This window comes from Hyla sarda, chromosome 11, assembly GCF_029499605.1.
Source record: "Hyla sarda isolate aHylSar1 chromosome 11, aHylSar1.hap1, whole genome shotgun sequence".
Lineage (NCBI taxonomy): Eukaryota > Metazoa > Chordata > Amphibia > Anura > Hylidae > Hyla > Hyla sarda.
The window spans coordinates 55,109,149-55,253,327 of NC_079199.1; the positions used below are offsets into that span (position 1 = coordinate 55,109,149).

General features: G+C 45.5%; 1 protein-coding gene and 1 long non-coding RNA gene across 4 annotated transcripts; one reads left to right on the forward strand and one right to left on the reverse strand.

Moving 5' to 3' along the window:
• The first annotated feature begins 15,488 nt into the window (after positions 1–15,488).
• On the forward strand, positions 15,489–95,266 carry LOC130295843 (uncharacterized). 2 transcript variants are annotated; one of them, XR_008849023.1, is made up of 4 exons: positions 15,489–15,610; positions 78,657–78,753; positions 90,663–90,821; positions 94,479–95,266. It is a non-coding gene; the product is annotated as an uncharacterized LOC130295843 (long non-coding RNA). The 2 variants fall into 2 exon arrangements; XR_008849024.1 differs by lacking the exon at positions 15,489–15,610 and adding an exon at positions 88,669–88,813 and having other exon boundaries at positions 78,665–78,753.
• ACTC1 (actin alpha cardiac muscle 1) lies at positions 84,004–91,762 on the reverse strand. Of its 2 annotated transcripts, XM_056547070.1 has the most exons (7): positions 91,553–91,762; positions 88,677–88,821; positions 87,382–87,706; positions 86,331–86,492; positions 85,584–85,775; positions 84,819–85,000; positions 84,004–84,566 (listed from the first exon to the last, which is right to left on the reverse strand). In XM_056547070.1, the coding sequence occupies exons 2-7, from the start codon at positions 88,803–88,805 to the stop codon at positions 84,423–84,425; spliced, it is 1,134 nt and encodes a 377-aa protein (XP_056403045.1). In that variant the 5' UTR covers positions 88,806–88,821; positions 91,553–91,762; the 3' UTR covers positions 84,004–84,422. The 2 variants fall into 2 exon arrangements, with proteins under 2 accessions (XP_056403045.1, XP_056403046.1); XM_056547071.1 differs by lacking the exons at positions 88,677–88,821; positions 91,553–91,762 and adding an exon at positions 87,881–88,070.
• Positions 95,267–144,179: the final 48,913 nt, after the last annotated feature.

A 144,179-nucleotide genomic window follows, 5' to 3' on the forward strand; every position in this document is an offset into this window, starting at 1 on the left:
GCCTGCCCGGGATTAGAAATAGTTAAAAAAACACAGACAGAGTCAGTGATCCTGCAACTGATTTCTCCACCAGCCTAGAGAGAAAATCCTCTCTGCTACTGTGGGTTATGCTTATTTATGCCTAACAAAAGGGAGGGTTTATAAAGCCACTCCCACATACATACAGTCAGCAATAGGTTACAAGTGATTCAGCCTACAGAAGATATGACCTCCATGTGCCATCAACAAATCACCACATCTGCAGCTATGGCGACCAGTCGACAACACATGAAGCTACGCCATATCGCACAATATGAAGGCAATGTGACAACTTAATCTTTCCACGACAGAGGTGAATGAAAGCAGGGGTCGGGAGGTGAATGGAAGCGAAGGTGAATGAAAACAGGTGGGGTGGGTGAATGGTAACATGGTAACATAGTTTGTAAGGTCAAAAAAAGAAAAGAGTCCATCGAGTTCAACCTAAACCCTACTGTGTTGATCCAGAGGAAGGCGAAAACCCCCCATGAGACTGATGCCAAATGCCCCATGACGGAGGAAAGATTCCTTCCCAATCCCAATATGGCGATCAGAATAAATCCCTGGATCCACATTCTATCCACATAAATCTAGTATCCATAACCTGTAATGTTATTACTTTCTAGAAAAACATCCAGGCCCCCCTTGAACTTGTTTATTGAGTCAGACATTACAACATTATGGGGCAGAGAGTTCCATAGTCTCATTGCTCTTACAGTAAAGAATCTTTGTCTGTGATGATGGTGAAACCTTCTTTCCTCTAGACCAGTGATTCCCAACCGCAGTGCTGCGGCACACGTGTGTGCCATTCGGCACTGACCATAATGCCGCGGGATTTTGACGTGATTTATTTTTTTTTTTAAATGTCCCACCCCAGCCTGCGCACTTATGACTGACAGCAGAGAGGGGGAAGGGAAGCCTGTGTGCGCACTACGCACACAGCGTCCCCCGCGTCCCTTGCGTCCCCCTGCATCCCCTGCGCCTCCCTCTCCCTTGCGGCGCAGTGAGACGAAAATGGTGCCCTGGGGCAGAACGAGCTGCATCTGTGCTGGACTCCCGAGCCTGCCGTGGAACTGCAAGCTGCGCGGGCCGGCTTGCTTAACCCCTTAAGGACACATGACGTACTGGAACATTATGTGTCCACTCCCGATCTATAACGCGGGGCCACGGCGTGGCCCCGCGTCATAGCGGGTTGGGCCCAGCCTCTAACAACGGCCGGGACCCATGGCTAATAGCGTGCGGCATTGATCGCTGTGCCGCGCGCTATTAACCCTTTAGACGCGGCGTTCAAAGTTGAACGCCGCGTCTAAAGTGAAACTGAAACCATGCCGGTTAGCTCAGTGAGCTGTTCGGGATAGCCGCGGCGAAATCGTGGCATCTCGAACAGCTTACAGGACACCGGGAGGGTCCCTACCTGCCTCCTCGCTGTCCAATCGCCGAATGACTGCTCAGTGCCTGAGATCCAGACATGAGCAGTCAAGCGGCAGAATCATCGATCACTGGTTCTTATGAGAAACCAGAGATCAATGTGAAAGATCAGTGTGTGCAGTGTTATAAGTCCCTATGGGAGCTATAACACTGCAAAAAAAAAGTGAATAAATATCATTTAACCCCTTCCCTATTAAAAGTTTGACTCACCCCCCTTTTCCCATAAAAAAAAACACAGTGTAAATAAAAATAAACATATATGGTATCGCCGCGTGCGGAAATGTCCAAATTATAAAAATATATTGTTAATTAAACCGCATGGTCAATGGCGTGCGTGCAAAAAAATTCCAAATTCCAAAATAGTGCATTGATCAATAAGTCCTATCAATGCAAAAATGGTACCGTTAAAAACTTCAGATAATGGCGCAAAAAATGAGCCCTCATACCGCCCCATACATGGAAAAATAAAAAAGTTATAGGGGTCAGAAATGACAATTTTAAACGTATTAATTTTCCTGCATGAAGTTATGATTTTTTCCAGAAGTACGACAAAATCAAACCTATATAAGTAGGGTATCATTTTAACCGTATGGACCTACAGAATAAATATCAGGTGTCATTTTTACCGAAAAATTTACTAAGTAGAAAGCCCCCAAAAATTACAAAACAGCGTTTTTTTTTCAATTTTGTCTCACAATGATTTTTTTTTCCGTTTCACCGTAGATTTTTGGGCACAATGACTGACGTCATTACGAAGTAGAATTGTTGGCGCAAAAAATAAGCCATCATATGGATTTTTAGGTAAAAGACTAGTGTTGAGCGGCATAGGCCATATTCGAATTCGCGAATATTCGCGAATATATGGACGAATATTCGTCATATTCGCGAATATTCGCATATTCGTAATAGTTTTGTTTTATTTTCGCATATGCGAATATTCGCGCATGCGAAAAATAACATATGCGAATATTTGCATATACAAAAATTAACGTATGCGAAAATTCGCATATACAAATATTCACATATGCGAAAATTCTCACACCAGTCTTACACAGTAGTATTAGAGCCTTCTTACACCACATAAGCTGGAAGCAGAGAGGGGTGATCACTGTGATGTGTACTGTGAAAAAAAAACAAAAACAAAAAAAAAAAGAATATTCGTAATTACGAATATATAGCACTATATTCACGAATATTCGCGAATTCGCGAATATGCGATTTTCGCGAATAAAATTCGAATTGCGAATATTCGCGAGCAACACTATAAAAGACAAGTAGAAAAACCAGCGCTCGGAGACAGTTCGAAAAATGATGACAGTCAAACCATATTGTAGTGAATTATCATTGAGATGAACTTACTTCACTAGGGGAGATGTGTAGGTGGAGTTACCTTTCACATCATCCCCTTCCAGGAGAGTATTACAGAATGGCCGGGAAGCCCGTGGATAAGAAGAATAGGGTTTATTGTGACACGTTTCGGAGGGCTTACAGAATCGCCTCCTTCCTCAGGCATACAACAAGACAGAATGATAATACAATCCCTTTATATACATACCATGTCCGGGGTAGAAGCGTGTTAATTGGCTCTTTGTTTCTTACAGAATTGTTGTTTGAGGACCTGCAGATCCGGTTCTGCAGGTCACATGTTCTATACCTGGGTCACGTGATCATAGATCACGTGATACCCAGTAGTATGTTGATTTCCTCCAAAGGAGGGAGACCGGAAGTTTCAGCAATGGGAGCCGCGACCACGTCACGAATATCACCACGTGATCGAGGATCACCCACCAACCTTCCGGAATCATGCGTTCCACAATGGAGCGCATACCTTAAATGCGCATGCGGAGAAAGGTAGAATGCTCAACGCCTGCGTACCTGGTGTATCGAGTACCCGATGCGTTCCAGAATGGAACGCACTGCAATTTCTATGGATAAGGTGTTTAACCTCTTAAGGACCCAGCCATTTTACACCTTAAGACCCGGCCATTTTTTGAACATCTGACCACTGTCACTTTAAACATTAATAACTCTGGAATGCTTTTAGTTATCAATCTGATTCCGAGATTGTTTTTTCGTGACATATTCTACTTTAACATAGTGGTAAAAAAAAATTGTAACTTGCATCCTTTCTTGGTGAAAAATTTGAAAATTTTATGAAAAATTAGAAAAATTAGCATTTTTCTAACTTTGAAGCTCTCTGTTTGTAAGGAAAATGGATATTCAAAATATTTTTTTTTCTTCACATATACAATATGTCTACTTTATGTTTGCATCATAAAATTGATGAGTTTTTACTTTTGGAAGACACCAGAGGGCTTCAAAGTTCAGCAGCAATTTTCCAATTTTTCACAAAATTTCCAAACTCACTATTTTTCAGGGACCAGTTAAGGTTTGAAGTGGATTTGAAGGGTCTTCATATTAGAAATACCCCACAAATTACCCCATTATAAAAACTGCACCCCCCAAAGTATACAAAATGATATTCGGTCAGCCTTTTAACCCTTTAGGTGTTTCACAGGAATAGCAGGAAAGTGAAGGAAAAAATTAACAATCTTCATTTTTTACACTCGCATGTTCTTGTAGACCCAATTTTTGAATTTTTACGAGGGGTAAAAGGAGAAAATGTATACTTATATTTGTAGCCCAATTTCTCTCGAGTAAGCACATACCTCATATGTCTATGTAAAGTGTTCGGCGGGCACAGTAGAGGGCTCAGAAGGGAAGGAGCGACAAGGGGATTTTGGAGAGTACGTTTTTCTGAAATGGTTTTTGGGGGGCATGTTGCATTTAGGAAGCCCCTATGGTGCCAGAACAGCAAAAGAAAAACACATGCCATACCATTTTGGAAACAAGACCCCTTGAGGAACGTAACAAGGAATAAAGTGAGCCTTAATACCCCACATGTGTTTCACGACTTTTGCATATGTAAAAAAATAAAATAAAATTTCACTAAAATGTGTGATTCCCCCCAAATTTCACATTTTTGCAAGGGTTAATAGCAGAAAATACCCCCCAAAATTTGTAACCCCATCTCTTCTGAGTATGGAGGTACCCCATAAATTGACCTGAAGTGCACTACGAGCGAACTACAATGCTCAGAAGAGAAGGAGTCATATTTGGCTTTTTGAGAGCAAATTTTGCTCGGGGGCATGTCCCATATAGGAAGCCCCTATGGTGCCAGGACAGCAAAAAATACCCACATGGCATATCATTTTGGAAACTAGACCCCTTGAGGAACGTAACAAGGAATAAAGTGAGCCTTAATACCCCACACGGGTTTCACGACTTTTGCATACGTAAAAAAAAAAATTCATTAAAATGGGTGTTTCCCCCCAAATTTCACATTTTTGCAAGGGTTAATAGCAAAAAATACCCCCCAAAATTTGAAACCCCATCTCTTCTGAGTATGGAGGTACCCCATAAGTTGACCTGAAGTGCACTACGAGTGAACTACAATGCTCAGAAGAGAAGGAGTCATATTTGGCTTTTTGAGAGCAAATTTTGCTCGGGGGGCACTTCGCATTTAGGAAGCCCCTATGGTGCCAGGACAGCAAAATAACCCCCACATGGCATACCATTTTGGAAACTAGACCCCTTGAGGAATGTAACAAGGGGTACAGTGAGCATTTACCCCCACTGGTGTCTGTCAGATCTTTGGAACAGTGGTCTGTACAACATTTTTAATTTGCACAGCCCACTGTTCCAAAGATCTGTCAGACACCAGTGGGGGGTAAATTCTCACTGGATCCCTCATTACATTCCGAGAGGGGTGTAGTTTCCGAAATGGGGTCACATGTGGGGTTTAGTTTTTTTTGCGTTTGTCAAAACCGCTGTAACAATCAGCCACCCCTGTGCAAATCACCTCAAATGTACATGGCGCACTCTCCCTTCTGGGCCTTGTTGTGCGCCCCCAGAGCACTTTGTGCCCACATATGGGGTATCTCCGTAGTCGGGAGAAATTGCATTACAAATTTTGGGGGCTTTTTTCCCTTTTACCTCTTGTCAAAATGAAAACACCAGCATGTTAGTGTAAAAAAAATATTTTTTTACACTAACATGCTGGTGTAGACCCCAACTTCACATTTTCATAAGGGGTGAAAGGAGAAAAAGCCCCCCAAAATTTGTTAGGCAATTTCTCCCGAGTACGGCGATACCCCATATGTGACCCTATACTGTTGCCTTGAAATACGACGGGGCTCCAAAGTGAGAGCGCCATGCGCATTTGAGGCCTAAATTAGGGATTTGCATAGGGGTGGACATAGGGGTATTCTACGCCAGTGATTCCCAAACAGGGTGCCTCCAGCTGTTGCAAAACTCCCAGCATGCTTGGACAGTCAACGGCTGTCCAGCAATACTGGGAGTTGTTGTTTTGCAACAGCTGGAGGCTCCATTTTGGAAACAGTGGCGTACCAGACGTTTTTCATTTTTATTGGGGAGGGGGGCTGTGTAGGGGTATGTGTATATGTAGTGTTTTTTACTTTTTATTTTATTTTGTGGTAGTGTAGTGTAGTGTTTTTAGGGTACAGTCACACGGGCGGGGGGGTTACAGCGAGTTTGAGCTGCCGCGCAAAATTTGCTGCATCGCAAACTTGCAGCCTGATACTCACTGTAAGCCCCTGCCCATGTGAAAGTACCCTGTACATTCACAGGGGGGGACCTCCAGCTGTTGCAAAACTACAACTCCCAGCATGCACAGTCTATCAGTGCATGCTGGTAGTTATAGTTTTGCAACAGCTGGAGGAACACGGGTTGGGAAACACTGAGTTAGGAAACAGACAATGTTTCCCAACCAGTGTGCCACCAGTTGTTGCAAAACCACAACTCTCAGCATTCTCAAACATGCTGGGAGTAGTAGTTCGGCAACATCTTTAGAGCCAGATGTTGCCGAACTACAACTCCCAGCATGCTTGGAGTTGTAGTTTTGCAACATCTGGAGGACTACAGTTTGCAGACCACTAATACAGTGGTTCCCAATCTGTGCCCTTCCAGATGTTGCAAAACTACAACTCCCAGTATGCCAAAACTGTCCAGGCATGCTGGGAGTTGTAGTTCTGCAACATCTGAAGGGCCAGATGTTACAGAACTACAACTCCCAGCATGCCTGGACAGTAAGGGCATGCTGAGGATGTGTAGTTTTGCAACATCTGGAAGGGCACAGTGGTCTCCAAACTGTGGACCTCCAGATGTTGCAAAACTGCAACTCCCAGCATGCCCAGACGCCAAGGGCTGTCTGGGCATGCTGGGAGTTGTAGTTTACAGGGTCCCAATACAGCAATGTATGTCGCTTTACGGCGACGTGCATTGCTGTAAAGGGCCCGACCGCGGCTGAAGATCTACTCACCTGTCGCCGCCGCTGTCTTCATCGCAGGGATCCGGGTCTTCAGGGACGAGGTAAGTACCCGGGCCGGTCCCCAGCACTCCCCCATCCCCCGCAGCGTCCTCCGGTCTTCCTCCCGTCCTCTCAGGACTTTCAGGGGCCTGGCAGGACGGGAGGAAGTAACCCCCCCCCCCCTGCGATTGGTCGGTTAACTAACCGACAGATCGCAGGGTATAGGAGGAGGTGGCAGGCTTGCCACCTCGCTCCTATACTTCAGCATGGTCCTGGCTGTCTGTGACAGCCGGGATCATGCGAAATTACCCGGCGGTCGGGTCCCAGAGACCCGATCAGCCCGGTATCGCCGCAGATCACAAGGGCGATTTCCCTTGCGATTTGGCCCCCTACATGGCCCCCCTCGGCGTTTGCCCTGGATTTCAGCAGGCATCCGGTTCCGATCTCTGCCCGGCGCGCGGCAGAGACCGGAAAACGCCAGGGCGTACTAGTACGCCCTGGGTCCTTAAGGCCCAGGGTGTGAGGGCGTATCCATACGCCCTGGGTCCTTAAGAGGTTAAGGACTAAAAACCGCTTATCCTACGGACATGTTTACACAAAGGAGGTATATAATACATAAAGAAATAATGAAGACTCCTTGCTGTCCTTCATAGCTGAGATCAACCAAAATAATTGGGGTTTAAATTTTACATCCACCATCAGTGTATCTGAGGTAGTCTTTTTAGATCTGAGAATCTATATTGAATCTGGCCAAATTTGCACCACCACCTACTTTAAGGAGGTGGATGCAAATAGCTATTTAGACTTTACTAGCTGCCATCTAAAATCCTGGAAAACTAATATCCCATACGGGCAAATGAGGCGTATACGACGCAACTGTTCCTCTGACTCACAATGCTTCTCCCAACTTAAGATTCTAGAGAATAGGTTCAGGGAAAAATGATACCCTGAACCACTCATTAAAAATCCAAGTGACAGGATTTTGCACCTTGAACAAAATGATTGTTTACAGGTGAAATCCGTCACTAACGGAGATAGCCAAGAGAGATTGGATCTAGCCTTCTTGACTCGATTCAATACCTCACACGGCTACATTAAAAAAATCCTTTCTAATAATTGGGACCTTATTAGACAGGACCCCATTATGGGGAAAATAGTTCCTAAAAACCCTAGATGCATCTTTAGAAGATCAAAGACACTAAAAAACCTCATTGCACCATCAGTACCCACTAAGCAAAAAAAGAAGCTTACCTCACGAAGGGAAGTAGGCACGTTTTTTGGAGGTGAGGCTATTACAGGGGCCTACAAGTGTGGACTTAATAAATGTAAATGCTGTGATATTATTATGCACAGGAGAACTGAAATCCCTTTAGCTGATTCCAAACCTTATCACATTAAGGACTATCTTAATTGCGCTAGTGGTTATATCATATACTTACTGGAGTGTCCGTGTGACCTCAGTTATATTGGTAGAACCACTACGAGCCTAAGACAGCGTATTAATGGCCACAGATCTAATATACGTCATGGCTTTAATCTCCATAGTGTATCTAGGCACTTTAATTTTCAACATAATAGAGATCCAACACTATTAAGAATAACACCTCTAGAAAAGATTCCAAATAATAACTATAAACTATTATGTAATAAGGAGATGTTTTGGATTTTTAAATTGAACACCTTAATGCCCCAAGGGTTGAACGAATCTTTAGAACAAGTGTATTGATTCTTATTCTTTTTCTTCTGTATATTAAGCACTTGACGCGTATTTTATAAATACTACAAAATTACTTTTTTATATGTAAGAGTGGGGGTATGTGTGTATGTGCACGCACATGCGTTGGCATGTGTGTGTGTATATATGTACATGGCTATATGTATGTATATATACATTTTATCTTATTTTTTCTTTTATAATGATTAATGTTAAATCATGTATACACCTTTGATTGAGATGTAATATACTATAATATACCCTATATGTTTTATGATATGTATGTGCGTGCGTGCGTGTGTGTGTATGTACTAGTATGCATATTATTCATGTGTGTGTGTATGTGTGCATATATATGTGTATGTGTATATATGTATGTGAGTAAAGTGCGTATGTTGGTATATATGTGTGTGTATTGAGTGCGTAGATGTGTATATGTACATACATACGTGCGCGTGTGTGTGTATACTTTTATGCCCCAATATATATATATATATATTATATATATTTTTTTACATTTGTACTCTATTTATACTATTATTATTATCATTATTGCATGTCTTTAATTGAATATGTTTTTCTTTATGTATTATATACCTCCTTTGTGTAAACATGTCCGTAGGATAAGTGTCACGATGCCGGCTGGCAGGAGGTGGATCCTCTGTGCCAGAGAGGGATAGCGAGGACCGTGCTAGTGGACCAGTTCTAAGACACTACTGGTTTTCACCAGAGCCCGCCGCAAAGCGGGATGGTCTTGCTGCGGCGGTAGTGACCAGGTCGTATCCACTAGCAACGGCTCACCTCTCTGGCTGCTGAAGATAGGCGAGGTACAAGGGAGTAGGCAGAAGCAAAGTCGGACGTAGCAGAAGGTCGGGGGCAGGCGGCAAGGTTCGTAGTCAGGGGAGATAGCAGAAGTTCTGGTACACAGGTTTTTAAACACACAAAACGCTTTCACTAGGCACAAGGGCAACAAGATCCGGCAAGGAAGTGCATGGGAGGAGGTTAGATATAGTCAGGGACCAGGTGGGAGCCAATTAAGCTAATTGGGCCAGGCACCAATCATTGGTGCACTGGCCCTTTAAGTCTCAGGGAGCTGGCGCGCGCGCGCCCTAGAGAGCGGAGCCGCGCGCGCCAGCACATGACAGCAGGGGACGGGAACGGGTAAGTGACCTGGGATGCGATTCGCGAGCGGGCGCGTCCCGCTGTGCGAATCGCATCCCCAACGGCCATGACAGAGCAGCGCTCCCGGTCAGCGGGACTGACCGGGGAGCTGCAGGGAGAAAGACGCCGTGAGCGCTCCGGGGAGGAGCGGGGGCCCGGAGCGCTAGGCGTAACAGTACCCCCCCCCTTAGGTCTCCCCTTCTCTTTGTCCGGTAACTGCCTCCCCTGGGATGAGGACACCGGGAAAGGATGGAGGGATTCCTCAACGGCAGGCAGAACCGCAGGAGTAGGAATGGGGAGAGAGGGCAGAGGGCGAGACCTGGCACGGGGCAGTGTGACACCAGGACGAGGGCCATGAGGGGACACAGAGGCCTGCCTGATGGGACTGGGAGGGGGGGAGGGGCATTTCCTGTGGCAGGCAGAGTCCTTAATGACCTTAGGGGGAGCGGATACAGGAGGAACCACAGGGTCACGGCAGGGAGTACTGGGAACCGGTTGAAGGCAGTCCTTGGAACAAGAGGGACCCCAACTCTTGATCTCCCCAGTGGACCAATCCAGGGTTGGGGAATGGTGTTGAAGCCAGGGTAGTCCAAGGAGAACTTCAGAAGTGCAATTAGGAAGAACAAAAAATACAATTTCCTCGTGATGAGGTCCGATGCACATTAGGAGGGGCTCCGTGCGGTAACGCACGGTGCAATCCAACCTGGCTCCGTTGACCGCGGAAATGTGGAGTGGCTTGACAAGACGGGTCACCGGAATGCGGAATTTATTCACAAAGGACTCCCGAATAAAATTCCCAGAAGCTCCAGAGTCCAGGCAGGCCACGGCTGAGAGGGGAGAGCTGGCTGAAGTAGAAATCCGAACAGGCACTGTGAGACGTGGAGAAGCCGACTTGGCATCAAGAGACGCCACACCCACGAGAGCTGGGTGCGAGCGTGCGTTTCCCAGACGTGGAGGACGGATTGGGCAATCCACCAAAAAATGTTCAGTACTGGCACAGTACAGACAAAGATTCTCTTCCTTACGGCGATTCCTCTCTTCCAGGGTCAGGCGAGACCGATCCACTTGCATGGCCTCCTCGGCGGGAGGCCTAGGCGCAGATTGCAGTGGAGACTGTGGGAGAGGTGTCCAGAGATCTAAGTCTTTTTCCTGGCGGAGCTCTTGATGCCTCTCAGAAAAACGCATGTCAATGCGAGTGGCTAGATGAATGAGTTCATGCAGGTTAGCAGGAGTCTCTCGTGCGGCCAGAACATCTTTAATGTTGCTGGATAGGCCTTTTTTAAAGGTCGCGCAGAGAGCCTCATTATTCCAGGATAGTTCAGAAGCAAGAGTACGGAATTGTATGGCGTACTCGCCAACGGAGGAATTACCCTGGACCAGGTTCAGCAGGGCAGTCTCAGCAGAAGAGGCTCGGGCAGGTTCCTCAAAGACACTTCGAATTTCCGAGAAGAAGGAGTGTACAGAGGCAGTGACGGGGTCATTGCGGTCCCAGAGCGGTGTGGCCCATGACAGGGCTTTTCCAGACAGAAGGCTGACTACGAAAGCCACCTTAGACCTTTCAGTAGGAAACTGGTCCGACATCATCTCCAAGTGCAGGGAACATTGCGAAAGAAAGCCACGGCAAAACTTAGAGTCCCCATTAAATTTGTCCGGCAAGGACAGGCGGAGGCTAGGAGCGGCCACTCGCCGCGGAAGGGGTGCAGGAGCTGGCGGAGGAGATGGTTGTTGCTGCTGTAGCTGTGACTGTACTTGCTGTAGTTGTGACTGGAGTTGCTGTGTCATGGTGGTCAAGTACGACAGCTGGTGATCTTGTTGCGCTATCTGTTGCGACTGCTGGGCGATCTGACGAGCTTGCTGGGCGACCAGCGTAGGGAGGTCAGCGACAACTGGCAGAGGAACTTCAGCGGGATCCATGGCCGGATCTACTGTCACGATGCCGGCTGGCAGGAGGTGGATCCTCTGTGCCAGAGAGGGATAGCGAGGACCGTGCTAGTGGACCGGTTCTAAGACACTACTGGTTTTCACCAGAGCCCGCCGCAAAGCGGGATGGTCTTGCTGCGGCGGTAGTGACCAGGTCGTATCCACTAGCAACGGCTCACCTCTCTGGCTGCTGAAGATAGGCGAGGTACAAGGGAGTAGGCAGAAGCAAAGTCGGACGTAGCAGAAGGTCGGGGGCAGGCGGCAAGGTTCGTAGTCAGGGGAGATAGCAGAAGTTCTGGTACACAGGTTTTTAAACACACAAAACGCTTTCACTAGGCACAAGGGCAACAAGATCCGGCAAGGAAGTGCATGGGAGGAGGTTAGATATAGTCAGGGACCAGGTGGGAGCCAATTAAGCTAATTGGGCCAGGCACCAATCATTGGTGCACTGGCCCTTTAAGTCTCAGGGAGCTGGCGCGCGCGCGCCCTAGAGAGCGGAGCCGCGCGCGCCAGCACATGACAGCAGGGGACGGGAACGGGTAAGTGACCTGGGATGCGATTCGCGAGCGGGCGCGTCCCGCTGTGCGATTCGCATCCCCAACGGCCATGACAGAGCAGCGCTCCCGGTCAGCGGGACTGACCGGGGAGCTGCAGGGAGAAAGACGCCGTGAGCGCTCCGGGGAGGAGCGGGGGCCCGGAGCGCTAGGCGTAACAATAAGCAGTTTTTAGTCCTTAAACACATTATCCATAGAAATTGCAGTGCGTTCCATTCTGGAACGCATCGGGTACTCGATACACCAGGTGCGCAGGCGTTGAGCATTCTACCTTTCTCCGCATGCGCATTTAAGGTATGCGCTCCATTGTGGAACGCATGATTCCGGAAGGTCGGTGGGTGATCCTCGATCACGTGGTGATATTCGTGACGTGGTCGCGGCTCCCATTGCTGAAACTTCCGGTCTCCCTCCCTTAGGAGGAAATCAGCATACTACTGGGTATCACGTGATCTATGATCACGTGACCCAGGTATAGAACATGTGACCTGCAGAACCGGATCTGCAGGTCCTCAAACAACAATTCTGTAAGAAACAAAGAGCCAATTAACACGCTTCTACCCCGGACATGGTATGTATATAAAGGGATTGTATTATCATTCTGTCTTGTTGTATGCCTGAGGAAGGAGGCGATTCTGTAAGCCCTCCAAAACGCGTCGCAATAAACCCTATTCTTCTTATCCACGGGCTTCCCGGCCATTCTGTAATACTCTCCTGGAAGGGGATGATGTGAAAGGTAACTCCACCTACACATCTCCCCTAGTGAAGTAAGTTCATCTCAATGATAATTCACTACAATATGGTTTGACTGTCATCATTTTTCGAACTGTCTCCGAGCGCTGGTTTTTCTACTTGTCTTTTTCCTATATACACGGACCACGGTACTGTGATTCCGGCTCACCCTGCGCCCTCCCTAAGGGATGTCCATATGACGGAGATTGCTTCAGTGTATAAGCGAGAAGAGGACTCTAGGTGTTAGTGGGGGATCACTGTCTTGTGACCTCCCACATACACCGGGTGAGTACATACCTCTTCTACTTCAAATTGTTTTTTGGGATTCGAACGCCGCCTTTTTTCATTTTACCTACTATATGGACTTTTAGGTGCAAAATTGAAAGAGTTATGATTTTTTAAAGGCAAGGAGCAAAAAACGAAAATGCAAAAATGTAAAAAACCCCGGTCCTTAAGGGGTTAAGGTACCATACCCTTTCCACCCCTCTGTTACCCCTTCTCAACCCTGTCCAAACCCCCCCACCACCGTCATCCAGGTCCACCCTCTACCCCCCCGTCACTCATGTCCACCCCCCCCTGTCATCCATGTCCGCCTTGTCCACCTCCTTGTCCCTCCCTGTCACTCATGTCCACCCCCCCTCTCACACATGTCCACCCTCCTTGTCCCCCATATCCACCACCCCATCACTCATGTCCACCCCCCTTTCACACATGTCCACCCTCTTATCATCCCCGTCACCCATGTCCACCCCACTCTCACCCATGTCCATCCTCCTGTCAACCATGTCCACCTTGTCCACTCCCCTGTCCATGCCTGTCACTCATGTTTACCCCCCGTCTACCCTCGTAGTGTACCCTGTCACCCATGTCCACCCTCCTGTTCACCCATATGTCCCTTTATCACTCCAGTCCACCCCTCTCTGTCACTCCTGTCCCTCTTTTCACCCTTGTCCACCCCTCTGACCCCCTGTCTCCCATGTCCACCCTCCTGTCATCCATGTCCACCTATCCATCCAACCCACTGTCACCCCAGTCCATCACTGTCACCCATGTCCACCCTCTATTCACCCATCTGTCACCCCTGTCCACCCCTCTGTCACACCCTATGCCCCTGTCACCCATGTTCACTCTTCTACACCCATCTGTGACCCTTGTACACCTCCCTATACCCCTCTGTATACTCCTCTACACTCCTCTGTCACCCATGTACACCCCTCTGTCACACCATGTACACTCCTCTATACCCCTCTGTAACCCATGTACACCCATCTGTCACCCATGTATACTCCTCTACACCCATCTGTCACCCATGTAAACCCATCTGTCACTCATGTACACTTTTCTTCACCCCTCTGTCACCCATGTACACTTCTCTACACCCCTCTGTCACCCATGTACACTCCTCTACACCCCTCTGTCACCCATGTACACTCCTCTACACCCCTCTGTCATCCATGTACACTCCTCTACACCCCTCTGTTGCCCATATACACTCCTTTACACCCCTCTGTACACCCCTCTACACCCCTCTGTCACTCATGTTCACTCCTCTGCACCCCTCTGTACACTCCTCTACACCCCTCTGTCACTCATGTACACTTTTTTTCACCCCTCTGTCACCCATGTAAACTTCTCTACACCCCTCTGTCACCCATGTACACTCCTCTACACCCCTCTATCACCCATGTACACTCCTCTACACCCCTCTGTCACCCATGTACACTCCTCTACACAACTCTGTCGCCCATATACACTTCTTTACACCCCTCTGTACACCCCTCTGTCACCCATGTCCACTCCTCTACACCCACCTGTACACTCCTCTACACCCCTCTGTCACCCATGTACACTCCTCTACACCCCTCTGTACACTCCTCTACACCCCTTTGTCACCCATGTACACTCATGTACACTCCTCTTTCACCCATGTACACACTTCTACACCACTCTGTCACCCATGTAAAAAAAAAAGTGCGGAGCCTAATAGGTTTGTTTTGCAGGTTTAACGGTGAAGAATTGTGTGTGGAAGAAATCGTGATAATGGCCTGGACCAGTTGGAGAAGAGATGGCAACGATGCAAATTAGAGAAGACGTCATTTGTGAGTTGCTGTATAAAGCAGCATTTTAAACTACATACCCACGGATAAATAGATATAGTGCATTGCGTTTTTTACAGTTTTTTCCTTTTTATTTGCTCGTCAACCTCGGTAGGTGTGCCCCTCGGAAAAGAAAATTTCTGAGGTGTGCCCGACCCGAAAAAGGTTGGGAAACACTGCTCTATAGTATGAAATTTGGCAATATTAGAATGCTGTGGGGTACTGTAGATATAACATTACAATTACTTGCTTAAAATAGTGCAGATTGTATGTGCCGAAACTATTTGAGCCTGTTCTTCTTGGTGGGTTGTCTGCTGTTCACTAGTAAAGCAGTTCTGTTCAGGATTTCCTGTATATTACCCATATACAGTGGCGTAGCTATAGAGGTCGCAAGGGTCACAATCGCGACCGAGGCCCATAACCACTTCACTATACTATATGCTGCAGCAACAGGTCCCGGGCCCGCCGCTGCCAGCACTTTTTTAAAACCGCCCGGGCCCTGTTGCTGCAGCAGGGTCAGACGACAGGCAGAGGGCTGATGAGAGCAGTGCAGGCAAGCACGTAACCTGTCACAGCTTCTGACCCCGCGCGATTTATCCCCTGCAGGTGTCAGTGACAGGAGCAGCAGACTCTCCAGCTTCACACCGCAGCGCCGCTCAGGAAGGTGAGTAGACCTAGGTTTGGGGGGGGGGGGGTTGTAATGGGGGGTAATGATGATGGGGAGGGGGGGTGTAATGATGAGGAGGAGGACGGGGAGGGGGTGGGGGGTGTAATGATGATGAGGAGGACGGGGGAGGGGGGTGTAATGATGATGATGAGGAGGAGGAGGACGGGAGGGGGGGTGGACTTTCACTATACACAGTGCCTTCCTCTTACAAACTAGTGCACCAGATCTCCAGATGTTGCTAAACTACAACTCCCAGCAAGCCCAGACAGCCAATGGCTGCTTTGGCATGCTGAGAGTTATAGTTTTGCAATAGCTGAATGGCTGCCCGGGCATGCTGGAGGAACACTGGAGCAGTCGCCCATAGCAACCAATCAGATTCCAGCTTTCATTGAAAAAAAAGGTCTTTAACCCCTTAAGGACTCAGGGTTTTTCCGTTTTTGCACTTTCGTTTTTTCCTCCTTACCTTTTAAAAATCATAACCCTTTCAATTTTCCACCTAAAAATCCATATTATGGCTTATTTTTTGCGTCGCCAATTCTACTTTGCAGTGACATTAGTCATTTTACCCAAAAATGCACGGCGAAACGGAAAAAAAAATCATTGTGCGACAAAATCGAAAAAAAAACGCCATTTTGTAACTTTTGGGGGCTTCCGTTTCTACGCAGTGCATATTTCAGTAAAAATTACACCTTATCATTATTCTGTAGGTCCATACGGTTAAAATGATACCCTACTTATATAGGTTTGATTTTGTCGCACTTCTGGAAAAAATCATAACTACATGCAGGAAAATTTATACGTTTAAAAATGTCATCTTCTGACCCCTATAACTTTTTTATTTTTCCACGTACTGGGCGGTTTGAGGACTAATTTTTTGCGCCGTGATCTGAAGTTTTTATCGGTATGATTTTTGTTTTGATCGGACTTTTTGATCACTTTTTATTCATTTTTTAATGTTATAAAAAATTACCAAAATACGCTTTTTTGGACTTTGGAATTTTTTTGCGCGTACGTCATTGACCGTACGGCTTAATTAATGATATATTTTTATAGTTCAGACATTTACGCACGCGGCGATACTACATATGTTTATTTATTTATTTTTTTACACTGTTTTATTTTTTTTTATGGGAAAAGGGGGTGATTCAAACTTTTATTAGGGAAGGGGTTAAATGACCTTTATTAACACTTTTTTTTAACTTTTTTTTGCAGTGTTATAGGTCCCATATTAACACGCCTGTGATCAGCATTATCGGCGCTTGACTGCTCCTGCCTGGATCTCAGGCACGGAGCAGTCATTCGTCGATCGGACACCGAGGAGGCAGGTAAGAGCCCTCCCGGTGTCCGATCAGCTGTTCGGGACGCCGCGATTTCACCGCGGCGGTCCCGAACAGCCCGACTGAGCAGCCGGGATACTTTCAGTTTCACTTTAGAAGCGGCGGTCAGCTTTGACCGCCGCTTCTAAAGGGTTAATACCGCATATCGCCGCGATCGGCGATGTGTGGTATTAGCCGCAGGTCCCGGCTGTTGATTAGCGCCGGGACCGACGCGATATGATGCGGGATCGCGGCGCGATCCCGCTTCATATCGCGGGAGCCGGCGCAGGACGTAAATATACGTCCTGCGTCGTTAAGGGGTTAAAAAATGAAAGCTGAAATGTGATTGGTTGCTATGGGCGACTGCTCTATTGTTCCTCTGCACAAGGTTGGATAAATCTCCCTTATTATTCTTGCCATGAAAAAGCAACAGGAACCTCCTGTAGGAATGGAGACAAGCATGATTTCATTTACATGGGACTGTATATTGTTGGTATAGGAGTGATGTCATTTACATGGGACTGTATATTGTTGGTATAGGAGTGATGTCATTTACATGGGACTGTATATTGGTGGTATAGGAGTGATGTCATTTACATGGGACTGTATATTGGTGGTATAGGAGTGATGTCATTTACATGGGACTGTATATTGGTGGTATAGGAGTGATGTCATTTACATGGGACTGTATATTGTTGGTATAGAAGTGATGTCATTTACATGGGACTGTATATTGTTGGTATAGAAGTGATGTCATTTACATGGGATTGTATATTGGTGGTATAGGAGTGATGTCATTTACATGGGGCTGTATATTGGTGGTATAGGAGTGATGTTATTTACATGGGACTGTATGGTGGTGATAGGGGAGGGATGTTATTTACATGGGACTGTATGTTGGTGGTAGAGGAGTGATGTTATTTACATGGGAAAGGACTTTGGGGTGTGGGGGGGGAGTTCAGGGGAGCATGAAGAGGACTTACAAATCTAGGGGGAAAGAGGGTGGAACAAAGGAATCGGGAGGAAGATTTATATTATATTCAGTGTACAGCATATAGCAGGGTTATATTTAGAGGCTACAGTGAGTGGTAGTATTTTACTCAGGTGGTAAAATGTGTACCTGTATTATATTCAGAGGGTACAGTGTGTGGCAATAATATATTTAGAGGGTGCAGTGTGTGGCAATAATATATTTAGAGGGTGCAGTGTGTGGCAGTATTATATTCAGGGGCACAGTGGTTGGCAGTATTATATTCAGGGGGTACAGTATTTGGCAGAAATCTAATGATTACTGTCTTCCTACAGAGGATAAGGATCTGCTGACAAATTAAGGAACCAATGATGTTCGGGTGTCAGACGAAGAGAAGAGAAGATGTAGCTGGAAGAAGTCCTGACGTCTGGACCGGATGAGGAAGAAAAGGAAAGACGTCACTCAGGTCACTGATATTGTGTGTTCTCCTGACTGTCCTATCAGAGTTGTAGTCAGTTGTATGTTCTGCAGTGATGATGGCTGTACTCCAATCTGTGGCTCTCCAGCTGTTGCAAAACTACAACTCCCATAAATCCTGAGGCTCTTCAGACACCATGGGAGTTGCAGCTTTCCAACATCTGGAGAGCCACTTGAACAAAGGGGATTGGTGGAGGTCCCATCAGTCGGACCCCCACCATAAAAATGGACTGCTTATTTTAAAATGCCTGGGCCTATTTTTGGTCCCAGCCCGTCCCTGTCTGTAAGTCACCTTTTTCTCCTGACTCTGTCCCATCTGTGCTGTAGTCACTGATATCTTTGTGCGGCTGAGGCCGAGTAAGGGGGTCATCAGGGATTGAGAAAGCAGGTCGTCGGGGGGAGGGGGTATGGGTAGGGGGGCCCAGGACAATTTTTTGCATCGGGGCCCTGTGGTTTCTAGCTACGCCCCTGCCCATATGCATTACCAGATTTCCATCTTTGCTTTATCCCTACAGTCAGGGGCGTAGCTAGAAACCATGGGGCCCCGGTGCGAAAAAATGCCATGGGCCCCCTATCACCTGACGACCCTCTTCCCCAATCCCGGATGACCCCTTACTCGGCTGCACAAAGATACTGCATGGGACACAGTCAGGAGAATACACAACTATAGAAGTGACTAACAGGCAGGGCCAGACAAACAAAACAGGCATTGAAGAATAAGAAGCCCATTTTTCTGATGGGGATCCAACTGCTGGGACCCCCACCAATCACCAATTAGCTGTTATAAAGCTATAACTCCCATCATGTCTGGAGAGCCTCAGGCATTATAGGAGTTGTAGTTTTTCAACAGCTGGAGAGCCATAGATTAGGGTACAGCGTCACCCATCATCACTGCGGAACTGACAAGTGACTCCAGCTGATGGGACAGTCAGGAGACTACACAATGATATCACTGACCTGAGTGTCGTCTTCTCTGTTATCTTTTCTTTCCTTCTTCATCTGGTCCAGATATCAGGACGTCTTCCCGCTCCATCTTCCCTGCAGAGTCTGACATCCAGACATCATTGGCTCCTCACTTTGTCAGTAGATCCTCATCCTCTGTATGAAGACAATAATCATTATTATGCTGCTAAATACTGTACCCCCTGAATATAATGCTGCCACTCTCTGTATCCCCTGAATATAATACTGCCACCCTCTGTATCCCCTGAATATAAAATTACCATCCACTGTACCCCTTGAATATAATACTGCCTCCTTCTGTTCCCTCTGAATATAATACTGCCTCCTTCTGTACCCCCTGAATATAATACTGCCTTCTTCTGTTCCCCCTGAATATAATACTGCCTCCTTCTGTACCCCCTGAATATAATACTGCCTCCTTCTGTTCCCCCTGAATATAATACTGCCTCCTTCTGTTCCCCCTGAATATAATACTGCCTCCTTCTGTTCCCCTGAATATAATACTGCCTCCTTCTGTATCCCCTGAATATAAAATTACCATCCACTGTACCCCTTGAAAATAATACTGCCACCCAATGCACCCCCTGAATATAATACTGCCACCTACTGTACCCCCCGAATATAATACTGCCACCTACTGTTCCCCCTGAATATAATACTGCCACCTACTGTACCTCCTGAATATAATTATGCCACACACTCTTCCCATGAATATAATACTGCCACCTACTGTTCCCCCTGAATATAATTCTGCCACACACTGTGCCCTTGAATATAAACCCTCAAAAATAACCATGCTATATGCTGTACCCTCCCACACATCATACATACATACATATATCTTGCTTACACACATCTATCATTCATACACACACATCATTCATACAGTACATACACGCATCATTCATACACACACGCCACCTCCGGACCCCCCCCTAACACATACATAATACATACACACACATCATACATACACCCACCGCCTCCAGATCCCTCTGCATTACAGTAACCCCCCGACCTACGATGGCCCCGACATATGATAAAATCGACATACGATGGCCTCTCAGAGGCCATCGCATGTCGATGTCAGCATCGACATACGATGCTTTTATATGTCGGGGCCATCGCATTAACTGCTATCCGCAGAATGCTTAAGCTGCTGTCGGATAGCAGTTTAAGCATCCCTGGCAGGTTCGCTTGCCTATTCCCGCTGCTCCGGGTCCACTTCGCGATCCTCCGGTGTCTTGCGCATCTTCTCCAGGGTCCGGGCCTCGCTTTCCGGCGTCGTTATTACGTCACTACGCACGCCACGCGGGCGCAGCAGCGTCATAACGTCACCAGAAAGCAAGGCCCGGACCCTGCAGAAGATGCGGAAGAAGCCGGAGGATCGCGAAGAAGACACCGGAGCAGCGGGACAGCATCGGGAGCCCCTGGGACAGCATTGGGAGCGGTGAGCACCTGGTCCGGAGCGACGGGGACAGGTGAGTACAGCTTCCTATACTTTACATTGCACGGATCCCTCAACATACGATGGATTCGACAAACGATGGGTCGTTTGGAACGAATTACCATCGTATGTTGAGGGACCACTGTATTCATCTCCACACATCATACATACATCCTTCTAGTTTACACACATCTCCACACATCATACATATACATCTTGCTTACACACATCTATCATTTATACACACATATCATACATACAGTACAGATACATCATTCATACAAACACCGCCTCTGAACCCCCCACACATGCATAATACATAAACATCATACATACACATACATAAACTCATATCATACATATCAAAATACATGTCCACACATCATACATATATCCTTCGAGCTTACACACATCATACATACATCTTGATTACACAGCATTTATCATTCATACATAAACATACACACATACACATCACTCATACACACGCTTCCTCCAGACCCCAAATCCCCCCCCCCCTCTAGACCCCAAATCTCATATCATCCCTCCCCCACCCCCTCCTCTGGACCCCAAATCTCATATCATCCCCCTCCTCTTCTGGACCTCAACTCTCATATCATCCCCCCCCCCCCCTCCTCCTCTGGACCCCAAATCTCATATCATCCCCCCCTCCTCCTCTGGACCCCAAATCTCATATCATCCCCCGCCCCTCCTCCTCTGGACCCCAAATCTTATATCATGCCCCCCTCCTCTGGCCCCAAATCTCATATCATTACCCCCCCCCCCCTCCTCATATCATTCCCCCCCCCCCCCCGCCTCCTCTGGACCCCAAATCTCATATCATCCCCCCCCCCCTCCTCTGGACACCCAATCTCATATCATCCCCCCCCTCCTCTGGACCCCAAATCTCATATCATTACCCCCCCCCCTACTCTGGACCCCAAATCTCATATCATTACCCCCCCCCTGCTCTGGACCCCAAATATCAAATCATTCCCCCCCTCCTCTGGACGCCAAATCGCATATCATCCCCCCCTCTCCTCTGGACCCCAAATCTCATATCATTCCCCCTACCCTCCTCTGGACCCCAAATCTCATATCATCCCCCCCCTCGTCTGGACCCCAAATCTCATATCATTCCCCCCTCCTCTGGACCCCAAATCTCATATCATCCTCCCCCCCTCCTCTGGACCCCAAATCTCATATAATTCCCCCCCCCCCTCCTCTGGACCCCAAATCTCATATCATCCCCCTCCCTCCTCTGGACCCCAAATCTCATATCATTCCCCCCCCCTCCTCCTCTGGACCCCAAATCTCATATCATCCCCTGCCCCTCCTCATCTGGACCCCAAATCTCATATCATCCCCCCCCCTTCCTCTGGACCCCAAATCTCATATCATTCCCCACCCCCACCTCATATCATTCCCCCCCCCCCGCCTCCTCTGGACCACAAATCTCATATCACCCCCGCCCTCTGGACCCCAAATCTCATATCATCCCCCCCTCCTCTGGACCCCAAATCTCATATCATTCCCCCCCCCCTCCTCTGGACCCCAAATCTCATATCATCCCCCTCCCTCCTCTGGACCCCAAATCTCATATCATTCCCCCCCCCCCTCCTCCTCTGGACCCCAAATCTCATATCATCCCCTGCCCCTCCTCCTCTGCACCCCAAATTTCATATCATCCCCCCCCCTCCCTCTGGACCCCAAATCTCATATCATTCCCCACCCCCACCTCATATCATTCCCCCCCCCCCCCCGTTTCCTCTGGACCACAAATCTCATATCACCCCCCCCCCCCTCTGGACCCCAAATCTCATATCATTCCCCCCCTCCTCATATCACTCCCCCCCCTCCTCTGGACCCCAAATCTCATATCATCCCCCCCTCTCCTCTGGACCCCAAATCTCATATCATCCCCCCCTCCTCTGGACCCCAAATCTCATATCATTCCCCCCCCCCTCCTCTGGACCCCAAATCTCATATCATTCCCCCCCTCCTCTGGACCCCAAATCTCATATCATCCTCCCCCCCCCCCTCTGGACCCCAAATCTCATATCATCCCCCCCCCCTCCTCTGGACCCCAAATCTCATATCATCCCCCTCCCTCCTCTGGACCCCAAATCTCATATCATCCCCCTCCCCCTCTCCTCTGGACCCCAAATCTCATATCATTCCCCCGCCCCCCTCCTCTGGACCTCAAATCACATATCATCCCCCCCCCTCAGATTAGACCCCCAATCTCATATCATTCCCCCCCCCCCCTCCTCATATCATTCCCCCCCTCCTCTGGACCCCAAATCTCATATCATCCCCCCCTCTCCTCTTGACCCCAAATCTCATATCATCCCCCCCCTCCTCTGGACCCCAAATCTCATATCATCCCCCCCCCCTTCTCTGGACCCCAAATCTCATATCATTCCCCCCCCCTCCTCTGGACCCCAAATCTCATATCATCCTCCCCCCCTCCTCTGGACCCCAAATCTCATATCATCCCCCCCCTCCTCTGGACCCCAAATCTCATATCATTCCCCCCCCCCCTCCTCTGGACCCCAAATCTCATATCATCCTCCCCCCCCCTCCTCTGGACCCCAAATCTCATATCATTCCCCCCCCCCCTCAGATTAGACCACCAATCTCATATCCCCCCCCCTCAGATGAGACCCCCCCCCAGTAGACAGTCCCCTTCATTTACCATGTAGCTGCATACAGCAGTGCACCACTTTTCATCGAGGACGATGCTGCTGCTGCTTTAGGAGTCGGAGGCAAAAGCTAAAGTTGTACCGCCTCTGGCTTTCATTCAATACTCCGGTCCCTGGTCCATTCGCATTGGAGTTGAGATACCTTGGAAGCTGGGCAGAGGCTCCTCCCCCAGATGACGAGCGGTGCGTGGTCATACAGAAACGGCGGCCGCGTAATGATGTAGAGCGTAGTGACTCACCCTTACTGTGATTTTGGAAACGTCATTACGCGCCCACCGTATCTGTACGACCGTGCACCGCTTGTAAGCTGGGGGAGGAGCCTCTGCACAGCAGTGAAAGGTATTTCATGCTCTCACGCAAACGGACTGGGGATGCCAGGTCAGCACAATGAACGAGAGCCGGAGGTCAGAGCGACTTGCAGCGGCAGGCCCGGGCAACTTGCTGGCAGCGACGGGCCCGGGACCTGTTGCTGTAGCATAGTATGGTGAAGTGGCAGGGGGGCCCTGCGACCCTTGCGACCTCTATAGCTACGCCACTGCCTATAGTACTGCACTGCTTTAAGCACTTCTGTGTTAAACCCGGCCTGCTGATTATGTCTACTTGCCTATTCTCCTGGAGCAACGCACTAGTACCATCTGGTCAGCTGGGTCAGCTCCTACACACTCCTGGACCACACTTATGGGGCAACCTGGTGCTCTCTAGTAGCTGAAATCCAGCTTCTGCATCCTGGAGCAGGATAAAATGTAAAGACCTAGAGCAGGGGTACTCAACTATTTTCAGGTCTTTCATCCGGTAAAGGTCCAAACTGAATTCTAAGGCCTGGTTCACACCTAGCGGCCTCGAAGGAAATAGCAAACGAGCAACTGAAGTGTGGATGATGTATGACCTGAATACTGCCACACACTGTACCCCTGAACATAATACTGCCGCACACTGTACCCCTGAATATAATTCTGCCACACACTGTACCCCTTAGTATAATACTGCCACACTGTACCCCTGAATATAATTCTGCTGCACACTGTACCTCTGAGTATAATACTGCCACACACTGTACCTCTGAATAAAACACTGCCGCACACTGTACACTCTGAATATAACAATGCCACACACTGAGCCCCTGGTATATTACTGCCACACACTGGGCTCCTGGTATATTACTGCCACACACTGGGCCCCTGGTATATTACTGCCACACACTGTACTCCCTGACTATAATACAGCCACACTCTGTGCCCCCTGAATATGATTCTGCCACACACTGTACCCCTGAATATAATACTGCCACACACTGGGCCCCTGATATATTACTGCCACATACTATGCCCCTTGTATATTACTGCCACACGCTATTCCCCTGCAATATTACTGCCACATGTTATGCCCCCAAATAATTTTCGACAAACACTGTGCCCTGTACCAACTAATTGTACCTCTGTGTACCTTAAACAATTAATGACGCCACTGTGCCCCTGCAATGAATGATGCCACTGTGTCCCCACAATAAATAATGCCCCTGTGACCCCACAATGAATAATGCCACTGTGCCCCCAGAATTAACGATGCCACTGCGCCACCAGAATTAATGATGCCAGTGTGCCCCCAGAATTAATTATGTCACAGTGCCCCAAGAATTACTAATTCCACAGTGCCCCCAGAATAAATGATTCCACTGTGCCCCACAGAATTAATGATGCCACTGTGCCCCACAATGAATGATACCACTGTGCCCCCAGAATTAATGATGTCACTGTGTCCCCAGCCCAGAAGTAATGATGCCAATGTGTCCCCAGCCCAGAAGTAATGATGCCACTGTGCCCCCACAATGAATGATACCCCTGTGCCCCCAGAATTAGTGATGCCACTGTGTCCCCAGCCCAGAAGTAATGATGCCACTGTGTCCCCAGCCCAGAAGTAATTATGCCACTGTGCCCCCAGAATTAATGATGCCACTGTGCCTCCAGAATTACTGGTGCCACTGTGCCCACAGAATTAATGATGCCACTGTGCCACACAGAATTAATGATGCCACTGTGCCCCTAGAATTAATGATGCCACTGTGCCCTACAAAATTAATGATGCCACTGTGCCCCCACAATGAATGATACCACTGTGCCCCCAGAATGAATGATGCCACTGTGCCCCCAGAATGAATTATGCTACTGTGCCCCCAAAATGAATGATACCGCTGTGCCCCCAGAATTAATTATGCCACTGTGCCCCCGGAATAAATTATGCCTCTGTGCCCCCATGAATTTGTGGTGTCCCGGTACCGCATTCTATACGGTACCTATTTATGTATGGGCCCCCATAGCCAGAGTCCCTAGGACGTAGGGATCCCTGTCATCCAGTCTACCCCTAGTAACCTCTATTTCAGTTTATAAATCAGTATTTTATGCAAAGGTTAATAAAAATAGAATAACATATATGTAAATAAATAGTTAATTACTTGTTTCCATAGCGTTGCAGGACCTGCGGGTCATGTGACTAGGTGAGCTCTATGGTATTAAGCTTAAGGACCTTTGGAGGCCCTGTGATGAAGGCAATCCCACTGCACCATATAATGGTGAATGGCAGATGTTCGGACAAATCGGATTTGCCCCGCCCCCTGCCCATATAAGGGAGCGGCGGCCGTCTTCTCGCTCTTGTTTCAGGCCAAAGTTGCATCTTCTCGCTCTTGTTTCTGCGACAACGGCTGAATAATCCTAATTATAGAGTGTATCAATTCCCAAACACTCTGCAGCATCACCGGACCTAATAGTTCCCCTAAATCCAGACGGATCTGCAAATCTCTCCCTAAATTCAGAGACTGTATAACTAGCTCAAGGTCCGCAACAACTGTCAGTCGCTATGCCACCTAAGGACTGTTTATATGAGACTGTTACTGTGCCGTGAATATTGCAAGCACTTCAGTAAAGTAGTTTAAGTTCAATCTCTTTGTGGACCTTCAGTCATTTCATGCACCTATCGTTACTGGGAAGGGCGGCGATAGGCCGGTGCATTGCCGTAGAATGAGATTTGCCATAGAATGAGATGGTCCGCCTCCATCACATCCTATTGGCTCACTCTTGTCACGTGACATATTTAAACGTCACGCATCAGTTGTGACGTTTAACAGTTTGGCTATCACAGGGAGAGGATCTCCTCTCCCTGTGATAGCTGAAGCTGTACGGAGCTCTCATGGCCTCTGTGGCTCGACAAAAGTTCACACATGTACGCAGCTCATACGGCTGGCTCATATACATTTACTGTTGATCCACAGCGCTATCGGGATCCCAATGCCCGATGGCGCTGTCATCAGTGTGCGTCCCCCCGTCCCCCGCAGCTCTACTCCCCGTCCCCCGCAGCTCTTCTCCCCGTCCCCCGCAGCTCTACTCCCCGTCCCCCGCAGCTCTACTCCCCGTCCTACGCAGCTCTACTCCCCGTCCTACGCAGCTCTACTCCCCGTCCCCTGTGAACGCTCAGGGAGCGATCCACAGCGCTATGGGGATTCCTACGCCCGATGGCGCTGTCATCAGTGTGCGTCCCCGCGAGCGCCCCACGCCCGCAGCTCTACTCCCCGTCCCGTTAACGCTCAGGGAGCGGGGAACAGAAAGTAGAGCATCGGGCGCAGGTAAAGTAGTACTGCGCATGCGCAGCACTACGCAAATAACTTAACCTGCGCCCGATGCTCTACTTTCTGTTCCCCGCTCCCTGAGCGTCAACGGGACGGAGAGTATAGCTGCGGGGGGCGGAGGACGGGGAGTAGAGCTGCGGGCGTGGGGCGCTCGCGGGGACGCACACTGATGACAGCGCCATCGGGCATTGGGATCCCGATAGCGCTGTGGATCAACAGTAAATGTATATGAGCCAGCCGTATGAGCTGCGTACATGTGTGAACTTCTGTCGGGCCACAGAGGCCATGAGAGCTCCGTACAGCTTCAGCTATCACAGGGTGAGGAGATCCTCTCCCTGTGATAGCCAAACTGACACTACTGTGCGCATCGATGCGTGACGTTTAAATATGTCACGTGACAAGAGAGCGCCAATAGGATGTGATGGAGGCGGACCATCTCATTCTATGGCAAATCTCATTCTACGGCAATGCACCGGAACATTGATTCAGCATACCAGCCCTCAGCTTGGCATCACGAACTGTAGGGTTAACATTAACCCCTCATATACCGATACCATACCACCACTACCATACACGCCCCAAGGGCTACCACAAATTTATTATGCCACTGTGCCCCTGATTTAATGATGCCACTGTGCCCCCAGAATTAATGAAGCCACTGTGCCCTCAGAATTAATGAAGCCACTGTGCCCCCAGAATGAATGATGCCACTGTGCCGCACAGAATTAATGATGCCACTGTGCCCCCAGAATTGATGATGCCACTGTGCTGCACAGAATTAATGATGCCACGAACATTTACCTGACAACTTAAGCTCCCGTCCCAGGTTCACGCTGCCTGCATCACAGCAGAAGCACGGCCGGGCAGGGACACAGCATTCCCTTGCTCCGGCCTGCTGCTATTCTTTTGTATTGGCATCCTAAAGACGCCGCTACAAATGAATAAGGGGAGATCCGGTGTGAGGTCCAGATAACTGGCGGCCGCGATCCAGATCTGGACCGTGGTTTGCCAGTTGAGTACCCCTGACCTAGAGGGTACTTCGACTCCACTTCCTGGCATGGCCCAAACCAAACTGGATGAGTACCACAGCAGGTCCACATCCCATGCCCGTTGAAAGCCCTTGGTCATCTAATTGCCTTTCTGCCCCTTACTAGGCACATCATACATCCAAACATTAACAACAGGTATACATTTTACACTTTCCCTAGTCTTTACCTGAACTGTCATGTAAAATCTGCTGGCAACTTCTCTGATGATACCCTTTACCACCCCAGTCATAGTGATAATTATTATAGAGAAGAATGTTGCATCTTTCTTATTATATACAGAATATTAAGAGCTCATACTGATTTGTCTTGGTAAATGTTTTCCTATTTGTACTTTTCTATTGACGATAATAAGAATTATTTAGAAGTTGTCTGTCCTGGGATAGCTGCTTAGTCTTATTTTATCCTAATTGTATAACTAGATTTGTCTGTATGGTGACTAATCCAGATGTGCCGTTCTCTCCATGAAGGAACCTCGAAGTCGAGTTGAAGCTATCTGGGTCATGGAGGAATTAACCTAGTCCGGGAGATTAGTTGATTTGTAGCTCATAAATGACTCGCCACACACAGAAATAACACTACATGATACTGTTCCTAAGGCATTGCCTACTATTTGGCATACATTTAAACTGATATGGGTAATATTTTACATGGATTAAAAGCTTGTCTTGAAATTTAAGACTCTGATATGTGAAAATATAGTTCATAAAAGGGGATTTTAACAGCATAATGCAGAGATTGTAATCATAGGAATTACAGATCAGCAATGGGGAACTTACATTTCTTACTTTTAGTAAAACTTAAAACTCTTACCTGTAACTGTAAGTTTAATATTATAGAAAAAGATTAACTTCATAGCATCTGACTAGAGATGAGCGAACTTTTCAAAAATTCGATTTGGCCGATTCGCCAAATTTTCCAAAAAAAGTTTGTTTCGATCCGAATTTGTTCGCGGCGAATCGATATTAAAAAAGCCTACATACAGCCTCTATAGGGGTATAGAACACTTTGCTGTGTCCTAAAACGCATATGGAGTGTGCTGGGGTAGTGAAATAATACTGTTATTCAGAATAGAATGCAGATTACCGGCATCGCTCTTAGAATCACTGCCGCACAGCAGCACAATGACAGAGCCTGGTGGTGGCATCAGTGTCAGGAGACCATATAGTGACTGAATGACATAGCGTGGAGGTGTTGGCAGCATGAGGACACCATATAGTGGCAGAATGACACAGCGTGGAGGTGTTTGCAGCATGAGGACACCATATAGTGGGTGAATGGCACAGCGTGGAGGTGTTGGCAGCATGAGGACACCATATAGTGGCTGAATGGCACAGCGTAGAGTTGGCTGTTGCACGAGTACACTACACACCAGGACTTCACAATCCCCCCCAGAAAACAACACAATATGAGAAATGTTTGACAAAGATTTCTCATAGGTAGCACCAGCTATCCAAAAATTTTAAATTCCCAGACCCAGGCCCCACCTCTGCGGCATCAGGAACCCATTTATTGCCTGAAGGACACAGCCTGGAGTTGGCTGATGCACCAGTACATACAGGGCTTCACAATCCGCCCCAAAATAAAAAAAAATTGTAAAAAAAATGTATACCTTTTGTGTAAGAACAAGCGCATATCCAACATTTCAGAAGACTCCATAAGGTAGGACGGTGGACCACCCAAAGACTTTCTTCTAAAAAATAATGAACCACACAATTTGTGAAAAAAAAAAATAATTTGAAATTCAAAGACCAAGGCTGCTGCTTCAGTAACCCATATATTGCCTAACGGACACAGACTGGAGTTGACTGATGCACGAGTACACACCCGTCACCCGGGCTTCACAATCCACCCCAAAAAACAGCAAAAATTTTTTTAAATTGTCTGCCGAAATACCTTTGTGTAAAAACAAGCGCATATACAACAGTTCAGAAGACTTTATAATGCAGGACGGTGGACCACCCAAAGACTTTCTTCTCAAAAATAATAACCCACACAATGTTTGAAATTTGGCTAAATGGCGACTCTCATTAAAAAAATTTTTGCTATTGCACTCCTTATGGTAAATAAAAAATATTTCTAATATACTTTGGTTAAAAAAATTAAGTTTTCTATGCACTTCCTGTGTTTGGACCTCAGTCCTAAGTCTGTGTATAAGATGGGGGGGAAATGTGCTCTTGAGCTTTTTTAAGCACAAATAAAACATAGAGAACTTCATTTTTTTTTAAAACAAAGTATATTAGAAATATTTTTTATTTACCATAAGGAGTGCAATAGCAAAAATTTGTTTTAATGAGAGTTACCCTTTAAAAAAATTATTACATATGTGTGTAAGCGCATCTGTCTCAAAAAGATCAAATTACCAAAGGATTTTTTTCGCCAAAAATGATTAAGCAGAGTTAATCCCTCTCCGTATTTATTTATTTTTATTTTCATTAAAAAATCACACGCACCAAGCGTTCCGTGTGACGGTTAGCATTCTGCAAAATTCAATTTTAATACTAATAAAATTATCAGTAAATTTAACAATAACACTACCCAAGAGTGTTTAATTACCCCATACATTGCACCAGGAACAGTCAGGAGTAGGCCTCAGCAGTACCCAATAGGCTTTAATAACCCCTTACCTTGCCCGATCAATTGCGAGATCGAGCAATAACAGGTGTGTTATGGCCTCAGATGTCCTGGGCCGCACTAGCACTCCACTGAACGGATTAGCGTGTCTCTTTTTTTCAAGGACAGGTGCGTGTTACACTCTGAAACCAGTTCGTGATAGGGATCTGGGATTGCAATTATTTACCCTTAAAACGAGGAATTACCATTAAGTGAGGGTCATAAGCTTGCGTTGATTAAGTCCCTGCCCTTTGTACACATCGCCCATCGCTACAACCGATTGGATTGGTTAGTGAGGTCCTCGGATCGGCCCAGGCGGGGTAGGAGAAGGCCCTGGCAGAGCGCCGAGAATTTAACGATCATTGTTGAAATTTGTATCAAGCATGTATTTAGCTACTGCAAAACATCCAAAAATTTAAGGCCCAAGGCCAGAGGCACCAGGGAGGCAAGTAGTCTGTGAAAGACACAGAATGAATCTACAGCAGTCATTCGCAGTACACAAGAGGGTTTCATAACCCCTTACATTTAAAGATCAATGTTTACATTTGCATTAAGCATGTATTTAGCTACTGCTAAACTTCAAAAAATTATAGGCCCAAGGCCTGAGGCACCAGTGAGGCAAGTAGTTTGTGAAAGACACAGAATGAGTCTGGAGCAGTCATTCGCAGTACCCAAGAGGGTTTCATAACCCCTTACATTTAAAGATCAATGTTTACATTTGCATTAAGCATGTATTTAGCTACTGCTAAACTTCAAAAAAATATAGGCCCAAGGCCAGAAGCATCAGTTTCCCCCATATAAGGAGCATAGTTGTCCCCCAGATTAGGAGCATACTTGTCCCCCAGATTAGGCAGCATAGATGTCCCCCAGATTAGGAGCATAGTTGTCCCCCAGGTTAGGAGCATAGTTGTCCCCCAGATTAGGAGCATACTTGTCCCCCAGATTAGGCAGCATAGATGTCCCCCAGATTAGGAGCATACTTGTCCCCCGGATTAGGAGCATAGTTGTCCCCCAGATTAGGCAGTATAGTTGTCCCCCAGTCAGCGCGGGCCAGTCAGAGCCAATCAAAGGGTCGTATGTGGCAAGCGGGCCATACAATGCCCAGGTCTGCCCCAGAGGGTTTCATAACCAACCATAATAGAGAAAATGTTGTTGTAGGAGCATGGTCAATCTACTCAGACCCATCTGTCATTGGTGGCTGGAAATCCTGGCTGATCCATCCCTGATTCATCTTGACAAACATCAGTCTCTCCACATTTTTAGTGGACAGACGAGTTCGCCTAGGGGTGACTATGGCCCTGGCCGCACTAAACACCCACTCTGATGGCACACTACTGGCCGGGCAGGACAGATTTTCCAGGGCAAACTCTGCTAGTTGCGGCCATAAATCGAGTTTGGCTGCCCAGAAGTCCAGCGGATCTTCAACGGTTGTTGGCACGGTCATGTCGAGGTATGCCACCACCTGCTGGTTCAGGTCCTGCTCCATGTCCACCTGCTGCTGATGAGTAGCTTCACTATGCGGCTGAAGGAAGCTACTCATCAGCGACTGTAGACTCAGGCTGCTGCTGATTGAGCCGGTACTGCTCCTGCCACCCCTCCCCAGCAGCCGTGGCAGTGGAAGGTGAGCGCAGAGGGCCCCCCGAGTCAGACCTGCGAGTGGATGGACCATGTGGCCGATAGGCATCGGCCAATCGACTACGTAGAAGCTCTCTGTAGTAGGTCAGTTTGTCCTCCCTCTCTGTGGGTGTAAAAAAAGGCCCCCATTCTGGGCTGGTAGCAAGGGTCTAACAAGGTGGAGATCCAGAAGTCATCGCGCTGACAAATTTTAACAATTCGGGGGTCACTACGCAAGCAACTCAGCATACATCGTGCCATTTGTGACAGTGACTCGCTGGGACTACCTGCCTCCATCTCCACTGCATACTGCCACGGTGTGTCTGGGTCCTCTGTCACGCCTCCCTCGTAATAACCCTCCAGCTCCTCTGGCTGCTCCTGCTCCTCCTCTCCTGTCCAATGACTAGAAACACTGGCCATCTCATCCACCGTAAACTGTACTCCGCTCTGCCCCTCATCATCCTCCTCCTCCTCCAGTTCATCCCCCACAGGACTCATGTAGCCTTCTGATGTAGGCGCAACGTCTCCATTGCCGTGACCAGCCATGTTTTCAATAATTTTTTGGAGTAAATGTAGGAGTGGAATTACATCGTTCATGGTGTAATTCGAGCGACTAACAAAAAATGCGGCTTCCTTAAAGGGCCTCAGCAAACGGCAGGTGTCACGTATGAGCTGCCACCCGTTCACATTGAAGTTACACAGGGGAGCACTCCTATCTGCTTGGATCATCAAAAAATCGGTGATGGCTTTTCTTTGTTCGTATAGTCTGTCCAACGTGTGGCAACGTCACAAATGAGACTATGTTGTGGGATACCGTTCTGACGCTTCAGCTCAAGCAAAGTGTGCTTGGCGGTGTACGAGTGGCTGAAGTGCATGCACAGTTTCCTTGCCATTGTCAGGATGTCTTGCAAATGGGGTGAAGACTTAATGAACTTCTTGACAACCAGATTCAACACGATGCCATGCAGGGCGAATGGTTCACACTTCCTTGTCGCAGCGCGGCCACGATGTTCTTCCCATTGTCGGTCACCATGGTTCCCATTTCCAGATTTCGTGGAGTAAGCCATACTTGGATTTCTTCACGAATGAAGACTCCGTTCGCCAAGGCAAACCATGTGAAGGATGGCTTGACACCGCTGTGCCCTACACACATGGTATGATGAAGGGCCACCTAGATTTGGACGTGCAGTGGAGGCCGAGGACACGGGGGAGGAGGAGGAGGAAGCGCACAATGTAAAAGGACCAACTGCCTGGGAGCGAGAGCATGGAGGAGGAAGCAGTGTGACCTGTCCAAGTTGCTGTTGTGGCTGTGCAGGAACAAGATTTACCCAGTGGGCCATAAAAGACATGTATTTTCCTTGACCGTAGTTACAGCTCCACAAGTCGGCGCTGCCGTGCACTTTTGAACACACCGACAGGCTCAAGGACTGGCCCACCTTCTCTTGTACAAACTTATGCAGGGCTGGTACTGCCTTCTTCGCAAAGAAATGACGGCTTGGGACTCTCCACCTGGGCTCGGCACAAGCCATCAATTCCCTGAAAGCTGCAGAGTCCACCAGTTGGAAAGGGAGGGACTGCAACACCAGCAACTTGGACAGGAGCACATTCAACTTCTGCAGGAACCCCTGTTCCACTACCTCCCAGAATGGTAGCTTGCCGCGAAGCAGGGGGTCTCCCCCTGGCACGTTTGGCTCCTGAATTTCCACTACTGCCAACACCACGCTGATTGCCAACCGTGCTACCGCCTTACTGCCTCATAGACAATGAGCAAATCTCTTCTCCTGATGATGATGAAGCCCCGGTTTCTGCACCCGGCTCCCAATTGTGATTGGCTTCATCATCATCAAAAGATGTGTGCACGTCACTGATGTCCTCCTCAGGTTCCACAACAGTGTCTGCTTCAGGACCCTGAACAATTGCAACACCGCCTCCCACGTCACTCTCCGCATCACTACTTGCCCGCCTTGCGGAGCAAGCGACGCATGTCTCCTCACATTCTTGGCTGCCCATTAGCTGCTGACTGTCCTCTATTACATCGTCCTCACTAAATAGTGGAGAGGGAGAGGGAACAGCATAGGACAAAGGCAATGGGATTACGGGGACTGCTCCCGGGCCATGCCAACTTAGGGTTGTGTTTGAGGAACCCACCGACGCTTGACTGGGGTTGTCACATGTCGCTTGTGATGATGGGGATGAGTGTGCAAACCAATTGACGAGGAGAGATGGGTCGACGACACCACCACTGGGTGTTAACAGGAGCTCAGGCCTATTGCTGCGACTCCTGCTGCCACTCGCCCCAAGTCTGCTGCCAACTCTGCCTGCCTGACCTGCCTCTGCCCCTTCTCTGTGCACGTCCTGGCACTTCCCTGCCTGACATACTTAGTGCATTTATGAGGGTATTACAATACGCCACACTACTCTTTAAACGGTATTTGTCTAGAACAGCAGCAGGCGATTACTTACGACTGTCCTTTCACAGTATGTAGGCCCTAGACAGAATAACAGTTACTAAATAGTACACTCCTTTGTTGTATGTGTTACGCCGAGCGCTCCGGGTCCCCGCTCCTCCCCGGAGCGCTCGCTACACTCTCCTCACTGCAGCGCTCCGGTCAGATCCACTGACCCGGGGCGCTGCGATACCGCCTCCAGCCGGGATGCGATTCGCGATGCGGGTAGCGCCCGCTCGCGATGCGCACCCCGGCTCCCGTACCTGACTCGCTCCCCGTCGGTCCTGTCCCGGCGCGCGCGGCCCCGCTCCTTAGGGCGCGCGCGCGCCGGGTCTTTGCGATTTAAAGGGCCACTGCGCCGCTGATTGGCGCAGTGGTTCCAATTAGTCTGATCACCTGTGCACTTCCCTATATCACCTCACTTCCCCTGCACTTCCTTGCCGGATCTTGTTGCCATCGTGCCAGTGAAAGCGTTTCCTTGTGTGTTCCTAGCCTGTGTTCCAGACCTCCTGCCGTTGCCCCTGACTACGATCCTTGCTGCCTGCCCCGACCTTCTGCTACGTCCGACCTTGCTTCTGTCTACTCCCTTGTACCGCGCCTATCTTCAGCAGCCAGAGAGGTGAGCCGTTGCTAGTGGATACGACCTGGTCACTACCGCCGCAGCAAGACCATCCCGCTTTGCGGCGGGCTCTGGTGAAAACCAGTAGTGACTTAGAACCGGTCCACTAGCACGGTCCTCGCCATCCCTCTCTGGCACAGAGGATCCACCTCCTGCCAGCCGGCATCGTGACAACTCCCCTGCACTCCCTCGCCGGATCTTGTTGCCATCGTGCCAGTGAAAGCGTTTCCTTGTGTGTTCCTAGCCTGTGTTCCAGACCTCCTGCCGTTGCCCCTGACTACGATCCTTGCTGCCTGCCCCGACCTTCTGCTACGTCCGACCTTGCTTCTGTCTACTCCCTTGTACCGCGCCTATCTTCAGCAGCCAGAGAGGTGAGCCGTTGCTAGTGGATACGACCTGGTCACTACCGCCGCAGCAAGACCATCCCGCTTTGCGGCGGGCTCTGGTGAAAACCAGTAGTGACTTAGAACCGGTCCACTAGCACGGTCCTCGCCATCCCTCTCTGGCACAGAGGATCCACCTCCTGCCAGCCGGCATCGTGACAGTAGATCCGGCCATGGATCCCGCTGAAGTTCCTCTGCCAGTTGTCGCTGACCTCACCACGGTGGTCGCCCAGCAGTCACAACAGATAGCGCAACAAGGCCAACAGCTGTCTCAACTGACCGTTATGCTACAGCAGTTACTACCACAGCTTCAGCAATCATCTCCTCCGCCAGCTCCTGCACCTCCTCCGCAGCGAGTGGCCGCTTCTGGTTTACGCCTATCCTTGCCGGATAAATTTGATGGGGACTCTAAGTTTTGCCGTGGCTTTCTTTCCCAATGCTCCCTGCACTTGGAGATGATGTCGGACCAGTTTCCCACTGAAAGGTCTAAGGTGGCTTTCGTAGTCAGCCTTCTGTCTGGAAAAGCCCTGTCTTGGGCCACACCGCTCTGGGACCGCAATGACCCCGTCACTGCCTCTGTACACTCCTTCTTCTCGGAAATCCGAAGTGTCTTTGAGGAACCTGCCCGAGCCTCTTCTGCTGAGACTGCCCTGTTGAACCTGGTCCAGGGTAATTCTTCCGTTGGCGAGTATGCCGTACAATTCCGTACTCTTGCTTCAGAATTATCCTGGAATAATGAGGCCCTCTGCGCGACCTTTAAAAAAGGCCTATCCAGCAACATTAAAGATGTTCTGGCCGCACGAGAAATCCCTGCTAATCTACATGAACTCATTCACCTAGCCACTCGCATTGACATGCGTTTTTCCGAAAGGCGTCAGGAGCTCCGCCAGGATATGGACTCTGTTCGCACGAGGCGTTTCTTCTCCTCGGCTCCTCTCTCCTCTGGTCCCCTGCAATCCGTTCCTGTGCCTCCCGCCGTGGAGGCTATGCAGGTCGACCGGTCTCGCCTGACACCTCAAGAGAGGACACGACGCCGCATGGAGAACCTCTGCCTGTACTGTGCTAGTACCGAACACTTCCTGAAGGATTGTCCTATCCGTCCTCCCCGCCTGGAAAGACGTACGCTGACTCCGCACAAAGGTGAGACAGTCCTTGATGTCTACTCTGCTTCTCCACGTCTTACTGTGCCTGTGCGGATGTCTGCCTCTGCCTTCTCCTTCTCTACTATGGCCTTCTTGGACTCCGGATCTGCAGGAAATTTTATTTTGGCCTCTCTCGTCAACAGGTTCAACATCCCAGTGACCAGTCTCGCCAGACCCCTCTACATCAATTGTGTAAACAATGAAAGATTGGACTGTACCATACGTTTCCGCACGGAGCCCCTTCTAATGTGCATCGGATCTCACCACGAGAGGATTGAACTTTTGGTCCTCCCCAATTGCACTTCTGAAATTCTCCTTGGACTTCCCTGGCTTCAACTTCATTCCCCAACCCTGGATTGGTCCACTGGGGAGATCAAGAGTTGGGGGCCCTCTTGTTCCAAGGACTGCCTAAAACCGGTTCCCAGTAACCCTTGCCGTGACTCTGTGGTTCCTCCTGTGACAGGTCTCCCTAAGGCCTATATGGACTTTGCGGATGTTTTTTGCAAAAAACAAGCTGAGACTCTACCTCCTCACAGGCCTTATGATTGTCCTATCGACCTCCTCCCGGGCACTACTCCACCCCGGGGCAGAATTTATCCTCTATCCGCCCCAGAGACTCTTGCCATGTCTGAATACGTCCAGGAAAATTTAAAAAAGGGCTTTATCCGTAAATCCTCCTCTCCTGCCGGAGCCGGATTTTTCTTTGTGTCCAAAAAAGATGGCTCCCTACGTCCTTGCATTGACTACCGCGGTCTTAATAAAATCACGGTTAAGAACCGCTACCCCCTACCCCTCATCTCTGAACTCTTTGATCGCCTCCAAGGTGCCCACATCTTTACCAAACTGGACTTAAGAGGTGCTTATAATCTCATCCGCATCAGAGAGGGGGATGAGTGGAAAACGGCATTTAACACCAGAGATGGACACTTTGAGTATCTGGTCATGCCCTTTGGCCTGTGCAACGCCCCTGCCGTCTTCCAAGACTTTGTTAATGAAATTTTTCGTGATCTTTTATACTCCTGTGTTGTTGTATATCTGGACGATATCCTGATTTTTTCTGCCAATCTAGAAGAACACCGCCAGCATGTCCGTATGGTTCTTCAGAGACTTCGTGACAATCAACTCTATGCCAAAATAGAGAAATGTCTGTTTGAATGCCAATCTCTTCCTTTCCTAGGATACTTGGTCTCTGGCCAGGGACTACAAATGGATCCAGACAAACTCTCTGCCGTCTTAGATTGGCCACGCCCCTCCGGACTCCGTGCTATTCAACGCTTTTTGGGGTTCGCCAATTATTACAGGCAATTTATTCCACATTTTTCTACCGTTGTGGCTCCTATCGTGGCTTTAACCAAAAAAAAATGCCGATCCCAAGTCTTGGCCTCCTCAAGCGGAAGACGCCTTTAAACGGCTCAAGTCTGCCTTTTCTTCGGCTCCCGTGCTCTCCAGACCTGACCCTTCCAAACCCTTCCTATTGGAGGTTGATGCCTCCTCAGTGGGAGCTGGAGCTGTCCTTCTACAAAAAAATTCTTCCGGGCATGCTGTTACTTGTGGGTTTTTTTCTAGGACCTTCTCTCCGGCGGAGAGGAACTACTCCATCGGGGATCGAGAGCTTCTAGCCATTAAATTAGCACTTGAGGAATGGAGGCATCTGCTGGAGGGATCAAGATTTCCAGTTATTATTTACACCGATCACAAGAACCTCTCCTACCTCCAGTCTGCCCAACGGCTGAATCCTCGCCAGGCCAGGTGGTCTCTGTTCTTTGCCCGATTTAATTTTGAAATTCACTTTCGGCCTGCCGATAAGAACATTAGGGCCGATGCTCTCTCTCGTTCCTCGGATGCTTCTGAAGTTGAACTCTCTCCGCAACACATCATTCCTCCTGACTGCCTGATTTCCACTTCTCCAGCCTCCATCAGGCAAACTCCTCCAGGAAAGACCTTTGTTTCTCCACGCCAACGCCTCGGAATCCTCAAATGGGGTCACTCCTCCCATCTCGCAGGTCATGCAGGCATCAAGAAATCTGTGCAACTCATCTCTCGCTTCTATTGGTGGCCGACTCTGGAGACGGATGTTGTGGACTTTGTGCGAGCCTGCACTATCTGTGCCCGGGATAAGACTCCTCGCCAGAAGCCCGCTGGTTTTCTTCATCCTCTGCCTGTCCCCGAACAGCCTTGGTCTCTGATTGGTATGGATTTTATTACTGATTTACCCCCTTCCCGTGGCAACACTGTTATTTGGGTGGTCGTTGATCGATTCTCCAAAATGGCACATTTCATCCCTCTTACTGGTCTTCCTTCAGCGCCTCAGTTGGCTAAACAATTTTTTGTACACATTTTTCGTCTTCACGGGTTGCCTACGCAGATCGTCTCGGATAGAGGCGTCCAATTCGTGTCTAAATTCTGGAGGGCTCTCTGTAAACAACTCAAGATTAAATTAAATTTTTCTTCTGCATATCATCCTCAATCCAATGGACAAGTAGAAAGAGTTAACCAGGTCTTGGGTGATTATTTACGACATTTTGTTTCCTCCCGCCAGGATGACTGGGCAGATCTTCTTCCATGGGCCGAATTCTCGTATAACTTCAGAGTCTCTGAATCTTCCTCCAAATCCCCATTTTTCGTGGTGTACGGCCGTCACCCTCTTCCCCCCCTCCCTACCCCGTTGCCCTCTGGTCTGCCCGCTGTGGATGAAATTTCTCGTGACCTTTCCATCATATGGAGAGAGACCCAAAATTCTCTCTTACAGGCTTCATCACGCATGAAGAAGTTCGCGGATAAGAAAAGAAGAGCTCCTCCCATTTTTTCCCCTGGAGACAAGGTATGGCTCTCCGCTAAATATGTCCGCTTCCGTGTCCCTAGCTACAAGTTGGGACCACGCTATCTTGGTCCTTTCAAAATTTTGTGCCAGATTAATCCTGTCTCTTACAAACTTCTTCTTCCTCCTTCTCTTCGTATTCCTAATGCCTTTCACGTTTCTCTTCTTAAACCACTTATCATCAACCGTTTCTCTCCCAAATCTGTTCCTCCCACTCCTGTTTCCGGCTCCTCGGACATCTTCTCCGTCAAAGAAATTCTGGCATCCAAAAAGGTCAGAGGGAAAACCTTTTTTTTAGTGGATTGGGAGGGTTGTGGTCCAGAAGAGAGATCCTGGGAACCTGAGGACAATATCCTAGACAAAAGTCTGCTCCTCAGGTTCTCAGGCTCTAAGAAGAGGGGGAGACCCAAGGGGGGGGGTACTGTTACGCCGAGCGCTCCGGGTCCCCGCTCCTCCCCGGAGCGCTCGCTACACTCTCCTCACTGCAGCGCTCCGGTCAGATCCACTGACCCGGGGCGCTGCGATACCGCCTCCAGCCGGGATGCGATTCGCGATGCGGGTAGCGCCCGCTCGCGATGCGCACCCCGGCTCCCGTACCTGACTCGCTCCCCGTCGGTCCTGTCCCGGCGCGCGCGGCCCCGCTCCTTAGGGCGCGCGCGCCGGGTCTTTGCGATTTAAAGGGCCACTGCGCCGCTGATTGGCGCAGTGGTTCCAATTAGTCTGATCACCTGTGCACTTCCCTATATCACCTCACTTCCCCTGCACTTCCTTGCCGGATCTTGTTGCCATCGTGCCAGTGAAAGCGTTTCCTTGTGTGTTCCTAGCCTGTGTTCCAGACCTCCTGCCGTTGCCCCTGACTACGATCCTTGCTGCCTGCCCCGACCTTCTGCTACGTCCGACCTTGCTTCTGTCTACTCCCTTGTACCGCGCCTATCTTCAGCAGCCAGAGAGGTGAGCCGTTGCTAGTGGATACGACCTGGTCACTACCGCCGCAGCAAGACCATCCCGCTTTGCGGCGGGCTCTGGTGAAAACCAGTAGTGACTTAGAACCGGTCCACTAGCACGGTCCTCGCCATCCCTCTCTGGCACAGAGGATCCACCTCCTGCCAGCCGGCATCGTGACAACTCCCCTGCACTCCCTCGCCGGATCTTGTTGCCATCGTGCCAGTGAAAGCGTTTCCTTGTGTGTTCCTAGCCTGTGTTCCAGACCTCCTGCCGTTGCCCCTGACTACGATCCTTGCTGCCTGCCCCGACCTTCTGCTACGTCCGACCTTGCTTCTGTCTACTCCCTTGTACCGCGCCTATCTTCAGCAGCCAGAGAGGTGAGCCGTTGCTAGTGGATACGACCTGGTCACTACCGCCGCAGCAAGACCATCCCGCTTTGCGGCGGGCTCTGGTGAAAACCAGTAGTGACTTAGAACCGGTCCACTAGCACGGTCCTCGCCATCCCTCTCTGGCACAGAGGATCCACCTCCTGCCAGCCGGCATCGTGACAGTATGTATGCCCTTTGCAATGATGAGCGCACTGGTATGCGTATTTCTATGCAGAAAAGACGCTTTTTTTTTTTTAATACATCAGCAGGTGTATACGATTGTGTGGAATAGCACTGAATTTAGCACAGAGACAGAAATACAGTACAGTAAATAGTACACTACTTGGTTGTATGTATGCCCTTTGCAATGATGAGCGCACTGTTAAGCGTATTTATACACAGAAAAACTTTTTTTTTTTCATACACCAGCAGGTATATACTGTGTGGTATAGCACTGAATTTAGCACAGAGACAGAAAAAAGGTAGTATATAGTACACTATTTAGTTGTATGTACACCCTTTGCAATGATGAGGGCACTGTTAAGCGTATTTATATGCAAAAAAAAATATTTTTCTTTCATACACCAGCAGGTGTATAACGTGTGGTATAACACTGAATTTAGCACAGAGACAGAAAAAAAGGTAGTATATGGTACACTATTTGGTTGTATGTAGGCCCTTTGCAATGATAAGGCCACTGTTAAGGGTATTTCTACGCAGGAAAAACTTTTTTTTTCTTTCATACACCGGCAGGTGTATAACGTGTGTATAACACTGAATTTAGCACAGAGACAGATTAACAGGTGAAAAATGGTAAAAAGGCCCTAAAGTCCACACTAATATGACTTATTTCTGAACAGCAGCAGGACCCAACTGGGCAGCACCACAGAAAATGTTTTTTTTACAGGGATTAAACCCTAAATAAAACTGTCACACAATTGTGAGAATCAGATTTGTGGAGCAACAGAAAAAACTCAATTGGGCTGAAAAAAGAGGAGATTAGATGCTCCATACAGGTAAAACAGCTGTGAGATCTATGACGCAGGTGACTGCTATGCAGCACCTCTCTGACTGCTATATGGAGTAAGGAGAATACGAGGTTTTGCTAGAATCGTTCTCGGTCAGAACTGCAGCAACACTGTGCTCTGTGTCTTTCCCTAATGCTGATGTCACCGCTGCATATATGCTGTATACCGCTGCTGTATGCGATCAGCACACAGACGTGCAGTCACTTCCTTTCCCTATCTCATGCATAGAAGAAATGACCAGAGGCCACCGATTATATAGGGCTGTGACATCACAGGGGTCAGTGAACACTGATAGGCTGCATCTGACATGTGATTCAGGGTCAGCCCGCCTACCTTGATTTCCGCGCCAGCTTCCCGCCCTCCCATGGTGCCTTGCCCCATGTACTGACATGTGGAGCCGCCATCTTAGGTCTAAAACAGCCTATAACGCAGGAAAATGGAGTTTAATAAAGCGATTCGTGCAATCAAATCGCAGCGAAGTTCGTATTCGATCAGAATCGAATTTTTCCTGAAATTGTTAACGAATTCGGGTTCATCAGATTCGATTCGCTCATCTCTACATCTGACTCTAAATCCACACTGTGGTGGACACCCGCCATGTCAGTATTTTTTTTTTTTTTTTTTTTTTTTTTTTTTTAGTTGTTACTGGCAGTATGTTTGAATTTTTACCAGAGGAATGGATTTGTGCCAGATTTTAGTTGTACCTGGCTGTTGATTCTGGTACCAGTGATATTGATTTTGGAATTCTGTGTGCCTGTGCTCTCTGTCCTGATTGGTTGGTGTAGTGATCATCTAGTTTACCAGTGGTCTGCTGCTAGCCTACTCTTGATGCTACAGCTATCCACTGCAATAAGGTGGGTTGCCTCTCGGCCCTATGCCAGTATTACTTTAAGTGAGAGAATGCAGTAGAGGAATAAACCGGTTGTAACAGAAAATTCTTTTCTTAGCCAAAAGCATAATGCGTTGCAAGGTCTAGGAACCTCTTCATCAGATGCACAGGCAGTGATAGCATACCTTAAAACCAATGGTGTTTTATATACAAAAACCGGAGCCAAACACATTAGCTCTACCCCCAGTGGGTGTAGGATGACGTCATGATATAAACAAAGTGAAGCTGAACATCACAAAAAGAAAAACATTAATAAAATCACGTAAATGACAAAACATTTGATAAAATAGGATGTATGAGGCTTCTAATCTTTTAATAGTCTGAGAAAAAAAAAAGCAATGTTGTGTGTGGAGGTAGGCTGGCCGGGTGAAAGCACTGTGGATCTCAGCGCTGTGGCTGTGCTGCACTCCAGCGGAAGCCGTTCCCTCTAATGCACATGCGCGAGAAAATACTAGTGATGACAGCCCGACTTGATAATGCGGCTAGTGTCAGCGAGCGGAGGCCGGCAGCTCTGTCCAGTGTTTGGCGGGACAAGTGTCACCTAATGGACGAGCTTGGATGAGAATATATTAAACCAAAGATTAAGAACTGGGTTTCCAGTTATTTGTAGATAGTATGAGTGGAAGGAAATAGCGTAATACTGTAAATATGAAAGTAGACAGGCATGTTGGAATGTGAGAGTGATTGTAGTTGTGGTTGTAAGGTGGTGATGTTAGGGGATATCATAAATAGCTGGCCCAAAAGGATGCCTGGCATGTATGGTATATCATAAACAGCTGGCAAATAAGGACGTCTGGCATGTATGGTATAATAGGGATATATGAGATCATATACTGTATATAGCTGGCACATAAGAAAGGTTGGCATGTATGGTATCTAAGGGATATATGGGATCACATATAAAACTGACAAAGATGGTATGTAAGGGGCTGGGGGGGGGGTGAGACAGATTGATGTGACATTAACAGTAATTCTGTTTCACATAAGTATAAGGGGCCAGATTAGCTGACAGGGGCTAGGGAGTAGCTATGATAGGAGTATGCTAGATATAGGCAAAGTGATGACATAGGTATAACTCATAGTACAAAAAAGGCTGGGATATGAGCTTTTTCTTGGATGTAAACAATTGTCCCTAGTATAATATAGACAAATAAACAAATATATATATATATATATATATATATATATATATATATATTAAAACTAAATTATAGGGAGGTACAAAAGCTTCCCATGTATGTAAAAACTATTTGTAAAAAGTTGAAAGTAATAACATATAATAGGATGATGTTGTAAAATGAAATAAGTTAGAAATAAATTAGAATAAATACATTACATGTTGTGTCCTGCCTGTAATATAGTAGCCTAACTCGTACTGAAATGAATATATATATATGATGGCATATAGCTTCAGGCTAATCTCCTATTAGTCTCCTGTTAAAGGAGAAGTATTGTAGAAATATGTTTCTTATAGTCTGTGGGCACCAGAGGTTGGTTCAGAGAATGGCGCGTAGATCCGGGGAATCAAAATCGTGGATACTGAGAAGGAAAGCTTAGCGAATGATGTCCATAACTTCATTGAGACCATGTGGCATTAAGAAATTAAATTTGTATATCCAGAAGGACTCTCTACGCCAGATTTTTTCAAAGTGGTTATGTGTATTCTCTGATACATGTACTAGTGCCGTGAGGGTGAATGCTGAGAAATCATTGTTATGGAAAGATGCTGCATTTCTGGATACACTTTGTTTGGCAAAGCCCTTCTGGACATTAGATCTATGTTTGTTCATTCTCCGACGCATACTGGAGTCTGCAGTTGCATTCAAGTAAATAAATAATATGAAGTAGAACAGTCCATTCCAGTCTTGATCAGGAAGGATTCCCTAGTGGTGTTGCTCATTTTTAATATTGGAGCAATATTTACAAGATGTCTGTGAAGTTATTGTTTAATGTGCATTTGGTTGTAGTTTCCTTTAAACAGCTAGGTTCCAACAAATTTTTTAAGGTTTGGGCCCGTCTATACGTGATCCTGGGTTTGTCTGAGATGTTGTTTTTCAGTAAAGGATCTTGTATGAGGATATTCCAATGCTTTTCCAGAATATTTCGGACAATATTATGGGATGTACAGTATGTAGTAATGAAATTGTGCTTGAAGTTCACATTGTTTTTCGTGGTAGGATTATTGGGGGTGTTGAATTCCTTTATTATTTTTCTTTGGCCTTCCAATGCCCATTTGTATGCGGACCGTATTAATTTAAATGGATATCCTTTTTCTGTGAATCTACTTTTGATCGTCTTGCTCTGTTCTTTGTAGTCTTTTACTTTACTGTTTCTTTTCCATTTTTTATAATGACTGCTATCGAAGGCGAGGAGGCTGTTGCAGTCTACCTTCTTGAAGTAGTTTTTTTGAGAACTGGTTTATTTTTACTGGATAGTTCCAAGTCGAGATATTCAATGGAATCCCTGCAGCACTTTCCTGTGAGGGTGATGTTGTAATTATTATTATTAATATATGAAGTGAATTGTGTAAAGTCTTCTACCAAGCCTTCCCAAATAAATATCAAATCATCAATATAACGTTTGTATACCTTGATGTTGTTGTTTCATGTATGGTCTCTATATATTAAATCCTTCTCATAGGTGCCCATGTATAAGTTAGCAAAGGCTGGCGCAAACCGCGTGCCCATGGTGGTGCCTTGGGTTTGGAGGTATATTTGTTTTTCAAAGGAGAAGTAGGTATGGTATAAAATGTACCAAATGCTGTTACAAACAAATTCTTTTTGTGCTGTTGGCATGGAAACGTCTTCTTCTAATATGTTTTTGATCACCTCTAGGCCCTTTTCATGTGTAATGTTTGAGTACAATGATGAAACATCCAATGTGGCCCATAGGAAGTTGGGTTCCCATACGAAGTTATTCACAATCTCAATTAAACTGGGTGTATCTTTTAGATAGGAGTTCAGGGTAACCACATATTTCTGTAAAAGAACATCGATGTATTGGGACAGGTTGCAGGAGATGGAGTTGATCCCTGCTATGATAGGGCATCCAGGTTGATTAGTGACGCACTTATGTATTTTTGGCAGGTGATAAAAAATAGTTGTTTTTGGGTTGGACACTATGATGAACTCCTGTTCTCTTTTTCTAAGAATCCCTTGGTTGAAAGCTTCCTTAATTAGGTCTGACAGAAGGTTGTAGTATTCAGCTGTGGGGTCCTGAGATAGGGTCGTGTAGTATTCCTTGTCATCCAAGATTCTTTTTGCCTCTTGTGTGTAGTCTTCTCTATCTTGTCTAATGATCCCCTCCCCCCCCCCCTCCTTTGTCAGCTTTGTAAGTGTCACGATGCCGGCTGGCAGGTAGTGGACCCTCTGTGCCAGAGAGGGATGGGCGTGGACCGTGCTAGTGGACCGGTTCTAAGCCACTACTGGTTTTCACCAGAGCCCGCCGCAAAGCGGGATGGTCTTGCTGCGGCGGTAGTGACCAGGTCGTATCCACTAGCAACGGCTCACCTCTCTGGCTGCTGAAGATAGGCGCGGTACAAGGGAGTAGGCAGAAGCAAGGTCGGACGTAGCAGAAGGTCGGGGCAGGCAGCAAGGATCGTAGTCAGGGGCAACGGCAGAAGGTCTGGAAACACAGGCAAGGAACACACAAGGAACGCTTTCACTGGCACTAAGGCAACAAGATCCGGCAAGGGAGTGCAAGGGAAGTGAGGTAATATAGGGAAGTGCACAGGTGAAAACCCTAATTGGAACCACTGCGCCAATCAGCGGCGCAGTGGCCCTTTAAATCGCAGAGACCCGGCGCGCGCGCGCCCTAGGGAGCGGGGCCGCGCGCGCCGGGACAGAACAGACGGGGAGCGAGTCAGGTAGGGGAGCCGGGGTGCGCATCGCGAGCGGGCGCTACCCGCATCGCGAATCGCATCCCGGCTGGCAGCAGGATCGCAGCGCCCCGGGTCAGAGGACGTGACCGGAGCGCTGCAGCGGAGGGAGTGAAGCGAGCGCTCCGGGGAGGAGCGGGGACCCGGAGCGCTCGGCGTAACAGTACCCCCCCCCTTGGGTCTCCCCCTCTTCTTGGAGCCTGAGAACCTGAGGAGCAGACTTTTGTCAAGGATGTTGTCCTCAGGTTCCCAGGATCTCTCTTCAGGACCACAACCCTCCCAGTCTACTAAAAAAAAATTTTTCCCTCTGACCTTTTTGGCAGCCAAAATTTCCTTGACCGAGAAGACGTCCGAGGAGCCGGAAACAGGAGTGGGAGGAACAGATTTGGGAGAAAAACGGTTGAGGATGAGTGGTTTGAGAAGAGAGACGTGAAAGGCATTAGGGATACGAAGAGAAGGAGGAAGAAGAAGTTTATAAGAGACAGGATTAATTTGACACAAAATTTTGAAAGGACCAAGATAGCGTGGTCCCAACTTGTAGCTAGGGACACGGAAGCGGACATATTTAGCGGAGAGCCATACCTTGTCTCCAGGGGAAAAAACGGGGGGAGCTCTTCTTTTCTTATCCGCGAACCTCTTCATGCGTGAAGAAGCCTGTAAGAGAGAATTTTGGGTCTCTCTCCATATAATGGAAAGGTCACGAGAAATTTCATCCACAGCGGGCAGACCAGAGGGCAAGGGGGTAGGGAGGGGGGGAAGAGGGTGACGGCCGTACACCACGAAAAATGGGGATTTGGAGGAAGATTCAGAGACCCTGAAGTTATACGAGAATTCGGCCCATGGAAGGAGATCTGCCCAGTCATCCTGGCGGGAGGAAACAAAATGTCGCAAATAATCACCCAGGATCTGGTTAATTCTTTCTACTTGTCCATTGGACTGGGGATGATATGCAGAGGAAAAATTTAATTTAATCTTGAGTTGTTTACAGAGAGCTCTCCAGAATTTAGACACGAATTGGACCCCTCTATCCGAGACAATCTGCGTAGGCAACCCGTGAAGACGAAAAATGTGTACAAAAAATTGTTTAGCCAACTGAGGCGCAGAAGGAAGACCAGGAAGAGGGATGAAATGTGCCATTTTGGAGAATCGATCAACGACCACCCAAATAACGGTGTTGCCACGGGAAGGGGGTAAATCAGTAATAAAATCCATACCAATCAGAGACCAAGGCTGTTCGGGGACAGGCAGAGGATGAAGAAAACCAGCGGGCTTCTGGCGAGGAGTCTTATCCCGGGCACAGATAGTGCAGGCTCGCACAAAGTCCCCAACATCCGTCTCCAGAGTCGGCCACCAATAGAAGCGGGAGATGAGTTGCACAGATTTCTTGATGCCCGCATGACCTGCGAGATGGGAGGAGTGACCCCATTTGAGGATTCCGAGGCGTTGGCGTGGAGAAACAAAGGTCTTTCCTGGAGGAGTCTGCCTGATGGAGGCAGGAGAAGTGGAGATCAGGCAGTCAGGTGGAATGATGTGTTGCGGAGGGAGATCAACTTCTGAGGCATCCGAGGAACGAGAGAGAGCATCGGCCCTAATGTTCTTATCGGCAGGACGAAAGTGAATCTCAAAATTAAATCGGGCAAAGAACAGAGACCACCGGGCCTGGCGAGGATTCAGCCGTTGGGCCGACTGGAGGTAGGAGAGGTTCTTGTGGTCGGTGTAGATAATAACAGGAAATCTTGATCCCTCCAGCAGATGCCTCCATTCCTCAAGTGCTAATTTAATGGCTAGAAGCTCTCGATCCCCGATGGAGTAGTTCCTCTCCGCTGGAGAGAAGGTCCTAGAGAAAAAACCACAAGTGACAGCATGCCCGGAAGAATTTTTTTGTAGAAGAACAGCTCCAGCTCCTACTGAGGAGGCATCAACCTCCAATAGGAAGGGTTTGGAAGGGTCAGGTCTGGAGAGCACGGGAGCCGAATAAAAGGCAGACTTGAGTCGTTTAAAGGAGTCTTCTGCTTGAGGAGGCCAGGACTTGGGATCAGCATTTTTTTTGGTTAAAGCCACGATAGGAGCCACAATGGTAGAAAAATGTGGAATAAATTGCCTGTAATAATTGGCGAACCCCAAAAAGCGTTGGATAGCACGGAGTCCGGAGGGGCGTGGCCAATTTAAGACGGCAGAGAGTTTGTCTGGATCCATCTGTAGTCCCTGGCCAGAGACCAAATATCCTAGAAAAGGAAGAGATTGGCATTCAAACAGACATTTCTCAATTTTGGCATAGAGTTGGTTGTCACGAAGTCTCTGAAGAACCATACGGACATGCTGGCGGTGTTCTTCTAGATTGGCAGAAAAAATTAGGATATCGTCCAGATATACCACAACACAGGAGTATAACAGATCACGAAAAATTTCATTGACAAAGTCTTGGAAGACGGCAGGGGCATTGCACAGTCCAAAGGGCATGACCAGATACTCAAAGTGTCCATCTCTGGTGTTAAATGCCGTTTTCCACTCGTCCCCCTCTCTGATGCGGATGAGGTTATAGGCGCCTCTTAAGTCCAATTTAGTGAAGATGTGGGCACCTTGGAGGCGATCAAAGAGTTCAGAGATGAGGGGTAAGGGGTAGCGGTTCTTAACCGTGATTTTATTAAGACCGCGGTAGTCAATGCAAGGACGTAGGGAGCCATCTTTTTTGGACACAAAGAAAAATCCGGCTCCGGCAGGAGAGGAGGATTTACGGATAAAGCCCTTTTTTAGATTCTCCTGGACGTATTCGGACATGGCAAGAGTCTCTGGGGCAGAGAGAGGGATGGGCGTGGACCGTGCTAGTGGACCGGTTCTAAGCCACTACTGGTTTTCACCAGAGCCCGCCGCAAAGCGGGATGGTCTTGCTGCGGCGGTAGTGACCAGGTCGTATCCACTAGCAACGGCTCACCTCTCTGGCTGCTGAAGATAGGCGCGGTACAAGGGAGTAGGCAGAAGCAAGGTCGGACGTAGCAGAAGGTCGGGGCAGGCAGCAAGGATCGTAGTCAGGGGCAACGGCAGAAGGTCTGGAAACACAGGCAAGGAACACACAAGGAACGCTTTCACTGGCACTAAGGCAACAAGATCCGGCAAGGGAGTGCAAGGGAAGTGAGGTAATATAGGGAAGTGCACAGGTGAAAACCCTAATTGGAACCACTGCGCCAATCAGCGGCGCAGTGGCCCTTTAAATCGCAGAGACCCGGCGCGCGCGTGCCCTAGGGAGCGGGGCCGCGCGCGCCGGGACAGAACAGACGGGGAGCGAGTCAGGTAGGGGAGCCGGGGTGCGCATCGCGAGCGGGCGCTACCCGCATCGCGAATCGCATCCCGGCTGGCAGCAGGATCGCAGCGCCCCGGGTCAGAGGACGTGACCGGAGCGCTGCAGCGGAGGGAGTGAAGCGAGCGCTCCGGGGAGGAGCGGGGACCCGGAGCGCTCGGCGTAACAGTAAGGTTTATTCCTCTACTGCATTCTCTCACGTTTACCATCGGCCAGAGATTTCTTCCACCGACAACAGGTAGCTGCACCACCGTTTGATATCCATCTATGTGTATATTGCTGTTGTGTTAGCAAGTTTCTGAATACTGCGCATTGCTTCACTTTGTTTTCTCTTCACTGTGGATTCACAACGGTACTGCCCTATAAGGAACTCTGCTCTCTTTTCTCTTTAAGATATATGCAGTATTAGTTTAGGGACCCACCCTTATCGGGTGGCCTTGATGTGGAAAGTGGGCTTGCATATTTTGTTCAAAAGGTACACTATCAACCTGTTAGTTTTTGAAATTATACTGAGAAGCAATTAGATCATAGTACAAGTTTTGCAGCCATGTCTGTTTCTCTACATGTGTATTACCACACACATGCAGGAATAAATAAAAGTGTTTATCCGATTTTTTAACAAGTTAGACAAAAAAGGATAACGCTTTGCACTCTGAATGACAGGTGGGCACGGCTCAGCAAAAAGTGGGCATGGCTTGAAATAAAAGAGGGTATGGCTGAAATTTGTTACAATTGTGCCAAGAACTAAACCAAAGATTTTGCAAACAAAAACTACAGTCAAAAGATGTACCACATTTTTTAATAGTCTGTGCCACTTAAAATCTGGTGCAACTGTAGAATTTCTAATCCAAACTAAGAATCATACAATTTTATATTTCCACTCCCCTTGTCTTTGTTTTTGTTTTGTTTTTTTGCTCCTTATCTCCACATACTCTTAATGTCTAAATAAATATCTTTGTTTACCCAAATTTCCTGTATTTCTAATTGTGATACACAGGATTAAGTTGGCTGTAGGTACTAAGGTGGGTCTGTTCGTTCTCAGTGGAAGCAGAGTTTCCTATTCCCAAACCAAGGGTCACAGTTAAAAGGGACTCACTTAGCTGTATTGTCTCCTCGTTAGGGATGTATGTGCGTGGCCCAGATGTTAAATAAAGTCAAAAAGACAGGAAAGTCACAAGGGAAACAACTTGTTAGTTGAGCATGGTGGCTCAGTGGTTAGCATTGATGTCTTGAGGGGCTCAGGCCCTCGGTTCAATTCCTACCAAGAACCACCTCTGCGACAAATTTTTTTGTTCTCCCATGTTTGCTTGAATTTCCCCCCATACTCCAGAACAAACTATTAGGTGAATTTGGAATTTAGATTGTGAGCCCCAATGCAAACAGGGAGCACTTCGAGTGTACAGTGCTGTGGAATCTCTGAGCGCTATATATAAATTAAGACTTATTATTCTTGATGGGTACATGTCTGTCTGTCCAAAAGCACAATGCTTGCAGAACAGTTTCAAACTGTAAATATAGAAGTGGCTGATATTTTCCCCAGGAAACAGTTCTGCTGTATTCTTTTCTGACCTGCTGGCTCAGGTCTGAATAAAATCACTTCTATGTTGCTGGTCATGTCTTTTATCTTTGGCATGCTGTCACTTTCTCTCTTGGATGGGATCTATCTGGCTAACAGTGGCCTATTTGCATCATAGACCACATCTCAGTAGCGTCATTAAAATGGTGGTCAACCCAGTCTCTTTGCCACTAACTCTACACAAACTGTCCCTTCTACCATCTTGAGCCCTCTCTTCTCCTGTGGGGCCCCAGCAGCAGCAAGCCTTCAGGCTCTGAATCCTCAAGCATGAGTTGTGCCAATGCACTTACTTGACAAGCTGTTCTTTATAGGCTACATTTGGCTTAGTGTGAGGTGGGGCACTATGGAGGGATTTTGTTAGGTATTGGCTGTTGTTGGTCTTTTGATATTGCCATATGGGCTTGTATGAGACATGTTTGATACTTACTTAAATGGTCAGATACAAAAACACATTATACGTTGTACATCTTGACAAAACATTAACCTTTCATGGCTTATAAAATCATGGCTTTTTCCAAGCTGAAGAACTGGCATGGACAAAATGCAGTAAGTGAGGTTGGGCTAGCACTCCTCTGTGTCTGATAGGACTCGAGAGAGCACAGAGAACTTACTGGACTTTGTCCATGCCTGTGCTTTAGCTTGGAAAAAGCCATGATTTTATAAGCCATGATTTCTACAAAAAGGAAATAACATTTTCTTATGAAGTATATTAGAAAGGTTAATGTTTCTGCAAGATTTTCAACATATAAAAAGTTTTTGAATCTGACAGTGCCCTTTAAAATATGTTGCATTGGGCACATGGTTGTGGTATTATAGGAATTGTGACCACCATCTTACTTATTACTTTTCTTTTAAATGTATTTATCTATGACATATCTGCATATATTGCAGTAGGTATCATACTTTATAGGCCTTGTGAAATAATAGTTATTCATTACTGTATGATATTTTTTGTATGTTTATTATATATAAATTTTTATATAAAATGTATATATTTAGTATATATTATATTTAAATATATTGTTTTTTAGACTTAGTTTTTTTTTTCTTTTATGTTTATGACGTTCCCTGTACAGGATCATTAACATATTATTTTAATAGTTCGGAAATGAATGCATATGGCAATACCAAATATGATCATTTATTGTTTTTTGCACATTATTTTTCTTCTAAAATGGGAAAAGGGAGGATTAAAATTTGTATTAAGGGAGAGGCTTATTCACATTTTAAAATGGCATAGCAGAGAGGCGCATGCGCGCAGCTCACCGAAGCGGTCGCATCTGATGTGAGCTCCATGTCGGCTGCAGCGATAAGCCACTCTCAGCACCGCTCCACGGCTCCTAAGCATCGGAACAACTACCCGATACACTATGAGTGTCTCCCGGTCTGCAAAAAATAAACTCCAGCTGCTTTCACAGGCTTTATCCCAATCTATTCCGAACATCTTCAGGGCTGGAACTCGATCCAAGATGGCCACCATGAGCCCGCCCCCGTTGACTTAGGAGAACTCGGAGGATGAGCACCAGCCCCAGCTTGCAGAGCTGACACCAGCAGCCATGTTTCGCAATATTCAGGCGCTTTTCAAACAAGAACTAGTGCAGGCTGTGACAACATTTACAGCGCAGACGCTGATTCTAAAATAGATGACCTGGTGGATGCAATTGGGACGGACTGCCAGTATATTGATGGACAGGCCCATAAGCTGGAGGCACTTGAAGGTACTTACCGACCTCTTTTATGAACTGGCCCCTCACCTAGAGCCAGAACTGTTGCGCTTTGATAGGATACATAGAGCCCTGGCCGGGCCCAAAAACATGGATGTCCCTAGGGATGTTATCCTTAAATTGCATTATCCAGAGGTTTACAATGTTTTTCTACTTGCTGCCAGAGACCTGCCGACCCTGCCTGGTTTGCCGCCCTCAGACAAATTGTTCTCTGACCTAGCTTCCTCTACCCTGGCTTGTAGAAGAGAATTCAGACCTATTACCCTGGCACTGATACAGAAGCAGATAAAGTACAGATGGGGATTCCCCTTTTCCTTATCTTTCCAACTTAATGGCCGCACTTATATTCTCCGTTCACTGAAAGAAGCCCTGGAGGTTCTTGCTACAGAACATTTGCGCCCAGTCGACCAGCCGCCCCAAACTCAACGGGCTCCTCGCCCTGCACGACATCGCACCTCTAACAAGCCAGCCTAATATTTTCCAACCTACTGGAGGATTGAGATGACATTTTGAGGACTTCTCGCAATAACTGATAACTGAACTGTTCAGGAGTCTCAAGTGGTGCAGTGGTGGTGCAGCCGGATAGTTGTGTCTTAAAACCCCAGACCTGGGGCAAGGAAGAATGACTGGAAATAGTGTGCCCTGGCTCATCTTTCCACACCTGAACTCTGTTGTTTGTTTTTTTTGTTTGTATGTTTCGTTTGTTTTTTGTCTGTCTCTTTCTTGTTTTGTCCAGGTACACCGGTATAGGTACACTTCATGCCATGTATGTTCCAGGTTTTATCAGTGCTGTAAGAGTTTATGAAAGCTTTGTGACTCCCATCTACCACACCCTTAAAAAAAAAGCATATCCCCATGCCAGTATGTGTAAATTAATTCCCCTACTAAGAGAGGGAAAGCTTCAAGAGGTTATGTGAGGTTAAGTCCTGATGTTATATGCCTATAGGAAACACATTACACGCCAACCTCTTTTTAAGTTTTTTCATAGATCATTTAAACGTGTTTATATGTCTACCTATCACACCAAGAGCAGAAGGATCATTACCCTATTACATGATACCTTTCCTTTTTGTGTGGAAACGACTATGATTGATCCTTATAGCCATTATGTGATTTTATGGGGAACGTTAGATGAAAAAAAGTTATGTATAGTTGATTCTACTTTTTATTTTTTAGCACACTCTGCGCGCTGCTTTGATCCCTGAGCTACGAATGGTTGATTTGTGCTGGCGACTTTAACTTTGTGGTCCACAGCTCCCTGAATTGTTCTCACACTGCCCCGCTTCGTAGATCGGGGACCCAACAGCGCAAGTTACTTCAACTTTTTGCAGACGGTAATATGGCAGATGTCTGGAGGGAACACAATGGCCAAACACGGGGGTACACTTATTATTCACCTTCACAGCATTCCTTCATGTGGATAGATTGGATCCTTGCTAATGCCCCATTGCTTAAAAAAAATATTTATATGCCAGACATGTCAAGTAGTGTTGAGCGGCATAGGCCATATTCGAATTCGCGAATATTCGCGAATATATGGACGAATATTCGTCATATTCGCGAATATTCGCATATTCGTAATGTTCTCTTTTTATTTTCGTATATGCGAATATTCACGTGTGCGAAAATTAACATATGCGAAAATTTGCATATACAAAATAAACATAAGCTAAAATTCGCATATGCGAAAATTATCATATGTCTATTTTCGCATATGCGAAAATTCGCACGCCAGTCTCTCACAGTAGTATTAGAGCCTTCTTACACCACATAAGCTGGAAGCAGAGAGGGATGATCACTGTGATGTGTACTGTGAAAAAAAACAAAAAAAAAACGAATATTCGTAATTACGAATATATAGCGCTATATTCGCGAATATTCGCGAATTCGCGAATATGCGATATTCGTGAATAAAATTCGAATTGCGAATATTCGCGAGCAACACTAATGTCAAGTCCCAGCTAGAGGCAGATTTATCTTCCTATTTTGTAACCAATGCCAGATCCCTAACAGAACCATGTTGGACCTGGATGGCTCATAAAGCCTATATGAGAGGTAGAAATATTTATCTGGCCTCAGGTATTAAAAAGGATAGATCTGCAGCTAGATTGGCTCTGGAAGCTAAACTGACTAGGCTGACCTTTGCACACCAGCAATCCCCGACATTATATCTTTACAAAGCTGTCAGTGACACGAGGGCTCAGCTAGATGCCTTACTCTCTTGTGAGGTGGAAAAGGCAGTTCGCTGGACAAATGCCACATACTATCGTTATGCAAACAAACTTGACCGCCTATTAGCGTCCATGCTCCGCAATACAACATCTTTTAATAAAGTACATTCCCTACAGATACGCCCTGGGGTACGCACTTCCAATCCAGACTGTATATATTCTGCTTTCCATTCCTTTTATTCCTCCCTTTACGCTGCACCTTCACAGTCCTCTCCATCTGATCCTACCATTTCCTCTTACCTTTCTTCTGTTTCTCTACCTACCTTAGAACCTGACGCCATAGACTTACTTAATGCCCCTTTTACCACTGAGGAAGTAACAGAGGCCACTGCACGGCTGAAGTCCGGGAAATCGCCTGGCCTGGGCGGCTTTTCGGCAGCCTACTACAAAAAATTAACTTCTTTGCTAGTTCCCCACATCACTTCATTATTTAATTCCCTGCATACATCTACCCCCCCCCCTCCCATCGGAATTTTCTGTTATTCCGAAACCCAATAGAGGCCACTTACAACCGCAAACTATAGGCCAATATCTTTGCTTAACATAGACATCAAATTGCTTACTTCTATTCTTGCTCACCGTCTAAACCGTTTCCTTCCCACACTGGTACATGGTGAGCTTTGTCCCTGGGAGGCAGGGCCCATGTACGCAAGATTGTCAACCTCATTAATTGGTCTGCCACCTTTAAAATTCTGATGATGGCCCTTGCACTAGATTTAGAAAAGGCCTTTGACACTGTCACATGGCCATATATGTTCGCTGTTCTCACTAAATTCGCACCATCTCTATTTGATTCTGCACCATCTCTATTTGAATCCAAAAGCATACCTCAAATTGCCCTCTACAACACCCATGCCCCTTTCCATCCTGCGCGGTACCCATCAGGGATGCCCGCTATCACCTGCACTTTTCGCCCTCTTGATGGAACCCCTTGCGGTTCATATACAAAATAACCTATATATACGAGGAACAAGGGTGGGTGATAGAGAATACAAATGTAATTTCTTTGCAGATGACCTGTTATTGACTATATCACTAGCCCACTTACTTCTCTGCCCAACCTGACTCAAGTGTTGGACAACTTTGCTGGAGCTTCAGGTCTTCGCAGTAATGCTACTAAACCTGAAGCTTTATACTGTAATGTACCTACTACGACAAAACACCTTATTGCTCTAAACTTTGGTTATAGGGACTCCTCCATAGGACTATCCTCTTTGGGAATTTGGCTTACACCTACCCTGTACTCCCTCTATAGTACAATTTTACACCCCCTTGTACCGGACTCTGAGAGACGATCTCACGAAATGGAATTACCCTTATATTTCTTAGGTGGGGAGAATTAATCTTATTAGAATTATGTTACTACCACGCCTGCTTTATTTATTTCAGACTCTCCCCATACCGGTTCTAAAGAAAGATCTTCTCTCTTTACAGAAGGATATATTCGCATACATCTGGTACTATAAGCGGCCTAGAATTGGAATGGCTATTATGCATCTTCATAGAAGGGTGGGAGGTCTCTCCGAATTCACTTAAATACTATTATGCTGCCCGTAGAGCTTAACTTGTACTGATTAAGATGAAGAGGGAAGCCCCCAGGTGGGTTGGTCTGGAGGAGTCCTTAGTCTCCCCATATTCATTGGCTGCACTTATGTGGTCCGCTCCACTTATTTCTACTCTTCTCCCTTCCTCTCCTCTCGAGTCCCACCACATTGCACAGTCCCTTGATTTTAAACAGTGTATCGCCTTTTATAGGCGCTACATTGATGATTTGTTTTTTATTTGGTTAGGGTCTCCGGAACAAGCTGACTTGTTTGTCACTCACCTCAACCATAATGATTGGGGTTTGAAATTTACCCCTCATTTTTCTAACACACATATTGAATTTTTAGACCTTTTGATAAAGAAAAATGAAGATGGTGGAGTTTTTACCGAAACTTATTTTGAAAGTGTTGATGTGAACAGTTTTTTAGATTATTCGAGTGCACATGATCCCAAATGGTTAAAAAATGCTCCATACGGCCAGTATCTGCGTATCCGCAAAAATTGCACTTTAGATTCCGATTTTACTAGACAAGCACGTATCTTAAAAGAATGTTTTATAAGCAAGGGATAGCCCACACCATTACTTTCAGATGCGTACAATAGGGTGAAAAAGTTATCACAGAACAAATTAAGTGTCAGCTAGTGTAAATAGGAATAGGGAGAATATTAATACTGAGTGTGATTTTAAGTACAATTTTATTACTAATTTTAATTGTGCTTCTAACACCATAAAATAGATTTTAAGTAAACACTGGCCCATTGTGCGTGACAACCCTGTTTTACGAAGCATTGTTCCTCCTCATCCAGGGGTCACGTTTAGGAGATCTATGAACCTATGCAATTTAGGTGCCCCTAGTAGATTTAGATCTAAAACTACTTCTAGTGTTCTGTCAGGGGACTGTGGTATGCGCAGTTGTAACAAACCCAGTTGTCTTTGCTGTAGGATGGTGTGCACTGAAGATTCTTTTACATCAACAGCTACTAAGAATACTTTTTCTATCAAAGGTCTTTTTAATTGTGAAAGTTCTTTTGCTATTTATTTAATATCCTGCGAGTGTGGTTTACAGTATGTCGGCCGTACTGTTCAGCCGATTCGTGCTTGCTTGAACAAGACCCGTTCCAATATAAAAAAACGGGTTCTTGTTACATAGCGTGTCTCACTTTTTGTCAGTTCACAATAGAAATGTGGATTGCTTGAGGGTCCAAATTTTAGAAATGGTTCCCATAGATACCCCTAACAGATATCAAAAACTCATAAATCGGGAATCATTTTGGATCTTCAAGCTCGACACTTTATTTCCTAATGGACTGAATGAAACTATTGAGAATAATCGCTGAGGTAATATGTGTACTTTAGCATTTTTGTACTTTTGTAATTTTTATAATATACTTTTATAACATTTATATATATTTTTTAATATAATATATATTTTTAATATCATACATATTGTTATCATATTGTATGCACCTTATGGACCCTGTAAATATTTGGGGTTTACTATTAGCGCATGTTGGCACTTTAAATTTGAGTGCACCTTTATGTTCTGCTGCTATGGTTGATTAATGGCTAACCAGACGTAGTGAATGGTTAATTTTTGTTGTATGTTGTCACTCCCCCATTGGATGATTGTGTCTGACAATGAGGGGTTAATCTTGTTTGGAGTGTATAAATAGTGTTTTCTGTTCCCCTGTCCATATGCCTGATGAAGCGCTTATGCGCGACATGCGTTGCATACTGGGAATAAATGTTATGTTGTCCTTTGAATTGCCTGGTCCTTCAGCGCCTGAGTTCCACCCTTCCTTGGAGGTGATTGTTTTTTCTGTTCCTCTCCACAAGTCACCTTATACGCACTTTCTCTCTGGCATCAGGTTTGCTTCAAATTCTTTCTGTAATCTATCCCTTTTCTCCAGGACTAGCGCCCTCCTCTTTTCTCTGGTGGCAAGAGCATCATATTCTCTGCCTAAATGCTCTATTGAATAGAAAAAAGAAAGAAGGCCCAAAGAGGCGCCTAGTGCATTACCCTAAGAATTTATACAGAGGCCCACGTAAAGTGGGGAAAAGTAAGGGGTCTAATGAATGGCCGCTCACCTGGAGCGTATAATAATACGCATGTAACCTCAGTCTGAGGTAATGAAGGATTCCGTGCAAGCCTACAGGTCTTCAGGATAGATCCAATGAGGAGATCCTGTGGATGAGCTTAAATATTGAAAAAATTGACCTGGCATCAGGCGCTCGGGGATCCAAAGAGATCTCACAACCAGTTCATGGAGGTGGATAGGGATTCAAGCTTTATTAGTATACAACAACGCGTTTCGGGGTTAGCATACCCCTTCTTCAGATAGACAAATCTGTCAATCTGAAGAAGGGGTATGCTAACCCCGAAACGCGTTGTTGTATACTAATAAAGCTTGAATCCCTATCCACCTCCATGAACTGGTTGTGAGATCTCTTTGGATCCCCGAGCGCCTGATGCCAGGTCAATTTTTTCAATATTTAAGCTAAATGCTCTATTGACCGGCCGCTCCCTGTCCAACCTGGCTTCATTATGCCAACGCCACCCCATACCAGCTAGGGAACAATTCAGGGCACGACAAGTTCTGTCGTTTTATACAACCCAGCTACATCAATGCACACAAATTCTCCCCACTCCATTTGATCGACATATGATATACTCTTCAGATATGCCTGGATTACTCTCTCATCTATATGCCCACTTTAATTCTCCGCCTCAGGACGTTAAACTTAAATTTATGATAGACTGGGAGACGGATATACATACAACACTCACGCCTGCATAGTGGAAGGAATTTGCACTACTATTAGTAAAGGCAGCTGGCAGGTCTCTCTTGCCAAAACCTCACTACGAATATTACACCATTCCTACAGGGTTCCGACACTCATTCATACCATCTACCCCCTCGTTTCTCCACTGTGCTATCGTGAATGTGGGGCTAGGGGCACACTGTATCACACTTGGTGGAGCTGTCCAATAGTAGCAGGATTTTGGAGGCAGGTTTTAGACATGCTGTCATCTATACTCTCTTGCCGGGTACCACGTACCCCATCATACTGTCTCTTAAGCCCCAAATCAACTAGAATGCAGTTTCGTCCATTTAAACTATCTCAATATGTCCTGCTTTTTGCTCATATATACATTGCTACTCAATGGAGGAAGCAGGACTTACACTTTGCAAGAGTATTGGAGAGGGTTAACTCTATCATGTTGAACGAAAAATTGACTGCTATTAGGGAGGATCAGGTGGGCCATTTTAATCTATTTTGGTTCTATTCTTGGTTCTCCTCATCTCATTGCCCTGACATGCGCCATAGCTTCTCTTTGTATTAATCCTGTATTTTCTCTGCTGGGTGGGGAGGAGTTGAGAGGGAGTTGTGTCAAAATGTAATGTAACTTTTATTCCAGATGGAGTCTCTAACAATTCTGATGTGTTTTCATGATTGCTTACTGTAGGCACCGGTATACGCTATATTATATATATTACCAATGTATGTTGGGATATACTATTGAATGGAAGATTGTACCTGGATGTTTTGGTTCTTGTTTGGTCCACGGACCAGTCATTTTATACATCTTTTCTATTCTGTATATATTCAATGTGCATCTCAATAAAGCTTCATTGTTTGATGGTTAAAATGGCATAGCACTGATGGCTTATTCACATTTTAAAATGGCATAGCACTGATCATTAATATCAGCATTCTACCTTTCTAGTCTGCCAGAAGGCAGACAAGAGGAGAAGATTGCCTGAGCTGGACAGGAGCTGGTAAGTAGAGCCCTGGCAGCCATCTTGACTAATTGGACTGCTGCGTTTAGTCCCCTTAATGGCAGGTCTCAGCTGTTATTGGCAGCTGATAGCAGCCGGAACCCGCCATGCATGAAGCAACCGCAGCTCCTGAGATCTCTTTATGTGCAGGATGTAAATGTACGTCTAGGTGCATTAAGTACCAGGGCACCATGTCATACACTTAGCTGACATAATTTTGTGAATTTGGGGCAAGTGTGTCAAATTGGCGCATAGCCTAAAAATTTATGATTTACATATGGAACATACATCATTGATACAAAGGGCATATTCAGAAGCTGTGATTGCAAATGACATTGAGAACTGAAACACTGATTTACATTCATAACTCTGGTTGCATTCAGGTCCCATGCAAACAGTAAAGGCAGTGCACAGGGTCCCTCAGCCTCTGTGTGCTGTCATACATGTTCCATAACACAACTATTATACCCAAGAAGTATTGATTTGTACATTTATCATCTGACATGTACATTTATGAATCTAAATGTATAAATCTATCAAAGTTGAAACATAAAAGTACAGTATAATCTCCCATGCACCATTATGGGAGCTCTGTTATAGCTACATAGTTAGTACGGTTGAAAAAAGACACATATCCATCACGTTTAACCAAGTAGGTGAAGAGAAGGGGTATGATAAATGAAGGGACAGTATGGTGAATGAAGGAGAGCAACAATACAGCTAAATAAATAGATTTTTTTTACGTGTGCTGTGGGAACTTCTGGTATACTCATGAACTCCCCCCAGTACTGATACCAAAGTACCAAAAAGTTAAACAGATTTGTAAATTACTTCTATTAAAAAATCTTAATCCTTCCAGTACTTATTAGCTTCTGTATGCTCCACAGGAAGTTGTATAGTTCTTTCTTGTCTGACCACAGTGTTCTCCACTGACACCTCTGTCCATGTCAGGAACTCTCCAGAGCAGAAACAAATCCCCATAGCAAACCTCTCCTACTCTGGACAGTTCCTGACATGTATAGAGGTGTCAGCAGAGAGCACTGTGGGCAGACAGAAAAGAACTATGCAACTTCCTATGCAGCATACAGCAGCTGATAAGTACTGGAAGACTTAATTCAAATAGAGAAAAGAAAAACAACACATGGCCGCACATCCACAACATGCACCTTGATCTAAGGCTTCTCAGCAACATTTTATTAAACTAACAGGTTGTTAGTGTACTTTATGATCATGAAGTGCATGCCCCCTCAGCCAAGGCCTATATAAATTGGCAAGAAGCTGCATAGGGCCCTATTCTTTCTGGCAGCCTCCCAGTCTCTGACTGGGAGAACATGGTAAGTAAGCTTTTACACCCGTTCACACTGGTGTGGTGCTATGCGGCGTCCATTGCTGCCGTTTGGCTGAGTCTGTGGGGAGGCATGGCCCAGGGACTAGTTTGAGTGGTATTGGGGCTACTCTGCCAGTGGGTCGTTCACCCTGTAGGCACTGGTGTTGCGGCAGTGGTGGTCGCCGCTCAGTGTGGCGCCATTTTATGCTAGGGATGTTAGAAACCCGCTACTTACAGGTGGCTGTGACATGGCTAGCGGGCTTGCACTTCATGATCAAAAAGTACACTAACGACCTGTTAATTTAATAAATGTTGCTGAGAAGCCTTAGATCTATGTGCGTGTTTTGAATGTGCGTCCATGTCTGCTTTTTTTTTTTTTTTTACATTTGAATTCACTGGAAGAGTTAATATTTTTAAATAGAAGTCATTTACAAATCTGTTTAACTTTATGCCACCAGTTGATTAGATTAGTACCCCATTAAATTAAATTTTTTTTTTCAATCAACTAGTGCCAGAAAGTTAAACAGTAAAAGTAAATTACTTCTATTCAAAAACCGTAATCCTTCCAGTACTTGTCAGCTGCTGTATACTACAGAGGAAGTAGCATTTCTTTTTGGAATTCATTTCAGTCTGACCACAATGCTCTCTGCTGACACCTCTGTACATGTCAGCAACTGTCCAGAGTACAAGCAAATCCCCATAGCAAACCTCTCCTGACAGAAGTGTCAGCAGAGAGCACTGTTGTCAGACAGAAAAGAACTCCAGAAAGAAAAGAACTTCCTGTGGAGCATATGTGGTGAGTTCTATGTGGAAAGCCTTGTGGGGGTGTAGGGTAGTTGGGGTGTTGCTGTTCAATATAATAAAGGGAGCTGTTAACCCTTGTGAGGGTGAGGGTTAAACTCTGTAGTGATGTTGGGCCTATCACCACCCTTCCCAAGAACGATAGGTGAGTGTAGAATAAATAGATTGTCCACAGCAGTGCTGAACTTAAAACTTGCAGGAATCTTTACTGAAGATTTTCTGTATATGCAGTAACGATAACAGTCCAGATAACAGAGTCTTTACAAACAGCTCAGCAGTGATTGACAGATGCTTAGGACTGGAAAGTTCCCTTTAGATTTTGAGGATTGTAATTGCATAGATCCGCTTGATTTAGGGGTTAGATTAGGTCCAGAGGTCTTGCTGAGATAGCGGGGAATTGTAAGAACTATCCGTCTCTAGCACAGGCCTAAGCCGCAAGGCTTGTAGCCTAGTAACTTGTCTTGTAAGCTGCGGAGGTCCTACCTCGTCCAAAGTCTGCAACCCAAGAGAGCGACAATATGGCACAGCTCCCTTATATGGGCAGGGGCTGGCCGTTTTGGATTGGTCCAATCAGCTGTCACTCACCGTTACAATGGATTGTGGGTGATCACATGTCCAAAACCACCAAAGGTCCTTTAGTAAAAACCATAGAGTTCTGCAACCCGGTTACATGACCTGCAGGTCCTGCGATGCTAAAACAGTGAGTAATACCATATACTAACTTTGGGGACTAATTATCAAGGCACAGTATGAAAAACGGTGCCGGGACACCACAAACCCCCTTACTTAAAACAAATCGACCCTGACGCCGGTCCCCTAAGGTAGAGGGACTAGGACAAAGACAGAATAATAAACATTCTATGTACACTCTGAAGACATTTTCTTTTAGTCTGACTAGTATCTTTACTAGACAATTATGAAGCTTACTAGACATTAGGAAGCTATCTAGACATTTTTATAGCTCTCTATACATTTATGAGGCTAACTAGACATTAGTACAGCTCTCTATACCTTTAGTTTCAAGCCGACTAAAACATTTTTGAAATCTCACCACATTTATTTTTGTTTTGCCACGGTGAGTCACCTGTTAGTACACATAAGGGCATATTGGCTTGCCTGAGGCTCTCTACCAATAAGGTTAGCTACTAGGGTCTATCGGCTACACGCTACTTACCCCTAGAACACAACAGTATAACCTTACCTAGGTTACCTTTAGAAATACGTGTTTATTGTCAAGCTTGCAAGAGCACCTACAAGGCCAGGTAGGTAGAGCAAGGCCAGGTAGAGCATCTCACACACGTAATAAAGAGAAGAGAAATATGAGTGTACCTAACAGTGGCAGGATTTGGATATCAATAGGCTACAATTCCTAAGTGTTTCTTGAATGTGAGATATATTTTAGTTTTTGTGTATGTACTGAAGAAGACTGAGGTAGTACATTTAAGTGAGCTACTTGAGGTACTATGTGTGCAAGTACTGCTAAAAAGTTAGTCTTGATATCTTAAGGGTAGTTTTGTTTGATGAAAGGTGCTAGCGATTGGCGACTGGAATGCTACTCTCGGAGGAGCCGGGAGAGTCACCTATTTAGCAACTACGAAAACACCTTTTTAGTATTTTTATACGTTTGTATGTACATGTATACAAGAATTATTTACGTTTTTTGTTTTTGGTGTACACGTGCATCGAGCGGACAATTTTCCATGTATAACCTTTACTTACTTTTTATGTACACAGACACAAAGCTATTTTTTTTCTGTGTACAAGAACCATATACATTTTTATTACACAGACTTACATATTTATTAACACTCCAACAAGGTTCAGGCGCATACACCTGATAAGTGCAATTTTTAGCATGAGAGTCTCATAAATATAGAGGTATATACACAAACTGACGTGTAAGGATCTGCAGTTCACCTACACTAGCAGTCTTTTGATAGAACACGGCCTTACCACAATTAGCCGGGCACAAAACTTACGAATCTCCTACTGGCTAGGAGTCTCTTGACCTGATGGTCAGGCACAAAGCTTAATGGTTACGTTGCTGAACTTGGAACTGGAACAATCTTAGCATAGTCCTGCTAGGCACAGTTTCTTGAACTTGGTTACTGAAAAACAAAGGTGGTCAGCACAGACAAACAATAGACATTACTTTACAGTCCTTCAGAAAATATTCCTCCGAACTCTTCTTGTGCCTCTTGCAGTTCCTCTATACCTTCCAACATCGAGCAGGCGAGGAGTTTACTTAACTCTCCCACACCACATTGGTGAGAGTAGAATGGGTAACAGTAGGATTCAAAGTAACCAGAGGTTCACTGGTCTGGATCAAGGTTGGTGCATAAGGTTTTAGCACCATCTCCATGCCAGGAGTGGGCCAGAGCACTTTCGTTGGTACCCTGGAAGCAGGCAAACTCTCCACGTCGGAAGAGGTCCTTGGTACATATGTTGGTACCTGTGTAGGAGGCAAACTTTCATTGCTCCGAGAGGGCCTAGGTACGTACGTTGGTACCTCTGGAACAAACAAACTCTCATTGCTCCGAGAGGGTCTAGGTACGGTCTTTGGTGCCCGCAATTTGGGCTTACTTTCTTGGTCTTGAGCAGGTCTTGGCACTTTGCTGTACGAAACAGATGACTGATGCTGTAGAGGCTCCTCCTCCTTGAGTAAGTTGGTGGAGGCATAAGAAGCAGACAATTTTGGCCTCAGGTTGAAGGGATCAGATTCCCAATCTGTAGATGGAAAGAATTTGAAGGGAAGCTGTGTTGGTGCTGTTGGTCTTGTGATCGCTGCAGCCCATTCTCCGCGCAGGCTCTGGACGGGGGTGTACTCCACTATTTCTCCCACCTCCAGAGAGTAGAACTTTTTGTGAAGATATGGCCTCTGTACTGCTCACCGGTTTATGAGGATGGTTACCCTGTGTGGCAATCTAGGAGTGTCCTATAACCTCTGACCTTGTTGAACTTGGCCACAGTTGCTCTTCGTCGTTCTAAAGGCTCCTCCGCTTCTCGGGGATGATCCCACTTGCGGATGTAGAGTGCTTCCATTGCTTTAGTATTCTCCTGATAACAAATTCTTTCGTCAGGAGGCAAATGCACATGCTTAGGGGCGTACAGTTCTCTGTGTCGGGCCTTTAATTTGTCCATCAACTCAGCCAGCTCGGATTCCTGATGGGTCCTTTCTCTTTGTGCGGTTGGAATTGATGGGAGTGGCTTCCCAGGTATAGGTTGTGGAACCGCATGCATATACTCGATCAGTCCCGGCTCGTCCCCAAAAATCAACTGGGGCAAATCTGGTGAGCGCGGTCATGCACTCGGCAAGTTGGACAGGGGTATTTCAGGCTCAGGGCTGGAGGAGGAAGAAAAGGCTGCCTCTGGCGGGGTACTCACTGCAGACTCCTCTGATGGGATTTTGGCCCACGAGCCCCAAGTCCTGTGGTGAGGGGACAATCTCACCGACGATGCACCTCCAGGTGTCCCTGCGCTCTCTGCAGGAGGTGTGTCTGGCCAATCGTCATCATCATCAGGCAGTGGGGGAAGATTGCAGGCCCCCTCTTCGTCTAATGACAAATGCTGCGACCGCCACAACTTTCCGATGCTCCGGCGCCATTTTGCTGTTCTCACCACGTGGAACACTGCTCTCCTCCATGTCTGTACTCTCCGGTTCATTGTGCAGACTAAAGAGGTCGCTGTGCAGGGTGTCCTTTATACTGGGCTTCCCCAAAATGGCGGCCGGCCGGAAGGATGTCATCGGTGCAGCCCCGACTTCCTGTCCTCCCAGAAACGACTTCTCTGTTTCCAAGTTCCCTTTCGGCTGTGACACAGCCACTTGATAGCCACGCCCAGGGGCGGGACGTGGCGCAGCGCGTGACTTTTTCGCGCGCTTCTCCGGCAGCAGGTTAACTCTTCCTGTGCTGACCGGACCAGAGGATTGTAGCATGTATTCATTTTGCAGTTTACACATTCTTGCTGCGCATAAATTTTCACCTCCCCCTTACTTTTCGCGTGGCCCCCTTATATTGCGCACCACGCGCACTGCTCTTGTACACAGAAATGCGGTTTGCGACACATGAATAAAGTCTGTTATATTGGGAGGAGTACGGTTTCACTAGTGGCAACAGCAGCAGGCACACACCCGAATCCTGTTCGTGACGCCAAAAAGGCTTTGTGGTTAGCTCTATGTGGAAAGCCTTTTGGGGGTGTAGGGTAGTTGCGGTGTTGCTGTTCAATATAATAAAGGGCGCTGTTAACCTTTGTCACTCGTGATGCCAGGGTGAGGGTTAAACTCTGTAGTGATGCTGGGCCTATCGCCACGCTTCCCAAGAGCGATAGCTGAGTGTAGAATAAATAGATTGTCCACAGCAGTGCTGAACTTAAAACATGCAGGAATCTTTACTGAAGATTTTCTGTATATGCAGTAAGGATAACAGTCCAGATAACAGAGTCTTTACAAACAGCACAGCAGTGATTGACAGATGCTTAGGACCGGAAAGTTCCCTTTAGATTTTGAGGATTGTAATTGCATAGATCCGCTGGATTTAGGGGTTGGATTAGGTCCAGAGGTCTTGCTGAGATAGCGGGGAATTGTAAGAACTATGCGTCTCTAGCACAGGTCTAAGCCGCAAGGCTTTGGGCCTAGTAACTTGTCTTGTAAGTTGCAGAGGTCCTACCTCGTCCAAAGTCTGCAACGCAAGAGAGCGACAGTATGGCGCAGCTCCCTTATATGGGCAGGGGCTTGCCGTTTTGGATTGGTCCAATTAGCTGTCACTCACCATTAGTGTAGAGCGGCATAGGCCATATTCGAATTCGCGAATATTCGCGAATATATGGACGAATATTCGTCATATATTCGCGAATATTCGCATATTCGTAATATTCCCGTTTTATTTTCGCGTATGCGAATATGCGCGTATGCGAAAATTAACATATACGAAAATTAACATATACAAAATTAGCATATGCGAAAATTCGCATATGCGAATTTCGCATATGCGAATTTTTTCGCTTGCCAATCTCACACAATAGTATTAGATCCTTCTTTACACCACACAAGCTGGAAGCAGAGAGGGATGATCACTGTGATGTGTACTGTGAAAAAAAAATTAAAAAAAAAAAAGGAATATTCGTAATTACGAATATATAGCGCTATATTCGCGAAATTCGCGAATTCGCGAATATGCGATATTCGCGAATAATATTCGAATTGCGAATATTCGCGAGCAACACTACTCACCATTACAATGGATTGTGGGTGATCACATGTCCAAAACCACCAAAGGTCCTTTAGCAAAAACCATAGAGTTCTGCAACCCGGTCACATGACCCGCAGGTCCTTCAACGCTAAAACAGTGAGTAATACCATATACATTTATTTAGATAGATAATATTTACAAATATTAAGTGACTAAGGGGTGACTAGGGGTTAAATGAGGAAAACAAACCCTGACAGTCCTAGGGACTCTAACTTTGGGGACTAATTACCAAGGCACAGTATGAAATACGGTGTCGGGACACCACACATACAGCAGCTGATAAGTACTGGAAGGATTGAGATTTTTAAATAGAAGTAATTTACAAATGTTTAACTTTGTGGCACCAGTTGATTAAAAAAAATGTGTTTTCCAACGGAGTACTCCTTTAACATTTCAAGAGTAGATGTGGTGGCCCAGTGCAAACTATACCAGCTGCTATGCCAAACTTAGTCAGGTGGCTGAGGCATTGGAAGTTTTTTTTTTTTGGACAATAAAATGTTTATTTTAAGTGCTAAGGATCTAAGTAATTGTGTTCTCAACATTGCAAATTTGCCTTTCTTGATTTTTCATTGAGAAAGGCACATAATATCTTCAGTATGCAAAGGGTTAATTCTTGCAAAACTAGTCTCACATTGCATTGTATTTTGTACGGCAGAATCAAAACTCTAGTCACAAGTAAAGCTCATAGCCAGTAGGTTCGGAAGTTCTGCCAACTGCACCCCCTAGCCTGAAAAAGGTGAAACTTGTTTTCTGTTAAGTCAGTCTTGCCTTGGCCCAGCCAAGGCATATTTTAGTTCCTCTGTTCCTGTCACACTTCCTGAGAGAACCACAAGTGTGTGAGCCTAGGTACAGTGGAGTTGCTAGGGTTGGTGTCACCCAGCGCAGTAAAAAATTGTGTCACCCCAAACTCATACCCCCAAAAAAAATGTTTAGCCTGTTGTGATGGACGCCAGTGGTGTAGCGCATTGCGGAAAATTATTTCCAGTATAATAATCAAATATGCCAATTGCCACAGAATGGGACAGTGCTAGAGAAGTTTTAACCATTTAAAACTTAAGCTCCCAGTATGACCTAAGCAGTGGTAAGGTTATGCTGGGAGTTGTTGTTTTACCCATCATAACTACAGAACTTACAAGTGAATACAGCTCTGATGGGACAGTCAGGCAGCATTCACAATGATATCAGTGACTACAGGTTACGTCTTCTCTATAGTGAGGAGAATACACAATGATATCAGTGACTACAGGTGACGTCTTCTCTATAGTGAGGAGAATACACAATGATATCAGTGACTACAGGTGACGTCTCCTCTATAGTGAGGAGAATACACAATGATATCAGTGACTACAGGTTACGTCTTCTTTATAGTGAGGAGAATACACAATGGTATCAGTAACTACAGGTTACGTCTTCTCTATAGTGAGGAGAATACACAATGGTATCAGTGACTACAGGTTACGTCTTCTCTATAGTGAGGAGAATACACAATGATATCAGTGACTACAGGTGACGTCTTCTTTATAGTGAGGAGAATACACAATAATATCTGTGACTACAGGTGACATTTCTATAGTGAGGAGATTACACAATGATATCAGTGACTACAGTTACGTCTTCTCTATAATGAGGAGAATACACAATAATATCAGTGACTACAGGTGACATCTCTGTAGTGAGGAGATTACACAATGATATCAGTGACTACAGGTGACGTCTTCTCTATAGTGAGGAGAAAACACAATGATATCAGTGACTACAGGTGACGTCTTCTCTATAGTGAGGAGATTACACAATGATATCAGTGACTACAGGTGACATCTCTATAGTGAGGAGAATACACAATGATTTCAGTGACTACAGGTTACGTCTTCTCTATAGTGAGGAGAATACACAATGATATCAGTGACTACAGGTGACATCTCTATAGTGAGGAGAATACACAATGATAACAGTGACTACAGGTGATGTCTTCTCTATAGTCTTCCCTTATCTAATTCTGATGGTACATACTGTCAGGACTTCATCCAGAAAAATCTTCTTCTCTCTGCAGAACGTGACGCCCAAATGACTCCTCACTATGTCAGCGCATTCTGATTCTTTATATGAAAACAATAATCGTCATAACCCTACTACACACTGCACTCTCTGAATATTATACTGCTACACAGTGCGCTCTCTGAATATTATACTGCTACACACTGTAAACTCTGAATATAATACTGCCACACACTGTACCCTCTGAATACTACCACACACTGTACCCTCTAAATATAATACTACCACACACTGTACCCTCTGAATATAATACTACCACACACTGTACCCTCTGAATATAATACTGCCACACACTGTACCCTCTGAATACTACCACACACTGTACCCTCTAAATATAATACTACCACACACTGTACCCTTTGAATACAATACTATCACACACTGTACCCTCTCCTGTGCCCCTCATATAATTTCCCGTCATGTGCCACATATAATGCCCTCTGTCCTGTGTCCCTCACATATAATGCCATCATATGTGCCCCTCTCATATAATGCCCCCTGTGATTTGCCCCTTTCATATAATGTCCAGTCATGTGCCCCTCACTTATAATGCCCCCTGTCCTGTGCCCCTCACATATAATACCCCTTGTTCTGTGCCACTCACATAAAATGCCCCATCCTGTGCCCCTCAGATATTGCCCCCTGTAATGTGCCCCTCAGATATAATGCCCCCTGTATAATGTCCCCATAGTGCCCCAAACATAGTAAAATAAAACCCAACAATTATACTCCCCTAATCCACATTCTCATGAGCAGGTCTCTTCCTTGCTTCTCGTTTGCAGTGTGTGAGCTGCGGGGGCAGGATCTCCGGCAGGCGCAATGACATCACATCATCGCTCCAGCCTGCCGGGGATTGCATCCCTGCTTACACACTGCAAGCCAGAAGTGTCTGTAGGGAGTGAGTGAATGGTGGAGTTCCCAGAGGCAGTACACTTGCTTGCGTAGCTGGGTGACACCATCGCGGGATTACTTTCTGCTTGGGGTCACACGATGCGGACCGCCCCCCCCCCCCCCCCCCATAGCAACACTACTGCCTAGGTATACCTGATGTCAGGCATACCTGCAACAAATAGGCCACCTTGTCACTGTACACAAGCCATTTTAAGCCTGTACCAGGTTTGTACAGCTTTTCATCATCATCATCATCATCTTCAAGGGGTTTCAGGGAGGCAAGTTCTCTTTATACTGGATCTTGAATTGCCTCACGTTGTACCAATGTTTACCTTTTAAGTTGGGAGAACTTTAACCCCTTAACGACGTAGGACGTAAATGTACATCCTAGTGAGGTGGTACTTAAAGCACCAGGACGTACATTTAAGTACTAAGCATAACCGCGAGCATCGGAGCGATGCCTGGATCATGCCCGGCAGGTCCCAACTGCGGATCACAGCCAGGGACCCGCCCGTATTGGCGGACATCCGCGGTCCCGCGGATGTCCGCCATTAACCCCTCAGATCCCGTGATCAATACAGATCACGGCATCTGCAGCATCGTGGTCACTAAAATGGATGATCGGATCGCCTGCAGCGCTGACGCGGTGATCCGATCATCCAGCACGGCAGACAGAGGTCCCCTCACCTGCCTCCGCTGCCTTCCCGACGTCTTCTGCTCTGATCTGCCTTCCCGCAGACCTGAGCAGAAGATGACCGATAACACTGATCAGTGCTGTGTCCTATACATAGCACTGAACAGGATTAGCAATCGAATGATTGCTATAAGTAGTCCCCTATGGGGACTATTAAAGTGTTAAAATAAAAGGAAAAAAATAAAAAAACCCTGCCCCAATAAAAACGTAAATTGTCCCATTTTCCCTATTTCACCCACAAAAAGTGTTAAAATATTTTATATACATATTTGGTATCGCCGCGTGCGTAAATATCTGAACTATTAAAATAAAATGTTAATGATACCGTACGGTGAACGGCGTGAACGTAAAAATTAAAAAAGTCCAAAATAGATACTTTTTTGTAACATTTTATTCCCAAAAAAATGTATAAAAAATTGATTAAAAGTTCTATATAAGCAAATATGGTATCAATAAAAAGTACAGATGACAGCGAAAAAATTAATAGAAACAGTAATAGAAAAGTATCTAGCCATGGGTATCATTTTAATCGTATTGACCCAAAGAATAAAGAACACACATCATTTTTACCGTAAATTGTACGGTGTGAAAACAAAACCTTCCAAAATTAGCAAAATTGTGGTTTTCTTTCACCACACAAATAGTATTTTTTTTGTTGCGCCATACATTTAATGGAAAAGTGAGTGATGACATTTCAACTGATAACAGGTCGCGCAAAAAACAAGCCTTCATACTAGTCTGCGGATGAAAATATAAAAGAGTTATGATTTTTTGAAGGCGAGGAGGAAAAAACGAAAACTTAAAAATGTAATTGCCTGAGTCCTTAAGGCCCAAATGGGCTGCGTCCTTAAAGGGTTAAGGGTGCGTTCACACGTACAGGATCCTGCGCAGATTCGATGCGCAGGATTTGTAACTGCAGATTAGAAGCTGTGCTCAGTCATTTAGTTTACATTGAAATCTGCAGCAGAAAATCCTGAGCATCAAATCTGCGTATGTGTGAACGTGCCCTTAATGGATTGAGTTATTGAAGTGTTGTATTACAGTTTGCCACAGAAGTGATTGGAGCAGAGTTCTGCAGTCTCTATGCCCAGCAAGTCCAAGTCCCCTGCAAGGATTTATCAGTTCTTCAGCATTTTGCTTAGGGGTATAGGAGAGATAAGATGCACAAGGTCATTGTTACCTCAGATCATTAGGACACTAGTGCCTCACATAGTCGTCTACACCAGCATTAAGCTGGGTCCACACTACGTTTTGTCCCATACGGGAGCGCATACGGCAGGAGGGAGCTAAAACCTCGCGCTCCCGTATGTCACCGTATGCGCTCCCGTATGCCATTCACTTCAATGAGCCGACCGGAGTGAAACGTTCGGTCCGGTCGGCTCATTTTTGCGCCGTATGCGCTTTTACAACCGGACCTAAAACCGTGGTTGACCACGGTTTTAGGTCCGGTTGTAAAAGCGCATACGGCGCAAAAATGAGCCGACCGGACCGAACGTTTCACTACGGTCGGCTCATTGAAGTGAATGGCATACGGGAGCGCATACGGTCACATACGGGAGCGCGAGGTTTTAGCTCCCCCCTGCCGTATGCGCTCCCGTATGGGACAAAACGTAGTGTGGACCCAGCCTTAGACATATTCTCAAGCAACATTTCATGTCTATATCCTGTACTGAACTCTAAAGAGGCCTGTGGAAAATCAAAGAAGCAATCTGATTGGTTGCTATGGGCAACTGCACCACTCTTCCTCTGCACAGATTTTGATAAATCTCCCCCATTGTGGGATTCACACAGTAGCGTTGTATGAACTAACCTAGGGAGGTGCGAGCCGCACCGGGTGACACACGCAAATGGGGTGACACTACCAAGTGAGAAGCTATCCCACAATGGGGTCACCCCATCCACCCTTCACTGCCTCCATACAGCAGTGTTTCTGCAAGCAGTGTGCATCCAGCTGTTGCAAAACTACAGTTCCCAGCATGCCGAGACAGCCAAAGGCTATCCGGACATGCTGGGAGTTGTAGTTTTGTAGGCATCCTGCTCGGGAACCACTGCCATACACTGAACGATCTCGGCCTCCAGCTCAGCTCCTCCCCCTGCTGGTCATGTGATCACAGACTCATACGGAGGCCTGCTGGGGTCAGAGGGAGGACCAGAGTGCAGGAGAACAGTGGAAGATGGCTGACAGGCAGGTTACAGTGGTAACACTATAAATACTGTGCCCTGACCACTGCCAGTCCTCAACCCCCCCTCCCCCCATTGTGAATTCTTAACATATTAACCCTGTACTGTGACATCACTGTGTATTATCCCTGTACTGTGACATCACTGTGTATTATCCTTGTACTGTGACATCACTGTATGTATTATCCCTGTACTGTGACATCACTGTGTATTATCCCTGTACTGTGACATCACTGTGTATTATCCCTGTACTGTGACATCACTGTGTGTATTATCCCTGTACTGTGACATCACTGTGTATTATCCCTGTACTGTGACATCACTGTGTGCATTATTTCTGTATTGTGACATTACTGTGTATATTATCCCTGTACTGTAACATCATTGTGTGTATTATCCCTTTACTGTGATATCACTGTGTGTATATTATCCCTGTACTGTGACATCACTGTGTATTATCCTGTACTGTGACATCACTGTATATATTATCCCTGTACTGTGACATCACTGTGTGTATTATCCCTGTACTGTGACATCACTGTGTATTATCCCTGTACTGTGACATCACTGTGTATTATCCCTGTACTGTGACATCACTGTGTATTATCCCTGTACTGTGACACTACTGTGTGTATTATCCATGTACTGTTATATCACTGTAAGTATTATCCCTGTACTGTGACATGACTGTGTGTATTATCCCTGTACTGTGACATCACTGTATATATTATCCCTGTACTGTGACATCACTGTGTGTATTATCCCTGTACTGTGACATCACTGTGTGTATGATCCCTGTACTGTGACATCACTGTATATATTATCCCTGTACTGTGACATCACTGTGTGTATGATCCCTGTACTGTGACATCACTGTATATATTATCCCTGTACTGTGACATCACTGTGTATTATCCTGTACTGTGACATCACTGTATATATTATCCCTGTACTGTGACATCACTGTGTGTATTATCCCTGTACTGTGACATCACTGTGTATTATCCCTGTACTGTGACATCACTGTGTATTATCCCTGTACTGTGACATCACTGTGTATTATCCCTGTACTGTGACACTACTGTGTGTATTATCCATGTACTGTTATATCACTGTAAGTATTATCCCTGTACTGTGACATGACTGTGTGTATTATCCCTGTACTGTGACATCACTGTATATATTATCCCTGTACTGTGACATCACTGTGTGTATTATCCCTGTACTGTGACATCACTGTGTGTATGATCCCTGTACTGTGACATCACTGTATATATTATCCCTGTACTGTGACATCACTGTGTGTATGATCCCTGTACTGTGACATCACTGTATATATTATCCCTGTACTGTGACATCACTGTGTATTATCCCTGTACTGTGACATCAGTCGGTATATTATCCCTGTACTGTGACATAACTGTGTGTATTATCCCTGTACTGTGACATAACTGTGTGTATTATCCCTGTACTGTGACATCACTGTATACATTATCACTGTACTGTGACATCACTGTGTTTTATCCCTGTATTGTGAAATCACTGTGTATTATCCCTATACTGTGACATCACTGTGTATTATCCCTGTACTGTGACATCACTGTGTGTATTATCCCTCTACTGTGACATCACTGTGTGTATTATTCCTGTACTGTGACATCACTGTGTGTATAATCCCTGTACTGTGACATCACTGTGTGTATTATCCCTGTACTGTGATATCACTGTGTGTATTATCCCTGTACTGTGATATAACTGTGTGTATTATCCCTGTACTGTGACATCATTGTATATATTATCCCTGTACTGTGATATCACTGTGTGTATTATCCCTGTACTGTGACATCACTGTGTGTATTATGCCTGTACTTTGACATCACTGTTTGTATTATCCCTGTACTGTAACATCACTGTGTGTATTAGCCCTGTACTGTGGCATTGCCATGTGTGTTACCCCTGTATTGTGACATGACTGTGTGTATTATCCCTGTACTGTGGCATTGCCATGTGTGTTACCCCTGTATTGTGACATTGCCATGTGTGTTACCCCTGTATTGTGACATCACTGTGTATATTATCCCTGTACTGTGGCATTGCCATGTGTATTATATTTATACCTGTACTGTGACATCACTGTGTGTATTATCCCTGTACTGTGACATCACTTTGTGTATTATCCCTGTACTGTGACATCACTGTGTATATTATCCCTGTACTGTGACATCACTGTGTGTATTATCCCTGTACTGTGACATCACTGTGTGTATTATCCCTGTACTGTGACATCACTGTGTATTATCCCTGTACTGTGACATCAAAGTGCATTATCCCTGTACTGTGACATCACAGTGTATTATCCCTGTACTGTGACATCACTGTGTGTATTATCCCTGTACTGTGACAACACTGTGTGTATTATCCCTGTACTGTGGCATTGCCATGTGTGTTACCCCTGTATTGTGACATCACTTTGTATATTATCCCTGTACTGTGGCATCGCCATGTGTATTATATTTATCCCTGTACTATGACATCACTGTGTGTATTATCCCTGTACTGTGACATCACTGTGTGTATTATCCCTGTACTGTGACATCACTGTGTGTATTATCCCTGTACTGTGGCATCGCCATGTGTATTATATTTATTCCTGTACTGTGACTTCACTGGACATTGTTATATTTTGAATGTGGGGGCACAGGACGGGGATTATTACTCTATGTAAGGGGCACAGAGTATTTAGCATTTCAGAGGTATGGTATATTATAAGCGATTTCTGGTGTGGTACAGTTTTTATGTGCCACATTATGTTGCGGTATTGTATTGTGAGGGTGCACTGTATGGCAAGGTAATATTCAGAGGCGCAGTGTGGAATAGTATTATATTCAGAGAGCACAGTGCAGGGATGTAGAATTCCTATCGCCTGACGCCCGGACAGGCAGTTCCGGGCGCCGGGCAGGGGAATTTTTCCGGCCCTTAGCCCTGCTTCAGGCAAGCAGGGCCCGACCAGACAAGCTCGGCAGCGCTCAGCAGTCTGTATTGACTCCTGCCCACTAGATACTCTGCAGCCCCCGGCTGTTCTCAGTAGCTGGGGGCCGCCGCTAATAGCCAGCATGCCAGGGACATGGGAATGCTCCCTGGTGGGCTAGTGGGGGGCGATCCACTATAGAGGTAGCAGGAGGGTCTACCTCTGCTTCCCTGGTATCCGTGGCTCTGTCATTGACAGAGCCTGGCTGGATGAGGCTCTATCAATGGAGCACACAGATCAATGGAGTTCAATAGAACTCTATTCATCTGTATGAGGAATCTAATGATTTCTCCTAAAAGTCCCCTAAGGGGACTAATAAAGTGTAAATAAAAAAAATGTTTTAATAAAAGTTTAAAAGGCACACATTAACCCCTTCCATGTTAAAAGTTCAAATCACCCCCTTTTCCTATTTAAAACCATGTAAACATAATAAAACATATTTGGTATCGCTTCATGCGTAATTGTACAAAATATTAAAATATAACATTATGTATCCCATACGGTAAATTACGTAAATGTAAATATAAATACCAAACCACAGAATTGCAATTTTTATAATATCCCAGAAAAAAAAGTTAAAAAGCGATTAAAAGTCAGATCAATACCAAAATGGTACCGATACAAAAAGCAGATTATGGCGTAAAAAATGAGCCCTCATACAGCCTGGTATACAAATTATCTTTTAATTTTTTTTTAAAGCTACAGGGGTCAGAAAAGGGCAATTAAAAAAATTGGAAAAGTTCAGAATTTTTTTTAAATGAGTAAAACATGACAGAAACTATACAAATCTGGTATTGCTGTAATCAGGCGACCTAAAGTATCAAAACAACATGTTAGCTCAACCACAAGGTAAATGGCTTAGAATAGAAAACCACCAAATTTGCTAAATTATCTTTTACTATTTCAATTTCACTTCACTGATTATATATATATATTTTTTGGTTCAGAGAATATGTTATTGAAAAATTAAAAGGTATCATTATAGTAGGTAGTTATGGCTATTATAGGGCGAGGAGGAAAAAACTAGAGTGCAAAAGCGAAAATTGGCCCGGACAAGTGGATCGTCATGAGGGACAAGTAGATTTTCCTCCGTTTTAGTCCCATGGACAAGTAGTTTTTTATTAAATTCCCACACCCCTGGTGTTATATACAGAGAATACAATGTGTGGCAGTATTATACTCAGAGGGTACAGTGTGTGGTATTATATTCAGAGGGTACAGTGTGTGATAGTGTTATATTCAGAGGGTACAGTGTGTAGTAGTATTATATTCAGAGGGTACAGTGTGTGGTAATATTATATTCAAAGAGCACAGTGTGTGGTAGTATTATATTCAGAGGGTGCAGAGTCTGGCAGATTTATATTAATTATTGTTTTTATATAGAGGATCAGAATGCACTGACAAAGTGAGGAGCCAATGATGTCTGGGCATCAAGTTCTGCAGAGTCTGAGAGAAGATTTAGCTGGAGCAAGTCATGGTGGTATGTACCAGCTAAATTAAGCAATAAAGTCTATAGAAGAAGACGTCACCTGTAGTCACTGATATCATTGTGAATGCTGCCTAATTGTGAGTTCTGCAGTTATGATGGATGAAACAACAACTCCCAGCATAACCTTACCGCTTCTAAGGTCATACTGGGAGCTGTAGTTTTACATGGTTAAAACATCTTTAGCACTTTCCCATTACGTGGCAATTGACATATTTGATTATTAAACTGGACTGGCGTCCTTCACAAAAGACTATAAACTTACTTTGGGAGGGTTGTATGGGGTGACACCATTTTCTGCTGCATCAGGTGACACCAACCCTAGCGACGCCACTGGGTTCACAATGGGTTGCACTACTTAGCCAAGTGACACTCATATCAGGGACTACTACTCTTATCATTCCAACCCTCATACCACTCCCCTGGCTCATCATATAGACCCTAAATTTAATGCGAATAGGGTCTAACACTGTCTTACAGTGTTCCATTTATCTGAGAGTGGAAAGCTGCCTTATCTACAAACTTTGGTTGATCACAATATTATTTATAATACTTACCTTAATTCTGAAGAAAAGAAAAAAAACACCTTATACAGTATATTCAAGATTGTAAACATGTGGAAAGCTGAGCAAAAATCCCGGTCTGCTATGTATTGATTGTTTTCTTTGTGTGTCGGTAACTGGATTACTAAATGCTCACGGGGCATGTGTCACAGTCCTCTAGCCACAACAAGAGGTCACCAGGAACCTGGCAGATGTGAATCAGCAGCCCACAAAGGACCTTCACAGTACATCATATCAAGAGAGCGGCTGTAATATCCTCTTAATTCATATGCATTGGCTTAAAGTCTTAGCTGTATCAGAACAGAAGGCCAGCCAGCTGTATTGTGAAGGTTACAGTATGTCCTCCTGTGTGACTTATAATTGTGTGTAATGCACTTATATAGAACATATTTTACATTGGAATATTTGGGTTCTGCATAGACGAGAGCAGATGACTCAATAAATTGACTGTCAAGCTACATTATTTATGTCATCGAATGTAACTTCTCAAAGCAATATGTGGTGAGAATGATCCAAGAACTGCATCTAAGGCTGAATCATCATAGGTGTAACATCTGCAAAAAATACCAATGGCCTTTCCCATCACTTTAGTGAGGCCCAGGCCAAAGTGTCTACATCAATCCAGATATTCCCTATAGGCCATATCGACAACACAAAACTAGCAGTGTGCACCTGTGTACATGTTTCATTTTGTCTAAAGGATTTGGTATACCGGGTATGGTCAGCAATAGTAGAGTATGGTGGTATTTCTCGTGCATAGAACATTCTCTTAAAGGGCTATTCCAGCTTTTAAAAACGTATTTGCAATCCACAGGATAGGGGAAAGGTGTCTGACCTTGGGGGGTCAGACCAGAATGGGTCCAAAACGAATACATTCACAAAAAAACTGGGCAAAAAGGAAGTTGCCCACGGGCAACGTGTGGGGCCCAGGGGGGTACCTGCAGTGTTATCCTGCATCTGTTGCCCATAGCCCTTCTTTTCCAGTGGAATACATATTGTTTGAGGGTGTATTGGTTATCTTACTGTGTACAGGTGTATTATTATTCTCAAACTGAGGAAAGATATATGTGATTTGCACTTTATACACTGATGTTTTTTAGGCTAATGGGACTATTGCAATGTTTATTTATTGATCTAGCAGGTGCCTCGGGAGCGGTCTCCCCTTTGTCTGTTGTGGAGCAGCCGTTTTTTGGCTTTTTAGATGGTTTTAAGTGTCTTTGTCTACGACATTATCTATGTGTCAATTGCAATAAAGTATTTTTTCTAATTGTATATGACTAGTTGGTGTGCGCTTTTTGGTATATCATTTTCTTCTGTGGTGTTCTGTTCATTTATTGATATACACAGCAGCACCCTTATTATGGATATTGTTGCTGAGCCGCTTGAGTTTGTTTATGGTGAAGCTTCTAAAGTCATGACATAATGGTCTGGAATGTTTCCAAGCTTTTTAAAGCACATAAATAAACTTGTGTCCTACTGGAATTATGATATAGTGAATTATGAATGAACTGATCTGTGTAAACATTTGTTGGAATCATTTTTTGTGTACAAAGTAGCTGTCCTAAACAACTTGTTAAAACTAGAGTACTGTTATGACTTATGACTTCAGCTGAATGCACATAATGGCCACTTTACTGGAGACAACTATCTTGTAAGGGTTTGGACATCTTTGGCCTTCGAAACCACAGCAATTCATTGTGGGATAGAGTTTACTAGGTGATGAAATTGTTCTGCAGGCATATTGGTCCATGCTGACAGCTGAGCCTGCCTCAGATTACATTGGTAATGGCATAATCTGAAATGCCAATTCTACATCACTTTAATTTTCCTTAAACCACCAATCCATTACTATACAATTCTTGTGGCACGAGGAACCATGAAGGGATGAATATGGCTGGCCAATATGTTTACATGTGATAGAAGAAATTAAGAGTCCGGACTAGTTTGATGGCGCCAGATCCCAGAAAACCAACGAGCCAAAAGCCCTAGGCGCAAAATTCACCTCATCACCTCAGGACGGGGGAGCCGCCATTTACATTGGCTCACACAGGAAAATTACAAGGGCTTTTGGCTCATTGGTTTTCTGGCATCTGGCGCCATCAAACTCGTCCGGACTCTTTTATTTTCTGCTATCACTTCTACCGCACCATACCTGGAGGTCACGGTGAAGGACGTTGAGGCTGCCTCCCTACGCTTCTGGATCACCTACATCAGCGAGTCTACAGGCGGACAGAGGTGTTGTGCCCTCAGCACAACACAATACGGTAAGATGCAACTTATAGCGCACACCTTACCCCATCTAAAATAATACTTCACTAGGAGCGCACCTCGTCCTTTTTTTATATTTTTCTCTCACAATGTTTACATAACCTACTGCACAAATGTCCATCCACAGGTATCAGAAGACTCAGTGTGCCAAAAAAAAAAAAAAAACATACCCCACATCATAATGCCATCTCTACCAACCTGAGCTACCCCCTAGTAACTACTCCTCCCACCCATTAGCCCCCCATATAGTAGTTATGCCTCACATGTAGTAATAGCCATCCCCTATATTAATTAGGCCCAGCATATGGTAGTTAGACCCCTGTCATTATACAGTAGTTAGACCTAGAAAAAAATACTACCCTTTCTCTCCTCCCTTGGATGCATGTTGGTGAATGCAGTGTGGTACCCTGAGACTGCTTGCACTGGAAGTCTTGGCTGCCCTTTCTCCACTAATGGGACATAGTGCCATTGGTTCTGTGTCTAGCTGCTGAGTACATGTACAACTGCATGTGCTTCCTAAGGATAAACATGCAGTTGAGAGCTGAGCTCACCCAAAATACCCCAACATTCCCCCTCCCTTGCGTGCCATCATTATGCTCTTGCATGTCAGTATCCTGTCAAAAAGGGACTTGTCACTGGGTCCCTAGACCTGAATGGCCTGAAAACAGTCTAATTACGGGAATTCAGAAAATTGTCTATTTCAGGATATTACATATGCTAGGGCTATACAGTTTTCTTCACCCACTGAATCCCATTAAGGGTTATCCATTGATTGAAAAGTATAGTAAACTAGAGACACACACAACCTACAAATTAACTCCAAAAGGACACTCACTTGGCATGTCAGACCCTTCATAGCCAATAGACAATTGAGGGGATATATCAAAACTTGTGCAGAAGGAAAGTTGACAAGGAAAGGTATAGGCTAAAACCATATTAGAGATGTTCAGCATGCACATGTGGGTGCAGTTTTCAGGTGTCCAGCTATATTTAATCATGCAGTATTCACTATGTATACATTGATTTATGCTAGTATTGAGATGATGATGAAGATGTCATGTTTAGGGATGTCCTGATACCATTTTTTTAAGACCGAGTACAAGTACCAATACTTTAATTCTAGTACTCGCCGATACCAAGTATGAGTACTTTTATTTTAAAGGAAATCTGACACCAGGGTGACCCCGTTTCTGGCGCTGCTTACCATGCTGATATGTGGGTCCTTGTTGTGTGCAATGGAGGCGGCTGCTGTAGTATGAGCCAAGATTTCTCTCTTCTCCATTGGGCAGAACAGGGAATTTGCATTGGCGGCGAGACCAATGTCTCCGGAGCGATTGTACTGATATTCACATGGTGAGCAGCGGTAGAAATCGGGTGACCTGCACTGTCAAGTTAGTGCTGGTGACTCTTCTATAAGATTGCCTTTAATAGTAGGTAGTATCCCCTTGCAGACATTAGCAGCAGCCCCCCGGCAGTCATTAGTAGCAGCCCCCCTCGTAGAAAGCAGCCCCCCTGTAGACTGCAGGGCCCCCCTTGTAGACAGCAGCCCCCCTGTAGACAGCAGGCCCCCCTTGTAGACAGCAGCCCCATGTAGACAGCCGCCCCCCTGTAGACTGCAGCCCCCCCCCCCTTGTAGACAGCAGCCCCCCTGTAGACAGCAGCCCCCCCCCTTGTAGACTGCAGCCCCCCTGTAGACAGTGGGCCCCCATTTAAACAGCAGCAGGCCCCCCCTGCCCCTGTAGACAGCAGGTCCCCCTCTTTAGGCACCAGCAGGCTCCCCTGTAGACATTAGTAGCAGCCCCCCTCCTTGCAGACAGCTCACCTGCAGCTGTCCTCTGTCGGGTGCTGCCGCTCCACTGCCCCGCTCTCCCGTCCGCATCATGGCGTCCTATGGAGGAGCATGTGACATATACGTCACTCTGCTTCCTCCGTAGCGTTATGCTGGGCGCAGTGGAGGAGGTGGAGTAACGTGTGTGACACTATGATGCGGACGGGAGGATGGTAGAACCGGGCAGCCGAGCGGCAGCAGGTATCGGACATGGTATCGGGGACATTAAACGAGTCCCCGATACCATGCAAATGGATAGTATCGGCCCCGATACCGATTCTAGTATCGCTATCGGGACATCCCTAGTCATGTTAAAGACCTAACATTAGGAAAGAAGTTACTTTACAATAATTTTTTTCTTTTTTGGATAGACACATTGATGTGTTTAGAGATGTGCCATCACCATTCTGAATATACTGACATTTAGAAAGGTTTATTGTGTTGATTTCCCGTCTTGGCCAATTCTGGTGTTTGGAGACCGATGGATGACATTTTACTATTTTAGTTGCTGATTGTCTTTTTCTCCCAAAGCAAGTATATAGGACAAAAATCTTTTTGAATTAAAAAAACTTTTCGTTTTCACCATTTATTTTTTATTTAACATATTACAAGTTTTGTAACAAAATTCCAACTTTCACTTTTTGAATACATTTTTGTTTACTTCCCATACTTCCCATAGGACCTGCGCTTCTGACACAATAGTATCTATATGATCGAATGCATATCAAAGATATGCCTGTTAGCCTTCCACATTTCCTATTTCCCCCAATAAACCTTTACGTTGAATTGATAAACCTAGATCAGATGGCTTCCATTTAATGGTTAAACATAACATCCCGGGCAAAGAAGACAGGCGAACGGATGGACTTAATAACAGCATCTGTTTTATTTATAAAGTAATAAATATGATGGAGTGTAAACAAACTGTACAATGGCTGCCCAATATCTTGTTGTTCTGAGTTGGAGGTACTGTGTATGTGTAGACGAATGAAAATGTGAGGTTTTTAAAAGCACTTCCTGTGCACAATGGAGGGTCCTGCCTCATCGTACTCCTGCTTGCTGATCCACATCTGCTGGAAGGTGGACAGAGAAGCCAGGATGGAGCCACCAATCCATACAGAGTATTTACGCTCAGGTGGGGCAATGATCTGTGGGAAGAAGAAAGAATTGTAAATACATAGTCACACTAGACACTGCGACCTCCATGAGTTTGCTGCCTTTCTATAGTAAGTGTATAATGACTCTATTGTCTCATATGCTTGAATACATCTATACATTAGAGCCCATAAGCCTATTATAAATTACAATATCCCAATGATAAGCTAGGGATATTGTATTCTGTTCATGTTATGTGAATAGGATGTGCCTTTTTCGATATCAAGATCATTTTCATTCCTCACCTTGATCTTCATGGTGCTGGGGGCCAAGGCGGTGATTTCCTTCTGCATTCTGTCAGCAATACCTGGGTACATGGTGGTACCACCAGACAGGACATTGTTGGCATACAGGTCCTTGCGGATGTCAATGTCGCACTTCATGATGCTGTTGTAGGTAGTTTCATGAATACCAGCAGACTCCATACCTGAGATCAACAAGAAAGAGTCCATGATTTGTTAACAAGGTATAAAGTGATTGGGAAGAATATGTGTTTTCAGTGTCCAAGGCGGAATTTAACATGCTCTGCCAACTGGAAAGCAACTGTCTAAAGTACTAAGCAGGTGTTAGAGCTTTAGCATGATAAAAGGGACTTTGTTGAAGTAGCAGCTTGTGTTGGCCAGGGAACATGGTATGGGAGTCTGTTTGTGTGCTTTATTATAAATCTATACTTAACTAGGATGGATTCTAAATTGTGTTACGTGATAACATTAACCAGCTCTGATGCCTTTATAGAATGTAATACTTTAAAATACCAGAACATAGGCATGTATACATTATGTAATTCAGTTTTAGTTACTTGCTTGGTATTTGTGTTTTATTTCAAGTATCTGTGATTATTTGTTATAAACCGGTCATCATCAGACTATGAGATGCATATTCATGCTCATAGAATTTGGAAGTATATGTATATAAATAGTATGTTGTGTTTATACAGTATATCTGTGAGTTACTGGTTAGGTGTGTAAGACGTGTGAATGGTTAGCTGTATAGGATGTATAGAGGCTCACCAATGAAGGATGGCTGGAAGAGGGTCTCAGGGCAACGGAAACGTTCATTGCCAATGGTGATGACCTGACCATCAGGCAATTCATAGCTCTTCTCCAGGGAAGATGAAGAGGCAGCGGTTGCCATCTCATTCTCAAAGTCCAGAGCCACATAGCACAGCTTTTCCTTGATGTCACGGACAATTTCACGTTCAGCTGTAAGGGTGAAAAATATGAAAATGAACTAAACTTTCTTATTAATATGGTAACATTTTGAAATATCACAGGGTATAGAGAAACAATAGGAAATGTTGAGGTCTGAAAATGACATATGACTTCCTTAACTATTTGTATAACAGGAGTTTAAATATCTATAGTAATCATAAAATATACATATAATTTCTAGTTTCTGAAGATAATACAGGAATGTAAGGATACGTAGATGCCTCCTGGGAGGGGAGAGCTGTGATTCTGCCCCTGGCTGACATGAATCGGATTTTTACAGTATGTGCTATATATGGATTGTACAATAGCTACTTTGCTGTAAATCCCATGGAATATGTACTGTGTGCCTCCCCGAGCACTGTCATTGCCTTGTGACTGCCACTACCGCGGGCATACCATATTACACACTAGAGCCTCTATATTTGTTGTGTCATTGCTCCTGTATGTTTTGCACAGAACTGACATAGCTATGAGAATAAACACTTTTGAGGTCTAGGCCCTACAGCATGCAAATTCTTGGAAACCATGAAATGGCATGAAACTTGCCTGTGGTCACAAAAGAGTAGCCACGCTCAGTCAGGATCTTCATGAGGTAATCTGTGAGGTCCCTGCCAGCCAGATCAAGACGCATGATGGCATGGGGCAGAGCATACCCTTCATAGATGGGGACATTGTGTGTGACACCATCACCGGAGTCAAGAACGATACCTGTAAATTGGAGACAGAATTTATAGTCAGATTTGCACTACACCAGGAGAATCAAGCTGTATTGTTGTTTCGGGGACAGGGTTATTTTGTGACTGTGGTTGGTATATGGAATAGCAATGCTGAAGACACAAAAGGATGTGCCAAGCAGTGCTTTGCGGTATGTAAAGTACAATAAACAAAATGGTACTTTGCCAAGGGGCATCACTATACAGAATCTGTCAGTGATCAAGCACAGCGTGCAGACTGTGTACAAGAGATTACACTTGCAGCTACTTACTCTACTTTATTCTTATCAGCATAAAACCTTTTAGGCATTTGAATTTCTACAAAAATATAGGGTGAGGGTAAAGTACTGAGCATTCAGCTGCACTTCTGTCCTTGCTATTAATATACAGACAGATGTTACTGCCCTGTGCACTGCACCAGCCAGAGTGGGGTCACAGCACTCCATGACCCCCTCCTCTGTCAAGTGCTATTCCTGTAAATATAAGCCAGTATTTCAGTACTACAAAATAGGCTAGATTCAGAGACGAGATGCTTGTGTAAGAAGATTAAAGCTCCCTACGCATTCTGGTTGAACTTGCGATGAATTAATTTGACTTTGATGTATTATTGGGTGCAGGGTTGGAATACAAAAAAATAATTTACTGTCAACTTGTTGACCCCATCTTGTGCACTATGTTTTAGGATTATGCTTGAAATGATGATAAAATATCTTAACCCATTGTAGTACTGGTGAAATCATTACAGCCTACACAATGCTCAAGCCACCATTAGGACTGCAGTGTAGAGTTTGGATATGATAGTATTTGCATTAAAAAAATGTATTGGGTAGATCTAGTAGTTATTAATTATATGTGTAAAGTTTTCTTATGATGTCTGTTCTCACCTGTGGTACGACCAGAAGCGTACAGAGACAGCACGGCCTGGATGGCAACATACATGGCTGGGACGTTGAAGGTCTCAAACATGATCTGGGTCATCTTCTCACGGTTAGCCTTGGGGTTCAGTGGGGCTTCAGTGAGCAGGGTGGGGTGTTCCTCAGGGGCTACACGGAGTTCATTGTAGAAGGTATGGTGCCAGATCTTCTCCATATCGTCCCAGTTGGTGATGATACCGTGCTCAATGGGGTACTTAAGGGTCAGGATACCTCTCTTGCTCTGAGCTTCATCTCCTACGTAGGAGTCCTTCTGACCCATACCTACCATGACACCCTGTTTCGAAATAAAAGATTGAAAAATTAATGTCATAGCTGATAAAATAAAATTATGTACAGACAGAGGACACCTCAAATATGGAATTGAAGCATTATGGAGGATATGCATATAATTGTATCAGCCAGTTCTTTTTATATAGTGTTTATAATACTGGATCAAAGTTACCCTGACCTCTACAGCTCGAAGGTGACAAGATCATGACTCAGTTGGAATTAATATCATTTGGCCACATGAACTGGACAGCTCTTCTTCACTATGGCCTTAGCGCCCATGGTTCCTGTATATTCCCAGTTGAGGACTTGGCAGGACCTTACAGTAAATGATACTAATAGGCTGTTGGCAAAGACTAATTGTAATATGCTCAGCTTCCGCTCATGAGTATTTGGATGTAAGCAATGCTTCTGCTGATATTTCAGCTATGGCAAAGCCATTCACTGTGTGCCAGCATTGACTGTATAACAAGGCCAATTTCACCCAGTACACAGCACGACAGGAGAATATGAGGAGGTTCAAAGCTGCCTATTAATAACTGGCTCATCTTATCACTAGACCTTGCTGCACACGCTCTCTGCTATTTCTATTTTTATCTCCCAGTAGTAGGAAAAGAAGGAGAGATTAAGATGCATAGACATGTTATTAATAAGCATCGAATAATATAGCACTAGCTTGATGCTGTTCTATCAACAACTAGGCAGACCGGGGCCTCTTTCTTTGTTATATTGCATTACCTAATGGCATAGATCATTTGATTACTGACTATTTATTAAAAAGGAAGAAAATCTAGTTATATATATATATATATATATATATATATATATATAAAACTAGATTTTCTTTCCTTTTAATGAAATTACTAGTGATATTAGTATATATATATATATATATATATATATATATATATATAAAAATATATCAATATCACTAGTAATTACTTTAACAGTACTTCAATTTATGAAAAGGTGTATACCTGGTGACGGGGGCGACCGACGATTGAGGGGAACACAGCACGAGGGGCATCATCCCCAGCGAACCCAGCCTTCACCAGCCCTGAGCCGTTGTCGCACACCAGGGCGGTAGTCTCCTCATCGTCACACATGTTGGCAGGTTAGGTTCTGTAAAATAAATTAATCATCAGAACAAAACGAAAACCCTGTAATAACTGGACATTAAATGTTCCTATATTATTATTCCTATCACCTGCACTACTGGTATTGTATATCGTTTGGGTAAGGCTGAGTTCACACAGGGTAGATTGAAAACATAAAATGACAGTAAAATAAGTATAAAAAGCAGCAGTTTTTTAAAAACTAACAATGTGTTCTATTAAAGTCATCAAAGTGGCTGTCAGTATACACATTATATTAAAAAAAATAGCAATTCCAACTTTAGAATTACTGCCATAGTTTGTATTTTAAAGCAATGTGTGCACTGACGGACGCTTTACCATAATTTTTCAGAATGCACATTATAAGAAAAAAAATAATAAACCTGCCACTTTTCCTTACCTATTTTTCTCCATAGAGATATATATATATCTATATATATATATATATATATATATATATATATATATATATATTTATTTATTTACTTATTTTTTTCATTTTACATTGTGCAAACCTAGCCTGAAGGTCTATTCACATGGCAGAATTTCAGCTTGCGGTATTCCGCAAGCAGAAATTCTGCCGTGTGAATAGACCCTCAAACATATATCTATTTGTTCAAATGACAAATGGTCTGTACTGCATCATTGTTATAGTTAAAGGGGTTCTCTGGTGAAAAACTATTTTTTTTAAATCAACTGGTGCCAGAAAGTTAAACAGATTTGTAAATGACTTCTATTAAAAAATCTTAATCCTTCCTGTACTTATTAGCTGCTGAATACTACAGTGGAAATTCTTTTTCGTTTGAAACACAGAGCTCTCTGCTGACATCTCTGTCCATTTTAGGAACTGTCTAGAGTAAAAGGAAATCCCCATAGCAAACATATTCTGTTCTGGACAGTTCCTAAAATGGACAGAGATGTCAGCAGAGAGCTCTGTGTTTCAAACGGAAAAGAATTTCCACTGTAGTATTCAGCAGCTAATAAGCACAGGAAGGATTAAGATTTTTTAATAGAAGTAATTTACAAATCTATTTAACTTTCTGGCACCAGTTGATTTAAAAAAAAAAAAAAAAGAAGTTTTTCACCGGAGTACCCCTTTAAACTATTGTTAACCACTGATATTCAGTAAAACTAATATGATGATTAGGAATACACTACATGCATGATTAACATTTCTTTTAACTACTCTTGACTGACTTGTTTTCTTAGGAATTCTTAGGCTAAGTTTCCACTTGTTTTTTTTTCTGGCAGTTTTTGGAATACTACCACTGCAGTTTTTGAGCCAAAGTCAGAAGTGGATCCATAAGGGAGAAGTGTAAGTCCTTCCTTTATATGTCCTATTCCTTTTGAATACACTTCTGGCTTTGGTTCAAAAACTGCAGCGGCAGTATTCCTAAAACTGCCAGAAAACAAACCAAGTGGAAACTTATCCTAATGGCTTTTCTATATTTTTAATTGGATTCCTAAAAAACCTTAATTTTAGATTGTGAATCCAACCTTTCAAACATAACGCAATAGAATGCTAGAATACATTTTCATATATTTTGATATTTTCTAACATTGATCACCCTTGGTTGAATTTGACGGATATGCGTCTTTTTTTTTTTCAACCATACTATGTAATGTCTACCCTCTACCAACTGTTGTGAAACTACAACCACCAGCAAGATTTGACATATACAGGTAGTCAAGGCATGCTGGGAGTTGTAGTTTTCCGACAATTGGAAGGACACCACTCTTGTTAAGTACAGTATTAGGTATGCAGAATATTAACTGTAACTAATAGCAGTGACTCCTAAAGTAGACAATGACCAGTCCCCCCTTTCCCCACCTCTCTGCTTTCAACAGTCGCCCTCACATGTCAAAGAACAGCTGTGTTACAAGCTTGCCCCGTGTCCAGCTCCCCTCCACGCTCACACAAGTGCAAACTGAGTTTCGGGTTCCTATAACCTGACTCTGCAAACTTCTCGAGGAGAAAACAGGACAAAGCAAATGGGATTCTCTACTGTAAGTACTGTCTTGTCATGAAAGGGTTAAACGTGCGTTGAGGGTTATAGCTATTGAGTATGGCTGGGTGAGGTCCCCTGTAGTCAATAGTATAGTTACACTTGAGAAATACAGTCAATAAACTAATAAAATGAAGACACATAAGCGTAGCACAGGGACACTGTAGTTCCCTAGTAAACCTAGTAAACAAAATTGTGATGCCAAATTTCTCAGGTAAACTGAGTAATTCTGTGTGTATACACCAGTGTTTCCCGACCAGGGTGCCTCCAGCTGTTGCAAAACTACAACTTCCAGCATGCCCGGACAGCCTTCGGCTGTCCGGGCATGCTGGAAGTTGTAGTTTTGCAACAGCTGGAGGCACCGTGGTTGGGAAACACTGGTATACACAGTAGTCAGGTATCGTCTGTCATTCTTCTACACAGTAGTTATTCTCTTCAGAGAACTGCAAGCAACTGCTGCAAATTCCTGTAACTACTGGAAAATGGCTAAAATCTGTTGAAATTTCCAAAGCTGAAAAAGACATAGGTCCGATCATTTCAGCCTTCCCCGAAAAATAATCCTGGTGTGTTCCAGCCCGAAGAGTCATCAGAATTTTGTTTATCTGAAGAGTTCAAAAAGTTTGACTATTAACAGCAAAACTGAAGCTTGACTTTGTCCCCATAGTCTAAGTGCTGAAATCCATCAGTCAGGAAGGAGCAACAAGCCACCTACAGGTCCCCGCTGGTACTTACCTGGTCAGCGCAAGAGAGCTGGCTGCTGTGATTGAAATTGGCTGGGTGCTGCCTTGGGGACTGAGCTGTCAATTTATACCCTGCCTGAAGAAGTAGAGTCAGAGGGGAGCTCCACAGGGAAAGGCAGACGGCCTATCCTTATTTGGTAGCTTCTGGGCCATTGAGTAGCAAAGAAGCCATTAATGGAGTAGGTGAGGGGGGAGGGCAGGGTCCTTGGACCCCTTAGCCCATGTATGGAAGGTGTGGAGGTGGGGAGAGCACTACGAGGGATGGCCAAATAGGGATTGCCGAAAAAGCATGTCTGCAATGCTGGGTGACAAAAAAAAAAAATAACAGCACAATGAAAGAAATAGCACAGAAACAGTGACTGCTAAGGAGCAGACAGGTGCTACACAAATGGAAGGAAGGCGGGTGGGGGTGAGCGAGAAATAGCAAGTTATTACTGAGCTACAGACCAGGGAGATGTGTTCTGGTTAATGAAAGATCGGACAGGAGTTTATTGTGCCACTAACTTATACATTCATTTTGAAATAATAAACCTCTTAAGCAGCAGAGGAATGGCGCAGCGGGTGGACTGAGAACGTTACATGTTCTTTGTCAGCCTGGCAATAATAAACAGAGAGCAGAGGGTTGACTGTAAGTCCCATAGTAATATTAAAAATACTGTCCTTCTAATCCCCTTAATGCCTCGGGGGGGCCTGAAGTCTATCACGTTAGAGATCCTTACTACTATGACATTCTGCAGGTCTTTACTACACTGGATGAATGGGAATGCATGTGTAAAAACTTCATTAAAATGCAGATGTAGCAGAGCTGAGGTTGTCATTGCAGCTCCTCTGTCGTGTGCATAACCCACTTAGTTGGACTGGTTTTCCTAGAAACACATTTTATATTTTTTGTGTGCTTCTTACAGCTAGTATGTAAACCTATATGTAATATCTGCAGCAGATCTACAAACAATCCACAGTGAATCATTAATGTGGTGGATATTTCTGTGGAATTTTTAAAGGAAAACTGTCACCAAATCCCCCCCGCACTAACCAGAAGTACTGGCTGGTCAATATGATGCCTACCATGCCCAGATCCGCCCTGCCGTTCACCTGTTATCTTAATTATTCTAGATATGCAAATCATCTTCTAACTGGCACGGGCGGGGTTACTGCCTTCCTGTGGCACTGTGACGTCACCGCCGCTCGGCCCGCAGCACCGCTCGGCTTATGCATACAGTAACCCCCCGACATGCGATGGCCCCGACATATGATCAAATCGACATACGATGGCCTATCAGAAGCCATCGCATGTCGATGTCAGCATCGACATACAATGTTTTTATATGTCTGTGCCATCGCATTAACTGCTATCCGACAGCGCAAAATGCTTAAGCTGCTGTCAGATAGCAGTTTAAGCATCCCGGACAGGTTCACTTACCTATCCCCGCTGCTCTGGGTCCACTTCGCGATCCTCCGGTGTCTTCTGCATCTTCTCCGGGGTCCGGGCCTCGCTTTCCGGCATCGTTATTACGTCTCTGCGCACGCCGACCCGGCGCAGCAACGTAATAACGTCACCAGAAAGCGAGGCCCGGACCCTGCAGAAGATGCGGAAGAAGCCGGAGGATCCCGAAGAAGACGCCGGAGCAGTGGGTCACCATCGGAAGCCCCTGGGAGACCATCGGGAGCGGTGAGGACGCGGTCCGGAGCGGCGGGTGAGTATTAAATGCACTTTTTACATTGCACGAATCCCTCAACATACGATGGATTCGACAAACGATGGGTCGTTTGGAACGAATTACCATCGTATGTTGAGGGACCACTGTATTCCTGTGTACACCCGGAAGTGGCCTCAGCGCAGTGGAGTCACATACAGAGCGGGGAGGAGAGGGAGGGCATGAATATGCATAAGCCGGGCGGTGCTGCGGGCTGAGTGGCGCGGTGACGTCATGGTGCCAGATGAAGGCAGTAACCCCGTCCGTGCCAGTTAGAAGAATATTTGCATATCTGGAAAAATGAAGATAACAGGCGAGCGGCAAGACTGATCCGGGCATGGTAGGCAGCATATTGATCAGCATCCCCCACACTACCAGACAGTACCTCTGGTTGGTGCAGGGCGGATTTGGTGACAGTTTTCCTTTTAAAGTTTAAAAAATCAGGTTATTTCTTAAAAAGTATAAACTCAGAATAGGCAGCATGAGATTGCGCCATATTTTAACAGTGGTTCAGGCTCTTTGAAAATCAGGCACATCTTTCACTGTCTTGCACCATCTGTTAGGTGGCTTAGCTGAAGCAAAAAATTTTGCACCTTAAAATTCACATTTGGCAAATTTTTGGCAAGTTTAGGTCCCACCCCCTTTTTACTAAGGCCAAAGCCCTTAAAGGAGTAGTCCAGTGGTGAACCCAGTGGTGAACAACTTATCCCCTATCCTAAGGATAGGGGATAAGTTTGAGATCTCGGGGGGTCCGACCGCTGGGGCCTCCTGCGATCTCCTGTACAGTGCCCCGACAGCCCGCGGGAAGGGGGCATGTTGACCTCCGCACGAAGCGGCGGCCGACACGCCCCCTTAATATAACTCTATGGCAGAGCCGAAGCGCTGTCCTCTGCAATCTCCGGCTCTGCCATAGAGATGTATTGAGGGGGCGTGTTGGCCGCCGCTTCGTGCGGAGGTCGACACCTGCTATCTGGCCGGAGAGCCTGGCCCCCGTACAGAGAGATCGCAGGGGGCCCCAGCGGTCGGACCTTAGGATAGGGGATAAGTTTTTCACCACTGGACTACCCCTTTAAGAACGATCAGCATGGTGTAATACACTTAAAAATATGCACAAGTGGCATACGCCAATTATAGGGCTATGTTCATACGGCTGAAAATGTGCGGCATGTCTGCCCAGAAAAAATATATTTTTCATATTAACTGCTTGTTTGCTTTTTTCGGTAGCACTTGGAACACTTGGAAGCACTGGGACAGTTTACAAAGACTTCAATGCATTTCCGAGCAGAATCTGCAGAAACATTAAATCGGTTCAATATTTCTGCAGACACCGGAAATTCCTTCTTGTGCACAGTGCTTCAGAATCCTATTGAAATCAATGAGAAGCCCACCGTGTGAACATGGCCTTAAAGAAGATCTGCAGCCCTAAACACTTATCCCCTATATGCTCCCATGCAGGAGACATGTTGGCCACAGCATGACACCACAGCCGACACTCCCTCTCCATGTATCTCTATGGGAGAGGTGGAGATGCATTATTCGTGCATCCCTGCCTCTCCCATAGAATTGCATGGAGGGGACGTTTTGTCGACCTCAATGAGGTCGATGACACGCGCATTAGCCGTGCAGAGCCGCGGCAATGCCGGTTTCCTGTATGGGATAATCACAGGGGTCCCAGCAGTTGGACCCTCCGCGATCAGACACTTATCCCCTATCCTGTAGGGGATTAGTGTCTAAGACTGCAGTACTCCTTTAAGCTTCACTATTTTCACAGAATTGGCATACTGCAAATGTATATGCCAAAAATTTCTGCAACATGAATGAAATTTGTAAAACTGTAGTGTGCCACTATGGATTTTACCTACAGACATCCACAGATAAAATCTGCAGCATTGCCAGAAGTTTAAAAATGTCAGTCACCACAGTAACCCCTCCATCTGAGAGATCTAAGACCTAAGATGTGTACTTACAATACAAAAAGATAAATACATTTAAAAAATATATTAAAAGCTTTACCAAATGACAAACTTGCTTTGCTGAGTATCACCTTATCAGCACTGCTACATCTGCAGGTATTGAAGAAAGAGCAAGCTAAACATGCGTCAGCTTGCAGTCTACAGTGAAACTGGTTTTAGCCTTTTAGAGGATCTCATATATGGAAATAGCTAAACTTTGGCAGAGCAAGGTTGAAGTTTTGCCCTGGGACAAGAAGTCATGCCAGTGCACTGAATGGAAATCCCCCTCCTCTTCTCTTTCAGGGAGGCATGGCATTATAGATATAACATTCCAATCATTGCAAAAGAAAATGTCCTTATTTATGCGGGGTGTATTGTTTTAACCATTGCTACTTTACTGTGCCCATAACTCAGTGTTTCCCATACAATGTGTCTCCTGCTGTTGCAAAACTACAATTGTAGTTTTACAACACCTGGAGACAGACTGTTTCGAAAACACTGCCATAAGACCACCTTCTCACTACGGAATCTCTCGAGAGTCTGAGTGTGGGCAGAGCCGACTGAGTCGGGGCTAGGACCTCGCAGACATTGCCTTCCCCATAGACGGCAATATCTGCAGAGCGGAGATCAAACGAGTTTAATGTTCTGGCAGAATTTTTAAAGAGGATTTTCTGTGCGGAAAGTCCACCTAAAAAACTTTGCAGTGTGCACTGTGCAGCGGAATCCCATTGCTGCCATGCCCCCTCCCATAGACATGAATGGAGGGGGCATGGTGTGATGTCCCAAGGGGCGTGGCATGATATCACATCTCCAGTCACGGAAACAAAGAGGTTTCCGAGACTTGAGACGCAGCCTCGCAAAGAATGCGGTTGCTGCAGGGAGATAGTGAGGGCCCAGCAATCAGACATCTTATCTCCTATCCTTTTGAATAGCAGATAAGATGTATTTGATCGGAATACCCCTTTAATGCAACATGCAATTACCCATGATAACTGGCAGCTTTTTTAAAAACACACTGCACTAGCAGATTTTGTATGCTTTTTAACACTACAGTATAGGTGTAAGTATTCCTGTTTTGTTGGCAGATGCCTGCCAGTGTTGAAATGCACACAGGGATTATTGGAAGATTTTTCAAAGCATTCCAAAAATTCTCCTTTTGGGAATTGCAACAGGGTTGCTGTCCAAAAATAGTAAAGAAGGAATCGTTTTTGTATGAAAAGTCAAAAAGTTATCCTTTTTTGGGGGGATCATGGATTGTATATTTGTAGGCCTAGCTTGTAGTAGCCGCAGCAAGGGGGTGGACTTGTGGTAGTTTTAGTCAACAGACAATAGGTTGTGGTATATTGATTGTAGTTGTAGTAGCCAGCGGACAGGACAGCAGGTAGTGGAGGACTGGTGGAACTTGTAGTATCCAGTGTACAGCAGGCAGTGGTGGACTGATGGGAGTTGTAATAGCCAGCAGACAATAGTGGACTGGCGGGAGTTGTAGTAGCCAGCAGACAGCAGGCAGTGGTGGACTGGTGGAGGTTGTAGTAGCCAGTGGACAGGACAGCAGGCTGTAGTGGACTGGGTTGAGTTGTAGTAGCCAGTGGACAGGGCAGCAGGCAGTGGTGAACTGGTGGGAGTTGTAGTAGTCTAAGAGTGGGGCTATCCAGTACTCATTTCTTTCCTTCACTGCACATCTTTTCACAGTTTGCCATCTTTGCTAGCTTTTCCAAGCCCCATGCTTGTTCTGCCTCTATCCCATACTGCCAAGGTTTGTCATCAGTGTCCAAAATCCTTCTCAGGCTCCACTTCCTCATCCAATTCCTCATCAAGAAGAACATCCAAACTGCTGCCAGCCTGATATGAACCTTACTTCATCCCTCCTTTGTCAATAATCACCATTAGTGTTTGCAAAACAGAGATAATGGAACAGACCATCTAGAAAGGACATTTCCACTATGCCATGTAACTGTAGATGATGGCTCAACATCATATCTTCAGACTTTTCCTCCTAAAATGACCAAGTTAACCAGCCCAAGAGGGCCGTATAATTCTCTGAAACCACACAATCCCTGGAAGACAGTGGCAACTTTTCCTTGCTGCTGCTACTACTTCTCAGTTTTTCCAAGACAGCCACAATGCAGTGAAAAGATTTTTATCAGTCTCTTAAACTGACTCCATGCTGTCTCCTGTTCGGTTTGGGAGCTGTATGTCACATATTTAAAGCAATGCTTGGCTATCCGGATATCATGTGATCTTGCTGCTAGCTGCAAGGTATGCTGGACAACCCTGACGTCATCTCAGTGATTGCATAGATTAAAATCTACATCAGAAGCGGTGTGCGATTTGTCTCTATCTCCATTACTGAATAAACTGCATGTCTTGGGTGGTTTATTCAATGGTTTTCTCAGAAGAGACCGGGAGCAGGATACTGGAAGCATCTGGGGAGAAGCAGAAGGTAAGTTTGGTTTATGTTTTATTTTTCAAAATAGTTTTTATTGAATATTTTACAATCAATATAGAAGAACAGTGAGGGGGGGGGGGGTGAGGGGGAGGAAAAGGGGGACAGGGCAACCCATGGATGTTAGAAGGCACACAGCGGGGGATATCCAGCCTCCATGTCTGCCATTTCTTGAGATCTAGGTAATGAAATAAAAGAAAAATATACAACACAGGCATCAGCCCGGGTCATATATCCAGAGGCCGAACCCAAAATAACCGGAGCAAACCAGGAGGGTGGGGGGAGACGGGTCTTGCCACCCAGAGTAATAAGAGTCCGATTATAGAACTTGTAGGTGAGAGATGAGTGATACTAGTCAAGATCCAGTGGGTCTACACCACTTATAACTCGGTCGAGGTACCAAGTAGTGTGCCCGAAGCAGTCCTTCAGCTTTTGTCTGTGTGTAGGGAATAGGTGTAGAAATCTGATCCAGGTAAGGAAAAAGCATTTTACCCGCATCTCCTTGAGTAAGGAAGATTCTATCCAGGCCATATGGAATAGGAAGACCAGTTTTTCAAAGAGAAGATGGATGGAGGGGGATGAGGTAGAAATTCAACAATGAAGTATAGACTTCTGAGCAGCCACAGAGATATAGAACAGCAGCCTTTTGTCATGGACAAATATACACCAGCAGGGGGTTAGAGGAAAAGTGAGGCGGAGATGAGAGGCCATGTACACTCAAACCCACTCCCAGAAGGTTTTAATAGAAGGGCAGGACCAAAAGTAGTGTAAGAGGTCAGCGTGAGGAGCTCCACATTTTGGGCACGTGTGGTCCGTAGTGTTGCCAATGAGATAACCCCTATGGGGGAGATGTATGCCCTATGTGTGATTTTGTAGGCCTTCTCCAAGTAAAGCGCAGAGAGAAGGTGTTTAGCTGCAGTCGTCAATGCCTGTAGCATATCGTCTGTCGTTATGTCGTCCAGTACCGTCGTCCAGTAGGACATGCTAGTCGTGACACTACATATGGTAGTACTTGGTTATTTGTCCTGAGCAGAGCTGAGTTGAGTTAGTCAGGGAGAGGAAGGGGTCATCCCATTCCCTGTCGGTCAAGTGCTGTGTGACACTACTGAGGTAACTAAAGCCTTGTAAATAATGGAATGGATTAGGGCCCAAGATGTCATATTTCAGGGTCAGTTAATTGTAGGTGTAAAGGTGACGTCAAGACCTACCCACAAAAGAGGCGAGATTGTATAGGCCTACTGTCTGCCAGAGGCGGAATATAGGGGGCTGACTACCCCCATGAAAGCCAGGGTTACGGAGGAACATCATGTGCAAAGAGTGGTGATGACTCAGGGAAAGAAGTAGCCTACCCCTAACCCAGGCCTTCCAAATGGTGCAATAGCAGGGAGTTACTCCTGATAGTGGAGGGCGATGCAGGATACGTGGAATGCAATAAGTTTACCTGGGAAATATCCGGGACAAACTGTTGGTCTAGGGAGACATCAGTGTATACAGAGGATCGTGTGAGCCAGCCACCTACTATGCGCAATTTGGCTGATAAGTTATATAATAGGATATTCGGGTAAGTCCAGGTTTTGTTTTTTTTAATGCCAGCAGCCTGAGCAGGATAAAAAAAAATAAAAAATCAACATCAGAATTCCCCATGAAAGGGGTTCTTCTGTCAAGATAACCCCTTTCTATATGCTTCATATATAACTCATAGATGTTTTTTTTCTATTAAAGCAATACTTCAACTTCAGGTAAACAAAAATATGCTACATATACACAGCTCAAAAAAAGAAAGGGAACACTAAGATAACACATCCTAGATCTGAATGAATGAACTAATCATATGTAATACTTTTGTCTTTACATAGTTGATTGTGCTGACCACAAAATCACACAAAAAATATCAATGGAAATCAAATTTATCAGCCCATATGCACCCCATGATCATATGCAATGCGCCTTGAATATCTTCCAGGCAGCATTAAGGTAGCACCTGTGAGGCCATGCACCTATGTTAGCCAACTTAGGTGGGGCTTGCAGCCTGCCTCCCTTCCTCCCATTGTATGTGTGTTTAGCCACGCTGGAGGGTACATGGGAGGAGGCTGTGAGTCGGCCTAATGCTGCCGTAATTGCTCACTGGCCCTTGGTTTGTTTATCACGCACAGGTAGGTTTAGCGTTAGGTCCCGTGCCATTTGAGAAACCTTGGCGTTGGTGTGCGGGCTCTGGTATGTCCTTCATATAAGGATATACTGGCTAATGTCTCAATTTTAACATCAGTTTTGAGGGATAACCAATGTCATTGTATACATCTACCACAGTAGTGCACCTAAATTCCTGTATTGTACTATTCTAATTGTTACACATCCACACCGTCTATCTGGTGTAGGATTCTATTGTGGCACTTGTAGTCCGCTGCAGGCATCCTCCATTGTATGATTTTTTATGCTGGGGATCGCCCCTAGCAACGGACTACAAGGGCAGGATCTGCTCCCCCAGTAGATTGGTGCGTAATGACCAGCGATACAGGGGCCGGAACATCGTGACATCACGACTCCGCCCCTCGTGACATCACGGCCCACCCCCTTAATGCAAGTCTATGGGAGGGGGCGTGATGGCCGCCACACCCCCTCCCATAGACTTGTATTGAGGGGGCGGGCTGTTACGGCACGAGGGGCAGAGCCGTGACATAACGATGCTCCGGCCCCTGTATTGCCCGTCATTACGCACGGAGAGAGTCTGCTCTGTGCAGTAATGATAGCGGGGTGCCGCAGCCAAGATCCCGGGGGTCCCCAGCAGCGGGACCCCGGCGATCTGACATCTTATCCCCTATCCTTTGGATAAGATGTCTAGGGGCGGAGTACCCCTTTAATAACCACCCTCTGTTTCCTATCAGTTACTTACTCACTTACACACATTCTCCCCCAGCCCCATCCTTCTCATTTTATGCACCAATCTTTTATGTGGCACCGTATCAAATGCTTTGGAAAAATCCAGATATACGACATCCAGCGATTTCCCCCTGGACCAGTCTGGAGCTCACCTCCTCATAAAAGCTGATCAGGTTAGTTTGACAGGACCGATCCCTCATAAAGCCATGCTGATATGGGGGTCATACATTTATTGTAATCAAGATACTCCAAAATAGCATCCCTTAGAAAACCCTCAAACAATTTACATACAACAGAGGTTAAACTAACAGGTCTATAATTCCCAGGGTCACCTTTTGATCCCTTTTTAAATATTGGCACCACATTTGCCATGCGCCAGTCCTAGGGAACAGACCCTGATACTACAGAGTCCCAGAATATTAAAAATAGGGGTCTGTCTATTACATTACTTAATAGGGGGTGAATACCATCTGGACCTTGTCTATTTTGAATTTTTTGTAGGCTGCCCTGTACTTCTTCCTGTGTTAGACAGGTGACCTGTACTTCTTCCTGTGTTAGACAGGTGACTTGTACTGGGGAGTTTACCTTATCTCGCTGTATTTCACCTGGCATTTCATTTTCCTCGGTGAATACAGTGGAGAAGAATTTGTTTAATATATTTGCTTTTTCCTGATCCCCGTTTATAATTTCTTCCTCATCATTTTTTAAAGGGCCTACACTTTCATTTTTGACCTTTTTTCTATTTATATAGTTAAAAAACATTTTGGGGTTAGTTTTACTCTCTTTGGCATTGAATCCTTCTGTCTGTATTTTTTGCAGCTTTTATCTGTTTTTTTACATATTCTACATTTTTCTCTATAGCTTTTTAATGCTTCTTCACTGCCGTCCTGTTTTAGTAGTTTAAATGCTTTATTTTTGTCATTTATTGCCCCTTAATATTTTTATTCATACATATTGATTTTCTTTTATTTCTGACCCTTTTATTCCCATAAGGTATACACATCTTACAGTGAGAATTTAAGATATTTTTAAAAGTCTCCCATTTAGGGTCAGTATTTTGCTTTTTGAGGACACTATCCCATTTCATATTGTTAAGGGCTTCCCCGAGTTGATCAAACTTTGCCTTCCTAAAGTTCATTGTTTTTGTGGCCCCTCGAGAGATTCCCTTATTGAAGAACAAGTTATAATGTATTATATTATGATCACTATTTCCTAGGTGTCCCTCTACTTGCACATTAGTTACTCTGTCAGGTCTGTTGGTTAATATTAAGTCTAGTAGGGCGCCCCCTCTGGTAGGGCCCTGAGCCATTTGGGACAGATAATTGTTTTTAGCTATAGTCAGAAACCTGTTTCCTTTGAGATTCACAGGTCTCAGTCTCCCAGTTTATATCAGGATAGTTAAAGTCCCCCATTAATATCACATCATTCTGATTTGCTGCCTTGTTTATTTGCCTTAGTAATTGATCTTCAACCTCTTCCATTATGTTTGGTGGCTTATAGCAAACCCCTATCAGAATTATTTTATTTTTATCTCCATATATTTCTACCCATAATGACTCCACATTGTCATTTCCTTCCCATATATCCTCCCGCAGTGCGGCCTTCAGCCTCGATTTCACATAAAGTCAAACTCCCCCCCCCTTTCTGTTTTGTCCGATCCTTCCTGAATAGACTATAACACTGTATGTTGACCACCCAGTCACAGCTATCGTCCAACCAAGTCTCTGTTATACCCACTATATCATAATCCTCCTCAGACATTTTCAACTCCAGTTCATCAGTTTTATTGGTTAAACTTCTGGCATTAGTCAACATGCAATTCAATGGTGTATATTGTTTTTTCCTATGAAGCCTATCCCTATTAACTATTCTAACCCCTCCCTCCGCTCCACCCCCAGGTACATTAATAAGTCCCCCCTTTCTGTCTACACTATCTTCCCCCTCTATGTTGTAGGTACTCCCCCCCCCCCCCCAGTCCCTAGTTTAAACACTCCTCCACCCTTCTAGCCATCTTCTCCCCAGGCACAGCTGCACCTTCCCCATTGAGGTGCAGCCCGTCGCTACGGTAGAGACGGTATCTGACAGCGAAGCCGGCCCAGTTCTCCATCGACCCAAACCCCTCCTTCCTATACCAGCTTCTGAGCCACTTGTTTACCTCCCTTATCTTCCGCTGCCTCTCTGGTGTGGCTCGTGGTACAGGTAATATTTCAGAAAATATTACCTTGGAGGTCCTTGCCTCAAGCTTGCAGCCTAAGTCCCCGAAATCATTTTTAAGGACACTCCACCTACCTCTTACTTTGTCATTGGTGCTAATATGTACCATGACTGCTGGGTCCTCTCCAGCCCCACTCAGCAACCTGCCAACCCGATCTGTGATGTGCCGAACTCGAGCGCCAGGAAGACAACACACTGTTCGGCGATCCCGGTCTGTGTGACAGACCGCCCTGTCAGTATTGCTTCCTGAGTGGACAGTGTGATTTCACAGAAGTGTGATTGACTTGGAGTTACATTGTGTTGTTTAAGTGTTCCCTTTATTTTTTTTGAGCAGTGTAGCCTTGCTTACCTCCTTCAGTTCTGAAATCACCAAGAATACATTTGTTTTGTGTGTATGTAATCATCACCCCTAACATTTCCTCTCACTACTTCCTAGTTGAGCAGTTGTTCAGTACTACAACCCCCAGAATGGATTGGGCTTCCTTAGCTCTTTATCACAGCCCTCCCAGCCTGACTCCTTCCCTCTCACAGCACCCATGTCATTTTCCTGTCCAGAGTTGTTGCAGAACATACTCTGTACACAGCAGACTATTGTCCTGCAATCAGTAAATCAGCAGCACTTTATGCATTCATTCCTTGTCTGCTTCTCTGCCTATCCAGCACAGAGCAGCATACTGTAAACACATTTATATTTAGCAGAAAGAATCCAGCATTCTAAACTCTTGATAAAAGCCACTTACGGTACTTTATTTAAATTGCATCCTGGACCATACATGAGGGGGTAAAAGAGTTTCACCTGCTACTCCTTTCGACTATACATTCTTTATTACATCCTTTTGCTTTAACCCCTTTCCTATATTACCAAATTCACAAACATTTGTCGGGTGAGACATGAAAGTGTCTAAAACACATAATAAATGTGATGAAAGTCATGCAAGCCATATCTTGGTGCCATTGCGATATTTAATCTGCCCCATTGACTTTAAAAGGAAAAACTGAGCCAATAAAGGCTTTAGTACTGTGATGTGTGTTTTTTTGTTCATAGAAGCAATTCTAGGAAAATGTACAACAATGATTTCTTCTCGTAAAACCTAACTGCAGTCACAGCTAAATCACATGCATTACCATATGTTTTGACTCCTCAGTGCTCTGATGTTTACAGAATGATAGAGACATGTCTTGGTTGGTTTTGTAATTCTGGCTTTTCTATTCCAGTTCATTGGACTATTAGACATTGACCACTGAAACTTGGACATACTGGCGGGGGGGGGGGTCTTGTTCCTCTCCAGGTGCCACTGACCTGGGGGGACTACTTGCCTGCTGGTATGGGGGTCTAATTTGGGGACTACCTGTCTAATGAGACCTAACTGTCTACTTCCGGAGGTGGGGAGTACCTGCCTTCTGAGGGGACTGCCTGCATAATGCAAGAAGTACCTATCTTTACTGTATCTTGACTACTGGTGTTTATCTTGGACTCTTACCTGACAATAGACTCAGATAAGTAGACCTTTTCAGAAAGTAGTTGAGTAACCCTGCCCTTGACTGAAGGTACCAGAGGGCTCCACAGGATTCGACTGGACAATAACAAAGTAACATAATATAAAATGTAAAAAAAAAAAAAAAAAAACTTCATCAAGTTCTATATCTCTACTTTTTCACTATTGTATTGATCCAGATCAAGGCAAAATGCCCTTATGAGGCTGATACCAATTGCCCTATACCAGGGTTAAAAGTTCCTTTCCAATATGTCAATCAAAATAAATCCCTGGATAAACATTCTGTTCATATAAATCTAGTATCCATAACCTGTAATGTTATTACTCTCCAGAAAAGTATCCAGGCCCATTTTGAAGTTTTTTTATTGAGTTCACTATGACCACGTCCTCCGGGAGAGAGTTCTATAGTCTCACTGCTCTCACAATCAAAAAAAGAAACAATACATCTGTGGTCTGTGCTGTATGTAGAAATCTTCTTTCCTTTACCGCGCTTGGGAAACACTGCTTTAGACGTAGAGGATGCCCCCTGGTTAGGCTACATTCACATCACATGTCATACTTTTTTAAATGAGATTTTGTTTTGGAAAACCTATCCCTCAAAAACTGACAAAACTGTTTGCAATCATGTTGTCAATATGGTTTCCATTGACTACAATGTTATAATAAACGTATACTGTTTTTATAAAGATGACAAAACCCTTTGGAAAACTGTATACAACCGGACACAAAACCGTGGTTGACTGCAGTTTTGTGCACAGCAAAAAAAAAATGCATAAAACCGTATAAAACCAAATACTTACACAGCCGGATACATCTTGTTGTGTATGTTTTTGTATGAAAGGTCAATGTATATGGTTTGCTATACAGTTTTCAAATACAAAACCATTTTCGGGAATCGTTTAGCAAAATCATGATGTGCATCCCTATAGATACAGTAATGAGTATAAATAGGTCATGGGAGAGATCCATGTACTTCACTTGTTGTACTTATACGTAGTTATTAGGTCTTCCCTGTAGTCCTCCCATTTCCCGTATTACTCTGGTTGCCCGTCTTTGAACCCTCTCCAGCTCCATTATATCTTTCTTGTACACTGGTGCCCAGTACTGTACACAGTATTCTATGTGTGGTCTGACTAGTGATTTGTACAGCGGTAGAATTATTTCCTTGTCTTGGGCATCTATGCCCCATGATTTTATTTATTTAGTGAGCAGAGATGTTCTGCTGCTGACGCTGTTTCATTGGCCAGCCGAGTCTGTCGAGAACAGCATCTGATGGCTCTAGCTCGCCTCCTCTGCAGTCCACACACTGCTACCCACCCGGTGCATGTCAAATATTGGATCTGCCCTGGATACCTATACTCTATGTATGCCTCTGCACTGAAATGTTGTCTCAGGTAAAAGCACAAGCACTGGTGTAGCCATGGAAGGCGCAAAAGTGGCAATTGTAATTGGTCTAATACAAATTACAGATGCACGCTATAATGGCAAATGGTGGTGTATAACCAATGTGTCAGTCAGAGATTATATATAAATAATGTATCTGAATAATACAGATTACAAAGAATTGTATTGTTTAAAACTATTTTTTTGCCAACCCCAAGAGAATGTAAGTTTTTATGGAAAGTGTTGGATACCAGATAGCTGTGTAACATGGAAAGGATATATCTTTTATTGATTCCACAGGACATGGCTAAACCTAAGGGAAAATAGAGCACTGGCATACACCAGCATAATAACTTGTAGAATGGAAATTCAATAAAGGAAAAATGCCTCTGTACTCAAGATCCAGTAATTTATTCAAGGAAAGCACAGTAAGCAGCTGAAGTAAATATTTGTGTCCAGGAATGTATCAGTCTTCAAGCCCATTCTTTATTATTGACAGAAAAGTCAAGATTGTTCACATATATTACCATACATTTTCCCCCATCATTGGTTAAAAGCCCCCCAGGGCCTACAGATCTGCACAACACTGAAGAACCTTTAGGCTGAGTTTGCTCTGGTGTTTGTGTGGTAGTTTTCATGTGCTGAAAAATCCTTATTTATACATTTTGTATTTTCTGTCCTTGTTGTTTTGTCTTTAGAATCATTACATTTAGTGTTTTTTTTACTCTAGATTTGGGATTTTTGTGGTGTTTTTATGTACTGGGATGGTAAAAGCTGAATTTATAATGTATTGTTTCTCTCTGAAGAGAGCGCCAGCGGCCTGAGGGAAATGTAATGTGTGGGTATTTTTACTTGTATTTGGAAGTAGTTACAGGGACATTTTTACTTCTGTCTCTTTATATATAAAAGTCTTTAATTTAAGCATAAAAATGAATTATATGTAACATAAGGCTTGTATCTTTCTTTTTTTTTTTTTTGCATTACTTTAATATTGGGTCACCATCCTTTGCCCAACAGAACCTTGACAGCAAAGCTGGATCCATTGTCAAACCGGGACCTGCTACCATCATTGACAAAAAAAATCATGCAAATCATTAGTTGTTGGAATCCAATTACATTTTATATATATAAATGTAATGATGATATATTTAACCCTCTTAAGGACATGTGCTGTAAATGTACAGCACTGCAGCAAGCTACTTCATGCACAGAACCGAACAATTACAGCATGGCTATAAAGCGAGCGCAGGAGCGGAACTTAACACTAAAGGCGGACATCCGAGAGCATGCTGATATCCACCAATAACCCTATAGATGTAGTAATCAATGCCGATCATAGCATCTATAGGTGAAATAGAGGTGACAGTGGGCCCAGATGGGCTTATCGGACATCCTCCCCCACCTGCTGGGGTCCAATGAGTGCAGATGGTGGCCGTAGGTCTCTTGCCTTCCCCCGGCACGCAGGAGGGCCGATCTCTTGTGCAGGCTGTGCAGTACTAATCAGTACTATGTTATCTACCCGCTACCCTCTCACCAATAAATAAAAGCAACTCCCCTCCCCACTGCCCCCACACTGACAGGGTACTCTTCCAACACTACTCTGTTGTAGGCCACGTATGATGAGTAAGGTCACTGTGCTCTCTGTGCTGGGGGCACTACACAAAAGTCCTGCACTGTTCCCTGCATCTTGTAGGCCACAGGTCTAAAGCAGCCTGTAGCCTGGAAGAGTAAGTGACGGGGCTAGGAGGTGATGGCTATTTTATTTGTCTCAGCTTTTAACTGCAATATTTTTCGCCGTATAAGACGCACTTTTTCTTCCCCAAAACTGGGGGCGAAAAGTTGGTGCGTCTTATACGGCAAATACCTGTCCTATCGCGGCGGTCCCTGCTGCCATCAACGGCCGGGACCTGCGGCTAATACAGGACATCACCGATCACGGTGATGCCCTGTATTAACCCTTCAGACGCGGCGATCAAAGCTGACCACCGCGTCTGAAGCGAAAATAACACTAACCCAGCTGTTCAGTCGGGCTGTTCGGGACCGCCGCGGGGGAATTGCGGCGTCCCGAACAGCTTACAGGACCCCGGGAGGGAAATTATCTGCCTCCTCGGTGTCTGCTCCGTGCCGGGATCCCGTGCATGGCTGACGCTCTCCTTCGTCGTCATCACGTCGTCATGCACGCCGTCCCGTCATCAAAGAGGAGTGGCGGGCGTAGCGGCGGGCGTAACGACGTCATGGTGGCGACGGAGAGCGAGGCTATCCGGCAGCAGAGACGTTCCGGAGCTACGGGGACAAGGCGACAGCGATGGAGGGCAACATCCAGGGCAACGTTGACGAGCGGTGACGGGTCTGGAGCGGCGGGGACACGTGAGTACTTCAACCTGCGGACCTCCAAATGTTGCAAAACTACAACTTACAGCATGCCGTTGGCTGTCCGGGCATGCTGGGAGTTGTAGTTTTGCAACATCTGGAGGTCCGCAGGTTGAAGATCACTGTCCTATACTTTACATTGTATTTGGTTCAGAATCTTTATTTTCTAGATTTTTATCCTATAAAATTAGGTGCGTCTTATATGCCGGAGCGTCTTATATGACGAAAAATATGGTATATTGGGTCCTTTAGGTTTCAATCAAGGTTCTGGTATTTTTTATGGCAAGAATAGCGTTACCTGACAGGTCATAACACAGATGTTGTCAGGATTCGGCAGGCTGGAGGTGGATCCTCTGTGTCAGAGAGGGATTGGCGTGGACCGTGTCGGTGGACCGGTTCTAAGTTGCTACTGGTTTTCACCAGAGCCCGCCGCAAAGCGGGATGGTCTTGCAGCGGCGGTAGCAACCAGGTCGTATCCACCGGCAATGGCTCAACCTCTCTGACTGCTGAGATAGGGGCGGTACAAGGTCCAAGGTACAAGGTCGGACGTAGCAGAAGGTCAGGGCAGGCAGCAAGGATCGTACGTAGTCAGGCAGCAAGGATCGTAGTCAGGGGCAACGGCAAGAGGTCTGGAACACCGGCTTGCGATACACAAGGAACGCTTTCACTGGCATAATGGCAACAAGATCCGGCAAGGAAGGAAAGGGGAAGTGAGGTTATATACACAGGGAGCAGGTGGAAGCTAATTAGACTGATTGGGCCAGGCACCAATCACTGGTGCACTGGCCCTTTAAATCTTCGAGAGCTGGCGCGTGCGCCCTAGAGAGCGTAGCCGCGCGCGCCAGAACATGACAGCCGGGGACCAGGACGGGTAAGTGGCTTGGGATGCGATTCGCGAGCGGGCACATCCCGCTATGCGAATCGCATCCCCATCGTGAATGTCAGTGCAGCGCTCCCGGTCAGCGGGTCTGACCGGGGCGCTGCAGAAAGGAGAACGCTGCGAGCGCTCCAGGGAGGAGCAGGGACCCGGAGCGCTCGGCGTAACAGATGTGATCAGAGGCCAACAGTGTCAACAAATATGCGCTGGCTCTTCAAAGTAAATGGGTAGAACACACTGTCTACTGTACAGGGCACTCACATGTAATGGCAAAGGAGGCTTGCAATGCTTAGACCAGTGTGTCCCAGCCAGTGTGCCTCCAGCTGTTGCAAAACTACAACTCCCAGCATCCCCAGACAGCATTTGGCAGTGTTTCTCAGCCATTGCACCTCCAGCTGTTGCAAAACTCCCAGCAGCCTTTAGCTGTGTTTCCCCAGACATTGCACCTCCAGCTGTTGCAAAACTACAACTCCCAGCATGCCTGGAAAGCCTTTGGCTGTCCTGTTATGCTGAAAGTTGTAGTTTTGCAATAGCTTCAAGCACACTGGTTGTGAAACACTGGCTTAGACAGAGAGGCCAATTGCAACTTACATTGGAAGTCAGTAATGTTGGTGGGAGGTTTTAGTGGCAATTGAGTGGCATTCAGGGGGCAATAGATGGCTATGGCTGTGATATAAGATAGCAGTGCGATTAACTTAGGAGAGGTACACACATTTTAGCTGGCAGTGTATGGTTTAGCTGACACTGTATATGGTAAGCAAACTTAGGCTAGCAATGTTACACACCTCTGCAGCAGAAGCTCCTTCCTCTTCTGTAGCTGTATATTTTAAGGAATAATACTATCAACTAGTACCGTATTTTTCGCCATATAAGACGCTCCGGCATACAAGACGCACCTAATTTTATAGGATAAAAATCTAGAAAATAAAGATTCTGAACCAAATACAATGTAAAGTATAGGACAGCGATCTTCAACCTGCGGACCTTCAGATGTTGCAAAACTACAACTCCCAGCATGCCCGGATAGCCGTTGGCTGTCCGGGCATGCTGGGAGTTGTAGTTTTGCAACATTTGGAGGTCCGTAGGTTGAAGACCACTGGTATAGGAGGTAGTACTCACGTGTCCCAGCCGCTCCGGACGGTCACCGCTCGTCACCGCTGCCCTGGATGTCGCCCTCCATCGCTGTTGCCGTGTCCCCGGGGTGTCTCCGTCGCTCTGGAACGTCTCTGCTGCCCGGTATCCTCGCTCTCCGTCGCCGCCATGACTTTGCTATGCACGCCGCTCCTATTGGATGACGGGATGGCGTGCGCGACGACGTGATGACGACGTGATGACGACGAAGGAGAGCGCCGGCCATGCAAGGGATCCGGCACGGGGCAGACACCGAGGAGGCAGGTAAGGTCCCTCCCAGTGTCCTGTAAGCTGTTCGGGACACCACGATTTCACCGTGGCGGGCTCAAACAGCCCGACTGAACAGCCGGGTTAGTGTTATTTTCGCTTCAGACATGGCGGTCAGCTTTGATTGCCGCGTCTGAAGGGTTAATACAGGGCATCACCGCAATTGGTGATGTCCTGTATTAGCCGCGGGTCCCGGCCGTTGATGGCCGCAGTGACCGCCGTGATAGGTGTGTATTCGTCTTATAAGACGTACCAACTTTCCCCCCCGTTTTGGGGAAGAAAAAGTGCGTCTTATATGGGGAAAAATACGGTAAATTGTACTTGTCATTTCTTAAAATTGGGGACAAGGAGATAGTATATATTATATGGTATTTTACCATTCACATTTAGTTTCAACATTCTAATGGGATAAGTGATTAAAAAGGTCGAGTGTTTCTGCAGGCTTATGTGTATAGAACTATTCTTTACACTTCTTCAACATTTAGAAATGTATAGCATGAATCATGATGCTGTGTATTGGGAACAGTGTAATAGGCCCTAGTGGACAGCGGAGAGCTATGTCTCTGGGTGGCTGCATATTAGCTACTCTTCAACAGTAGCGAGGCCTTAAAGATCCATTTATCTGAAGTTATTTTTTTTCTACTGCTATAAATAGCATTTGCAAGGACAGCATTCCTTGCAGGATGTTTGGCTATATCTAGGTACAGATTGTCAGCTAAATCCCTGCAGAAAAAAGAGATAGAATTCCTTTCCCAGAGGTAGCAGGCTAAGGTGTGAGTGCGGGGATGTTAGGTACAGGCTAAAACCCTACTACATCTTGCCCTTGAACATATGTGTACCATTACATAGGGTATTCATGTAGTTTATACCTACTGATAGGGATCGACCGATTATCGGTTTGGCCGATATTATCGGCCGATATTCACGATTTTGGATGTTATCATTATCGGCAATTACTTTGCCGATAATCCAATAATGACCCGCCCCCCGCTCTGCACCGCCCACCACCGCGCCGCATCGCACCCACAACCACTGCGCCGCACCGCACCCCCCACCACCGCGCCGCACCCCCCACCACCGCACCGCACCCCCCACCACACCGCCCCGGCCAGAGACCACCGCCATTGCTGCCCCATTGCCTCCCCCATCCCCGGTTTTATAATTACCTGTTCCCGGGGCCCGGGCTACTTCTGGCTCCTGTGGCGTCCTGTGTGAGGGTGCATGCACACCACGTTTTTGCAATTCAGTTCCTACATCAGGTTTTTGATGAAAAACTGATTCCTCAAAACCTGACTAAACTGTATCAAAATGTGTGTACAAATTTTAACCCATATACGGTTGAAAACCGTATACGGTTTGAAAAATTATGTCTGGTTGCATCCGTTTTTTAAGTATACATTTTTAACTTTTCACTCCATTTTGAATAAAGTTTCACTTGTTTGATTGAAATTCCAAGAAAAAAACAGTGATAGGACCCAGGAGCCCGTCGGCCTATGGCACCACAAAAGCCGCTGCAGTTCATTGATTTAAAACGTCCGCTTTAAATCAATGATCTGCAGCGGTGTCGCCTTGGAATAAATAGCCGATAACTTATACCGGAATATTGGTATAAATTATCGACTATCGGCCCTAACCTCCACAGGGTATCGGTATCGGCCCTAAAAAAATCATTATCGTTCGATCCCTAATCTGTAATCCCATGCATAGATGTAGTATAAGTAAACAATCATATAATGGAAAAGGAAAGGAAATCAGACATAAATGTCTTGTGATCTAGCATAAAGAAAAATTATTGATAAAGTTGTTGAACTGCCCTCCAAAGAAAGCAGACTATCAACCAATATTTGCTGCTATAACACATCCCGTGGGGGTTGTCATCCATCTTTGTTTGCCGCCTGAATGGCAATTTTGTTAGGTGACGCAGTGATACATTCTTTACTCACAAAATACTGCAATAGAGAGACAGTTTTACCTTTTAGAAGGTGGTATAGCTATGTGGGAGTTGCAATGGTGACCAAGCCAAGTATTAATAGTAACTGTATATATGTTTTTTCTTTGTTTTAAATACACTTTATAGCAGGCTTTAGTGCGGAATGTGTATGTGATGAATTTGTCGCTCTCATATTCATTTGACTGCGGTACGGTTTTGCTGGCCATTAGAGAATGCACAGTAGTTTCAGGGAGCTGCGGTCAAAGGAGGGTATGAGGAGGAGATCATGGCCTCAAGGCCAGTAGGCATGTGTGATGTGGTAAGCTTCTTGGCAAAGTGAAAATTAGCTGTTGGTATTCCTCTATTTGTGGCGTCTATGAATCGTCCAGAATGCAGTGAGAGAAATAACACACAGAGACGGCACTCTAATGGTGAAGATCGTAGGTGACAGGTGGATTGTAGGGAGAATAGGAATATTGCTCACCTTAACGTGTTGTGCAGGCAGGCACAACACTGTTTAGCGCTTTGATAAAGGTATGTCGGGAGGCAGCCGGCCGTCGGCTTTGCTAGCGGTCAGGAGCAGGTAGACAGATGTGGAATCTGGGTAGCCTAGCAGGGCTAGCCAGATGTCCGAGGAAAAATCCGACCTGAGCTTGGATAGGCGCACACCCGAGGGTGGATACGGAGCCGAAATGGTTAATAAAGGCTTTATTTGTGGTGTAGAACAACGCGTTTCGAGAGGGCACCCCGTAACCGTAACCTGGTTATGAACCTGACGAAGAGGGGTGCCCCCTCGAAACGCGTTGTTCTACACCAGAAATAAAGCCTTTATTAACCATTTCGGCTCCGTATCCATCCTCAGGTGTGCGCCTATCCAAGCTCAAGTTGGATTTTTCCTCGGACATCTGGCTAGCCCTGCTAGGCTACCCAGATTCCACATCTGTCTACCTGCATATGAATCGTCCAGTCCATCTTAGGGTAGTAGTCCCAAATGGCAGGGTAGTTTTGCTAACCTGCTGGGATCCCCTGTGACCTCATACAGCGTCTGTATCAGGGGGTTCTAGCACAATTTAGGAAGTCCTTTGACCCAGGGGTAAACTTGGTGAGGTGTCTGGAGGTTTTACCTGTGATAGTGTGTGAAGCTTTACTACTTTAATACTTATACAAATATGAAAACCATGTGTAGCTTTACTGAAGTTCTTCGTGCAGAATTTAAATACCGTAATACAGTCTCATTATAGCATAGGGTGGATAGTTAAAAAGCTCAAGGTTAAAGGGGTACTCCACTGGAAAAAAAAAATCTAAATCAACTGGGCCAGAAAGTTAAACAGATTTGTAAATTACTTTTATGTAAAAATCTTAACCCTTCCAGTACTTATCAGCTTCTGTATGCTCCACAGGAAATTATTTACTTTTTCAATTTCCTTTCTGTCTGACCACACTGCTCTCTGCTGACACCTCTGTCCGTGTCAGGAACTGTCCAGATCAGAAGAGGTTTGCTCTGTGGATTTGCTCCTGCTCTAGACATTTCCTGACATGGACAGAGGTGTCAGCAGGGAGCAGTGTGGTCAGACAGAAAGGAAGTTCAAAAATAAAAGAACTTCCTGTGGAGCATACAGCAGCTGATGAGTACTGGAAGGGTTAAGATTTTTAAAAGAAGTCATTTACAAATCTGTTTAATTTAGTAGTTGATGTTGGAAACATTTTTTTTTCCAGTGGAGTACCCCTTTAACCCCTTAAGGACAATGGACGTACTCCTACGCCCCCGTTTCCGAGTCCTTAAGGACCGAGGACGTAGGAGTACGTCCTGTCCATTCCCAGCCCCCCACCGCTAGCCGGAGGGGAGCCGGTGCCCGATGCCTGCTGAAATCGTTCAGCAGGCATCGCGGCATAACGCCGAGGGGGGTCATTATGCCCCCCCATGTCGGCGATCGCAGCGCATCGCTCGTCAATTCAGACGAGCGATGCGCTGCGATTCCGTTCCCCGCCACTCGCCGGGCGGGGATCGGAGCCGGATGTCTGCTGATTTCTATCAGCAGACATCCCGGCAGTGTGCAGGAGGAGGCCCGGAGGACCTCCTATACCTGCGATCGCTGCAGGACGCCGGTAACTACTTACCGGCATTCTGCAGCGGTTCCGGGTCATCAGGGTCACGTGTGACCCTGTGACCCGGATATAGATGGTGACTGGTGGTGTAGTATACACCACCAATCACCATCCATGCTGTACTGGGGGCTGGCATTGTGGCCACCCCCTCAGTACAGTTGTGATTGGGTGGCCAAAGTGGCCACACCAATCACATAGTAATGGGAGGGGATGGTGGGGGCTAGGAGCACGTTGCTCCGTTCTGCCCACCATTCCACATAGATCTGGTGTGCAGGATGGAGCCCCGTGCTGCCCACCATCCCCTGAGTCCAAAAAAAGTGCCCCTTGCCAACTTTCTGTGGCCCCTTGGCACAGAAATCGCCAGGGATAGCTTTAGATTAGGTAGGGACAGGTTAGGGTTAAAAAAAAAAAGTTTTTTTTTGTCTTTTTTTCAGCGTACCTCAGTGGGTGTCCGTGGGTCCGTAGCACCTTTAGCTGCGTGACCCCGTCCCTGCTGGGTCGCTGCGGTCTGCCGCCAGCCTTTTTTTTTTGGTGCAGATCTTTTTTTTTTTTTTTTTCACTAAGCGTGTGTGCGGACCCTCTTAGTTATAAAAGAGCGGTCTGCCACCGTTTGTTAAAGCCCACCCGCCGCTAATCAGTCCCGTAGTACTGATCAGCGTTTTTTTTTGTGGTGCCGGCGCTTTTTTTCGGGTTTTCTAGCGTGTTTTTGCACCCATAGGCGGTCCGTGCCACCAGTAGCAGGCGTGTACTGTGTGGCCGGACCTTACCTGTGTGTGTGCGACGTGCCTCACCGCTGTCGGTGATTTATCACTGATCAGCGTTTTTTTTTGTGGTACAGGCACTTTTTTCGGTTAACGCGGTTTATTTTTTGCACCCATAGGCGGTCCGTGCCACCAGTAGCAGGCGTGTACTGTGCGGACGGACCGTACCTGTGTGTGCAGCCAGTCCCGCCGCTGTCTGTGATTTATCACTGATCAGCGTTTTTTGGGGGGTTCAGGTGGGTGCATTTTTTTCGGGGTAAAGCATTTTTTTTTTTTTTTTCCAGTTTTTTTTTGTGTGGGGGTCAGTGGCCAGACCCCCCACTGACTTCTGCGCCCCCTGCCGCCACAAGCGCTAATCAGTGCGCACACCACTGATTAGATAAACGCTTTTTTTTGGCGCAGGGCTTTTTTGCACTAGAAGTCCCCCCTTTTTTTTTTAAAAAGGCTCCTTTTTATTTTATATTTTTTTCTGTTAGGGCGGGTTAGTTTAGTTAGGTTAGGTTAGGGAGGGTTAGAGCGGGTTAGGGAGGTAATATCGCAGCACACCACACGCAGCACACACACCAATAAAGTTTCCCCCCCCACACACACACACACACACCCCGTATCCACATTAGAGTAGGGAAATGGCCCGCAGAGTGTTTTCGGCGGAGGAGGCATATGACCTAATTGCCTCCGACACCGAGAGCGGCTCAGAGGACGATGAAGACCCCACCTTCCTTATTTCATCGTCCTCCTCATCATCTAGTTCTGATGATGAGCCACCAAGGCGGCGGAGACGCCGCCGTGCGGTGCCGCAAACCTCCTCTGCCCTTGACCCTGTGCCCCATGCTAGTATGAGTCCCCCTGGCGCTCATACTAGTGAAGCCCCCCTGCCAAGATCACTGGTACATCGTACCGGAGAACTTGACTGGGCTGAGCCAGCGGACCACGAGCCCGTGATTCCTGAGTTTGTTGGCGACTCAGGAATCAAAATTAACATCGCCGGGTTCACTGAAAAGGACTTTTTCGGTCATTTTTTCAGTGACGACTTTGTTAATTTGATGGTTACACAGACGAATCTGTACGCCCAACAGTTCGTCGCCGCTAACCCGGGCTCACTTTTAGCTAGACCCGGCGGCTGGACTCCAGTCGATGCAGCCGAAATGAGGACCTTTTGGGGCCTCGCGCTGCATATGGGTATAGTTAAAAAACCCAGTGTCAGGCAATATTGGAGTGGGGACGTCTTTTACCAGACACCCCTCTACAGTATGGCCATGGCACGCTCCCGGTTCGAGGCCATTCGGAGATGTTTGCATTATGCTGATAATGCGGCATGTCCCCCCCGAACTGATCCCGCGTATGACCGCCTGTATAAAATCAGGCCGGTCATCAATCACTTCGGGGCCAGATTTTGGGAGGTCTATGTCCCGGGGCGGGAGGTCTCTATTGATGAGTCTCTCATCAGCTTCAAAGGGAGACTCAGCTTCCGGCAATACATCCCGACCAAGCGGGCGCGTGAAGATGTATAAACTTTGCGAGAGTACCTCCGGGTACACTTGCAAGTTTATAGTGTATGAGGGACGAGATTCCCGTTTTGAACCCCCAGAATGTCCCCCCACTCTGGGTGTTAGCGGGAAAATCGTTTGGGGCCTTTTGCACCCATTGCTAGATAAAGGTTACCACCTTTACGTGGATAACTTTTATACTAGTATCCCTCTCTTCACGTCCCTCGCCGCCAGATCCACGGTCGCTTGTGGGACAGTCCGGAAGAATCAAAGAGGCCTTCCGCCCCATCCCCTACATGCTCCTATCCCCCGGGGTGAGTCCCGTGCCTTTTCCCATGAGAACCTGTTGTTGATCTGGTATAAGGACAAGAGGGATGTCCTTATGCTCACCACAATTCATGGGAATGGCAGCACCCCTGTCCCTGTGCGAGGTACCGTGGGACCGGTCCTCAAGCCCGATTGTATTCTGGACTACAATCTGTATATGGGGGGAGTTGATCTTTCTGATCAAGTCCTCAAGCCATATAACGCCATGCGGAAAACACGCGTATGGTATAAAAAGGTTGCGGTCTACATGGTACAGGTTGCCATGTACAACTCTTTTATACTGTACCAGAACGCTGGCAACACAGGGACATACCTGGAGTTCCAAGAGGTAGTTCTAAAGGCCCTCATCTATGGTGACCGCCAAAGAGCGGGTCAGAGCACCTCTGGAACTTTAGGTCCCCGGATCGTCCCCGGCCAACACTTTCCAGGTGTGATCCCCAACACTGGAAGGACGGGACGAACCCAGAAGAAATGCAGAGTGTGTCACAAGAAGGGGAGACGGAGGGACACCACCACTCAATGTGACACTTGCCCCGATCATCCGGGCCTCTGCATAGGCTGCTTCAGGGAGTATCACACTTCCATGGAGTACTAAATTTTCCATCCTTTGCCCTAATTTTCATTCCCCAGAATTCGGCTCCAATGTACCAGTCCAGGGTACATTGACTTCCAAATTTTAAACCAAAACACACCCCCAAAAAACAAAACCTTTTTCCCAATAGCCCAATATTTTTTTTTTCTTCCCCCTAAAAAATGGGTCATGGGACACAGAGTCAACAGCATTGGAGGTTTGCAGTTGCCTCAAATGCGCAACGCTCTCTCTCCCCACCTGAGCGGGTTGCGCATTTGAGGTAACAGAATAGGGACGGCCCCACACATCCCCTTCCCAGAATGATGATTCAGAGTATAGGGTTTGGGGCGGGCATCATTTTTACTTTTGGCTGTACTCTGGGTCATCATTCTGGGAAAATAATTGGCATATCAGTACTAAAATTGCAATTTTCTTCCCCCCATAGTACACTTCATCCATTCCTGGAAAATAAATGAAGGGAACACCCGTCTGTTCCAAATCTCCACTTCACCCTATACACCTTCCCTAGGGGGTGTACTGTTTGTAATAGGTTCACATGTGGGTGTTCCTTTCTTGTATTTTCCTCTGAATGTATGTAACTGTTAGGTCCGTAACAAACATCCGCCTCAAATGCGAAGAGTTCTCACTGAGCTCTGTCGTATTTTCAGGCGACAATTCGGAGTCACATGTTAGTTGTTCCCAGAAAGATGAAGCAGAACATAGGTTGAAAATTGCAATTTTTAAAAGCTACCCTTCATCCATTCCTGGAAAATAAATTTAGGAAACACCTGTGCATTAAAAATTACCCCTATACCCATTCCTCAGGGTGGGTACTTTCTGTAATGGTGTCACATGTGGGTGTTTCATTTTTGTATTTTCCTCGGAATGTATGTAACCGTCAGCTACTGATATGCCAAAGGCCACAAATACAAAGTGACCTCTATGACTTCTGAGCCTTGTTGTGCGCCCGCCCAGCATGTTTCCCCATATGTGGATGTATTTTTATAGTCAGGGGGAAAAGCCCTCCAAAATTTGTAACCCAATTTCTCATATTATGTTAATAATTGGGTAACCCCAGCATTTTACTGTAAAAAAATCAAATTTTTCAATTTATCGCCCACTTTTCAAAAAAAATCTGTGAGGTGTTATTTCCCGCTGTACCCCTTGTTACGTTCATTGAGGGGTGAAGTTTCTAAAATGGTGTCACATGTGTTTTTTTTTTTTCCTGTTGGGGGCTTTATAAATGCACATGACCCCCGACTTCAATTACAACTAAATTTTCACTCCTTCTATTCTGAGCATTGTAGTGCGTCCACAAAGCAATTTACATCCACATATGGGGTATTTTTTTTCTCAGACAAAATTGTTCTACAATTTTTGGGGGCCTTTTGCCCTATTACCCAATGTGAAATTGAAACATTTGGGGTAACACTGTCAATATAGTGCAAAAAAATCAAATTTTTCACTTTTACGGCCCACTGTTCAAAAAACCTGTGAGGTGTAAGTACTCACTGTAACACTGTTACGTTCCCCAAGGGGTCTAGTTTCCCAAATGGTATGCCATGTGTTTTTTTTTACTGTCCTGGCCCCATAGGGGCTTCCTAAATGTGGCATGCCCCCAGAGCAAAATTTGTAACTCCTTCTCTTCTGAGACCAGTAGTGCGCCAGCAGAGCACTTTTCACCCCCATATGGGGTGTTTTCTGAATCGGGAGAAATTGGGCTTCAAATTTTGGGGGGTATTTTCTGCTTTAACCCTTTGTAAAAATGTAAAATTTTTGGGAAACCAAGCATTTTAGGTAAAATGTATTATTTTTTTTTTACATATGCCAAAGTCGTGAAACCCCTGTGGGGTATTAAGGTTCACTTTACCCCTTGTTACATTCCCCGAGGGGTCTAGTTTCCAAAATGGTATGCCATGTGGTTTTTTTTAGCTGTCCTGGCACCATAGGGGCTTCCTAAATGCGGCATGCCCCCAGAGCAAAATTTGCTTCAAAAAAGCCAAATGTGACTCCTTCTCTTCTGAGACCTGTAGTGCGCCAGCAGAGCACTTTTCACCCCCATATGGGGTGTTTTCTGAATCGGGAGAAATTGGGCTTCAAATTTTGGGGGGTATTTTCTGCTTTAACCCTTTGTAAAAATGTAAAATATTTGGGAAACCAAGCATTTTAGGTAAAATTTATTATTTTTTTTTTTACATATGCCAAAGTCGTGAAACTCCTGTGGGGTATTAAGGTTCACTTTACCCCTTGTTACGTTCCCCGAGGGGTCTAGTTTCCAAAATGGTATGCCATGTGTTTTTTTTTAGCTGTCCTGGCACCATAGGGGCTTCCTAAATGCGGCATGCCCCCAGAGCAAAATTTGCTTCAAAAAAGCCAAATGTGACTCCTTCTCTTCTGAGACCTGTAGTGCGCCAGCAGAGTACCTTTCACCCCCATATAGGGTGTTTTCTGAATCGGGAGAAATTGGGCTTCAAATTTTGGGGGGTATTTTCTGCTTTAACCCTTTGTAAAAATGTAAAATTTTTGGGAAACCAAGCATTTTAGGTAAAATTTATTATTTTTTTTTTACATATGCCAAAGTCGTGAAACCCCTGTGGGGTATTAAGGTTCACTTTACCCCTTGTTACGTTCCCCGAGGGGTCTAGTTTCCAAAATGGTATGCCATGTGGGTTTTTTTATCTGTCCTGGCACCATAGGGGCTTCCTAAATGCAGCATGCCCCCAGAGCAAAATTTGCTTCAAAAAAGCCAAATGTGACTCCTTCTCTTCTGAGACCTGTAGTGCGCCAGCAGAGCACTTTTCACCCCCATATGGGGTGTTTTCTGAATAGGGAGAAATTGGGCTTCAAATTTTGGGGGGTATTTTCTGCTTTAACCCTTTGTAAAAATGTAAAATATTTGGGAAACCAAGCATTTTAGGTAAAATTTATTATTTTTTTTTTTACATATGCCAAAGTCGTGAAACCCCTGTGGGGTATTAAGGTTCACTTTACCCCTTGTTACGTTCCCCGAGGGGTCTAGTTTCCAAAATGGTATGCCATGTGGTTTTTTTTAGCTGTCCTGGCACCATAGGGGCTTCCTAAATGCAGCATGCCCCCAGAGCAAAATTTGCTTCAAAAAAGCCAAATGTGACTCCTTCTCTTCTGAGACCCGTAGTGCGCCAGCAGAGCACTTTTCACCCCCATATGGGGTGTTTTCTGAATCGGGAGAAATTGGGCTTCAAATTTTGGGGGGTATTTTCTGCTTTAACCCTTTGTAAAAATGTAAAATTTTTGGGAAACCAAGCACTATAGATAATTTTTTTTTTTTTTTTTACATTTGCAAAAGTCGTGAAACCCCTGTGAGGTATTGAGGCTCACTTAATTCCTTGTTACGTTCCTCAAGGGGTCTAGTTTCCAAAATGGTATGGCATGTGGGGGGTTTTAGCTGTTCTGGCACCATAGGGGCTTCCTAAATGCAACATGCCCCCCAAAAACCATTTCAGAAAAACGTACTCTCTAAAATCCCCTTGTCGCTCCTTCGCTTCTGAGCCCTCTACTGCGCCCGCCGAACACTTTACATAGACATATGAGGTATGTGCTTACTCGAGAGGAATTGGGCTACAAACACAAGTAAAATTTTTCTCCTTTTACCCCTTGCAAACATTCAAAAATTGGGTCTACAAGAACATGCAAGTGAAAAAAATGAAGATTTTGATTTTTCTCCTTCACTTTGCTGCTATTTCTGTGAAACATCTAAAGGGTTAAAAAGATTACTGAATGTAATTTTGAATACTTTGGGGGGTGTAGTTTTTATAATGGGGTCATTTATGGGGTATTTCTAATATGAAGACTCTTCAAATCCACTCCAAACCTGAACTGGTCCCTGAAAAATATTGAGTTTGAAAATTTTGTGAAAATTTGGAAAATTGCTGCTGAACTTTGAAGCCCTCTGGTGTCTTCCAAAAGTAAAAACACGTAAATTTTATGATGCAATCATAAAGTAGACTTATTGTATATGTGAATCAAAATTTTTTTTATTTTGAATATCCATTTTCCTTACAAGCAGAGAGCTTCAAAGTTAGAAAAATGCAAACTTTTCAATTTTTTCGTCAAATTTTGGGATTTTTCACCAAGAAAGGATGCAAGTTACCATAAAATTTTACCACTATGTTAAAGTAGAATATCTCACGAAAAAACAATCTCGGAATCAGAATAATAACTAAAAGCATTCCAGAGTTATTAATGTTTAAAGTGACAGTGGTCAGAATTGCAAAAAACGCTCCGGTCCTTAAGGTATAAAATGGCCTGGTCCTTAAGGGGTTAAATGTGGGAAGGTTAGTCACAGTTCCCTTCAAAGGGGTACTCCACTGGCCAGTGTTGGGAACATTTAGTTCCGAATACTGTGTGTGTGCTGCGGGGGGTCGGCCACGCCCCCTGGTGACATCACGCCACGTCCCCTCAATGCAAGTCTATGGGAGGGGGTGATGCAATTACCTCATTGCAAGTCTATGATGACCGCAGCACGCACACAGTGTTCGGAACTAAATGTTCAGAAAGCTGGCCAGTGGAGTACCCCTACTTCTAATTCCCTATTTAAAGGATAGGGGATAAGTGTCTGATCGGTAGGGGTCTGACCGCTGTGACCCCCAGCGATCTTCTGCACAGAGCCCCTGTCTCTTCTCTTGCACGGAGCTGGGGTCGACACGGCCCCTCTATGCATCTCTATGGAAGAGCCGGAGTACAGTGCTCAGTTTTGGGCAATCAGTATTTTTTCTTATATGCAAATTTCATTTTCTGAGCAATTATGGCGGTCTCCAGTCTTCTGAGCCAACCTACATGCTAAAGTTATGTGTACATGAACCAAATTGATCAATGTTGGACAGAGTATAATAAATGTGTAGCACCTGTACACGTGTGGGATTTTTGCATTTTGCATCTGTAAAATTTTTGTAAGCAACCAAATGTCACAAGTTTGGTTTGTGACATTTGGAGCCCTCTGCAACAAAATATGTGTCATTTGAGGAAAAATTGCCCATGATAACTTCACAAAATCATTCAAATAAGTATGTTTGGCAAAAAAAAATAATGAATTCAATTTTTACATGCCAAAAGACATATAAAATGCTTGACAAATTCCCCCTTTTGTCTTGTTGGAAGGGGCTGCCACCACCATGCTTCACTGTAGAGATAGTATTGGGCAGGTGATGAGCCATGCCTGGTTTTCTCTAAACACTGTAAGAATTGAGGCCAGAAAGATTTTTCTCTCGCCCTTGAAGCCTAGAGGTGGAGTGCTGCAGTCATGGTTAACCTTCTGGAAGTCTCTCCCATCTACACACAGGATCTTTGGAGCTCATCCAGAATGACTATAGGGTTCTACGTCATCTCTCTTTTCAAGGCTTTCGCTGATTACATAGTTTGGTGGGGCAGCCAGCTCTAGGAGTCCTGGTTATTCTAGGCTTCTTCCATTTAAGAATGATGAAGGTCATTGTTATTTTGGGTGCTTTCAATGCAGCAGAATTCTTTTACCCTTCTCCAGATCTCTGCCTTCACACAAGCCTGTCTCTGAGCTCTATAGACAGTTCTTTCCACCTCATGGCTTGGCTTTTGCTTTGATATTTGTCGGTTGTGAGGCCTTATGTAGACATTCTAAAATAGAAATAGAAGGCGCTCCAATGTGAAGTAAAACCTGTACTTTGGCAAGGGAAATATTGAAAAGTTCAATCAAGTTGTGGAATCACATGCACAACAATGGAGAACGTGTATAAAGTAGAAAAGATCCTATCTGCAGCCTTCCTGGGTGGGAATAATGGCGTGGAGGTAACTTCAGAACAAAGAGGAAAAACAGGAATTCAAGTGGTGCTAACCAGGAGCAGGACATCAACGGTGTTGAAGGTAAGTAACTTTATTGACCAACATTCAACGTGTTTTGCTGAGCAGGAGCAGCTTCATCAGGCATAGCAAATACACAGGTAGCTCACATTATATACAAACATATTAACCTCTTCAAAGCTCAAACAAAACACTTAACCGCTTTCAAGTTAGCTCCATGCTTATTTAGACAGGGTTAAGTCTCTCCAAATTATGCCCGACCATCTAAATTTACCAAAAGGGACTCCAATTAAGGGGTTCTGCGGAGAACTTATTAGACATGTATCCCCTACCCTCAGGATAGACGATAAGTGTCTGATCGCTCAAACGGTCAGCCCTACCATGAACTCCTATATGGGGCCATCCTACTTACCCCTCCTTGGTGTGCTCCGACCCTCGCCTTCCTGGACGTATGCAAATGATGGCCTGCTCAGCCAATCACTGGCTGAGGTGGGACATCACTGCGGCCGGGGATTGGCTGAACAAGCCATCACTTGCCAACGTCCAAGAGGATGGGGCAGGTGCCAAAGATGGGTAAGTAAAACTAATCATTGGTTCCAAAATGTTAATGCAAAATATAACAAAAATAAGATTAAAGAAAAATGACAAGACAACCAATACAGATAATCGTCACAACAATCGTAACAACACCCCCCCTCCCCATTTCTTATGGACATAAGTCATTGTTGCTGACAGGTCATATTTATACATATAGGTTTTCATATCTCTTGTAGCAGTTTATTTGGGTGGTGCTTTGTATAATACTTTATGATGTGTTCTTTACACAGATTATATATGGAAAGGCCTGCGCAGCTGGCCTGTAATTGTGGGAGGAGCGGGATGACTATAAAACTCACGGCTCTCCTCCCTTCAATGACGCCGTGGGTTCTTCGCTTGAGGGTGTCACGTGATGTCGGCAGGAGGCGGAGTCACGTTCCCACCGGTCAGCTGACTGCACGAGTCAGCTGACAGGAAGCTCGCTTCAGCCGGCATGGTGGGGGTAAGTGGCCGTGGCTGACCGGGGGTAACGCTGGCGGTTCCCGGACTCCGGAGGTGAGCCGGAGTTCAGGGAAACCCTTGGTCAGCCCGGCCCCAGGTTATCGTATTACATGTCGGCATTCGGCATTCGCCGGTAGCATTATACGGTTTTCGGCTACATATATTTACTTACGGCTTGCTGCGCATGTATATGGATACTTTGTATGCGAACAGCCTCCTACACAGGCATATCATTACCGCACTAGGTGAACGGCTTGCTGCGCATGTATGTGTTTACTTATGGCTTGCTTTATTATGTGATGATTACTTTGTTATGCGAACTGTCTCCTGCACATGTATTTCATTACTGCACTATGTGATCAGTCTCCTGCACGTGCATATCATTACCGCACTGTGTCATCAGTCTCCGGCACGTGCATATCATTACCGCACTATGTCATCAGTCTCCTGCACGTGCTTATCATTACCGCACTATGTGATCAGTCTCCTGCACGTGCATATCATTACCGCACTATGTGAACAGTCTCCTGCACATGCATATCATTACCGCACTATGTGAACAGTCTCCTGCACATGCATATCATTACTGCACTATGTGAACAGTCTCCTGCACGTGCATATCATTACCGCTCTATGTGAACGACTTGCTGCGCATGTATACCATTACTTTGTTATGTGAACAGCCTCCTGCACATGCATATCATTACCGCACCATTTGAACAGTCTCCTGCACGTGCATATCATTACCGCACTATGTGAACGACTTGCTGCGCATGTATACCGTTACTTTGTTATGTGAATAGCCTCCCGCACGTGCATATCATTACCGCACTATGTGAACGACTTGCTGCGCATGTATACCGTTACTTTGTTATGTGAACAGCCTCCTGCACGTGCATATCATTACCGCACTATGTGAACGGCTTGCTACGCATGTATATGATTACTGCATTGTGCGAACAGTCTCCTGCACATACATATCATTACCGCATTATGTGTTAGGCCTCTTGCACATGTATTTGATTGCTGCATTGTGTGAACAGTCTCCTGCACATGCATATCATTACCGCACTGTGTGAACAGTCTCCTGCACATGCTTATCATTACCGCACCACGTGAGAGGCTTCTTGCACATGTATATCATTACCGCACTACGTGATAGGCTTCTTGCACATGTATATCATTACCGCACTATGTGGTCAGCCTCCTGCGCATGTATATCATTACCGCACTATATGAACAGTCTCCTACTTATTTTATCATTTCCGCACTATGTGAACAGTCTCCTGCACATGTATAACATTACTGCACTATATGAACAGTCTCCTGCACGTGCATATCATTGCCGCTCTATGTAACAGCCTCCTGCACATATATATCATTATCACATTTTGTACTTCTGTGCTGCTGGGAGGATCTATATGTGTCTCCGGTATACTGAGACTCGCACACCTTTACACTCAATCGGACTCACCGCTCCGCCCCACCCTGTGGCCTTATGCTTCACCCCCACAGCTGCCAATCTGGTCAGTCTTAGGCACGCTACACCAACAGCTGCGCTCACCTCCAACCTTTGTCTCTTAACTAACTTCCTCACAGTTTTCTTTTCATTTATTTTATATTTATACTTCTGTGTTTCCGGGCGGTGTGCCTCCAGCTGTTGTGGAGCTACGATTCTCACTTATAGGAATCATGCCGTAGGGTTCATGCTGTACACATCCTGGTACCCATACACGTTGGTAGGATTCATGCCGGTTACATTTATACACACGCTTGTACATACTTGTAGCATTATGCTGCGTACACACTTATAAGATTCATGCCGTACACAGTACACACTGGTAGGATATCCTGTACACACGCTTGTTGGATTCTTACTTACACGCGTTAGGATTATCCAGCAAATTCGCCGGTAGCATTTATACGGTTCACTTGATCGCATAATTCATAAAGTTCATGCGGTACATACCATTGTAGCATCCATACTGTACACTTGCTCGTAGGTTTACGTAGTATACACGCTTGTACTCGCTTGCAGGGTTCATACTACACACACTCTTGTAGGAGTCATGTTGTACACACTCATAGGATTCATACTTTGTACACGCTCATACGAGTCACACTGTACGCACGTTTATAGTATTACATGGTCCACGCTCGTAGGATTACTACTGAATATGCACTCATAAGGTTTGTGCTGCACTCCCGCTCGCAGGACCTGTATCACGCGTGTTTGTAGGGTTATATTACTCGGGTGCACGCGGGAATCAGGCTGCGTGTGCACCTGTGGCATGTGTTCTGTACATGCACTTGCGCTATTTGTGAAGTTCGTACGCCCGCAGTTTAGTGCAGCGCACATGCTCATACAGCACATGGGGTGTGGCCCTGTACGCAGGTATGTGGTTATAATAGTTACTACTTCCCGGCATATTCTCTGCCATCAGGTCGTGGTTAGCTTCAGGCATTCACTGGTGGTCTATACGCGTATATGGTTGGCCCGAGTATAGGTTCATCAAGTTGGTGGTACAGCCATGCATAGCGGTTCACGACAGTTTCACACGTAGTCGTTCTGCACGCATCTTTATATAGGCAGAGTGATACATAGCAGTTGTCGCTGCTGACACATATTCAGAACGACAATTACACGACGCACAGGCGGGGCTTACCCAGTAAACCGTTGCAGACGGGGTATGTCTCATTATCGTTGGTACTGACATGCCTTCTGAACGACACTGACATTACGCATAGGTGGTATTTACCTGTTAAGCCTGTCATGTTACAGGAAGGGTACGTCGCATAGTTCTTATGACTGTCACGCCACACATAGGTGATGTATACCCATCATGCCTGCCACGCCTGCAGGGAGTACGTCGCACGGTTGTTACTGACACGCCTTCAGAACAGCAATAACGCCACACATAGGTGATAAGATTTGTTTTATTATCCAAGTAATCACCTCATGAACCTGACACGTCTTCAGGTTGTGTTTACTTGTGTCGTCGGTGCACCTCTTTTACGATATAGTCACGTTCTCAAAAAACGGAATTCACGATGTTTTGGGTTGTCATGGTACTCGTATAAACTTTCGCACTTACCACTGGGCACACGCTTATCTAGACTCAGTTACGCATATAATTCTCGTCTGACACGTCTTCGGATACTTTCCCTCTGTTCTGGTTTAAAGTGTCGTACATTGTTCTCAAAGTAATCACCTCATGAACTTGACACGCTTTCAGGTTGTGATTACTTGCGTTGTCGATGCGCTCCTTTCTCTGTGTAGTTATGTCCTAAAAATGTACTTCATGGTGTTCTAGGTTGATTTGGTACTCGTATAACGTTTCGCACTTGTCACCGGGCGCATACTCGTCTAGACCCGGTTACGCATACGATTCTCGTCCGACACGTCTTCGGATACTTTCCCTCTGTTCTGGTTTAAAGTGTCGTACGTTGTTCTCAAAGTAATCACCTCATGAACTTGACACGCTTTCAGGTTGTGATTACTTGCGTTGTCGATGCGCTCCTTTCTCAACGTTTCGCACTTGTCACCGGGCGCATACTTGTCTAGGCCCGGTTACGCATACGATTCTCGTCCGACACATCTTCAGATACTTTCCCTCTGTCCTGGTTTAAAGAGTTGATTATTATTGTCCAAGTAATCACCTCATGAACCTGACACGCTTTCAGGTTGTGATTACTTGCGTTGTCGATGCTCTCCTTTCTCTGTGTAGTTATGTCCCAAAAATGTACTTCATGCTGTTCTAGGTTGATATGATACTCGTATAACGTTTCGCACTTGTCACCGGGCGCATACTCGTCTAGGCCCGGTTACGCATACGATTCTCGTCCGACACGTCTTCAGATACTTTCCCTCTGCCCTGGTTTAAAGAGTTGATTATTATTGTCCAAGTAATCACCTCATGAACCTGACACGCTTTCAGGTTGTGATTGCTTGCGTTGTCGATGCGCCCCTTTCTCTGTGTAGTCATGTCCAAAAGTGTACTTCAGGGTGTTCTAGGTTGATATGATACTCGTTTAGTGTTTCGCACTTGTCACCGGGCGCATACTCGTCTAGGCCCGGTTATGCATACGGTTCTCGTCCGACACGTCTTCGGATACTTTCCCTCTGTCCTGGTTTAAAGAGTTGTTTATTGTTCTCCAAGTAATCACCTCATGAACTTGACACGCTTTCAGGTTGTGATTGCTTGCGTTGTCGATGCGCTCCTTTCTATGTGTAGTCATGTCCCAAAAAGGTGCTTCATGGTGTTCTAGGTTGATATGGTACTCGTTTAACGTTTCGCACTTGTCACCGGGCGCATACTCGTCTAGGCCCGGTTACGCATACGATTCTCGTCCAACACGTCTTCGGATACTTTCCCTCTGTTCTGGTTTAAAGTGTCGTACATTGTTCTCCAAGTAATCACCTCATGAACCTGACACGTTTTCAGGTTGTGATTGCTTGCGTTGTCGATGCGCTCCTTTCTCCGTGTAGTCTCGTTCCTAAAGATGCTCTTCAGGGTGTTCTAGGTTGTTAAGGTACTTGTATAACGTTTCGCTCTTGTCACCGGGCACATACTTGTCTAGGTCCGTCACGTATACAATTCTCACCCGTCACGTCTTCGGATACTCTCTCTCTGTCCTGGTGTTAGACGGTCAGCCATGTTATAGATAAATGAGCTTGGCTAGACGGTTAGTTTGGCTGTCCCTACTACATACATTTACTTTCACATGTGCTCACGTTGAAGGAGTCCAGTATATTGCAGCAGATGCCTTGTCCGCAAATACGCAAAAATTTATGGTACGGCGTGGAACTCGTTTTCCAAATCCAGATCCAAGCACGCCGAGGGCAACAAGATTTCAGTTCCCTTCCTATTAACATATGTCGGGTTTTGCCATTCCACACTGCATTTATCCCACAATACTTTTAAGAGTTATCTAGCCGGTATCCAACACCATTTATCCTTGACCAATACCTGTAGTTACTCCATACTCTCTTCTCGCTTGGTGAAGTCCGCTCTGAAGGGCATCCTTGAGAAGGAAGTCCCTCGCAGCCCAGTCAGACAACCAATCACAGGCAACGTGTTCAGGCAGTTGTCCGACTTGTTAGACTCCACACCATTGGGTATCCGTGATAGCCTCACATTAAAAGCGGCCATGTACCTTGCCTGTTATGGGTTTCTCAGACCGGGTGAGTGTACAACTCGGACCATTAACGCGCCCTATCCTAAGGTCAGTCAGCTGTCACATGTCTCTGATCATTTCGAGCTGTCCCTCAGTCAGACCAAGACCTCGTCACCGGGTCAAACTGTGGTTGTTCGGTTTTCCCCACCGTGCACAAAGGGTGTCCTGCCACAGTCCTCCGTGAATTGTTGAATGCCTGTGTAACCTATCAGCTGACGACCTTTTACTCCATTTCAGGTCCAACCCGCTAACTACTTCTCAGTTCATCAAACATTTACGCATTTCGGTCAGGTCGCTGGGAGGAGTCCCGACTTCATTATCCGGTCACTCCTTCCGTATTGGCGCAGCTACAGCCAATTCTAAGCACGGGGTCCCAGCCCACGTAATCATGAAATTAGGATGTTGGAAATGCGGATGCTACATGCAGTATATCCCTAACCCTCGCAAAGAAATGGCTAGCGCATTCCAGTCTCTTGTGTTGTAATCCGCAATAAACAAATGTTTGTTTAAATCCGGGTTTTGCCCTCTTTTCCAGGCATATTCTTTACGCCGCAGTTATGGCACACTCCAAACTGCTTAGTTGAGGTTGATAGATTATTGGTTACAGTTGGTTGTTAGGTTAGTATTAGGGTTTTACGCATTTCAGTCATGTAGCAACGACCACAAATGGAAAGGCCTGCGCAGCTGGCCTGTAATTGTGGGAGGAGCGGGATGACTATAAAACTCACGGCTCTCCTCCCTTCAATGACGCCGTGGGTTCTTCGCTCCCACCCGCCCCCCCTTCTTTTCTTTCCATCACACTTACCACAGGGTATGCCCTCTTTTCCAGGCATATTCTTTACGCCGCAGTTATGGCACACTCCAAACTGCTTAGTTGAGGTTGATAGATTATTGGTTACAGTTGGTTGTTAGGTTAGTATTAGGGTTTTACGCATTTCAGTCATGTAGCAACGACCACAAATATATATTATTCACTGCCCATACCCTAGATTGCGAGATTTTGTCGGGGGGTTGGGTTGTGGGGTTGCTGGTGGGGTATGTTTGGAGCTTATTATGCTCTCACCTGAAACTTAGATTTTTAAATGTTTTTTTAATGGATTTTTATGATCTTATGTGTAATATAAAATAAATTGGAAATACGTTTTTTGCTACATATTTGTTGGTGTGCACATTATTTCTTGTATTTTTTTTTTCTTTGTTGGTTTATGCCATTTCAGTACAAGATTGCTGCATATAGGTGGTGCCCATACTTCTTCACTTATGTACACAACTATCAGGACCCAATGGAAAAACTATATAAGGGGCTATTCACAACACAGTTTTAATGCATGTTTAGCATGTTAGTAAAAAGTATACAAATGTATGCAACTTAACACAAATTATGTTTTATTGACATAAAGCTATTCTTTTATACACTTTTTACATTAGAAATGTATATTGTTTTCCCAAATAGAAAGTTATGAAATTCAATTCAAATCCTGTAACTGCACATACCTGAAAACCAAACAAACAAAAAATGCATATAAACCTAAGTCATAGGTCATGAAAAAAAGTGTGGTATGCTGCTCTACTCCATTCCACAGATAAATTGGATACAGATCTAAACAAGGCAAAACGTACTCCATACTACAATTTTTCATTTAAAATCTATAGATATGTTTTTCGGGCACTCAAACATATACAGTTGATGAATAGCAAAATAAAGACTTGAACTAAGTCATCCCTGTGCTTTAAAAATGAAAAAAAAAAATTTCATTCATTGATATTACAGACCAAATTATATGTACATGTTCTTTCCATTTATACACAATATTTTTCATGGATTTACACTTTCATATAAGAGACTGGTCAGTAATACACAGACCGCACAGCATGTTAAAGGGGTATTCCAGGAAAAAACTTTTTTTTATATCAACTGGCTCCAGAAAGTTAAAAAGATTTGTAAATTACTTCTATTAAAAAATCTTAATCCTTTCAATAATTATCAGCTGCTGAAGTTGAGTTGTTCTCTTCTGTCTGGCAACAGTGTTCTCTGCTGACATCTCTGCTTGTCTCGGGAACTGCACAGAGTAGAAGAGGTTTTCTATGGGGATTTGCTTCTAAACTGGGCGGTTCCCGAGACACGTGTCATGAGAGAGCACTTAGACAGAAAAGAACAGCTCAACTTCAGCAGCTCATAAGTACTGAATGGATTAAGGTTTTTTAATAGAAGTAATTTACAAATCTGTTTATCTTTCCAGAGCCAGTTGATAGATAAAAAATTTTTTTTTCCTGGATAACCCCTTTAACCCTTTAAAACACCAGAAATATAAAAGAGAGCGCTCCATAGCGTAAAATCGACTGGGTAGGTATTGGTAGAAGGATTCTTTTTAAAGCCTCGTACCCCAGGTGGTTGTGTGAACTCACACACAACAATGGACAGCATGTAAGGATTGTTATAGCCTAGTCTGCAGCCTCCCAACCAAGTAGATAGCAACAAATGGACTTCAAAGGTGCGGTGGGTCTTTTGCGGTGCTGACTCGGAACAGGCACATCAGGTGAGTATAAAAGGTTTATTAAAATGCAACGCGTTTCACCGCGGGGAAACGTGTTGCATTTTAATAAACCTTTTATACTCACCTGATGTGCCTGTTCCGAGTCAGCGCCGCAAAAGCCCTGCCGCACCTTTGAAGTCCATTTGTCTCTTTAAAACCCCAGGACAGTGTTGAACATGTCTGTGTGGCGCTTGTGGTGTTAATATTGTAGGGAGTTTTAGAGCAGAGGACTCATTGTGTTATCGCAGCTGTCCCAGCAGTGGGGGTGTGAGTGGATTCTTATACAAGCCACCAGAATTCTTTCCCCCTACTTAGAAACATCCCAGTCACAAACTGCATTCCCTGGGAGGGGAGAGAGATAAGGGTGAAGGGATTTAAAAGGAGACGGGGACAGAGCCTGTGTTGCATTCTATATGATATTTTTCACCACATGCTTTCCAGTATTGGAGAATATTCTGTGCAGTAAATTCGGTGACTTATTCTTCCATAACCGCACTAACTGAGGACCTGGCCATGTGACGTGGTGGTTTCCTTTTCAAATATTATACATGTAAACTCTATGCCACAAAATATGAAGACTTTTTTCTCTTGGGGTCAATGCTGTATCGATACTAGATGCAGGAGTAGTAGCCGCAAACACACTTCTACTCTGGGGGGCCCAGAGGTCCCCGCTGCTGTACCGGAGGACAGTAGCGGGGACCTCTGGGCATAATGACCATGATTCTATAACCACAGTAAAACTTCTTTGTATGCTGCACAAATTCAATACATACAGGGATTTTTGTAAGAGCAACCTGCGTTAGACAATTTCTTTTTCACTTCAAGATCACCCATAATTGTACAAAAAAATGGCCTTCTAGGGGGTGGTCTTCTCAAAGAATACATAATATATGAGGAAGTATCAATCTTTCACTGAATATGTGGTCTTGATTAAGGGGTAGTCTTCTCAAAGAGGTGGTCTTCTAGAGAAGAACAAGCAAAGTTGATCACGCCTCTTACCATAGAGGGGAGGGGGAACCCACCCACCTATAACCCACCCACCTATTTAGGTTGTGAAAATGCCAGACGCTACTTGATGACCATAAGTGTAAAGTTATAGATCCCCTCCGTCTCATGGCTGCAACTCACTCAGTAACTGGTCCATACATGGACACAGCAAAACACAACACTGGGAGGTTAGTGAAACTGTATATGGGAACGCTGCACTCATATAGGGTTCTAATAGTCCCATTAGGACAACGCGTTTCAAGATTAAATCATTTTCTTTTTTAAGTGATATGGACCTAATTGGTTAAAACTTGAAACACATTATCCTAATAACACTACTGTAACCTTATCCCAGAGCAGCGCTTCTGTATACAGTTTCACTATCCCACCAGTCTTGTGTTCACTGTACAAGTAAATGCCTAGACCCTATATAGCATACCTATGGTAGAAGGCAATGCTTTGCTGTGTCTGGTATGAGTCTGTTAGCAGCCAGTCTCACAATTTAGGATACTATTTGCTTTTTACTTTCAACTAAAATATAAGTAAACAGCATTGGGTCATTTCCACCTCCTAAACTGGATCTACAGAATATATATGTTTCCCTGAAATGATGGCAAAGCTGTTTTCTGAGTTTCCTCATAAGCTATATCGGCCTGTTGTTTGAAAGACTATTTAATTGGTATTGCACTAAAATTGCCAGCTCCAAAGACCTTGAAGACCATATAGACAGCATGGTAGCAATGGTGCTGAACTTCTTAGGCCATGTTTACACCTCTGAATTTCCATACAGAATTCCGCATTGGAATTCTGCACGGAGATTCCAGATCAGCAGAGTCCCATTGAATTCAACAGGATTCTGCTGCACTGTGCACACTGTGGAATTTCCGTGCCAGATATTTCTATATTATGCCGGTGCCCACAGTCTCCGAAATGTCCGTACTTAGATTTTCTATGCGGACATTGCGAATTGTGAACATAACCTTATGCTCCTCGCATGGCAGTGTTTATTGTGAGTCCGTGCATGAGGCAGTGTGGAAAATACTGCACAAAAAAACGCAACTGTCATGAAATCTTGGTGCAATAACCTGCACACAGCCTTTGTACTGTGTTCAGGTGGTGTGTATAGCAATGTTTTTACCTAATATTTGCAGGCTTTCTTGATGCCAAAAAATGCTTTTAATCAAAGCCACTGACGGTCGGATAGGCGTGGCACGAGGTACGCGATGCTCCACCGCCGCCACGCCCACCCCAACGCCTACCCCATAGGTCGGCGCTGGGACCGCTGTGTGATTGACACACAGGTCGCAGCGCATGCGCCCTTCAGCTAATCTAACGTGTGCGCCGCTGTGTGTCATCCAGCAAGCGCTCGCTCCCCCAGCGAGCACTCGCTCCCAGCTCCATCTTCCTCCTCAGTGCACCTGCGCAGAGCAGCGCGCAATCAGGTTAGTTCTCGATACTAATCGCAGAGAGGAAGTGCGCTCTCTGCACCTAGCACTGCGTAGGTGTACTGAGTAGGAAGACAGTGGCGGGAGCGAGCGCTTGTTGGATGACACACAGCGGCGTGCACGTTAGATTAGCTGAAGGGCGCATGCACTGGGACCTGTGTGTCAATCACACAGCGGTCCCAGCACTGACATACTGGGTAGGCGTGGGGGTGGGCGTGGCGGCAGGGCATCGCGTACTTCGCGCCACGCCTATCCGACCATCAGTTGCTTTGATTAAAAGCATTTTTTGGCGTCATTTGGTGTTTTTACCTGCAAATATCGGGTAAAAACATTGCTATACACACCACCTGCACACAGTACAAAGGCTGTGTGCAGGTTATTGCACCAAGATTTCATGACAGTTGCGCTTTAACACAAAGCTCATAATTTATAAGTGTAATGGTAGATTATTCAGTGAGCTTGGGCAGATCAGGTTGTTTTTTGTCACTAAATTTACAAATTACTTGATCAGATTGAGAGGCCCAACTCAATGCCAGTTACTATAGAAACTCATAGTAGTAAACTCAAGTAGTAATTATTATATTATTATTAGTAGTAGTAGTAGTATGAATAAGTTATAATACCTTTGCATTTTCTGTGGTTTTAAAGGGGTACTCCGCCCCTAGACATCTTATCCCCTATCCAAAGGATAGGGGATAAGATGTCAGATCGCTACGGTCCCACTGCTGGGGAGCCCCGGGATCCCCCTGCGGCACTGCGCTATCATTACAGCACAGAGCGAGTTCGCTCTGCACGTAATGACGCGCAATACAGGGGCCGGAGCATCGTTACGTCATGGCTCCGCCCCTCGTGACGTCAGGCCCGCCCTTTTCAATACAAGTCTATGGGAGGGGGCACGGCGGTCATCACGCCCCCTGCCATAGACTTGCATTAAGGGGACGGGCCGTGATGTCACGAGGGGCGGAGCCATGACGTAACGATGCTCCGTTCCCTGTATCGCCCATCATTATATGATATATAATATATATATATAATGATAGCGCATTGCCGCAGCGGGGATCCCGGGGATCCCCAGCAGTGGGACCGTGGCGATCTGACATCTTATCCCCTATCCTTTGGATAGGGGATAAGATGTCTAGGGGAGGAGTACCCCTTTAAGGGAAAGTAGATCTACATAATAAAGTTGATGGATCATTTGCTGTATTGTTGTATTTAGAAACACTAGAAAATTTGTCATTGTCATTTAATGTCTGGCCAGTTTAAAGACATTTTAGAGAGCAAACAACATATGTATGTCGCTGCATGCTTTTTCCAAAGTTCCTATTCACAATGCTACCTGGGGTGTTGCCCATTGTCCTGCAGTATTAGAATTACATTTTTCAACCTTGGCTTTGGTTCCTTCCATGTTGATTAATTTGAACATTGAAATGAAGTGACTACAAGAGGTAGATTTTATGCCCAGCCTTTGTCTACTTGGCTTTTATGGGAACTGATATAATAATAGATATCAGAGGATCTATAGCCATAAACAAATGTGTTAGATTGTGTTCATGATGAAAGACGTCATGGATGTAACTTCTCCAGAAAGCTGAATGAACTGATTGTTCTGCCACCCTCAAGCAAATGGACTTTAGAGAAGTAAGTGAGATGGTGGCAGGAGAGGAAACTGGTTGAGGTGTAAAGAAGAGAAGACAAACTAACAGCTGAGACCTCACACCGCATCTTCTTAACTTGGGACTGCAGTTGTTATTTTCCTATATGTTATCAACTTTAGTGCAAGGGATTGTAGGTAATGTATTAGTAATGACTGTCTATAGCAATGGTTAGTGCTTGCAAAGATTTAATAACCTAGCGTCTGATATATAAAGATAAGTGTATCCAGTCCTGTCAACACAATAAACATTTCTAGTCAATAGTTCACCCTCCAACAGTGCATAAAATTATAACTGGGGAAAACCAAATACATCTTCATAGGCATTACTAAGTCTTCATAGGCATTACTATGTTTCAAATGAATATTGCTTTGCTCATGTAAGTTCTGCAGGAGTATTTTTATTATTGTTGTACTTCAGTAAGGAACCTACAGTGCAGCTTATGTATGTCCAAGTCTAGGAGATGCCCTATTATGAATAATACCCAATATGTCAAAATCTTTGCAGCCTTTTCCTAAAAAGGAAGCGTGGTCACCTTTAAAAACAAAAAACCTATTATGAGCCCATCTGACAGTCAAGCTACACGATCAGATGGGTGGGGACATCATTACACTGCGTGCAAACTGTGTGCACTGTACTGTCACAGCGGCCATGCATGCATAATCAGTGGCCAGGGTGTGTATTTAGCTTTGGCAAGTGGTCACAAGATCCTGGCCTTCGGGAACTGTATATACATCCCCCATCTCAGTACAGGGCACACAGGCCACGCACTGTATAATGCCATCCCTACCCATCTGACTGAGTAGCTTGACCTTCAGATGGGCTAACAGGCCCTATATCTCCAAAACTTGACACTAATTCATTTTTTTAAAGAGGCCACATGTCCTCTTTTACTGTACTCATGTCTCAATGTTCTGTTTTTTTTGTCATATTCCTATAACATGGCACTTTTGTTGGTGCTCATGGCTGGTATTGTAGGATGGGCCTTGGTGCCTCCATCATGATCCCCATCTTGCCAATCAATCCTCTTCTAGTCTCACAATATTTAGACACAGGTCAACATATATGAGACTATAGATATCAAACATTGTATCATCAAGGTAGGATCTCTCCTGTTGCTTTAAAAACCGGGATCTGATGGCGCGTGCCGCAATGATGCTCGGAGATCCAGTTAGGATAAATGTTCTTTTTTATTGCCAAATATTAGACGCCTTTCGAGGTTCCTACCTCTTTCTCAATAAAACATAGGCTTCTAACATACTTAACAAACAGGTGCTATTTAAAAGGAAAAAAAGCCCGTTTACATGATCGGAGTGCGCCGGCCACGTCACTGAACAGCGCTGTTCACACGGGGCAGTCCAATTACACTCGCGGGCTTTTTTTCCTTTTAAATAGCAACTGTTTGTTAAGTATGTTAGAAGCCTATGTTTTATTGAGAAAGAGGTAGGAACCTCGAAACACGACTAATATTTGGCAAAAAAAAAGAACATTTATCCTAACTGGATCTCCGAGCATCATTGCGGCACGCGCCATAAGATCCCGGTTTTTTTCTTCCGTCTACCTGATGTCCTAGATCAGCAAGGGAGTCCCCCTTCTGATTCCCGGGAGGCAGCTCCGTAAAATCACTAACAAGTGCTTCATGGTGGTTGTGTCTGGCACACAACCCCGCAAGGTGAGCAGACACCTGTAGTGGTGCGCACATCTACACCCATTAAAGGAGTACTCTAGTCCAGAGTATTCCTGCTCCGTTCTGCCCGGGCTGCAAAATAAATGAAAATGAACCATCACTCACCTCCCTGGGTTCCCGCGGAGCGCCGCTACAGCTGTTCGGTCCTCCGGTCCATCCTCTTCATACTTCCGGGTGTAATGAAGCGTCACATGGCGCTCAGCCTATCGCCGGCCGCCGCGATGTTCAGCCTCGGCTGGCGATAGGCTGAGCGCCATGTGACGCTTCGTTACACCCGGAAGTATGAAGGAGATGCACCGGAGGACCGATCAGCTGTAGTGACGCTCCACGGGAACCCGGGGAGGTGAGTGATGGTTTATTTTCATTTATTTTGCAGCCCGGGCGGGGCGGAGCAGGAATACTCTGGACTAGAGTACTCCTTTAACCAATTTCTATGAACGTACTACTCTCAGAGGAAGCTCTGCTCTCTCCCCTTTTTTCCATATCTAGTTTTCTGTTGCTGTAAAAAGCATACAATATATCAATAGTTTCCTTTTTAAAGGAAACATGTTACTAATTTCTTGCTACACCAGTGTTTCCCAACCAGTGTGACTCCAGCTGTTGCAAAACTACAACTCTCAGGATGTCCGGACAGAATGGTATTTCATTGGGGCAGCCCCTGGAAACTTGACGACCCTGATGACTTGACCTTCAGAGGGGAGAAGCCACCAGAGATTGCCCCATACCTGGCAGAAATGAAATGGCACAGCTGTACAAAGTGAGTTATACAGCATTGTGATAGGGCATAAAGAAGATGCAGACATGTAATGACCGGCACTGCAAGGGTGTAGGTCGTCAATCCCGCATATAGCACAATACACCGGGTATACTGAAATGAGGCTGCACTGTATTACTGGATCTGGTGGTGCAGGCTGGAAAGGCACATAACGCTTATACATATCATGCGAGAAGAGAGAGACCGCACTCACCAGTAAGTCAATGCAGATTATCTTTATTCCATGTTGAGTGAAGGGTAGGTGAACACGGCCATGCAAAGCAAGCGGCTAGGACGCTAGGAACAATGGCACTTGCGTCCTGGCCGCTTGCTTTGCTTGGCCGTGTTTACCTACCCTTCACTCAACATGGAATAAAGATAATCTGCATGGACTTACTGGTGAGTGCGGTCTCTCTCTTCTCGCATGATTGTGATAGGGCAGCCTGGCCCTGTTTTGTGCTGCCTGTGGTTCATTGTTTGTACCAACACATTTGTAGCTGCTCTCCCAGGATGTTGGATTATTTATATTGTTGGGGTTAGGCCTATTTATTGATTTGTTCTGAGGGTCAATCATCAAGGGACTTTAAGCTTATGATGTACTGTGTATATATTTGTTATTTATTATACTTTATCAGCTCCTTGTCACGATTCGGCTGGCTGGAGGTGGATCCTCTGTGCCAGAGAGGGATTGGCGTGGACCGTGCTGGTGGACCGGTTCTAAGTTGCTACTGGTATTCACCAGAGCCCGCCGCAAAGCGGGATGGTCTTGCAGCGGCGGTAGCAACCAGGTCGTATCCACCAGCAACGGCTCAACCTCTCTGACTGCTGAAGATAGGCGCGGTACAAGGGAGTAGACAAGAGCAAGGTCGGACGTAGCAGAAGGTCAGGGCAGGCAGCAAGGATTGTAGTCAGGGGCAACGGCAGGAGGTCTGGAACACAGGCTAGGAACACACAAGGAAACGCTTTCACTGGCACAATGGCAACAAGATCCGGCGAGGGAGTGCAGGGGAAGTGAGGTATAAATAGGGAGTGCACAAGTGAACACACTAATTAAGCCAGCTGCGCCAATCAGTGGCGCAGTGGCCCTTTAAATTGCAGAGACCCGGCGCGCGCGCGCCCTAAGGAGCGGGGCCGCGCGCGCCGGGACAAGACCGACGGAGAGCGAGTCATGATGCGCATCGCGAGCGGGCGCCTCCCGCATCGCGAATCGCATCCCGGCTGAGAGAGGTATTGCAGCGCACCCGGTCAGCAGGTCTGACCGGGGCGCTGCAAATGCGAGGATGTTGCGAGCGCTCCGGGGAGGAGCGGGGACCCGGAGCGCTCGGCGTAACAGTACCCCCCCCTTGGGTCTCCCCCTCTTCTTGGAGCCTGAGAACCTGAGGACAAGACTTTTGTCTAGGATGTTGTCCTCAGGTTCCCAGGATCTCTCTTCTGGACCACAGCCCTCCCAATCCACCAAGAAAATTTTTTTCCCTCTGACCGTCTTGGAGGCCAGAATCTCCTTCACGGAGAAGACGTCAGAAGAACCGGAAACAGGAGTGGGAGAAACAAGTTTGGGAGAGAAGCGGTTAATGATGAGTGGTTTAAGGAGAGAGACATGGAAGGCATTGGGAATACGAAGAGAAGGAGGAAGAAGGAGTTTGTAAGAGACAGGGTTAATCTGGCACAAGACTTTGAAAGGACCAAGATAGCGTGGTCCCAGTTTGTAACTGGGGACACGAAAGCGGACATATTTAGCGGAGAGCCATACCTTGTCTCCGGGAGCAAAAATGGGGGGAGTTCTTCTTTTCTTATCGGCAAACCTTTTCATGCGGGATGAAGCCTGTAAAAGAGAATTTTGGGTCTCTTTCCATATGGTGGAAAGATCACGAGTCACTTCATCCACAGCGGGCAAACCAGAGGGCAAGGGAGTAGGGAGGGGGGGAAGAGGGTGACGGCCGTACACCACGAAAAATGGGGACTTAGCAGAAGATTCGGAGACTTTGAAGTTGTATGAGAATTCGGCCCATGGTAGAAGATCTGCCCAGTCATCCTGGCGGGAGGAAACAAAATGCCGTAAATAGTCACCCAGGACCTGGTTAATTCTTTCTACTTGCCCATTGGATTGGGGATGATAAGAAGAAGAGAAGTTTAATTTAATCTTGAGCTGTTTACAGAGGGCCCTCCAGAATTTAGACACGAATTGGACGCCTCTATCCGAGACGATCTGCGTGGGTAAAACCGTGAAGACGAAAAATGTGTACAAAAAATTGTTTTGCCAACTGAGGCGCTAAAGGAAGACCAGGAAGAGGAATAAAATGTGCCATCTTGGAAAATCGATCAACGACCACCCAAACAACTGTGTTGCCACGGGATGGGGGTAAGTCTGTAATAAAGTCCATACCAATCAGTGACCAAGGCTGTTCGGGGACAGGCAGAGGATGAAGGAGACCAGCAGGCTTCTGGCGAGGAGTCTTATCCCGGGCACAGACAGTACAGGCCCGCACAAAATCAACAACATCCGTCTCCAGAGTCGGCCACCAATAGAAACGAGAGATGAGTTGCAAGGATTTTTTGATGCCCGCATGGCCTGCGAGGTGGGAGGAGTGTCCCCATTTGAGAATCCCGAGACGCTGGCGTGGAGAAACGAAGGTCTTCCCTGGAGGAGTTTGCCTGATGGAGGCTGGAGAAGTGGAGATCAGACAGTCAGGAGGAATGATGTGTTGCGGAGAGAGCTCTACTTCCGAGGCATCCGAGGAACGAGAGAGGGCATCAGCCCTAATGTTCTTGTCGGCAGGGCGAAAATGAATTTCAAAGTTAAAACGGGCAAAGAACAACGACCACCTGGCCTGGCGAGGGTTCAGCCGTTGGGCAGACTGGAGATAGGAGAGATTCTTGTGATCAGTGTATATGATAACTGGAAATTTTGATCCCTCCAGCAGATGCCTCCATTCCTCAAGCGCCAATTTAATGGCCAGTAGTTCTCGATCCCCGATGGAGTAGTTTCTCTCCGCCGGAGAGAAGGTCCTAGAAAAAAAACCACAAGTAACAGCATGCCCGGAAGAATTTTTTTGTAGAAGGATAGCTCCAGCTCCCACTGAGGAGGCATCTACCTCCAATAGGAAGGGTTTAGATGGGTCAGGTCTGGAGAGCACGGGAGCAGAAGAAAAGGCAGACTTGAGATGTTTAGATGCGTCTTCCGCTTGGGGAGACCAGGACTTGGGATTGGCATTTTTCTTGGTTAAAGCCACGATAGGAGCCACAATAGTGGAAAAGTGTGGAATAAATTGTCTGTAATAATTGGCGAACCCCAAAAAACGTTGGAAAGCACGGAGTCCGGAGGGGCGTGGCCAATCTAAGATGGCAGAGAGTTTATCTGGGTCCATTTGTAGTCCCTGGCCAGAGACCAAGTATCCTAGGAAAGGAAGAGATTGACATTCAAACAGACATTTCTCCATTTTGGCATAAAGTTGATTGTCTCGAAGTCTCTGAAGAACCATGCGGACATGCTGGCGGTGTTCTTCTAAGTTGGCAGAAAAAATCAGAATATCGTCCAGATAAACCACAACACAGGAATATAAGAGATCACGAAAAATTTCATTAACAAAGTCTTGGAAGACGGCAGGGGCGTTGCACAGGCCAAAGGGCATTACCAGATACTCAAAGTGTCCATCTCTGGTGTTAAATGCAGTCTTCCATTCGTCCCCCTCCCTGATGCGGATGAGATTATAAGCACCTCTTAAGTCCAGTTTGGTAAAGATGTGGGCACCTTGTAGGCGATCAAAGAGTTCCGAGATAAGAGGTAGGGGGTAGCGGTTCTTTACCGTGATTTTATTAAGTCCGCGGTAATCAATGCAAGGACGTAGGGAGCCATCTTTTTTGGACACAAAAAAAAATCCAGCTCCGGCAGGAGAGGAGGATTTGCGGATAAACCCCTTTTTTAAATTTTCCTGGATGTACTCTGACATGGCAAGAGTCTCAGGAGCAGACAGAGGATAGATTCTGCCCCGGGGTGGAGTAGTACCCGGGAGGAGGTCAATAGGACAGTCATAAGGCCTGTGAGGAGGTAAAGTCTCAGCTTGCTTTTTGCAAAACACGTCAGCATAGTCCATATAAGCCTTAGGAAGACCGGTTACAGGGGGAACCACAGGGTCACGGCAGGGAGTACTGGGAACCGGTTTAAGACAGTCCTTGAAACAAGAAGTACCCCAGTTCTTGATTTCTCCTGTGGACCAATCAAGGGTTGGGGAATGGCGTTGTAGCCACGGTAATCCAAGAAGAATTTCGGAAGTGCAGTTGGAGAGGACCAAAAATTCAATTTTTTCGTGATGAGGTCCGATGCACATTAGGAGAGGTTCCGTGCGGTAACGCACGGTACAGTCCAATCTTTCATTGTTAACAGAATTGATGTAGAGGGGTCTGGCGAGACTGGTCACCGGGATGTTGAACCTGTTGATGAGAGAGGCCAAAATAAAATTTCCTGCAGATCCGGAATCCAAGAAGGCCATAGTAGAGAAGGAGAAGGTAGAGGAAGATATCCGCACAGGTACAGTAAGGCGTGGAGAAGCAGAGTTGACATCAAGAACTGTCTCACCCTTGTGCGGAGTCAGCGTACGTCTTTCCAGGCGGGGAGGACGGATAGGACAATCCTTCAAGAAGTGTTCGGTACTGGCACAGTACAGGCACAGATTGTCCATGCGGCGTCGTGTCCTCTCTTGAGGTGTCAAGCGAGACCGGTCAACTTGCATAGCCTCCACGGCGGGAGGCACAGGAACGGATTGCAGAGGACCAGAGGAGAGAGGAGCCGGGGAGAAAAAACGCCTCGTGCGAACAAAGTCCATATCCTGGCGGAGCTCCTGACGCCTTTCGGAAAAACGCATGTCAATGCGGGTGGCCAGATGAATAAGTTCATGCAGGTTAGCAGGAATTTCTCGTGCGGCCAGCACATCTTTAATGTTGCTGGATAGGCCTTTTTTAAAGGTCGCGCAGAGGGCCTCATTATTCCAGGATAATTCGGAGGCAAGAGTACGGAATTGGATGGCGTACTCGCCAACAGAAGAATTACCCTGGACCAGGTTCAGCAGGGCAGTCTCAGCAGAAGAGGCTCGGGCAGGTTCCTCAAAGACACTTCGAATCTCCGTGAAGAAGGAGTGTACAGAGGCAGTGACGGGGTCATTGCGGTCCCAGAGCGGTGTGGCCCATGACAGAGCTTTCCCAGACAGAAGGCTGACTACGAAAGCCACCTTAGACCTTTCAGTAGGAAACTGGTCCGACATCATCTCCAAGTGCAGGGAACATTGCGAAAGAAAGCCACGGCAAAACTTAGAGTCCCCATCAAATTTATCCGGCAAGGATAATCGTAGGCCGGAAGCGGCCACTCGCTGCGGAGGAGGTGCAGGAGCTGGCGGAGGAGATGATTGCTGAAGCTGTGGTAGTAGCTGCTGTAGCATCATGGTCAGTTGAGACAGCTGGTGGCCTTGTTGCGCTATCTGTTGCGACTGCTGGGCGACCACCGTGGTGAGGTCGGCGACAACTGGCAGTGGGACTTCAGCGGGATCCATGGCCGGATCTACTGTCACGATTCGGCTGGCTGGAGGTGGATCCTCTGTGCCAGAGAGGGATTGGCGTGGACCGTGCTGGTGGACCGGTTCTAAGTTGCTACTGGTAT

What these genes read in the sequence shown, in the direction of transcription:
- ACTC1 (XM_056547070.1), bottom strand. Translation starts at nt 88,805, where the DNA reads ATGTGTGACGATGAGGAGACTACCGCCCTGGTGTGCGACAACGGCTCA. An exon ending in CTACTCTTTTGTGACCACAG is followed by an intron (nt 85,776 to 86,330) that starts GCAAGTTTCATG and finishes TCACCCTTACAG; the next exon opens with CTGAACGTGAAATTGTCCGT. An exon ending in CTTCCAGCCATCCTTCATTG is followed by an intron (nt 85,001 to 85,583) that starts GTGAGCCTCTAT and finishes TGTTGATCTCAG; the next exon opens with GTATGGAGTCTGCTGGTATT.